This window comes from Bactrocera tryoni, chromosome 2, assembly GCF_016617805.1.
Source record: "Bactrocera tryoni isolate S06 chromosome 2, CSIRO_BtryS06_freeze2, whole genome shotgun sequence".
NCBI classification, from domain to species: domain Eukaryota; kingdom Metazoa; phylum Arthropoda; class Insecta; order Diptera; family Tephritidae; genus Bactrocera; species Bactrocera tryoni.
In genome coordinates this window covers 40,895,384-41,039,562 of record NC_052500.1, presented here as the reverse complement: position 1 = coordinate 41,039,562, position 144,179 = coordinate 40,895,384, and the positions used below count along the sequence as shown (strand labels likewise).

Genomic DNA, 144,179 nt, shown 5'->3' with positions numbered 1-144,179 from the left:
ATGTATGCAGAAAATGCGCCAATTCACAATAGTCATGCTTAATAGTCATTCACAATAAATTGACCGCATTAGCCATTCATATATCACTAGATTCTGGAATGGGTGCTCTCGTGCCCTTGTATATTTCGGTATAGTATTTTTGCAATCTGCAATCTTGCGAGAGCAAGCGAATACCCCAAATTTTTCAAGAAGAAGGATTAATAACAGAAGCTTGGGAATGCGCCAATTGGTTATTTTTGGCATTTCAGCAAGTAAGTTTTTATTTTATAAATATATTAATTGCGAATAATTCTTTTAAATACACCTATATATAGCAATCAAGACGTTTTTTTTTAACTAAAACATTCTTTTTTGAAGGTTAACAGCCGAGAAAGAATGATTGAAATAAGTTCACAAGAACGACTGTACATTGCTGGCCGTGATATCACACGATATCACGATGTCTGTTTATGGTTAAACAGGATATACACTTGCAGACATGCCTGTGCTACATGTCAAGTATTGCCTACCGTCCATCGTTTATAAGCAGGGTTTTTACGAAATTCTAGGTATGCATACAATATAAACAAAATTTAAATGTTTCAATTTTTCTGCTCGTTGTTGCGACGGGTAGCAACGTGTATAGTGCGGTATACAGACCGATCTCATACTTGTTTAAATTTTAAAGTGAAATGTTGTGCTCGAATTAGTCACATTAGTAATTTTTACGATTTTTCTTAATTGGGGAGCAGGATAGAAAAAAAACTAAACGTTCTATGAAATATGGGCAAAGTTTATTATCTTTGGTTTGAACTTATTTTTAAGTAACATAAGGTAAAATTTTAAAAAATTGCACAATATTACACTTTTTTTGGAAATTTCTTAGTTTAACTAGAAGATAAGTTATTAATAAACAAGAATCTCTTTGAATTTTTTGTTTTCGATAGAAATTGCAACGTGTATTCCGCCCGCCGTTAGACAGATCCACATGCGATATGTATCGGCTTCCAAAGGCAGAATATCAAAGATTTCGTTAACCCTGGAAATTTCTTCTTCTTCTTAATTGGCGTAGACACCGCTTACGCGATTATAGCCGAGTTAACAACAGCGCGCCAGTCGTTTCTTCTTTTCGCTACGTGGCGCCAATTGGATATTCCAAGCGAAGCCAGGTCCTTCTCCACTAGGTCCTTCCAACGGAGTGGAGGTCTTCCTCTTCCTCTGCTTCCCCCGGCGGGTACTGCGTCGAATACTTTCAGAGCTGGAGTGTTTTCATCCATCCGGACAACATGACCTAGCCAGCGTAGCCGCTGTCTTTTAATTCGCTGAACTATGTCAATGTCGTCGTATATCTCGTACAGCTCATCGTTTCATCGAATGCGATATTCGCCGTGGCCAATGCGCAAAGGACCATAAATCTTTCGCAGAATTTTTCTCTCGAAAACTCGTAACGTCGACTCATCGGTTGCTGTCATTGCCCAAGCCTCTGCACCATATAGCAGGACGGGAATTATGAGGGACTTATAGAGTTTAGTTTTTGTTCGTCGAGAGAGGACTTTACTTTTCAATTGCCTACTCAGTCCGAAGTAGCACCTGTTGGCAAGAGCAATCCTGCGTTGGATTTCCAGGCTGACATTGTTCGTGGTGTTAATACTGGTTCCTAAGTAGACGAAATTATCTACAACTTCAAAGTTATGACTGTCAACAGTGACGTGAGAGCCAAGTCGCGAGTGCGACGACTGTTTGTTTGATGACAGGAGATATTTCGTTTTGCCCTCGTTCACTGCCAGACCCATTTTCTGTGCTTCCTTGTCCAGCCTGGAGAAAGCAGAACTAACGGCGCGGGTGTTGAGGCCGATGATATCAATATCGTCGGCATACGCCAGCAGCTGTACACTCTTATAGAAGATGGTACCTTCTCTGTTTAGTTCTGCAGCTCGAACTATTTTCTCCAGAAGCAGGTTGAAGAAGTCACACGATAGGGAGTCGCCTTGTCTGAAACCTCGTTTGGTATCGAACGGCTCGGAGAGGTCCTTCCCGATCCTGACGGAGCTTTCGTGTTGCTCAGCGTCAACTTACACAGCCGTATTAGTTTTGCGGGGATACCAAATTCAGACATCGCGGCATAAAGGCAGCTCCTTTTCGTGCTGTCGAAAGCAGCTTTGAAATCGACAAAGAGGTGGTGTGTGTCGATTCTCCTTTCACGGGTCTTTTCCAAGATTTGGCGCATGGTGAATATCTGGTCGGTTGTTGATTTTCCAGGTCTGAAGCCACACTGATAAGGTCCAATCAGTTTGTTGACGGTGGGCTTTAATCTTTCACACAATACGCTCGATAGAACCTTATATGCGACGTTCAGGAGGCTAATCACACGGTAGTTGGCGCAGATTGTGGGGTCTCCTTTTTTATGGATTGGGCATAGCACACTTAAATTCCAATCGTTGGGCATGCTTTCGTCCGACCATATTTTACAAAGAAGCTGATGCATGCACCCTATTAGTTCTTTGCCGCCGTGTTTGAATAGCTCGGCCGGTAGTCCGTCGGCCCCTGCCGCTTTGTTGTTTTTGAGGCGGGCAATTGCTATTCGAACTTCTTCATGGTCGGGTAATGGAACGTCTGCTCCATCGTCATCGATTGGGGAATCGGGTTCTTCTTCTCCTGGTGTTGTGCGTTCACTGCCATTCAGCAGGCTGGAGAAGTGTTCCCTCCATAATTTAAGTATGCTCTGGGCATCAGTGACTAGATCACCTTTGGGGGTTCTACAAGAGTATGCTCCGGTCTTGAAACCTTCTGTAAGCCGCCGCATTTTTTCGTAGAATTTTCGAGCATTACCCCTGTCAGCCAGCTTATCAAGCTCTTCGTGCTCACGCATTTCGGCCTCTTTCTTCTTCTGTCTGCAAATGCGTCTCGCTTCCCTCTTCAACTCTCGGTATCTATCCCAACCCGCACGTGTTGTGGTCGATCGTAACGTTGCGAGGTAGGCAGCCTGTTTTCTCTCCGCTGCGACACGGCACTCCTCGTCGTACCAGCAGTTCTCGTGCTCTTTCCGAAAACCAATGGTTTCGGTTGCAGCTGTACGGAAGGAATTTGAAATGCCGTCCCACAGTTCCCTTATACCGAGTTGTTGACGAGTGCTCTCAGAGAGCAGGAGTGCAAGCCGAGTAGAAAATCGTTCGGCTGTCTGTTGTGATTGCAGCTTCTCGACGTCGAACCTTCCTTGTGTTTGTTGACGTGCGTTTTTTGCTGCACAGAGGCGGGTGCGTATCTTGGCTGTAACAAGATAGTGATCCGAGTCGATGTTAGGACCTCGGAGCGTACGCACGTCTAGAACACTGGAGACGTGTCTTCCGTCTATCACAACATGATCGATCTGGTTGGTGGCTTTTCGATCCGGAGACTGCCAGGTAGCTTGATGTATCTTCTTGTGCTGGAATCTAGTACCACAGATAACCATATTTCGGGCCCCGGCGAAGTCGATCAGCCTCAACCCATTTGGGGATGTTTCGTCGTGGAGGCTGAATTTACCGACCGTAGTGCCAAATATACCTTCTTTGCCCACCCTGGCGTTAAAGTCGCCAAGCACGATTTTGACATCGTGGCGGGGGCATCTCTCATAAGCGCGCTCCAAGCGCTCATAGAAGGCATCTTTGGTCACATCGTCCTTCTCTTCCGTCGGGGCGTGGGCGCAAATCAGCGATATGTTGAAGGAACTCGCTTCGATGCGGATTGTGGCTAGACGTTCATTCACCGGGGTGAATGATAGTACTCGGCGACGGAGTCTCTCTCCCACCACGAATCCAACACCAAACTTGCGCTCCTTTATATGGCCACTGTAGTAAATGTCACAAGGACCTACTCGTCTCTGTCCTTGTCCCGTCCATCGCATTTCTTGGACGGCGGTGATGTCAGCCTTTATTTTCGCGAGGACATCAACCAGCTGGGCAGCGGCACCTTCCCAGTTAAGGGTCCGGACATTCCAGGTGCATGCCCTTATCTCGTAGTCCTTATTTCGTTTGCCATGGTCGTCATCAAAAGGGGGGTTTCTCTTCCGAGGCTGTCGATTTCTTTTCATTGGGGGTGTTTTTTACGTGGCGGGTCCCAAACCCAGCGCACAACCCTAAGCAGGGGATGTTTCGCCTTCTCACATTAGCTCGCCTTCGAACGGATGTTCTTAGGCTACCCAGAGGATACTTGGTCAAAGACCGGAAGTAGTGAGCTGCTTGAGCCATGTGTAAAAGAATCGTTTCTGGCCACTCCCAAGTGAATGGCGATCAGAGAACTTTCCTCACTTGCGTGAACTTCTACACATGACTCCATCCTCCAAATCCTGGATCCCTGGAAATTTCGCTTCAATCAATAATTTCTTTCCCTTCCAAAAAATCTTTCTTTTATATGATGGTTATTTTTGTGAAATGAAAATTAGTTGGTGAAAATTTAGTTTGAATGAAAAAACGAAAATTCCTATGTAAAATGTATGGGAACCTAAAACAAAAATAGCGACCCCTTAGAGTTAAGCTACAGGGCCTGGCTTGAGGGAAGATATCACTAACATTTGAGGGGGTAAGAGTTTTTGAGAAACGAAAATTAGTTGGTGAAATTTTAGTTTGAATGAAAAAACGAAAATTCCTATGTAAAACAAAAATAGCGGCCCCTTAGAATTAAGCCACAGCGCCTGGATTGAGGAAGGATTTTTTGTTTGTCAATCACCAATATTTGAGGGGGTAAGTGTTGAAAAAAAAGTTTTTAAATTTTTTTTGAAGCACCCTAATGTATACATACACTAACTGTTACCCTGTGCGTTTCGCTACACCTAAATCGATTAAAACTCTTAAGGGTTTTTACTGTGTGTTTTATTTATTGTTGTAAAACTGTTACTTATTTATAAAACATTTATAAAACATATTGGTATACAACATTTTTGGTTTTTCCACCTGGCGCGTAAATGAATAAGCACCTTGGTGTTCCCACTCTCGAGCATGCGACGAACAATTGGCCGTGGGAGAAGCACGGTTCTTCCAAATTGACGCCGCACACTTGAAACGTTTGCCCTTGTGATTTGTTGATGGTCATCGCAAAGGCAAGACGTACTGGGAACTGCAAGCGCTTAAATTCAAACGGCATGTCCGTTGGAATCATGGGAATGCGTGGTAAGAGTACAACTTCACCTGCTGCCTTGCTATTTAGTATTGTTGTTTCAATCAAATTTGGCCACAATTTTTTGACTGAAAGTCTTGTGTCATTACACAAAGTCGGTGGCTTCAGATTTCGTAGAAGTATAATGGGTGAACCGATTTTCAAGACCAAACGATGCGGTGGCAGACCAGGGTGATCCACAAAATTCAAGAATTCATTTGGATAATTGACTACTTCATCTTGATTATAACGCTTTCAATCGATGTACATATATGTTGTAGCTTCTCCTGGCAGTTTTTCTTGAATGGCCAAATTGATTTCGTTGACGTGTACATTTTTCGGTGCCAATATTGCGCGTTCACTTAAATAATCGTGGCGTTGATAATGTTAAACAATATTCGGAAATATACTTTCAATCAATTCTTCTTTCGATTGTAAAAGTGTACAAAAAAACGCCGCTGCGGATCGATCATTTTGCAATTGGACTCGCATGTTGATGGTAAGAGTCAGCCTTTGAACATGTCTCCACAAAACTGACGATTTTAAACATACGTTTATTTCGTCGGCAGGAGTTGATCGAGGAATGACTGAGAAAGTTTGCCGAAAATCACCGGATAATAAGACTAATGCTCCGCCAAAAATTTGTTGCTTTTGGCGTAAATCGTGCATTGTTCTATTGAATGCTTCTAATGACTTTTTGTTAGCCATTGGGCACTCATCCCATAGAACTATTCCAGCTCCTCGCAAAACTTTTGCCATTGTTGAATTCCTCGATATGTTGCACGTTGGTGTTTCAACGACTTGGATGTTTTGTCGGTAATTTCAACGCAGAATGTGCAGTTCGGTCGCCATCAAGTAGAGTAGCAGCGATGTCTGACGAAGCAATTGCCAGCGCAATTTTCTGCTGTGACCGTATAGTAGCAAGAATCAAAGAGATCAGAAACGTTTTCCCTGTACCACCGGCCGCATCAAGAAAGTAGAATCCACCGGCGTTATTGTCAACCGCTCGTATAATCTTATCATAAGCATTTTTCTGCTGAATATTCAATTTGGTAATGTTAGCTTGTATGAAAGCACGCAATTCATTGCAATCGTATTGTTTTTCACGTTGAAGCTCATGGTCAATGACTGGACGCAGTAATGCCAAGTTGCGCTAATGCCTTATTCGGAATTATAAGGCACAGATTTTCAACCAATATCAAGGCAGAATTATACATTTGTAATGTATATAGCAAGTCTGCGTCCGATGCTCGATTACGCGCCAAAATTAATAAGTCCTCAGTCATGCAGTCTTTGTACTTATTCCACAGTTATTGCGGATTTGACGGAAGGCATGTAGATATTATTATGGCGAATAGTACGCGTATTTGTTTTGGATGAGATGTGATTGATGCGTCATGAAGTGCGGTGTCCCAATGTATATCATCTTCTAACAAATGAAATCGCTGACATGCTTCACGATACGTCGCACACAACTGACCGTCAACAGTTTTCAAATCATCAAATGATCTTGGTCCGCGCACGTTGACTAATAGCAGACGCATATAAAAACATTCGGCGTTGTTCGGAGGGATGGTGTAAATGCGTCTTATGGCATCGGTTTTACGGACATTTGGATAACCGTCAACACGCTCCCCTTGCTTTCGTCGTTGAAATGTTTTCGATGATGGATTCCAAGTGAAATATTGTGGTATTTCGGAATATAGCAATGTTCTTGCAAATTCATCGTTTTCAGACAACTCGAAAAAGGTAGTTAGTGTTGTCCCCGGTGGTCGTGCAAGAGTATGCATATTTGAAGTACATAAAAAAAATGGAAAAATTAACTTAAAACTACATCTTAAACTATGTATTTTACGCACACACGCATATGCAATAAGACCCACCAACAGTGTATTTGCGAACCGCATGGAAGCACTTACGAAACAATAACAATACTCACTTGCTTTGTGTGTGTTGCACGGTTAGCACAAAAACACAAAATCGGTTCGAATAAATGTAGCAAATCGATGGAATTAAATCTGGAAAAAACACACAATGTTGAAACACTTTTTTTTACACACACCGCGCATTTTCAAGCGACAATCGAACCGCTTGGCATCACATATGAAACAACAACAATACTCACTTGCTTTGTGTTGTACGCAGAATGTTAATCACGTTGAAATCTGAGAAAAATACACACAATGTTGAAACATTTTTTTTGATACACTCAGTGCATTCGGAACACTTACGTTCTGTATGTCTTGTTAGCTTGACAGTCATCCATAGAAAGAACGAATGACAGGCAAAAACGATCAACATGCGATGTCAATGTTTTTTATTAATTGTAAACATCCGCCAGTTGTTTCGTTTTATGGTTTTTTTTTTGCAAAACGTGCAATGATACACACATTAAATTTCTTACGTGCACCCTCCAAACAGACCCCAATCACCCCTGAAAATTTCATTGAAATCGGGGAAGCCGTCTAGGAGGAGTATGCGAACAGGAAGTTTTGCCACTTAATTTTATATATATAGATAGATAGATATATGGTTTTAATTAATTTTCACGATTACTTTAAGTAAATATGACTTTATAATTAAATTAAATAAAATATTATAAAAAAAACTTAATTTTATTTAAAATAATTGAATTGAACAGTGGGTAACAAATTTAATAAGATATCGAGGTAACATATACGCTTGTTACTGCTAACAAATGGGTAACAAACACGCTGACATGTTTATATGTTAAACATGTCTGTTGTTATCCTTAACAGACTGTAAAGAGATTTGATAACTAATGTATGTCATTCTGTTAACACAAACACAACAAACCGGGTACGCAAAGGGTAACTTAGAACAAGACTGCCTGCCATATTTGCCATTGGTTAGAGCGAGAAAACCATTAAAAAACAAATAGTTTAACACATGGAAAATTAACAATAACATACCGCTTACACGTTTGCTAACAGATACCCAAGAAATTCCAAGTCAGGGTGATGGTACTATGTACCCTTTAAGGGTTTTACTATACTGACCTAGTATTATCACCCTGACTTGGAATTTCTCACCCCCCAGATTAGCTGTTGTACTGTGTAATATGCCTAATTTCCATATACCTAATATAATAATAGAGGATGGAGCCATGTGTAGAAGTTCACGCAAGTGAGGAAAGTTCTCTGATTGCCAATCACATGGGAGTGGTCAGAAACGATTCTTTTACATATGGCTCAAACCGCTCACGACTTCCGGTCTTTGACCAAGTATCCTCTGGGTAGCCAGAAACATTCGTTTGAAAGCAAGCTAAAGTGACAAGGCGAAACATCCCCTCCACAGATTTGTGTGCTTGGTTTGGGACCCTCCACGTAAAAAACACGACCAATGAAAAGAAGAAAACAGCTTCGGATTAGAGATCCCCCTCTTGATGACGGCCCCTGCAAGCATGTTAAGGATTACGATTTAAGGACATGCACCTGGAATGTCCGGCCTCTTAATTGGCAAGGTGCCACTGCCCTGCTGGTTGATATCCTCGTTAGAGTGAAGACTAACATCACCACTGTCCAAGAAATATGATGGACGAGGCAAGGATTGAGGCGAGTAGGTCCTTGGGGCATTTACTACATTGGGAAAGAGACTCCGTCGCCGAAAACTGTCATTCACCCGGGTGGATTAACATGCCCCGACGGAAGAGAAGAACGATGTGACCAAGGATTCCTTCTATGAGCACTTGGAGCGCAGCTAGGGGAGTTGCCCACGCCACGATGTCAAAATCGTTCTTGGCGACTTTAACGCCAGGGTGGGCAAAGAAGGTATCTTTGGCTCTACGGTCGGAAAATTCAGTCTCCACGATGAAACATTCCCAAATGGGTTGAGGCTGATCGACTTTGCCGGGACCCGAAAAATGGTTATCTGTAGTACTAGATTCCAGCACAAGAATATACATCAAGCTACCTGGCTATCTCCGGATCGAAAAGCCACCAACCAGATCGAACATGTTGTGATAAACGGAAGTCACGTCTTCAGTGTTCTAGACGTGCGTACGCTCCGAGGTCCTAACATCGATTCGGACCACTATATTGTTGCAGCCAAGATTCGCACCCGCCTCTGTGCAGCAAAAAGCGCACATACACAAGCACAAGGAAGGTTCGGCGGCGGTTCGGTGCAGACAGAAAAAGAAAGAGGCCGAAATACGTGAGTATGAAGAGCTTGATAAGCTGGCTGACGGGAGTAATGCTCGAAAAATCTACGAAAAAAGGAGGCGGCTTTCAGAATGTTTCAAGGCCGGGGCAAACTCTTGTAGAACCCCTAGAGGTGATCTAGTCAGCGATGCCCAAAGGATACTTAAATTATGGAGAAAACACTTCTCCAGCCTGCTGAATGGCAGTGAACGCACAACGCCACGAGAAGGCGAACCCGATTCCCCAATCGATTACGATGGAGCAGACGTTCCATTGCCCGACCATGAAGAAGTTCGAATAACAATTACCCGCCTGAAGAAAAACAGAGCTGTTCAAACACAGCGGCGAAGAATATGGCCGGACGAAAGCATGCCCAATGCCTCCTCAACATCGCGTATAAGGTTCTATCGAGCGTATTGTGTGAAAGATTAAAGCCCACCGTCAGCAAACTGATTGGACTTTATCAGTGTGGCTTTAGACCTGGCAAATCAACAATCAACCAGATATTCATCATGCGCCAAATCTTGAAAATGACCCATGAAAGGAGAATCGACACACACCACCTCTTCGTCGATTTCAAAGCTGCTTTCGACAGCACGAAAAGGAGCTCTCGTGTAAGCTGGCGTTGAGCAACACCAAAAGCTCGGTCAGGATCGGGAAGGACCTCTCCGAGCCGTTCTTTCATCTGCTGCTGGAGAAAATAATTCGAGCTGCAGAACTTAATCGAGCAGGTACAATCTTCTATAAGATTATACCCATGCTGCTTTATGGTGCAGAGGCATGGACGATGACAACATCTATTGAGTCGGCGTTACGAGTTTTCGAGAGAAAAGTTCTACGGAATGGTCATTTGCGCATTGGCAACAGCGAATATGCCATTCTATGGAACGATGAGCTGCACGATTTATATGAGAACATTGACATATTGCAGCGAACTAAGAGACAGCGGCTGCGCTGGCTAGGTCATGTCGTCCGTATGATTGAAAAAACTACAGCTCTGAAAGTATTCGACGCAGTACCCGCCAGGGGAAGCAGAGGAAAAAGAAGATCTCCACTCCGTCGGAGAAATTAGGTGGAGGAGAACCTGGCTGCATTTGGTGCCTCGAATTAACTCGGCTACGTTACTTTATTTCCATTCCATTAATAGAGTAAAATGAATGCAATCAGTCCAGATCTTCCCCTGACCACTATATACCCGGTAACGTGATTCCTTCCCAATATGTCGGTACGTGATGTTTTTTTCATATACATACATACATATATACATACATCTAATGTGATTTAATTAACAAGTCAGTGAACGTATTTCATAAAGAAAGTTCACGGTGCGGCTAGTTTCAAAACATTTCAATTTACGAAAGGGTACTGTTTTGGATGAGCGTGTTTCATCACCGGAAATTATTAACGTGTTTCAATAAAGTTCACATCAGTGGCACGAAACTAACAGAATTGAGCATCTTCAGTGTTAAATCAGAAAAAGAATGCCAATTTTAATTTTTAGAAATGAACTCTTACAGATTCGTATATTTACAAAGCGCAAACGACTTTGTATATAACTTATAAGTTTTTTCTACATATATATTTCATAGTGCAAAAAGTAACCAAATACTTAAACAAGCCGATTTACGATTTTTTTTAAGAAACAGATATTTAATAATATTTAATTGTATATTTTAAATAATTAAACCTAATTAAGTTTGAAAAAATGTAAAAAAAAAGTTTCGATAAATTTAAATAGTTGTACTACATATAATATATGTAGCTATTTTATATTTTTATATATTGTTTTTCTTTTAAATAGGTGTAATTTGTGGTTCAACCGTATTTTTTGTGAGCGACATTTTTCCGCAAAAATACGCCTTGAGAAGCGATTGCGTTCGAGGGCCGTTCCCGACCTAAATTTAAGAGTAGCGCCTTCATTTGACGATTCCAATTTAAAATTAGAATAAACAAATTTTATTGGGATTTGAAGATTTTGCTCCCCAAGTTTAATCTGTCTGAAATGCAAACAGTGCATCGAGGCAGCTTTTTCCAATTCTTGAAAGGGAAATTGGTGAAATTTTAGAGCCTCCTCCACTTTTTGAGAAGTATATAACCCTTAATTTTGATAAGGCCGCACAAACAGTTAGGGGTCTAACAGAAGGTACAGAGAGGAAGAAGAAATTGAGGGTAGAGATTACGGTTTTGAAAATATAGTTGGATGAATAAAAGCAGGAGAATGGAAGTTTAAAGGCCTAGTTAGTTCAAATGGCCGCAGAATTAGAAAGATGGAGGGAACATTTAGGAATAGCTAAATTAGGGAACAGTCAGACCCTCTTTCATTAGTTTGTAGTAAAGTTCCTCCTCAGTAAGGTGCTCGGAAGGTATTCGGAGTAATTTTATAAATAGTAATGGCCGTAGCCACGGTCGATATGACAATTTTTTTAAAACGATAGCTTCGGGTGTATCCGAAAGTACTTTGCAAAACTTTGTTACAGACTGGCCCCGTTTCCCAGGTTGCACCCAACGTTATATCATTAGAGATTAAGAGTAGGGGATTCTCTTTCGAACAAAAGTTTATGTCGGTTTCATGTGATGAAATTTCACTAAAATGTCATCTGCATTATGATAGGAAATTCGATAGGACAATAGGCGTTGAGAGTTATGGCGATGAAAATCGTAATTCGACAGTAATTGACATAAGATAGGAATAGGAGATATTATTTTTAACAAAATTAAAGATGTTAGGCACTTTTTGAGTAGTGAAAATTGTGACCCGAAAATAGTTGTAATTATATTAGAATGAGAATATATTTTTCTTTCTGCCCTAGTTTTAAGAATAAAATTGTGTGTATTTCACACCTATAGGTTTTAAGCTTTCATTTTTTAATGGTTACAATAAGCGAACTTAAACTTACAATCGAAAGTGGGTAGTTAACTACTTTTTAAGAAAAAAGAAGCACTAAAATTAGAGAGTACTTCTTTTAAGTAAAATTTGAATTTGTGACTTCAATGTAGGCATTTGTACATATGTAAATATTTTATCTGTGATATTTTTATTTATTTTGTTACATGAATTATTATCCTTTTGTTTTTTCGTATGTATGCATATATTAATGAGTTATTATCGTTTCGTTGTTTTAAATTTTGTATGTAAATAAATCTTTGAATGGTGATATAGCACTATATATGTATATTGTTATTTTGTTCGATCTAGCCACAATGGAAAATGTTATAAAAAACGCCTATTTTTAGGCGCTCTCAAACTGGAATAAATTGAACATCCCTTTATCCCTGGCATATACATGTAAAATCTTTTGACATATGCAATAAAATCATGTTTGTATTCTTACCTAAATATTTAATTATTATAAATTATATATTTATTTGCTGGGCATTAAAAGTTTTGATATTATGTAGAAAGACCAAGCCATCGCTCATATTCAAGTATGTAGTTATGTGTACATATAAACAAATTTGAAAGAACCATACGCATAATGTTCGTAAATTTGTCTACACACAACTTTGTATGTAAATATGGCCACTTATTGTTCACGTTTTATCAAAGAGTCAATGCAGAGATTGCATATTCCTGAGATAGAGATGCATATTCCTGAGTAGAGATGCATATTCCTGAGTCAATGTGTGGAAGGACTGACGCGACGACGAAGTCGACGGCTGGAGACCACACACTCTATTTGCCATCATTCTTAATAAGGCAATATAAATATTATTTGCTTTGTTTGAAGTGAATGCCAAATTCAAGGTCGCCCGCGTATGCAATTAGCTTAACGTTTTTTTGGTTGTTGAATTCTAGCACCCCATCATTCACGAGAGGGCCTAATACTGAACTTTGTGGTACTCCACTTGAAATAGGGAAGCTCTTGGTGCCTTCGTTGTTGTTGTAGATCAACCTTTATTCTCAAAATAACTCATAACGATATTTATGAGGTGCCAAGGAGGAGTATTTTATATAGAGCTTCAAATATGTTTGTCAATTTTGCAGAGTTTATTGTATTCTTTACAAGGTAATCAGAACACAATATTTTTTTGTACCACCTTTCCGTCTTTTGCCACTTTCTGCACATTTTGCAGTGTCGACAACTTCTTTCAGCGCATCGATAGTGAAACTCTGTTTTCTGAAGCCGTATTGTCTTTTTGATAATCCGCCGGCTTTCTGAGTTGCAAACTCCAAGCAGTTTCTTATTATGCTTTCGTACACTTTGCCCATTGTGTCGAACATGCACAGAGGTCGATACGATGAAGGTTCATCTGCTGGTTTTTCCAGTTTTGGGATTAAAATAAGGGGCGAGACTTTCCTGGGATCAGGGGACACCCTTCTTTTAACCATGCGTTAAAGAAAAGCGAAAAGAGTGGGCTGTGAAATTATGGCTACCTGTAGAGCTCTGTTTGATATGCCATCGATTCCTGGCGCTTTTTGAGCTATGGCCAATTGTTCTTCTACTGTAAACAGCGGGGGTGATTCATCGTTCAGCGCTAGAAATTCGCTTCTTCACAGATCTTTTCAGAACAGCTTCTTTTTCTGTTAGTGATAGCTGACTTTAGAAGCTGCTTATGACTTTTAAAGGCTTCTTTGACACGGTTTTCATTTTTGCCACTGCGATTGGGTTGAAGGCGACGTCGGGCTGAGTGACAGAGTTTTCTTAGCGGGACAATTTCTTCATTCCACCAGTATATAGACCTTCGCTTATTGTGATATTACGTCCTTCACATTGTAGCGTCGCATGCTGCCACCAGTTTTTTTCACAATGCGGATATTAAGTGGACGCTGCCTTTGCCTGGTGCTTTTGCTGCACTCCATACTGGTTTCTGTTCTCGGGAGAACAAAACTTTTGCAATGATAGCCATATGGTCACTATTTGTAAACATTTCTGACACCTCCCGCTTAATCTGTCTGCTAAGATCTATTTTATTTCCTTTTTAATAAGTATTTTCCGTGCCACCATTAATTACTGTGAGGTTGATTTGGCTCAGGAATTCCAGAACTAGGTGCCCACGATGGTTTGAACTTCTATTACCCCAGGCAGTCGACCATTCGTTAAAGGTACCTGCTATTATTACCGGCGATTTGCATCTGTTTTCCAAAAATAATTCTATTTGCGTTCATGTAAAACTTTTATATTTTTGCTTCTCTGCAGCAAGATATGAATGTTTCTCCGTTGCTGGACCATATTGCTGCTTTGCCACTTTTATCTGTAATCCAAATACTTTCCGAACGTTGGGAATATTCATTATTCCCATTTTTCAATTCCATGTATTTAGGGTAAGTCGAGCTCAGAACTGAGTGTTCGCCTTTTCAGAGCATGCAACTCGGTGTATTAATCCATACTTTTGATACATGTCCCGCGCTTCCACAATGTGTGCAAAGAGAAGACCTGCAGATCGGACTGCAACATGTGGCCTAGATGGAAACATCTATAACAGCGGGGAACAGGAAAGTACTCCCGGAGGCGACAGATCGAGCACCCGGTGTTTCTTCTTGTTCTTCTTAATTGGCGTAGACACCGCTTACGCGATTACAGCCGAGTTAACAACAGCGCGCCAGTCGTTTCTTCTTTTCTCTACGTGGCGCCAATTCGATACTCCAAGCGAAGCTAGGTCCTTATCCACTTGGTCCTTCCAACGGAGTGGAGGTCTTCCTCTTCCTCTGCTTCCCCCGGCGAGTACTGCGTCGAATACTTTCAGAGCTGGAGTGTTTTCATCCATCCGGACAACATGACCTAGCCAGTATAACCGCTGTCTTCTAATTCGCTGAACTATTTTAATGTCGTCGTATATCTCGTACAGCTCATTGTTCCATCGAATGCGATATTCGCCGTGGCCAATGCGCAAAGGACCATAAATCTTTCGCAGAACTTTTCTCTCGAAAACTCGTAACGTCGACTCATCGGTTGCTGTCATCGTCCAAGCCTCTGCACCATATAGCAGGACGGGAATTATGAGCGACTTATAGAGTTTGCCTTTTGTTCGTCGAGAGAGGACTTTACTTTTCAATTGCCTACTCAGTCCGAAGTAGCACCTGTTGGCAAGAGCAATCCTGCGTTAGATTTCCAGGCTGACATTGTTCGTAGTGTTAATACTGGTTCCTAAATAGACGAAATTATCTACAACTTCAAAGTTGTGACGGTCAACAGCGACGTGAGAGCCAATTCGCGAGTGCGACGACTGTTTGTTTGATGACAGGAGATATTTCGTCTTGCCCTTGTTCACTGCCAGACCCATTTTCTGTGCTTCCTTGTCCAGCCTTGAGAAAGCAGAACTAACCGCGCGGGTGTTGAGGCCGATGATATCAATATCATCGGCATATGCCAACAGCTGTACACTCTTATTGAAGATGGTACCTTCTCTATTTAGTTCTGCAGCTCGAACTATTTTCTCCAGAAGCAGGTTGAAGAAATCGCACGATAGGGAGTCGCCTTGTCCTCAACCTCGTTTGGTATCGAACGGCTCGGAGAGATCCTTCCCTATACCGACGGAGCTTTTCGTGTTGCGCAACGTCAGTTTACGCACCCGATGTTTAGTTCGCTCAAATTTAAAGGAAGCCATAGCGTCTTGAGAACGCAAGCATATAAGGGCTATTTAAGTGCTGCTTTTTGTTTTCTGCATATTTTTAACATTTGTTAGGCCTATGTTTTGAATCCCGCATTGTTTTAATGCGCCACAAATTGCACATTATACTGACGTTGTTGTGTTTTTGGCATTATTACAGCCATCTCTCGAATCATCCCCTCTAGAACGCTCCCGAACGTTTAGGCACTCTTTTCTGCTTACTTTTTTAATTCTATTAGTTATTCTCCTTTGACGATTTTCCTTATGTACCTTTCGTTTGTGTCCAATTAGGGATGCCCACATACGACGCTCTGAACTTTCATCCGGCTGCTCGCCTGCTGGCTTAACTCCAGAACTGTCTTTCTGAACAATCTTAGTGACCTCACTATATAACGCTTGCGCTTTAACGTTCCCATTTTTAGATTTTTTGTTGATGGTAAGTATGCGCCTTCGATAGATCAGTCGGCATTCTCTCAATTTTTTGTTGGTCCAGCAGCCATGGACCATTTTTATACCCTGAACAGGGTATATTAAGTTTGTCACGAAGTTTGTAACACCCAGAAGGAAGCGTCGGAGACCCTACAAAGTATATATATAAATGATTAGTATATTGAACTGAGTCGATTTAGCCATGTCCGTCTGTCTGTCTGTCTGTCCGTCCGTCCGTTCGTCCGTCTGTCTGTATATATGTATATGAACTAATCCCTCAGTTTTTAAGATATCGTTTTGAAATTTTGCAAACGTCATTTTCTCTTCTAAAAACTGCTCATTTGTCGGAACGGCCGATATCGGACAACTATAACAAATAGCTGTCATACAAACTGAACGATCGGAATCGAATGCTTGTATGGAAAACCTTCACATTTGACAATGTATCTTCACGAAATTTGGTAGAGATTATTTTCTAAAGCAACAATCTAATCTCCGAAGAAATTGTTCAGATCGGTTAACTAGAGCATATAGCTGCAAGCAAACTGAACGATCGGAAAAAAGTTCTTGTATAGAAAACTTTTGCATTTGACAAGGTATATTCACGAAATTTGGAATAGATTATTTTCTAAAGCAACAATGAAATCTCCAAAGAATTTGTTCAGATCGGCTTACTATAGCATATAGCTGCCATACAAACTGAATGAAAAAAAGAAGTTCTTGTTTATAAAACTTTTGCATTTGACAAGATATATTCACGAAATTTGGTACAGATTCTTTTCTAAAGCAACAATCTAATCTCCGAAGAAATGGTTCAGATCGGTTAACTATAGCATATAGCTGCCATACAAACTGAATGATCGGAAAAAAGTTCTTGTCTTAAACTTTTACATTTGACAAGATGTATTCACGAAATTTGGTATAGATTATTTTCTAAGGCAACCATGTAATCTCCGAATAAATTGCTCAGATCGGTTAACTATAGCATATAGCTGCCATACAAACTGAACGATCGGAAAAAAGTTCTTGTATCGTAAACTTTTGCATTTGACAAGATATATTCACGAAATTTCGTATAGATTATTTTCTAAGGCAACAATATAATCTCCGAAGAAAGCTGACCTACAAACCGAACTATCGGAATCAAGGGCTTGTATGGAAAACTTTCGCATTTGACGTGGTATCTTCACGAAATTTGACATGGATTACTGCTTAAGGTAATAATATAGTCTCCGCAAAAATTATTCAGATCGGATTACCATAGCATATAGCTTCCATATAAACTGAACACATATGTAGTTACTAAAAGAAATGCACCTGTGAAGGGTATATCAGCTTCGGTGCAGCCGACGTTAACGTTTTTTCTTGTTTTTTTTTTTTTGCAGGCGTTCTCAAAATTTTATTCTCTAGTTTACATCCCAAACTATTTTCAAAGCCAATACCTCTGCCAAAAAATAGTAGGGAACACCTGTCAATGGATATGTTCAGTCTTTTTCCTTAAAGCCTTAGTTGCCTTTTTCCTAGTTGGCAATGCCGTAATCAAAGGCAAACCAAAGAAGGAGGGGAAACAGCTGATTGAACAAAACGGTACGGCAGAATAAAATTTGATTCGCTATTATGTGGGGAAAAATCTACTTAAAGTTTAATTTTTTGAATGTTTATTTTATGATTTAAAATAATTGTTTCTGAAAGTTTAGGAAACAGAAAAGGAGAAATCTAAGAAAAACTTGTAGTAGAATTTCTCGAGCACTGTCGTAAAATTGGCTGTCGCATGTCCCTTTAAGTCCACTTTCTCCACTTAAATTTAAGTTTCTTTCCGGAATATTTAGGTGCCGTCGGCGATAAGGAAGTAGAAAGGTTCCACCTAAACAGCCTACCGATTCCGATAATTTTTTGAAAGTGTAGCATACAATATTGATTATTACAATCCATATCAGAAAATATTTGAATATTTTAAAAGCCGGATAGCGGAATCGGGGTCGTGTGTTAAAGTGCCTATACACCACACACATGTGCGTTCGACCGGTATGGGTGCGATTGCGGTTTATTCGTGTATGGGTTTGTGCGCATAGCAATCCATGTTCGCGAAAATGTTTGATTTTTTACGATTAGTGTACACACATGCATGTCGTGTATGGCGCTGTGTGCACACAAAATCTCATTTCTCTCTTGTCGCCGAATAAGAAAGATCGGGGACGAACAATTTTCCGCTTGCCTGTGGCACATATTCACTGTGTGAAGAACGAACGCAAAATGGATTTGTATGTCGTGTATGGCGAAACAATTTCATACAGATCGAACGCACATGTGTGTCGTGTAAGGCCCCTTTTAAACATTCAATATTGATCGCGCGATCCACGACATTATATGTAAATTTAAGATATAACGGTAAAAGTATTGAAGATAATGAGAAATGGTGTAACTTTTATTATAATTATATATATATTTTGGCATATTCTAAGATCCAATGAATTCCTGCAAATTTTTAGTAACCATGGAAGCTTTTCTTCAGTTTTCTTTCGACATTTTGACAGTATTTCGGATAGCAGTCATCAATATGGTTCACGATCCAAATATCACAATAAATATTGTACGGCTGACACGCCCCTTAACAATAATTTTGGAAACTCTCTGGAATAAAATGGGAGCAAGAAGTATGCAGTGTTTACAGCAGGAATAATGGGATGCCCAACTCCTCTCTCACTGGAAGTGAGAGAACAATTGCTAAACGTCAAAACCACCTAAACTTTGACAGTTGACTGGATTGGGGAGGTTTTGACGTTTAGCAATTGGAAACGAGCGATGGCCAGATTGAAATCTTACCAAAAAAATATGTAAACGGAGGGATTTGTTGCATCGTTCAAGACCTCTTATAAAAAATGTAAAACAATGAAAATTAAATAAATTTGTGAAATTTAAAGGTATCTGATGAAACGTTTTGTAATTTGAAGCATCACAGTTTTATTTTCAATGGAAAATTATTAAAAACATGTAATGATTGAGAGCTAACAAGCTTAAATCCTATTATTGGGTATTGAAAGGACAAAAGTCAGTTGTTATAATATTTTTTAAAAAGATTTAAATAGTTTCTCCATATAATAAATAACCACTATTTAGTAATTTTTATTCGTACTAAGTGTTGGGTATTGGGTTGATAAATGCCCAAAAATTGTTATTTTGTTCAATCTGGCCATAATGGAAAATGTTAAAACGCTAATTTTGACGCGCTCTCACACTGGAATAAGTTGGGCATCCCATTATTCCTGGTTTACAGACATGTTTATGTTTGTGTGAGTGCATATGTCAAAACTTTATTGGCGGGTATGCCACAACTCCGCAATCTTTAATAAAAATGACGACTGTTGCTTGGCAAAACGTAAAGACGTAAAGAAAAGAGAGTTGCACAACATTTAGATCGGCTTAGCATTGAAATTTTTTTATGTGAGCCTGAAAAACTCATACAAAAGCGTACATCCAACTTTTCTGCCAAAACAAATGTTTAACGCAAATCGGAGCAAAAGTTCTAATTAGCCTAAGATTGGCGTAGCAAAAATATTCGAATGTATTGAGTTTTTGTAACCGTTACTATAACGTGTGACCGCTCAGTAAGGGATGAATTGGCAAGTAAAAGTGGCCTAAACGACACATATGTTCGTTCGATCGGTATATGTGCGATTGCGATTTACTCGTGTATGGCCTTGTGCGCATACCAATCCATGTTCGCGAAAATGTTTGATTTTTTACGATCGGTGTGCACACATGTATGTCGTGTATGACGCTGTGTGCACATAAAATCTCATTTTTCGTGTCCCCGAATAGGAAATATGGCGGAGGAACAACTTTCCGCTTGCTTGTCGCACATATTCACTATTTGAAGAACGACCGCAAAAAGGATTTATAAGTCATGTCTGGCGAAACGATTTCATACAGATCGAACGCACATGTGTGTCATGTATAGCCACTTTAAGCGATCAAAATTATATGTGAATCTCGACAGGCAAAAATGTATTGCATACTAACTGTCAAATCTATTGCAATTGTCGTTGTCAAATCTGTATGTGGGTATTTATTTTCATAACATAATCATCTGCGAAAAACCGTCGATGAAAAAAAAAATTATATGGAAAATAACAAAAGAAGAAATATACTTTTTTCTACAAATGTATTTCTTGAAAAAAAAGATTTCATATTTACTGACTTAAGTATTTGTAGCATAAATTTTATATACCAATTAAAATAATAAATGATATAAGAGCAGTGATATTTTGATTTATGCTTGTATAAGTTAATTAAATCTAAGACTTCGCTCATTCGCCAATTCATTTTGTATAATTTTTCTGCAAATTAGCAATATTAAACTAAATATTAATATTATGGAAAAATGTATTAAATTTTTTATAATTTAACACATTTGTCTTATTACTCACTCTCCTAAATTTAATATTACGGAAATGAAACTGCTGTCGGTATATGTGCAAGTGGGATGTGTTGCCTCTTCGAAATTTTCATGGAAATGAAGACTGATCTGTCAAACTGCTGAAGTGACAGTTCATTGCTTGCAATATATAGCGTACAATTTAGTACGCATAATTGTACAGCTTAGTATGCCATATATTGTATTCCATAGGCAATATGGATCTCCACAGGCAAAACATACAGCAATACAGTTAGTATACAATAAATTTTTGCCTGTCGAAAACAAATATAAAATCGTCTATTGCATAGCCAAAAAGCATGATAGTTATTAAAAATGAAAATGTATGTTACCTTTGTTTCACAATATTTATGAAATTTATGTGAAATTGATTTAATCTTTACTTTTTCGTGTTTGAGTTGCTTACAAAATATTAAAAACGGCAATTGATTAATATCTATGATTATCTCTATAAGTGACTTGTCAGTATATTCAAAATGGCAAAAAGGAGTACTTTTTAGTTTTTGACCTGCTAACTATCGATGACAAATTTGGGACAATATTTTATAACTAAAGACTAGAGACTATGTTGTGAATAGTAACTTATTAAAAATTGAAGAGTTGCATTCTAACAAATAATCGTTTCCTTAAAGTGGCCATAAACGACACACATGTGCGTTCCATCGGTATGTGTGCGATTGCGATTTACTCGTGTATGGGCTTGTGCGCATACTAATCGAAGTTCGCGAAAATGGCTATGTTCGTAAATGCATCATGATGCGCATCATGACGATTGCATAACAAACAGAACGTTCAGAAATGCCAATATTGCAGCACTGCAATAATCAAGCGTTCAAAAAGACAACACTTCTATCAGCTGTCACTCATAATTTCTATCAAAAAATTGTTTACTGCATTTAACTACGATGTCTAACGAAAAGTAAGTGCAAAACTGTTTTTTTTTAATTTTTGTATTGAAATTTAGTTAAATTATCTTAATAGTAATTGTATAAATTATTATTTTAAAATTTTTAGTGAAAATCTCAGTAATGCGGAGCCACAGTTATTGCTGAGAGTACGGTAGAATATGGAGGACGAGTTGAAATCGGGTAGAAGGAAAAAAAATGTATTGTGGAAGAAAGTTGTGACCGAAGTTTAAAATGTAAATGAAAACAATAAAAATTAAAATGAAGTTCGTCAGAAAAAGTAATAAAAAAATTATTCAAATAAAGGAAGGTGAGGTAAAGTAAATTTTTTATGATGAAAACATAGTGGTAAAATAGTTTTTTCTATCGATTCCATTGATATCATCTGAATAAACGGTGGCATCTTGAATTCCTTCGATTTCATTGTTGGTTTCCATATCGGCATGTGCTATTGCATCGTTAAAATGTTCAGAATAAACTCTCTTATTTATGATAAAATTGTGTAAGATAGCACAAGCGAGTATTCCATTAGATGTGGCTTTAATGCTCGAAGCTTCAATATAATTTAAAATTTTAAACTGTTTCTTAAAAATCCCGAAAGTTTGTTCTATAAATACTTTGTCTTTAAAAGACAAACATTTGTGCCTACAAATTTTTTTTTTGACTCAATACCCTTCTTTTTCTTAAATTTAAAGAAAATCTATCATTTCTTTGTTCACAAATTTCGTCTAGTGTTAGATTCAGCAAAATTTCCATTTTAGTGTTATACGCGTTCAAAAATGCAAACAAATGTATCTGCAAATTGTCAAAAATTGTATAAGAAGTATCAAACGTCAAACTTGCAGTGTCGCTACTGTTGCTTATGCTGCAAGTCATGATGCATTTACGAACATAGCCAATGTTTGATTTTATACTATCGGTGTGCACACATGTATGTCATGTATGGCGCTGTGTGCACACAAAATCTTATTGTTCTCGTGTCCCCAAATAGGAAAGATCGCGGACGAAAAATTTTCCGCTGGCTTGTCAACATATTCACTATTTGAAGAACGAATGCAAAAAGGATTTGTATGTCGTGTATGGCGAAACGATTTCATACCGATCGAGCGCACATGTGTGTCGTGTACACTTTTATGTACATATTTTACAAAATAACAGAAAGAAATAAAGAAAACAAATAATATCCCCTCACAGGAAATAAATAACACTTTATTAGTTTTTCGCATGTAATTGATTTGTGTATTGGCAGCCTTGGACCAAAAATAAAAATAAAAAACAATACCCAGGCGTTTTCGGTATTTTCGTGTTGAACTTTTGAGTTGGCGGCCTTTAGCCGCGCTTTAAAAAAATAACCCTGGTCAGACTAACACCTGGACGTCTTCAATTCTTCTGCGGTGAACCACTTTTTGCGTTGGCGGCCTTCGCCCGCTCTTCAAAAAATAACCTTGGCCAATCCAACACCGGGATATATCGATTTATTCAATTGTTAAATAAATAGAGTTGAACAATAAGTTTAATATTGATATAAAACTATACAGTATATAATGTTGAAAAAATATGCACAAGCGAATTAGTGAAATCTTAGTTGACATAAAATATAAGTGTAAAATTATTAGCTTTTCTTGTTATTCCGTGAACAAAAAGAATTGAACAAAACTTAAATATTGAATAAAAATTATTTTTGCACTATTTAACAAATAACAAAAGTGTGGAAATGAATTAGTAAAGTGTTATTGGATATAAATGTAAAATTCATTATAAATCGGAGAAACACGCATTTTAAATAGTCGAATTTCTTAACTTTAAATACAATATCTCAAAAACCATAAGTCGGCGGCAGCGGCGGAAAACTATAAGGGAAAGCTATAACTATATTTATTCTTGATCTCGAGAACCTCCTCTATCTGCCCATACCTATTTTATTCCCGAAATCCTAGGACGGCATACTAGTTTTTCTTTTCCTAACTTGCATGTCACAAATTTGAGATAATATTTTGTGTCTAAAGACTAGAAACTGTATTGTTAAGAGCAATTAGTCACATATTGAGACTTTACCTCAAAATGTTACAAATAGTGACTAGAGACTGCTTACAGAAATTCAATATGACTAGAGACTGCTTACAGAAATTCCATTTAAGAATTAGATGGCATCACCATGTTTTTCCAAGGTAAGGAAACATGCATTGGAAAAATGCTTCCAACACAATTTTCATTTTCCAAAATCGTTTGGAAGGTGAATGCAAATGGCGGTTGTTATTGTGGTCGAAAATTTTAGTGAACGAATATTTTTATAAAACCGTGTGCGAATGCATTAATTAAACATTGATGGTAAAATTTACAGAAAGATTGTTATTGTATTGAGGATAAATATAATATATTGTGAGAAGATATGATTATGGTATAAACGACTTGTCGTTTACCAAAGTGATGCTCGTCCATTCATTCGTTAATACGTCGGTTCTGCCTGCATTTGTGTCTAAAATGTTGATACAAGTTTATGAGCATGTCAAATATCGGGCATAGCAAAAACGACAGTGTACTGTCTTTATATAAACAATTATCCTACTAAAATGACAAATATTTAAAGATCAAGTGCTAGGTTTATGAATAAATAAAAAAGTAACAAGATTTGTAAGCAAACAAATTGTGGGAAAAATTATTAACGAGAACGCTTCATAGTGACACCCCATGAAAGGCGGCGCCATTGATAAATGGTGGTGTGGCAATTCCTTAATATCTGCTGGAAGACGTAAACCAACGTGGAGGAAGTCAAAAAATATATTCTAAAAAAGTTGCAGTCATATAAAAAAATATTATTTCTGTACATTTTACGCTTGGTGTAAATAGTAATACATTTTTGTATATACTTCGATATAGAAAATAATACAAATGAGCTATAAAAACTTTTGGATGAAATGTACATGCTTCTGTAATGCAATACGCTGCACCGTTTCCCTATATGGGATAATGTTTCATTTTGTTCAAAAACAAAGAAAATGACACGGCTTGTTTATAAATATAACGGTTAATTGGAGATGTAAATTAACACAAATGTTGAAAAATACAATAATTTACTGTTTCAATAGAAAGCCAAATGCCTAGAAAAAAATGTGTGAGTAACAGCCATGCTTTAAGAAAAGCGAACATTTTCTTATTCGTTGTAAAGTTTTGTTCAAAGCAGCTACAATTAATATTTGAAGTGATATACTCATAAGTGAAAGGATTCCGAATACATAAAGAAACAAGTTGTACACTTTACCCTTACCATAATAGATGTTATATTGCAATTATTACTCAATCTTAATTTTTAAACCTCCGCCTGGTGTAATTCTCGTGTAATGATATGCAACTTAAACAGGTGAGAATATATTTTTTAGAACTTGCTACGTTATATATAGTCTTGTATATATTAATGCTAATAACAATTACCATATGATTAATTTGAAACATATAGGTATCTAAAATACAAATGGCAGCACTTCCTTTTTGGCTTTTGCCTGTTTTGTGCGTTATCTGGTCTCTGCCTTTCTTTAAATTCGTTACATACGGTAACTTGAGTACATATATTTTCTCCCTTCTGTAGTCTATTTTACGAACTAAATCTGTCAAAGAACCTTAACTAAAATGGCGGACTTAGTAATAGTAAACGAAAACGCTTATTTTCCAGTGCTTCAACTTTCCAATGAAATAGAAATACTTATGCTGCCAAAGCCAATATTGTTTTCTATGTTAGTTTTTTTTTCTTTTTTATTTTAAGTACTACTTATTTTTGTGATCTTAGAATTTCATTTCAAATGGTTTTCTTTTTAAATTTCTATACTGTTCATATGTACCAAAATGGAATCGTTGTGTGGAAGAATTGGAATATTGGAAATAAGAAAGTGGATACTAGAATGAGGAATCTAAAAAAGTTGAATGTCAAACTAGTATTTTCATGTCGTCTGCATTTACGAAAATCAGAGATGAAAATATTGCCATACAAATCAGACATAGTATTTGGTCGTAATAAAAACATGTTTTACCTTTCTATATAGATACATTTCTACAATCATTATCATTATTTTATTAAATGGGATTTTTTTCCTGCACACTAGGTAAAAAATTACAAGAAGATATTCCCAATATCATAATTTTAAAAAGATTCAAACAAATTTTATATATAAATAGAAAAAAAAAATACTTTCAAGTACAAAAACAGAATATGTTTGATTATCTTTTTACACGTTTACGCACATACAGCTAAAGATAGTGAACTTATTACGTAAAAATAAGAATGCTCAAATATAATATAGGGAAAGTTTTTTTTCCATTTGCATTCTAATTACTTTGGTAAACTTTTTAAATCTAATAACCTGTAGACTGGGGCGAAGAATAAAAAGAATTTTGTTGTAAATTTCATCATTCACAAAAATACATAAATATATTTGATCAATACAGTTTTTAAAATAGTGAAACGCAAAATTTATTTTGTTAATAAATGTGAAATATGTTTAACAACTTTGCGAGGTATATAATTTTGTAAATTACTTTAAAAATATACATATTCAAAATGTGTCTACATGATTTAGACTTTAGAAACAACAATCATTACATAATGTAGCTGGATAATTCGTGTATCTATGTTTATACTTATGTACATATAGCCCTTGTCCAAATCGTCAGTTTGTATTTAGGTCTTACAGTTGAATATGATATACTTAAATTTCCTCCTCAAAAGGGTTGAACAACCGAAATGAAAGTGGTATATTTTTTATATGGTTCATAAAAATTTTGAATATTTTTCACCTACTTCAACTTTAACTTCGAAAGGTTTTAGCCTATTTTATAATGCCTTGTGCATCCCCCCCTAGGACCACGGGGGCTCCAGGCCAGCCTCCTGAAAATGGTGTAAAATCGTAGTTTTTCCATACAATTTTCACTAATTATTATAAAATGTATGTATTTTTACGCATAGAGTGACTCTATGTTTAGTAGTTTTATTATTTCAAAGAATTAAAGTGGAAATCCACTTTATTTAAATAATAAAAACACTGAAAATTAAAAATTGTATATGTATCCGTAATACCAAGATAACCCAACCAACCATTTATACCAGACGCTGAAAAGTGGGCAATATATTACGTCCATATAACGAAAATTTGGAATAAAAAATTGCGCGCAAATTGAATCAACACTATTCAAGCCCATAGGTACCGAAAATATGGACCATAATACATATGTTGACATTTTACCGACAATATCGGTCAATGAGTGAGATATATGGGCAAATCCTGCGTTACGAACGCTACATTCGTATGCGTTTTCGGATTGAAATATAACAATTTTTTGGTCTTCCAAAAGACATACCTTCAAGTTATACACAGTGTTTAGTGGGATTTGAGTGTACTTTCGAATGTCATCAAAATATTTTTTTTAACAGGTTTACGCTGCGAAAAATTTGATCTCAAAGTATTGTTACGCACGCTACAAAAAATGGAAGTAGCTGTGAAGGTTGAGGTATGTTTTCGTAATTTTTAGCAAATTTTGTATAATAAAGCACACCAAATGAAATACCTTAAAGAAAGATGAATATAAGAGATCTGTCTAAAATAACTTACTTGCAGTCAAAAAATTTTGTAGTTTTTTATCAATGGCCGTGAACCCAACGTTACGCACGCTAAATTTTTTCCAGTAGTATATAAATAAAAACAATTGTATTTATTTTAACAAAACAATTTATACTCTTTTTAATAAGATTATTTAATTCATATTTTATGTTTTTAAATTATTTTATTAATGTATATATGTTTATAAATAAATTTTATGTTTTGCTGAATCTGCCGTTAGTGCTATTTCGAGCTCATTTTCATTAAGAAATGAAAAATAATGGTTGCTTTTTATTCCGGGAATGCTCTTAACGTTAGCCCATCTCTCCGAAAGAAATGCAGTTGTATTTTTTATATACATATGTACTGCTTACATATAAAATAGAAATACCATTTATATTAATTTTTGCCAATTTAAAAAAATCATGGGCGTTATTAAGAACAATATTCTGAGCTTTCACCATTTGCCAAATTTTTCTCTTTATGACAGCTCCAATTCCGTCTACTGCACCCTTTCCGTGAGCAGTTGCAAAAAAATTCCACTCAAAGTTGGTCAAATCTAATTTTTCTTTAAAAAACGGTATAATACTCAAAATGAACTTGTTTTTAAATTGACTTGCACAGCCATCAGTAAATAAAAATAACTTCGAAATAGCATTTTGTTCTTTAAGTTTCTTTACAATTAACTGGAGAAAGCAATAAACATCATATTTATTGTGTGACAGTTGATCGCTCGTAATAGCAAATGATCTTGTGCAATTGTGCAACCAGGCAACACAAGTAAAAATGGTAACTTGGGAGTAACTAAAATGTGCAGACTGAATTTCATTTTGATTGATTAGCCTATAGTTTTCCGCAAAATCGACTTGCAGAACAGCTTCATCTTGTTTAAAAGATATTTTTCGGTCTTGAAAGTATTTTTGTTGAGTCCTTTTAACGTAAGTATGCAGTTTAAAGGAAGGTAACTGAGATTCCAATTCATTAATCAAATCAGTTATTGGTCCTTTCGTATAACTAATGATGATGCGTTTATCAACGATTCTCCAATGCTTCCATTCAGTAAGCTCTTCGAGTTGATTAATGTAAATCAAAGGGACGAAAGCGTCTGTAACGTCTTTAATGCACTTGTTGCATTCATTCCTCATACAAACTTCATTGGTTTCGTCACAACACACTTTTCTTAAAAAATTGCCGAAGTTAGATGGGAACATACGAAAAATGCCAAACATAGCTTCCAATAAAAATGAAAAATTAGCGTGGTATAGGGGAACACACATGTTATGGGGAAGCTTACTAGACAATTCCACGTGTTTTGGTCGGTTGTTATGAAATTTAGTACGTGAAATATTTGTTCCAGGAAACGTTGTTTTAAACAATTCATACGCTTCTCTAATTGTCATAACCATGTATCTTTTAGATATTGAAGGTTATTTGATTTTGATATAAGTGTGGACTTTCTTCCGGCAGTTTCCGTAGAGATGTCATCATTAGTGTATATCATATGTCATATTAACATTTTCGTCAACCGTATTTTTTGTTTGAACTTCTTCTTCATCTTTCAAGTATTTTTCAGTAAGCATTCTAAGAATTTCCTTTTTTTGTTAATGTCTTTTGGTAACGCTAATTCCACTTTTTTTAAGGCCTTGTAAAGGGTATTTTTGCACTTATATGCACCATCCAACGATATTATTGGTTGCTCTTGTTGTTTTTGTTCCTTTATTTTCTTTCTATAATTTTGCATACGGTTTCGGTGGTCAGCCTTTACTTTTTTTGATAATGAATCATCATTTTTAAGTTTTTCTTTATGATTTTTTCTATAAATTTTCATTCTTTTCGCATTTTTTAAACGTTCTATTTGTGTTAAGTTTTCACTGGATTGTATTTTTTTGCGATATTTTCGAATACGCTCTGCACCCGTTTTCATTTTTTCAACTGTTATTATTAAATATTATAATGTAAACAAACAATTTTCTGTGGTTCAAATATGCCGATAATCTAAAGTGACACTGAAAGGTAATTGCAAATGATTCAAACGAAACCAAAGGCGAGACAACGTGAAATTTACCGTTTAAAAAAATAATTGCTAATCGGTACGATTATAGTAGGCTAAGAATAGTAGGCGAAGAATAGATTTAAGAAGCGAAGTGATTAGAAAACAGAGTAAAAATTGCAAAGGTTTCTATTGTAATTTTTGTGAGAACTCAAATCGTTACGCACGCCACAGAAATGAATATGCTGCAATTTTTTGGTTTTTAATTGTAGAATGAAATTTTTTTTTTTATTAAAAGCAGGATATTTATTTAAATTAAAATTATAGATGATTTGTAAAAAAAAATTTTTTTCCTCTCACAATATAAAAAAACCTGATTTTCCGTTACGCACGCTACAACGCATTTACCTAACATTTCATACCAAATTTTAATGTTTCCAGAAAAGTAAACGAAATTTTTTTTTACAAATTTTAAGAAGAATTGAGTGAATAACAATATGGCTTTCGATTGGACCATCTATGTTAATACTAAGGCAATGATGAACACGTAAAAAATTTCACTTTTTTTGTATAACACCTGAAAAGACCTGAGGTAGGGTAGGATTTGGTAATAATTTTTGTATTAATCATCATCGAAATAATTTTTTTTTTATAAATTTATAAAATTGGATATATATTCTAATGCTCCATTAAAAAAAAAATTAGGTTGGTTTAAGTTCAAATATTTTTGGTTGGTAGACAGTTTCTGGGATATGCCCATATATTTGAAATTTGCAAAAGAGCTTTTCCTGGTAGTAGTATGTCTGTGTGCTACAAATGAATTGAATCGGTCAATGCTTTTATAGAATTGAGTTTCTCATGTGGCCAGGAAACAGATTCAATCCAATTGACAACTGCTGGCATTATATGGGCAAAAGGATAAGAAAAAAGCGTCGAAAAAGTCGAAAAGAAAAAAATTATTGAAGCTGTGTGAAATGCAGAAATTAATAAAAATTTTATTTAAAGATTGTTTGAATCTATGCCCAAACAAATAGCCGTGGTTTTTAGGATGAGGATTTGTTCTGCAAAATACTAAGAAATGTTTTTAACCAGCGTTTGAAAAACTACGCTACTCTCGTAGCATTTCATTTTACTCTTGCTGCCGCTCTCACTTTGTCGGGAGCCACAGCGTAGCCTTAGTATAACAATGTAAAGTATGTGCTCTACTCTGCTCCGAGTTTTGTTAGGTAAAAAACTATAGCTGGAGCGGGAGCAAAAAATTAAATTCTGCGCTGTGCTCTGGCGTAGCGGTAGCACAGAAGGGCAAATGAAATTTTTTTTTTTTTTGCATTTACAAGTATGGTACAAGTTGGTATATAAAAGAAAGTCGTTTATAACTCAAGAACGGCTGAACCGATTTGGCTTAAAATTGGTGGGGAGGTAGTTTAGAAGCAGGGTAAGGACATTTTATCTCTTTATACTAAATTTCAATACAGCTCATATATACAAAAATTTTATTTCAAATCATAAGCATTTGTTCAAAGTTTATGTAAGAATCATTTGAAAATTTTAGTAATTCAAAAATAGAAAGAAATAAGTAAAAATTTTCATTTCCAAACATGCTTAGTATATGGGTTATACTGATTTTGCTTCTTTACCAGGTAGTTTTTTTTTAAGACGAGCCCGTCCGATATATTTAATATCACAACAAAAAATGGCATTGGAATTTTCATCGTCAAGGCACTGCGGATACTTTGCTAGATTATTGGTCAAGGACGCAAATGCATTCATAACAAACCAAACGCGATATCTAAAATAAAGATATAACGGAATAATTGGAGTGTTGATAAAAAGATTTATTATAATTTTAGATATACAGAAATCTTTTCGATTCTTTGCAATATACATTGAAGTATGTATATGCGTACAATTTCAAACTGATTCTTCCTAAAAAATTATAAAATTACTAAATATTGGGAATGGTAGAATAGAACTGCAAATACGCAGTGCAATGGATTAAAACTGGTACTGGTAATCAGTAGATGAATATTAACCACGTGTATTCCAAAAGATAAAGGCGAGGTATCTAAACCTGATTTTTCCACGAAATTCGCATTTTTTTGTATAACTGACAAGAGCTACAACGTCTAAAGTCAAAGCGATGCCATAAAATACCTCTGATCTGTAGGAATTTAAAGATAAAAAGCCAAGATTGTAGTGTATTTTCTATGGAAAATTTTTACATGCCTCGGTCCAGTTCTTAATGTTAATATGTAGGGCTAAAATTTTCAGGGAATTTTTTTTTTGGGGTATTTCCAAGGAAATTTCGTGACGGGACCGAACAAAATTAATAATTAAAAAAATAAAAACACCCTAATGTATACAAAAAGGGGGAAAGTATATGTAGTTAAAATTAATTTCGAAAATTCATAGTAATTGAGTATTGTAATACATTTGGAATAGATGATGTTCCTGGTAATATAAAAATGGTAAATATTTTACATAATAAAAAAAATTGTATAATTTATTCAATTATTATCTAATTCACTTTATTAATATATTTCTTAAAATATTTGATTTTAGATTTATAAAGGCACTTGACGCAACAAGTGAATAGTTTTTTACCTAGTTTTTTACCTAACAAAACTCGGAGCAGAGTAGAGCACATACTTTACATTGTTATGCTAAAGCTACGCTGTGGCTCCCGACAAAGTGAGAGCGGTAGCGATAGCATAGCAATAATTTTAGAAATTTTGCTGCTACGGAGTAGTAAATGAGAACCCTGTTTTTAACAAATAATTGTATTTTGTTTTGTTATGTATCGGGTGATTTTTTAAGAGCTTGATAACTTTTTTTTTAAAAAAAACGCATAAAATTTGCAAAATCTCATCGGTTCTTTATTTGAAACGTTAGATTGGTTCATGACATTTACTTTTTGAAGATAATTTCATTTAAATGTTGACTCGCGGCTGCGTCTTAGGTGGTCCATTCGGAAAGTCCAATTTTGGGCAACTTTTTCGAGCATTTCGGCCGGAATAGCCCGAATTTCTTCGGAAATGTTGTCTTCAAAGCTGGAATAGTTGCTGGCTTATTTCTGTAGACTTTAGACTTGACGTAGCCCCACAAAAAATAGTCTAAAGGCGTTAAATCGCATGATCTTGGTGGCCAACTTACGGTCCATTTCTTGAGATGAATTGTTCTCCGAAGTTTTCCCTCAAAATGGCCATAGAATCGCGAGCTGTGTGGCATGTAGCGCCATCTTGTTGAAACCACATGTCAACCAAGTTCAGTTCTTCCATTTTTGGCAACAAAAAGTTTGTTAGCATCGAACGATAGCGATCGCCATTCACCGTAACGTTGCGTCCAACAGCATCTTTGAAAAAATACGGTCCAATGATTCCACCAGCGTACAAACCACACCAAACAGTGCATTTTTCGGGATGCATGGGCAGTTGGCCACCAAGATCATGCGTCTTTGGAAGACAACATTTCCGAAGAAATTCGGGCTATTCCGGCCGAAATGCTCGAAAAAGTTGCCCAAAATTGGACTTTCCGAATGGACCACCTAAGACGCAGCCGCGGTCAACATTTAAATGAAATTATCTTCAAAAAGTAAATGTCATGAACCAATCTAACGTTTCAAATAAAGAACCGATGAGATTTTGCAAATTTTATGCGTTTTTTTTTAAAAAAAAGTTATCAAGCTCTTAAAAAATCATCCGATATTATATTGTTAAATACAGAAAATGTTAAAAAATTTTATTATTGTGCATAACAAATTTTAGTCCTAGGATTTTTATGTGTGTGTGCTTGCATTTTTCACTAAAATTAAATACCAAAAGTTTATTATATGAAATATGAATTGTTATAAAAATATGAAGTAATATAAAAAATGTGAAGTAAATAAAATTGGTCGACTCTCGAAAAAAAACTTAAAATGATATGAACTTATAATAACATGAACCCGTTTACTATATTTACTTCAAATTACATAATTTTGAAGGATTTTTTATTTGTTGATGTGACATCACAAGCAACATGCCCTCTAACTTTTCAGTTCGAATGTTTCGACATCTACAATATTGATTTCTTAAAAACTTTTTTCACAGCAGACGAAACCTAAATCGGACCGTATACATATATAAGTTTTTATATTTTGATTATAAGAATATTCCACATTAGAGACAAATTGCAAAATGGCATTTCCATTCCCTGTAATTTTATTCATAAAAGAACTGTCGATTCAGTAACACTCTTCAAAATGAAATATACAAACATTCCAAAGTTTTTTATTTTTTTTACAAAACGACAACAATGACGTTATGATTTTATATTTATAATAAACAAGTTTAGTGTTTTAGTTTTCCAGAGTGATTTTCACAAAAATGCATTACAAATTATTATTTATTTTAACTATACCATAGTATTAATAATTATATTAAAGTAAGCTGGGGAATAGAGTAAAAATCTCATTTGTGAATAAACAAAAACGTTATAAACGGTATATAAATCCGCGGGGTTAAAATTTGAATTTTTAAATATCAATTTAAATTAATCAGTACTATTCGGTGCACAATGGTTTTGGTTAGGTACCTCCTATCAGAAGAATAGTTGATAAAAAATATTCAATCGCACATTGTTACGTGGTATTCCGGTTCAATTTCGGTTTATTATTATTATTATGATTTTTTTTCATCAACAATATAGCCCGATTACAGAGCCAGTAAAGTCCTTTTCGCAAAGTCAAATTAATATAATACATTAAGATTATAATTGAGAAGGAGTTTTTGCATTTCGCACAGACGGTTACCCGATTAATGGCTCGATTAAAGGTCAGCTCTTATACTTGCTTGTGTTCTCCATTTGTATTTTTTCTACTGATTTAAATTCATCAGCTGATTGATATTTTGTCAATGTACACTACCAAATTTGAAGTCTTGACAACACCCCGCAGAGTTGCATGTAGTAAAATAAGATTTTTATTTTGTATGGTAAATCAATATAAATTAGTGTTTTCATCGAGCAAAGACCGATTAATTGATCAAAAAACTCCTGTGCGAAAAGGCTGTTATGGTCCAGGTAATTATATTGTATGCCGGGGAAAATAATGTCAATAAATAAACAATTAGGAAAGTGATGTAAGGGGTCCGAAAAATGCGGCGTTTCCAAATATTCTGCGAAAACTGTTAAGCACGCAGGTGGAAGCATCAGGGTATGGGGATGCTTCTTCTAGTACGGTGTGGTTCTCTGTATTGGATAAAAGAAAATATAGGAAAATTTATTTACTGAATGAAGTTATGCCCCCTTTGCAGAATGGAAGATGTCTCTAAAGTTGAAGTTTTGGACCCAAACATACGTAGATCTTTTGGTTTCTTCATAATAAAATAGACGTTTAAATGTGCCTTTCCCAATTTGAGTACTTGCTTCCAATAGAGAACTTATGAAGAATCGTCGAACAAAAGATTGGAAGCGCTAGGTTGAAAAACCAGGAACAATTGGGGAGAACTATTTGTGCGGTCATAGTGGACTCAATGCCAAAAAGGTGCCAGGCTGTGTTAAAAAACAATGGCTATTTAACAAAATATTGAATAGGCTCACAATTGTGCCTCCCGTTTTAATCATATTTATTTCAATGTGTTTCAGCATAACATTTAAGTGTTAATTTTTTTTTACAATAAAGTGTTTTTGATTTTATTTTTTTGCAAAAAATAAACTTACTGAATGAGCAAATAATAATACTTACTTTTCGAAATTTTAACTGGTTGCGATACAACTTTTTTATGGGTTTTTGTTTTTAGTATGGTCTGTTTTTATTGTTTTGACCGACTCAGTTTGTTAAAAATTCGTGTGAGTGATTTGTTGACGTTAAAAGTTTTTGTAGCATTTTTGTATCTATCTTTTATTTATTTTTCCTCCTGTCTTAGTTCTCCATTTGTTGAATGAGGGCGTATTGAAAAAAAGGGTTCTGCTCACGTCAGTGGGCCGATGCCGCTTCATTCGCAAGTTTGTCTGATATTTCGTTTTTTTCAATACCTGTATGTCCCGGCACCCACTGTAGTCAAACTTTGTCCCGTTTACCTGCTGTATTTAGTTTCCCATACCATCTGCGGTTTGATTGTGCATGATGATATTGCTTTCTATGCTGCTTTGTTGGTTAATTTGTGTTCTACTTAGTATGATTTCTGCACACAAGATAATAGCGTATAGGGTTTGTCCGGAAAGTAATAGAACTGATTTTCTTCCGCCGCGACTGTACTTCGGAGCACCTACTGAATTCGGTAGAGGCGTTCCTAGCTAACGAACGAGCGGCTGGTTAGTTGTCTCTGGGCACCTGGAGAGTCAGGACAAACATTTTCGCGCGACATTTTTCTGTAGTGGTGCGACTCAGCAAATCTGCGGCAGAGACGTTTGATATGATCAAGCAGGTTTACCCAGATGTTGCTTTAGCAAGAAATGATGTGTTTCGGTGGCACCAGGCCTTTTTGGAGGGCTGGGAAGAGGTCGCTGATGAATGAGTAAATCCAAAATGAAAACGATGCTCTTTGTCTTTTTGGACATCAAAGGCATCGTCGATCAATAATTTGTTCACCCTGGATAAACCTTCAACGCCAAGTTTTACGTGGAAGTCCTCGAGAGACTCGAACTAAGGGTCAATATGGTCCGACAAGACATCGCAGCCAAATGAAAGTTGCACCACGACAACGCCCCGGCTCACAACCACCTACCCAAGGCCGTCATCCCAACGCTTTCGCAGCCGCCCTACAGCCCAGATGTACCCACGGCCTTTTTTTTTTTGTTTCCTTGCCTGAAAAGGCCGATGAAAGGCAAGCATTTTGGGAAGACAGACGGATCCAAGCGGGATACACCTCGGGTCTCAAGGTTTCTTCTTCTTCTTTACTGGTGAGAAACCGCTTACGCGATTATAGCCGAGTTAGCAACAGCGCGCCAGTCGTTTCTTCTTTTCGCTACGTGGCGCCAATTGGATATTCCAAGAGAAGCTAGGTCCTTATCCACTTGGTCCTACGGAGTGGAGGTCTTCGTCTTCCTCTGCTTCCCCCGGCGGGTACTCCGTCGAATACTTTCAGAGCTGGAGTGTCTTCATCCATCCGGACAACATGACCTAGCCAGCGTAGCCGCTGTCTTTTAATTCGCTGAACTATGTCAATGTCGTCGTATATCTCGAACAGCTCATCGTTCCATTGAATGCGATATTCGCCGCCGCCAATGCGCAAATGACCATAAATCTTTCGCAGAACCTTTCTCTCGAAAACTCACAACGTCGACTCATCGGTTGTTGTTATCGTTCAAACCTCTGCACCATATAGCAGGACGAGAATAATGAGTGACTAACAGAGTTTGGCTTTTGTTCGTCGAGAGAGGACTTTACTTCTCAATTGCTTACTTAGTTCGAAGTAGCACCTGTTGGCAAGAGTAATCCTGCGTCGGATTTCCAGGCTGATATTTTTGGTGGTGTTTTTACTGGTTTTTAAATAGACGAAATTATCTACAACTTCAAAGTTATGACTGTCAACAGTGACGTGAGAGCCAAGTCGCGAGTGCAAAGATTGTTTGTTTGATGACAGGAAATATTTCGTCTTGCCCTCGTTCACTGCCAGACCCATTTGCCTTGCTTCCTTGTCCAGTCTGGAGAAAGCAGAACTAACGGCGCGGGTGTTGAGGCCAATGATATCAATATCATCTGCATACGCCAGCAGCTGCACACTCTTATAAAATATTGTACCCGAACGATTAAGTTCTGCAGCTCGAATTATTTTCTTCAGTAGCAGCAGATTGAAGAAGTCCGGCTCTCTAGGCATTCTCGAGAATAAAGCCTTCCGTGACGCCTTCAATACTTGGAAATCGCACTGGTAGCGCTGCATCGACGCAGAAGGAGCCCATTTTGAAAGTTTTTAAAGAATTGCAACGATTAGACAAAACCTGTATAGGGGATTGCCCTCTTTGTATTTGGGCCCGTGATTCCCGCATCTATTCCTTCTGTTGTTTCTGTTCCATCTGTATTCCATACCTGTGAGTGTGGCTTTATTTCTTCATTTATTTTGAATTGATCCCATGATATCTTTACTCCTAGAGATATGCTGAATTTGATGTTAAAACTTATGGTCTTCGGTATTTCGCCTTTGTTAAAGTCGGATAGGGTAATTGTTTCCCTTATTTCTTTCGTTTTTGTTTTTTTGATATAACGATTTTTTCCTTTTCCGGTCCCATCCTACTCTACTATTTCGTGAGTGGATGTGACCTAAAGTAGAGCTTCTAGTACCTATGTGGGCCATGTCTTCATGGCGCCCACCAGTCTTTGGAGTTTCGCCAGTACCGTACGATATAAAGGTCGTTCTATAGTGTTCACAAAACATAGTTGCATCTCTCGCTTTAAATAGATTAGTTTTGGCAGTAACTAATACATTTCAAAAATTAATACCAGTATTTTCTTCGAAATCTATAGCAAAGTTCGTTTAAATGCTTTTAAATTTGACACGGACTGAAAGGGTGACAGCAGGTGAAAATGTTTTCTAATAATATATGATGGTTTGTCATATTTAGTTTAAGGTTACTGTTACGCCTTTCCAATATCATTAAATTTATTATGTACTTTTACTTTTTTTTACCGATATCACCACAATGTTCAATTATTTAAACAGTGAATTTAGTTTTGATTTTTATACAGTAGGAGTCAAGATGAAGCACGATCAAATTTTTATATTTGTTATTGTTAATAATTACTTTGTAACTTTCTAATTTGCAGCAGATTGAATCTTGCGTGCGGATAACAGTGCAAATCCCAAAGGATGCGGCTCAACGGTTACGCCAGATGGCAGCGGAGGGCAATCCAGCCCTCCATGCTCTCGGTATTATGTCTGTGCAGTTGGACGGCGATTCTGTGATATCCATAAAATTACCCGGACAGGAGATAAATTTAAAAACTATAGGTATGTTGTAATTATTTCAATTAAAAAAGTCTTTGGAAAATATCTTTAAATGTTGTTTAGATAATGACGAAGAAGTTTTATCGAGCGGCACGAGTGAGGCGATGGGCGATTTTACACAATTGTTGGATGTTGGGGGGAGTGCGATCCAGTGTCTTAGTGATCAGTTAACAAGTGGAACATTTTTGCAATCACAAGTGCAATGTCGCATCCCTGTACAAAACACCAATAAACAAGAACTTCCGTCAACACAATTGCAGCAATGTCAGCTGGTGCAGGATAGACGTAATATGCTGCTTGGAGGTCCAAGTACAAGCAATGCCGCGCAAGCTATTCTTCAAAAGCAACAACATCAAACCCCAAACCTGCAGCGACAGTTAATTCAAGGTCAACCACTATTTAAACCGCCAAACACAGTTTGTCCTATGGATGGAAAAGTCCCGGTACCACCAATATCTTCAAATTTAAATACCGGGTCAAATAGTAGGGATTATCCATTCGTTAGTATGAGGCAAGCTCGTGTTTTACAAGGTCGAGAAAATGCACTAAATAGTGTTCTAGTAAATTCTAATCAAGCTTTTTCAACAAGTGGTTCACAATCTTTACAAGCGCCGCAAAATGGACAAATGGAACTTACAAGTGGTTTGGTATCGTGTCCCAATGTACCATTAAAAGTTATAAAAAATTCTCCCAATGTAGATCTTTTGCCTTCAACTTCTGTTTTAGCTGCTAATAAATTACAGTTTTTGCAACCTCCACCACCCCCATACCCAGGCATGGGTGCAGTAACATCAAACGTTATAAACAAACCTATCGCTCAAATAAACAAAACAGTTCAAAACTATTTACAAAAAGGCATGGGAGGGCCACCAGTGGGATCTTTTTCAGTAATTAATTCTACGACGCCAAATAATAATATTGCAATTTCCTCACCCCTGCTTGTGAATTTATTACAAAATGATGGGAATACGACGTCAAATCAAGTAAAATTGTCATCACAAACTTCATTGACTCAACAGCAATCATCACCGTTACAATCCACGAGTCAGCAACAGTTAAATCAAAGCCAACGTCAACAGTTATTAAGTTCACCAATGCAAACGCAATCAACACCTAACGACATAGCACTAGACCACAAACAAGTTCAACAACAACAGACACAATTGTTATCTTCGGAAAATACTTTGATGGGTACATCTTCATCAATTGGGGCGTCTCTATCTCCCGGCGTAAATACAAGTATGCGGAACTTACATCAACAACAACAGGAGCAAATTGTGACAAGTCCTGGAAGCAATTTATTTGGTCATCACCAATTTCAATCTAACTTTCAGCCGCAGCATATTGCATCTCAACAAACCCATTTTTTGCGACAACAGCGCCAGCAACAGTTGCAGGGAGCTGTTGTTTCGATTCCAGGTACTCCTTCGCAACGCCTAATGCAACAACAACAATCGTTCCAGCAATCTCAAATAATAAATAATAATCAGGCATCTCTGCAAAATGGTGTTGGTGGAATAATGTTAACTAATCTGCACCATCAGCAATCACCAAATATTCGGCAAGTTCGTCCCGTAGGCATAATGACAGGACACGTAGCTGTACAGCAAAAATCGCAACAAGCACTTCACTTTCTTTCTTCCGGTAATATGTCACCTGCGGCGTCGCATTCACCTGCCTCTAGCCACCATTCGATGCATAGTCCATTAATGGGCTCACATCAACAGCAAATATTGTCGCCTTCTACAACACCAGTGCAATCTCCACACTCTCATACGCCACATGCACATAAGCATATTGGTCAACAGCAATCGCATCAGTTGCAACTGCAGCAGCAACATAATCAATTACAACAACAGACAGCGATACCGTCATCTAACAGTGTTAATCTTCATCACAACTCACAAGTACCTTTAGAATCGCCTATATCCGGAACGAGATGCAGTACTGGTAGCAGTGCTTCTTTGACAAATACAATACCTCCACCACCTGATTATAATCAGACGGCTAACGCGACAACAGGCTGGCCTGTGAATAACAAAATGATGGATTCAGAAACTAAAAGTAGTTTCCAGGAGTTTGCTCGTTACCAAATGCAATACAACTTACAGCAGCAACAAATGAATACTAATCACCAATCGCAGCCAAATAAAGAAGATTTGCAAAAACAGCAATTTAGCACTCATTCATCGAGTCCCGTAGGAGATACAATTGGAAGAATGGTGGCAGTATCTTCGATGGATAATGTTGCATCCAATGTATTATCAGATCCTTTAATAACTTTGTCCGATTTTGAAGCTTTAACAACAAATGACCTTGACGCTTTGCTACCAACATTAAACTGTGATTTGGATTCAGCTCTTAGTTTGGATGATAAAAATGAATTGGAATCACTTTTGCAAGATGCAAAAGATCTCGATTTGGACCTAATTGAGGAAAATTTATCTGCTGTAGGCGTAGATATTGATGAAACAGCAGCTGCGGCATCTTCGCTTTTAGATGCAGAAGCCAGACATTTGCCACCAAATGTGACACTTGGCGTTAATCCAATACATTTTGAACAAAATGGGCAAATACCGCAAACAATACAAAATCATATGGGTGATGACACCATAGTGGCCACTAAACAAAATAAGTTGCTAGTGCAGCTAAATAATCAATCACGGGATCAGGTTATGCAAAACCGATATAAGGCGGAAGATAACATGTTTATGCTAAATAATCAAGCTAATCAGAAACTGCAGTTAACTCAAGATATATCATCCCATTCTATACAATCAGGGCAACATTCAAATTTTCAAGTGGAGTCTGCGCTTCATCGAAGTAAAGGAAGCGGAGGCACAGAGAATTCATCTACTCATAAACAATTTCTAATTAATCCTCTGACCGGTGAAATGGAACCAATGCAAAGTGATGATAGCGAAACAGAGGCAGAACAGGAAACTCAGCAAACTAATTCTATGTCGAAAAATCAGCGAGTAGTGTCCTCAGTAATCGAAAGTTTTAGTTGTAATCAATCTGTCGAAGGTTTATCCAATTCTCTGATTTTGGAGGATGATTCAAATTCATGTGGAACCTCTGTGTCCAAACTTTCAATCGGTGAGCAAATAAATGGAATTATTCCTGGAGTAGCAAGTGATACAGAACGCTCACGTGATTCGTTACTTTTAAACAAATCGAATAGAAGCGTTAAATATACTAAACGAGATGATACTCATGTGCTTAACAAATCAGTGACTTCTCTTAATAATATTACTGAATTTTGTACAATTAAATCACCGAATGCATTCTTTACCCCTGGAACGACATCGTCAGCTACTAGTGGGCTTAAAAAAAAATCAAAGTCAACAACGCTACGAGAAAAACAGCAAAATAACTTAAAGGAAAAAAAGCAAGATGCAAACACCATTTCTGGAGTGACAAAACCTAAAAGGACAAAAGCAAATGCCAAATCGAAGACGTCTGCTGCATTGTCATGTACGAATACAATACCTTCTACGTTATCGGAATCTACATCCATATTGGCAACTCAACGAACATCAGAAAGCTGTAATAATAATGAGAAAATAAAATTACGCTTAAAATTGGAAAAGAAGGAACCTGTATCTCCTGCTTATAAAGTAGATATGTCTTTTGTAGCTTCACCAAAACTTCCTGCAATGGAAACGCCAGTGTCGAGCAAATTAAACGTACCAACTCAAAGTAATAATAGTGTTCTACTTAACAAGAATATAAACCAAAATACCACAGTTTTATCGGTTTCTACACAACAGCAACAGAATCTGCTAGAGAATTCTTCTGTTGTACAAAACCAATCGATTGCTTTCACAAATTTTACGCCACCGCAAATAGCCGTAAATGTTAGTCCGAATTGTTCAATTGATGAACCCCGAGTACCCCCATTACACATCAGTCTAAGGGGTGGGAAAAACTCAATTGTCATTAAAAGTAGTCGAAAAGATCGTAAGAAACCACAGAGTGTGCCAAATACGCCTTCAGTTGTATCGAGTGGAGATGGTGAAGATGTTGATTCTAAACATATACCTAATAAACAGTCGCAAATGCAGTCATCGCAAATGCCAGATCTGTGTACAGAGATTAGGACTCAAGAGAAAACACAGCATTTGTACATTTCCCAAAGCCCTACATCATCAGTCTTTAACTGTAGTGGAAACGGTAACAATTCCGTGACAATAATGACATCAGCACGTCTGCCGACATTGCCGATTTCCAGTGATGATCCTTCATTGTCAGCAACGTCAATGACAGCGACGTCACTGACAACATCTTCCTTCTCGGGTAACAAGAATGGACTCACAATAAGTGCAATTAAATCGCTTGATACAAAGAGCGTCAGTAGCTTAAATGACAATAAAAATATAATAATTGGTTCGACTAATGTAGGTACATTACCGTTTCCACCCCAATTGATGCATCAATCACAATATCAAAAACATACGTCCCATAAACTGTCACAAACTTGTAAAGATCCATCAAGCTTATCTGGTAGCATAATTAATACATTATCCAAAAATAATATATTAGCTTGTTCCAGTGATAATTCTGTAAATATTTCAAATCGTGTGATGAATACAATGAATTTAAAGACACCAGCCACAATTACACCTATTGGTATGGGTGGAGGCAAACCACTGACAAAAAATCACAAACCACCGTCTTACATAACAGCTGTTCAGCAACTTCAACTTCAAAAGCATCAACAAAAACAGTTGCAGAAGCAAACAAAATTTGGAACTCTTAATGAAAGTCAATCACCACAGGAAACAATTGTCGCAGTAGCGACTTTGTTGCCAAGTGCAACAACCCTAAAACGAGTTACAATACCGAAATCGTCGGTTGAACAAGATGATTTAGTTGTTAAATCGGAAAGTGTTACTTCTACAGCTGAAAGTCTTGTGAATACGGATATCAAAATATCTTCTTCGAATTTACCAACAACATTGGCGAATGCAGTTGTCGGGTTTAAAAAGCAATCGCATGAAGCTATACAAAATGAATCTGTTCCAATTCCTGTAAGCAATGGAACCGTAAGTGTAAATAACGTTGGTATATCATGTAATCAAGGAAATGTAGTTGGTACTTCACCACCTGCTCTTATTAATGTAACGCTCCGCAACTCGCCGGCAAGTAACGGAAGTGGTACCCCTGGTCACGGTAATGGAAGTGGAACAGGCGAAGACAGTGGTATTGAGTCTATGGATGCGTTATCAGAAAAAAGCCCTCATCAACAATCGTCTTGCAGCCCAACTCAACAGCAGATAAATGGTGGTAGTACAAGCAACGAAAAGACAGCAGCAACATCTAATGACGTAAAAAAGTCATTGAAAAGCGATATAACGAAAGAAAAAGTAGATCATACCAAAAATATAAATGAGGAAAATAAGCTCGAATCAAACCCACAAAGAAAAGATAATTTGTTGGATTATACAGATGACGAAATTGAAAAGGCTTTGGCCAGAATGGAAGGATTTAATGAAGATTATTTGACAGTTGACCGAAATGCATCAACTATTGTTAGCACAGTTGATCAATTGTCTTCTAAATCAGCTGCAAACACAAAAAACGCCATCTCTCCTTCCAAAGTCGAAGACACTATAAAAGGAGCGTTGTTGGAATATATGGCCGAAACTTCAACAGAAAATACTGAAAATAAATTATCGGGACGAATAATTGAATCCATTACCGCTAAAGATAAGAACACTTCTCAATATACAGATGGAAATATTGTATTAGATAATAAATATAAATCGGAGATAAGTCTAGAAAAACCAATTTGTTCTAGAAAACTTGATATCAAGGCCACTGAAAAATTGACAACAGATGAAGGAGGCAGGACAATATTTGAAGCTAAAAAACAAGGGGATGCATCAAATATTCATTCACAACGTTCGGACTCTACTTACCCTCCTATATCTATTGAAATTCCAACGCAAAGCGAAACGGAATGTAATCGAATTCGCACTCGTGCTAGTAGTCGATTAGAAAGTCCCTTGGATATAAATAAATCAAGTCCAACATCGAATGAATCAAATGCAAATTTTTGTGTGACTACTAACGATAAACAACTCAATACAACGCGAGCGTCTTCAATTGGTAGTGTCAGCCCACAATTAAGCGTTACATTTTCTGGTAGTGAAACTCAGCTTGGTGTAGGAAGTAAGCGTAAGCGCCAAGAATCTGATACTAGTGCTAATAACGCACATCTAAATGAATGTACTGAACAAAAGCGTTTACGGATAAGCAGTATAAGTAGCGCTACAAGCAATGTTGCTGTTGATGATAATGTTAGGAATATGAATGATTTATCTTCAGCAAATGATGCGCAGGATGCCTCAAAAATCAGCTGTAGCAGAAACTGTGAGGAATCTTCTGACTCTGATGAACCATTGATCGAAGTGGCAGAAAAAGTAAGAAATTCAAAGGCTGGCAATGTTGCCGACTTTAACACTAGTGAAGGAGCTATTCAGGCAACGCTGGTAAATTTAGCATCAGGGAAAATGGAGTTTTGCAATACATCCAGCTTGGAAAAAAATACACGTAATAGTCGAACAATAATACATCCAAGTAGTAAGTAATTTTCAAGATTTTTTAAATTTTAAATGTATATTCATCATTTAATGGTTGTTTGTAATGTTACCATAGTAAGAAAGTGCAGTTGTGTTCATTAAAAAATCAGACCTCACTTCATAAAAACTACAATTAAAATTTTATTCAAATCATTTTCCGACTACGACACGACGACTGCATGAGTTCTTAATTTTCTCACAAAAAGTGAAAAATAATTCTTTGTATAAACTAACAATAATAATGAAGGAAAAATTCCTGCATTATGGTGAGAAAAGCGTGGAATGCTCGATATATGAAAAATATGTCACCAAGCACCCCACGCTTTTCTCACAATAATGCAGAAATTTTTCCTTCATTATTATTGTTAGTTTATACAAATAATTATTTTTCACTTTTTGCGTGTTTTTTTAGGTTTTTTAAACTATATTTATTTTTAATTTTTTAGTTTGATGTGAGAAACCCCAAATTTTTTAAAATATGAACTATGACACGTAGTATGGGTTAAGTAAATCGATAATTAGGCAGCATTTAATATCTACTCGTAACCCTTATTGACTAATTGTCATATTATTTGCGACCAAGTTCTATTGACGACTTTACGAATTATTACATCTTAATCGAATCATTTCGTCTAAAGCTTCACTGTTACATGGGGTTTTACCTGTCAACTTTGAACAGTCTAGTTCTTCAATTCGAATACCGTCCAAAGATCTACAACGACTAAGTGCTACATAAGCTTGTCCAGCAGCAAACAGTCGAGAGCTGAGATAAATTATTGCATGATCTACTGTACAACCAGAGAACGTATATTTATAAATATTATATAAATATATATATCGTACATATATTTATAAATATACGTTCTACGATATATATATTTAGTATTTATTTAGCCTATTAAAAAAAAAAACAAAATTGACAAAAATCCCGAACGAACAAAGACGTCCGAAAAAAATTTAAGAAAGTATAGTGGTAAGCTTTGCATGGCCACGAGTGAATGAAATGATAAGGATGACGAGAAAAGTTGAAATCTGTCTATCTATCTACCTGTCCGTGCAAGTTGTAACTTGAGTAAAAATTGAGATATCTTGATGAAACTTGGTATGCGGGATTTCTAGTACAAAGAAAATTAGAATTAGTTCGCAGATGGCCGTAATCGGACCACTGCCACGCCCACAAAACGCTATTAACCGAAAACATATAAAAGCTATAACCAAGCACTAAATTAAGATATAAAACTGTAATTTGCCAGAGGGGATCGCAGTAGCAAGGCGCATCTGAGGGCAAAAAATTTTGAAAAATTGGGAATGGGCCCGCCCTCTAATAATTTTGATGTACATACCAACCACTAAAGCTACAAAAACCGAATTTGCCCAGCGCTAATATTATAAGAACCGACCGATTTCGACTAAATTTAGTACGTGACATTCTTTTCATTTTGTCTATATAACACAATTTTAAACTCCATTTGATTCTTTTGCTTTCCAATGCACAAATCAGCAAGCAATAGATACAGCTTTTCACTAATAATTTCTTTAAAGTATGCCACCTTATGACCAAAAATTTTCGAAATTCAAAAAAAACTTTTCAAGCCCCTAGGTAACAAATATATGGACCCAAGTATCTATAGTTGACCGCAAATATCGGTCAATGTGTGAGATATAGAATTTAAATTCTGACAGAAACCTTTCATGACAATATTATTTCTATGTATGAAAAATGGGTTGAATCGGATCAAAACTTCCCTAAGCCCCCATTTACCTAATATAAAGATTTTCAAACTTACAGGTTACAATAGGTCGGAAACTTAACCTACCCCCATATAGCTATTACCAGGACATTCGAACATCCGGCTGACTTTGCTCCATATGATTGGTGATTGTATGTGAGGTACCTTAATGAAACCCAGAGAAATATTTTTTTAGTATGTAGCATGATAATAGTTAATAGATAAAATCGGGTCGATGCCACTCTTTCATATACTACATATGTATAATGATTTTCGTTTTTCTAACAAATCTTATGCCGAATTTGTCGGTCAGAGTATGAGTTATATAGAGTATATGTATATATAAAATTGCTTAGATCGCGATCATCTGGTTGACGTTTTACATCTTAGGGTTTTCCTTGGCGTCGATTCTTGCAAATTGCAAGTGTATAAAATGTTCGGTTGCACCCGAACTTAGCTTTTTCTTGCTTGTTTTCTTTTGTCGTTTAGATCTTTAGGCGTTGCTTATTGGGAACTGTAAACATTTTTGCTCAACACATTTTTAAATTGTATAATTCGTTTTAGAATATTCTAGCACCCATATTGATCAAATATTTTTTGTTGAAATGGGAGATCATTTAGAGTGGGGTAAGGTTTTTAAGGTAAAAAATTGACTTTTTTTGCGAATTTATTTCTTAAATATGGATTGAGTAATTTTATGCGGACCTGTTGTACATTATTGAGCACACTTTTGACATTTTTTCATGCAGAAATATTGAAGCATAAGCCGGTAAGGGTGTTTCTTCCAGAACGTTTTGAGAAAAAACACTTTGCGGTATTCACCATAACTCGGCTGGAAATTATCCGAAAATAAAAAACCAAGAAAAATTTGTCAAGTTATAATCAAATCCTCCCCCCATCGTTTCCTGATATTTTTTTTTTTTATTTAAACATTTTTGACGGCCATTTAAAGTAAAAACTTCTATTTTCCACTTAAAAGTTCCGCCATTTTATGGGTGGAAAACACGCTTAATGTAAAAAAAAAATAATAAACGATGGGGGAATGAATTTTATATGTCAAAAATGTGTACAAAGTTTGAAATGAACCAGTCAAGCAGTTTTGAAATGACAGTGAATACGGACTTTGAAAAACGCGTCTAAAATTTATAAACTAAAAAAAGTGACGACAAAAAAAACCCTAGATTGACAGAAGTATGTTCAATAATGTACAAAAGGTCCGAATAAAATTACTCAATCCATATTTAAGAAAAAAAAATAGCAAAAAAATTAAGTTTGTTTACCGTGAAAACCATACCGCCTTATTTTCAAGGCCAAATTTATAACGGAATTGTCCTTTTTAGGAAGTACTATTTTTGTATTCTTGAAACATGTTGCTTCAAATCACATATCTCGAATTCGGCCGATTTTGACTATTTTAGTATGTCGCATTCTTCTCAAGTTCCTATATAACTGTGCAAAATGGGCGAAATCGGACAGCAACCACGGCTACTTTCCATATAACACAATTTTAAAATCCATTTGATTATTACACTTTCCAGGACATAAATTAAGAAAAAAACAAAAAAAAAAACGTTAACTTCGGTTGCTCCGAAGCTAAATACCCTACCATTTCTGTTAGTAACTATGTGTTCGTAGGGTGTGTCATTCTGAGGCAACCTTTTTTTTCAACTAAAAAACAGGCTAAAAACTTTCGAAATTGTGAAAAAGAAAGTCACTCAAAAGATGTGCTCTTAATATTAATATTAAGAGGTGCCTACTTCAAATTTTCTGTTTTCAGTTGCAAAGAAAAGGTTGACTCAGAATGACACACCCTAATGTGTTCAGTTTGTATGAAAGCTATATGCTATAGTTCACCGATCTGATCAATTTCATCGCAGATTACATTGTTGCTTTCGAAAATAATATATACCAAATTTCGTGAATAAATGTATCTCGTCAAATGTGAAAGTTGTCCATACAAGAACTTGATTCCGATTGTTCAGTTTGTATGGCAGCTATATGCTATAGTTAACCGATCTCAACAATTTTTTCGGAGATTACATTGTCGCCTTAGAAAATAACATATACCAAATTTCGTGAATATATCTTGTCAAATGTGAAAGTTTTCCATACAAGCATTTGATTCCGATCGTTCAGTTTGTAAAACAGCTATTTGTTATAGTGGTCCGATATCGGCCGTTCCGACAAATGAGCAGCTTCTTGAATAGAAAATGACGTTTGCAAAATTTCAAAACGATATCTTAAAAACTGAGGGACTAGTTCGTATATATACAGACGGACAGACCGTCACTGATCATTTATATATATACATACTTTATAGGGTCTCCGACGATTGCTTCTGGGTGTTACAAACTTCGTGACAAACTTAATATACCCTGTTCAGGTTATAATTAGTATAGAGGAATAAAATTGTGCCTAATAATTATTTTAAAGTATGGCACCTTATGACCAAAAATCAATCAAATTGTTCCTAGTCCTTAGGTACCAAATATGTCAAATAATATCAGTCAATGTGTGAGATATATAATTGACATTCAAAGAGGAAAGATTCCTAACAATAGTGATTCTGTGTATAAGAAATGGGTTGAATTGGGCCAATATTTTCCTGAGCACCCATATAAGTAATACAAAGGTTTTCAAACTTCCGGGTGACTTTATACTGCATATATCGACCAATATTTGAGTTATATCAATGAAAATTGCAGAGCGTATATTACTCATAACAGTGCATTTTTATGCCTAAATTGATAGAATTCGGCAAAAACTTGACCTACCCCCATGTAACAATTACACTGGTAAACAAAAATTCACTTGTTTTTTGTGACATGAACAGAACAAAGTGTTTATTACGTAAAAACTGCCACAAATGCAGAAAATAGCTACAGATTTCTTATATCACTATTTTAATTTCACGACGTATCATCAAGTGCTTAATTTAAACAAAATAACTTATTATCAATCAATACTATCTTCTATAAGAGTGAACAGCTGCTGGCGTATGCTGATAATATTGATATCATTGGCCTTAACTACGTGAATCATTGGCTCCTACGTCACTGTTGACAGTCACCACTTCGAAGTTGTAGATAATTTCGTCTATCTTGGAACCAGCATCAACACCAACAACAACGTCAACCTCGAAATCCAACACAGAAAAACTCTTGCCAACAGGTGCTACTTCGGACTAAGTAGGCAATTGAGAAGTAAAGTCCTCTCTCGACGAACAAAAACAAAATTCTATAAGTCACTTATTATTCCCGTCCTGCTATATGGTGCAGAGGCATGGACGATGACAACATCTCATGAGTCGACATTGCGAGTTTTCGCCGAATATCGCATTCGATGGAACAATGAGCTGTATGAGATATACGACGACATTGACATAGTTCAGCGAATTAAAGGAGCGGCTACGTTGGCTAGGTCATGCCGTGCGAATGGAAAAAAACATTCCAGCTCTGAAAGTATTCGAGGCATTGTCTGCCGGGGGAAGCAGAGGAAGAGGAAGACCTCCACTCCATTGAAAGGACCAGGTGGAGAAGGAGCTGGTTTCGCTTGGTTCCTCCCAAACGTGGACAGTCAAGAAGGAACTGTTGAGTTTTTTCCACCTCAAAGTTCTTCCATACAGTTTCTGCAGATGGCGTTTGGTAGGGTTCCCGCCTTACTGCTTGGACGCCGAAAGTTCAACGGCACGTTAAAAGCCCCAAAACTAGGGAGAGGCTAACCTTACGAGGGTTCCGCTCTGTCCTGGCACCCATACCAGTCTTATCACAAAGGCACTCGATGCTATTGATAGTGAGGTTAGGCACTCTTTAATGAGTTCAAGGCTAGTATTGCCGCTCTGCTAGCAGAGTGGATTTTCACTTCTCTGAAGGATGCTGCACTCCGAAGCAGTAAATCTACTGCTAGCTTAACCCATTTCCGGCCGCACTTAGATCCATTGCCTTGTTCTCATTCAAACTTTATATTCCGCTTTAAATTTTTTGAGATTTTTACATTAAGCCGTTTAGCCACGGGAATGTGGTCGAAAAATCGACCATCAGCCGAAAACGATACTTACTAAAGTGAAACAGTGTTTTATTAGAGTTTATCATTCAAAACGTTTATTTTGTTCAATTTTTCAATTTCACATTACATTTTATATACATACAATAAAAGATATACATATACATGTCATAAGTAAGTTCTGAAAAACCATTCTTGAAAGTTCAATATCTTATCTTTATATTTCATGGAATTGATTAAAGCACAAAACATGTAGAGCTATATCGCATTTTGTGCATTTATGTGACGAATGTTTGTGACAATTTTGACAACGACGAGGCTTTTAATGCCATGTTCAACTTTGGCTTTACGAACACTCTCCAGAGCGGCGTCTTTGGATTTTCGAACAGCTGTTGACTGTGGAGAACAACAAAGCGGCGGGGGCCGATGGGTGGCCGGCCGAGTTATTCAAACACAGCGGCGAAGAACTGATAAGGAACATGCATCAGCTTCTTTGTAAAATATGGCCGGACGAAAGCATGCCCAACGATTAGAATTTAAGTGTGCTCTGCCCAATCCACAAAAAGGGAGACCCCACAATCTGCGCTAACTATCGAGGTATTGCGTGAAAGATTAAAGCACACTGTCAACAAACTGATTTGACCTTATCAATGTGGCATTAGACCTGGCAAATCAACAACCGACCAGATATTCACCATGCACCAAATCTTGGAAAAGACCCGTGAAAGGAGAATCGACACACACCACTTCTTCGTCGATTTCAAAGCTGCTTTCGACAGCATGAAAAGGAGCTGGTTTTTTGCCGCGAAGTCTGAATTTGCGACTTCTTCAATCTGCTGCTGGAGAAAATAATTCGAGCTGCAGAACTTAATCGAGCAGGTACAATGTTTTATAAGAGTGTACAGCTGCTGGCACATGTCGATGATATTGATATCATTGGCCTCAACACCCGCGCCGTTAGTTCTGCTTTCTCCAGACTGGACAAGGAAGCAAAGCAAATTGGTCTGGTAGTGAACGAGGGCAAGACGAAATATCTCCTGTCATCAAACAAAACAGTCGTCGCACTCGCGAATTGGCTCTCATGTCACTGTTGACGTTGTAGATAGTTTCGTATATTTAGGAACCAGCATAAACACCACCAACAATGTCAGCCTGGAAATCCAACGCAGGATAACTCTTGCCAACAGGTGCTACTTCGGACTGAGTAGGCAATTGAAAAGCAAAGTCGTCTCTCGACGAACAAAAGCCAAACTCTGTAAGTCGCTCATAATTCCCGTCCTGCTAAGAAGATGTTGACTGTGGTGTCAACGTCTCCGAAGACGACATCGACGGTATTGCCATTCGAAGCAAACATTCTGCAACGTAAATACGGAACTGTAATTGTAATTGATTCAATGGTTCTATTTTTTGTGCAATACATTTTTCGGTGGTGCGTGACATTCCCTTTTTATATTTGATGAGAGCACAATGAATTTTCCAAACGTTCACCATTGAAGCATCAAATCCATTTGTTATCAGTGGCCAATACCACTTTTTTCCTCGAACGCGAATTCGACAATTGTTCATAGCATTATCGAAGAGATCAACACCACCCATTCGATTATTATATGCAGTAGAATGTTCCTCGGTCTCGGAGTGTCTTCATTGTACGCGCAAGATAGTTCATTGTTCCCAGCTATTTCATGAAGTACAAACGCACTTCCATCGTTGAGTATTCGCTCCTCTTCATCGTTATTTTCCGTGTCACATACTACATCTGTAGTTTGCGGAGGCAAGACCACTAAGTCGACCGTGTCTGCATGAAGAATGCGATTTGCGATTTCATGATCAGCGTGCCCCATAATCTCCTCAATCTCTCTTTGAATCCGGTATCTTTTGCGAAACATTTTCAAGAGAAAACTCAAAATTTCACTGTCAATATTTTACTCAAGAAGGGAGTACCTCACCTGCTCAGGCTCGTGAACAACAACCCACTAACTACCTGCCTGGAAGGGTTTCCTTTTATATTCGTGACCTTCGTGAAGCTTCTAGAAAATTCTATTCTAGAAATATCTGGAAAGAAAGCTCTTGAATGTTCCATGAAATGGAACAAGTATTTAGTCGATTTTTCAATTTCTAATATGTAATTACGAAAAACTGTATGTACTGTAAGACGACGCTTTGTCCTTATCATTCTATACTAAAACCGATCTGCTGAAAAATGCATTCTGCGAGAAGTATGCGACAAACACTACAATATATTTTATTTTTTTCAAACATTTTCTCTATTTTTCCGAATTTTTTTAAAAAATGTGAAAAAATGGGTCTTCCGAAGATCCGATAAAATGAAAAAAAATTAATTAATTAGTGAAAGAAACATTTTTGTCATGATCATAAAGAGGCAAGATGACATACAATTATTGTCTTCAGGACATATCTCGTTAATTTTCGGCTTGGCGATTTTTCTAAGTGTCTGGTCGAAAAATCGACCATTAGCAGTAAATGGGTTAATAGCTGCAACCTCGGCCTAGAAGACACTGCAATAGTCAGGAAGTCTGAAACTGGAGCTGATAGAGAGCTCCTTCCACCAACCTTTCCCCCAACCGTGATGAAACTCATTGCCCTTCTCCTCCAATGGCTTCTTCCCACTCACAACTCCCTCACCGGTATAAGAGTAGAGAAGGAGCCGCCAGAATTCGGTTTAGCGACTCCATGATTCAAGTGATCCGGTATGAAATCAAGGTGATTGAGGATTTCCGAGTGTTTAGACCCGTGTTCTTTTAGGAATTCAGCAGCCTAATCTTTTGCACCTGCAAAGTTTAACGATAACCAAGAAGAAATGGCAACATCTGCAGAACCTAAAAACTTTGATTCCAGCAGACTGTCATTACTTTTATGATAATATATCTTTTGAATAATTAATTTTTTAATAAATAATAATTAAACATTATCTTCATTTTTTGACTTGAATGAAATATGAAAAACTTGCAATTGTTTTTATTTAAAATAAAAAATTTAGATTGATCATACATTATTTGTTTAATAAATAAAATTTGTTTATTTTTTCTTTATTTTTATCTCAAATATTCCTATAATTTCATGATTCAGATTCAGATTTGAAAATTTTGTTTCAATATCTCAAGTGGCTTTCTTTTTATACAGTTTTTTGCTTCTCCTGCACACCTACGAAAAGTGATGTTACGTTATTTTGAATTTCAGCTGACGATATGTATGTATATATAAAATTGCTTAGATTTCGATCTTCTGGTTGACGTTTTACGCCTTAAGGTATTTCCTTGGCTTTGGTTCTTGCAAGTTGCAAAAGTACAAGGTGTGTTCCAAAGTAAACAAACTTTTTGAATCTAGCGCCCCCTGGTGGCGCCATCGACTGGTGCGTTAGAATCTGCTATGTTTATCGATTGTCCAGTGAGAATTTCATGAAATTCCATCAATTTGAAGTGAAGTTATTGCGTTTTAAATATCGGTATGTCTGTGTTATCGGTGCGAAAATGAGCTTAGAACAAAGAGCCAACATTAAATTTTGTTTTAAAATTGGTAAAACTTTTACCAAAACGTTTCAATTGATTAAACAAGTTTATGGCGATGATTGCCTATCCCGTAGCAGAGTGCACGAGTGGTTTCAACGTTTTCAAAGTGGTCGTGAGGACATAAATGACGATCAACATGTGGGCCAATCAAAATCCGTGATCACCGGAAATTCCATCGAAACTGTGCGTGAATTCATCAAAAATCATCCGAAATAATCATTGAAATTCATGGAAATGGGATTGAACATCTCCAAAACATCGATTTATCGCCTTTCGAGCCGAAACCCGAAAAATTGCGCATGGGGCAGTTAGAAGTGAAGACAATGCTGATTTGTTTTTATGATTCCAAGGGTATTGTCCACAAAGAATTTGTTCCACCCGGCCAAAACGGTAGAATAACTGAAGAAGATGAAAGTTGGAGTTTGTTGCACGATAATGCGCCATCTCATCGTTTGACGCTTGTGACCGATTATTTGACCATTAACCACTCCTCGTATTCACCTAATATGGCACCGTGCGACTTTTTCCTTTTCGGAAAAATTCATTTGCCCATGAAAGCAAAGCGTTATGCAGACGTAGAAGCCATTCAAAAGGCTTGCACCGGCATACTGGCAGCCATACCGGCTAACGAGCTAAATCACTCGTCCGTTTACTTTGGAAAATTATCGATACTATTTTTGTAGTACGATTTGTCCTTTGTTTCGGCAATCACCCTTTATTTGACGAAAATTTCTTCAGACGAGCATTCTTTTGAGATCTTAAAGCAGGAAATAGTCGCTGGGGGCCAGATTTGGAGAATAACTCACCTTGAATTTTGCCATCATTTTCATTGATTTGTGAAACGATGGATTGTCTAGGTGAAACAGCGCTTTCTTTTTCTTGTTACCGTTTTTGAGGCGATTTCGTCTTCAAACTGTCCAATAGCGCTATGTAAAACTTAGGCTTATAACGTTTGAACATATTTTAAAACTGCTTCGAATTATTAACAAAATGAGCTCGCGCGGCACCAAAATATTCGGGAATGATATGATGTTCACATTCAGTTGATATCTTTAAAGAGCCTGCTATATCGAAAAACTTCACTTTACGGTTATCCAAAATTATTTTGTGGACTTTATTAAGGTTTTCGTCGGTTACAACTTCATTTGGACGTCCACTTTGTTCACCGTATTCGGTGTTCATTTCACCACGTCTAAACGTACCATACCAATCCTTGATGGTTGATTTTCCTGGACAAGCGAAGGCTTCGCTTCAACTATATTTGTGTCTTTTCAAAAAGCAATATTTTATCAACGCGCGAAATTCTTTTTTGTCAATTTTTTCATAATAACAAAAGATGCTTCACTGAAAATGACATGATTCATAAACTAATGATTCGACAGCTGTCATCTTTTTTTAAGGTTAGAGCTAACTAAAAAGTCCGTCCGTCTGTCCGTCCGTCCGTGCAAGCTGTAACTTGAGTAAAAATTGAGATATCATGATAAAACTTGGTACACGTATTTCTTGGCTCCATAAGAAGGTTAAGTTCGAAGATGGGCAAAATCGGCCCACTGCCACGCCCACAAAATGGCGAAAACCGAAAACCTATAAAGTGTCATAACTAAGCCATAAATAAAGATCTTAAAGTGAAATTTGGCACAAAGGATCGCATTAGGGAGGGGCATATTTGGACGTAATTTTTTTGGAACAGTGGGCGTGGCCCCGCCCCCTGCTAAGTTTTTTGTACATATCTCGGAAACTAATATAGCTATGTCAACCAAACTCTATAGAGTCGTTTCCTTCAGGCATTTCCATATACAGTTCAAAAGTGGAAGAAATCGGATAATAACTACGCCCACCTGCCATACAAAGGTTATGTTGAAAATCACTAAAAGTCCGTTAACTGACTAACAAAAAACGTCAGAAACACTAAATTTTACGGAAGAAATGGCAGAAGGAAGCTGCACCCAGGCTTTTTTTTAAACTGAAAATGGGCGTGGCGTCGTCCACTTATGGACCAAAAACCATATCTCGGGAACTACTCTACCGATTTCAATGAAATTCGGTATATAATATTTTCTTAACACCCTGATGCGGAATGCGATAGCGGAATAAAACTTTACACAAATACGGTATTTGAAAAATATGTAAATGACGGATAATGAAATCTCGATTATCACTTTATCATGTGAGAGTATAAAATGTTCGGTAACACCCGAACTTAGCCCTTCCTTACTTGTTTTTTTTTTTTGTTGTTAAGTTTTCCAATTCTATTCGGCGTGGATTGAATCAATTTTTGGCAATATTAAATAAAAAGGGTACCAATCTTCTCTTAAGGTCACTTCACAAGTTCTAAATCGGCTGTGGATCAGAGCATTTCATACAGGTCACATTTGCATGCTTGAACCACACAGATACTAACCTCGATGTAAGTTTCGGTCGTTATCTTGTTGATAACACCAACTCAGCTGCATACTTTCTTCAGCTTATGATAGCAAAATATCTGTACTCAAAGGTGGTCATTGTGTCCTTTATCCAAAATAAATGACAAACGCCTTGCCAGGAGAAACATCGCCACGCCATTGTGTTTCGCCCCATGTCTAATTTTCTTAGTTCTAAGGCGGCGAACAGTTTTACAATCATTTCCGTACATGTTAATCTTAACTTTATCACTGAATAAAATATCTTGCTACATTTTTCCCCCCCCCCCCCGCTGGGACCGCTCCAATTTTTATGTTCAGCGGCAAAAGTGTTTCCTCTCTGTAAGTGGACCTTTCGTAAAACCGGAAATTTTCTGTTTTCTATCATTTAGTCCAATTTCGGATGCAATTTTTCTGAAATACTGCATACGCCTTTTCTCGATTTCGGACCACTATATTATATAGCTGCTATACAAACTGAAATCAAAATGAAATTTTGTATGAAAAACGATTTTTATTAAACTAAATATATTCATGTTATTCGGCATGTATTGTTGTCCAAGACAGTTCCACCATTTCCGAACAAATTGTTCGGATCGGACGACTGCAGCATGTAAGTATATGTGATACAAGCTCAACGATTAAAAAAAAAAAGATCTATGGCAAAGATGTTAAGGTTTTTTCTTGTTAACAGAAAGCTATTATGTGAACGTCGAACTGTCATAATTCAACGATTATTTTATTTATTGGATCTGCTTTTTTTAAAGCCTAGCAATAAGTTATAAAATCTTAAATCTATTTAAAACTAGACAAGCTCAAGCAAGTCATTGAGCTTTTTTGGTGATACGTTGCTCTTTAGTACGCAGGCATATGCTTAAATTTATGGATATTTTCATTACGCATGTATCATGGATGCACCCGTGATTTTTCTAAGCATTTTAGATTGGAACCTTTGAATTATATCAATATTAGTACCCCATCCCATAGTTGAATGCCATACATCCAAATGGGCTTTATGACCGCATTATATAAAAATACTTTGTTGTCTAGGCTAAGTTTGGAGTTTTTATTTAAAAGCCAATTTAAATTTGCAGCTCTGATCTTCATACATGTTATTTTACTACAGATGTATTTTCTCCACGTGAGTCTTCTATCTAGGTAAATGCCAACATGTGTTACTTCGTTCGCTTGGGGTACTAAACTAATGTTAATTTTTACTGCCGGGCACGTTTTTGGTCTTCGCGAAAACGTAACATGCTTACACTTCTGTTCATTCACATATACGCCAGTTCGCTATCCATTATTCGACAGAACTTAATTGCTCCGCTAATATTCTTGATGCTAAATTGTGGCAATTGTTACGGCTCACTATGGCTGTGTCGTCCGCAAAAGTTGAAGTTAATACATTGTTAGTTGTTGGAAGATCTGCTGTATATATGATGTATAGAGTTGGGTCTAAAACACTGCCCTATGGTACAACAGCCCTAATCTGTCTTTCATCATAAATTGTCTATTATTTAAATAAGACCCCAATGTTTTATACAATTCTAAATGTGGAATTTTTTTAATCTTATATAAAAGGCCTTTACCTTATGAAACGCCTGAGTTACATCTAGAAATATTGCTGAATCTAGAAATATCCCTGTGGTCAAATGCTTTCCTTATTTCGTTAGTAATTCTATTTACTTGCTCTATTGTGCCATGTTTTGCACGAAATCCGAATTGATGCGTTGATATTGTATTATTTTCGTGGAGGAAAGGAGACATCTTTGATAGTAATACTTTTTCAAATATTTTAGAAAGACAGGGTAGAAGACTGATTGTTCTGTATGAAGACAGATTTGTTAAGTCTTTCACAGGTTTATCTATCAAGATAATCTGCGATTTTTTCCATGAAATTGGATGGTATCCGAAACTAAGAATTGCATTGAAGAGCAAAGAGAGCACCTCTACAGCAATAATTGGTAATTATTTTTGGGGTAATATTATCATGTCCCGGCGACTTTTTTGGATTAAGCTCTTTTATTATCCCAGTAATTTCAGAAGGTGAAGTCTTAAAGACTCGAGCGGCTCTTTAGCTGTATTGGGTAAAACTGACAACTTAAAGTTGTTCTTTGGCAAATTAGGTTGAAATACCTTTTCGAGGTGATTTGCACAACATTAAGCCTTTTCCTCGTCACTTCGAGCCCAATTTCCACCCAAGTCTCGTATAGGCATGTTGCGAGTCAGGTTGGTGGCTTCATGGACTTTTGGGCTTTGCAAAGGCAATTTTGCTTGTTTGAATTTGGACACAGCTTCTTTATATACATTTCGGTGTTCAAATCTTCCTCACGTTTAAGCGTTTTTTTTTTTAATTTACGCACAGCAGATTTTAATTGAAGCTGAGTGGAAGGGGAACAATTTATATGCCATTCACGTCTTGCATGCGATTTTTCATTTACAAGCTTTTCTATTTCTCTATTAGTGATTTTTCTGGGACCAAGCGGCTTAGTTTTTGTTTGGTGTTGCTAAGACAGCTGTGCTAGTTATGAAATCAATGAGTTCTCTTAACATATGCTTTCGTCAATATCTCTTTAGCCAATTCGATGTTAAACCCACTTTTGGATCAAAGAATATGAGTTGTTCAAATAACTTTATTAGTACAGGAGAGTGATCAAAAGATAGATCAGTACATATATCAGCTTTTACGATCACTAGGCCAATATGTGGGCTTACTAGGAGATATTATTTCAAGGTTAGTGTGCCTATTTATAACAGTTTGATATAGCTATCGTCCTTTCGGATTAATTAGTCGTGAGCCCCAATACATGTGTTTTGCATTATAATCTCCACCTGATAGAAATCTATGACTTAGCGTTCCAAAAAACTCTTTAAATTGGTTGTCTGTAATTTTAAACCGAGGTGGGCAGTATATAAGAGTGAAGTTTAAGTCCCTCAGCGATTTTTTTTATAGATATTGTTGTAGCTTGTAACTGCACTGTGGCATGAGATTCTAATGCGTGGTGTTGTAATCGTTTTTTAACCAACGCTGCTGTTCCACCACGTTGCTTTCCATCTGGGGGATTTGTAACATATATTCTAAATCCCGGTATAAAGAAATTGTTTTTATTCGTTAGATGAAGTGCGGAATCCGCTAAACCTAACCTACTCCCAACTCAGGTCTCTCCCACGGAACCACCGGCTAGGTATTACTTCGTGGGAGGAACAAGACATTTAAGTCTCCTCTATTGCGCGGACTGACGGACGCCTAGTCTGTTAAAAAGATCTCAGTTTGGTCATTATGAACGCTGACGCTTCGCTGACAGCTTTCCATTTATCAGTCGACTGACACATGAGTGTCGTTAAATTATCGACCGTAAAACTACCACCGAGTGTGGTTTTTAGCTTTTCCCTTGTATTCGAAAATCGAGGGCAATAAAATAATACATGTTCAGAGTCTTCTATATACTCTGTACACGTCGGACAGTTCGGACTAATGTCATTGTGGAATCTGAAAAGGTAGCTTCTAAAGCATCCATGTCCACTAAGTATTTGGGTCAAATGGAAATCTAAGTTCCCATGTCGTCTGTCTATCCACGAGTGGATGTCCGGTAAAAGTCGATGGGTCCAGCGCCATTTGGATGAGAAATTCCACCGCTCCTGCCACATTTTAGTACTCTTTTTTCTCCTCTGTCCTTGCCGATACTGTTTTAGGCGTTGATAACTGATATAAACGCTCGAGTTCATCTCCCTGGATGTCAATGGGCGGCATGCTGGCTAATACTTCAGCAGCGTCGGTTGATATAGTCCGGAAAGCACTTATTACCCGAATTGCAGAAAGCCTATGCACTGCAATTATTTGTTTAGCATACGCTTTTATATCCATTGCCTGTATCCATACTGGTGCCGCATACAGTATTACGGAACTCATTACTTTAGCTATTAAGAATCGCCGGCTGGAACGCAAACAGCCTATATTGGTCATCATTCCCGATAGGGCATTATAAATTTTGTTTGCCTTGGCGGAAGAATACTCCCAAGTGTTCTTGAAATTTTAATTTGGAATCTAATATTACTCCAAGATACTTCAATTGCGGCTGCGAAGTAATCTTGGATTCCCCTGGTGAGCTCTATTCGTTCTTCTATCTTCCTAGTGCTTATGAGTAGAACTTTTGTTTTTTCCTCCGGCAGTTTCAGACTCATAGAAGAGAACCATTGGCGTAGACTATTTAAGCACTCATTACATTTATTTTCTCAGGTCGTCATGCATAAGGTTCCACAATAGTGGGCCTAACACTGAGCCTTGGGGTACTCCACTCGAGATAGAGTAGCTCCTTGTGCCTTCGTCCGTATCAAAAATCAGCTTTCAGTTATTAAAATAACTCGTTATTATGTTTATGAGGTATTCAGGGGGCCGTATTTCATCCAGGGCTTTGATTATGTCTGCCCATTTTGCCGTGTTGAACGCATTCTTGACATCCAGGGTGATCAGTGCGCAGTACTTTTTCGTGCCACCTTTCCATTTTTTCCCACTTACTGCACATTTCGCAATATCGACGACTTCTCGTAGTGCGTCAATAGTGGATCTCTTTTTTATGAAGCCGTATTGTCTCTGATAATCCGCCGGCTTTTTGGATTGCTAGTTCCAAGCGGTTTCTTACAATGCTTGTCGAGCATGCAAAGAGGTCGATATGATGAAGGTTCTTCTGGCGGCTTTTTGGCTTTGGGAGTAGAGCCAGGCTCTGTATCTTCCTTCGGGGAACACCTCTTTTAATATACACGCATTGTACCTGTTAACAAATAAACTGGGCCTAAGAGTTATGGCTTCTTTAAGGGCTCTATTTGGTATACCATCTATTCCAGGCGCTTTAGAGTTTTTGATTTTTTTCGCAATAGCCAATAGTTCGTCTTCTGTGACTAATAGGGGTGGCTCCGTAGCTTCGTTTCGTTTAATAAAGCAAATGGAGGCATGTGTCGAGAATAACGTTTCGACAACATTTTTCATAAATGATGCGTTCTAAGGTTGCTGCGACTTATTTTTGAATTTCGACATACAAATTTTGTATGCCTATCCCCAGGGGTCTATGTTCGCTTCTTCACATACCTTTTCGAAATAGGATCTCTTACTACGGATAATGGCTGACTTCAGGAGCTTTTTTTGTCATTTAAATGCTTCTCTGAGGCGGATTTCGTTTACCTCTCCCTGGTTTTGCTGTGTGCGCCGTCTAGCTGAGTGACAGAGCTTTCTCAGCTTGGCAATTTCGTCGCTCTACCAGTATACCGGCTTTCGATTGTTATTGTAGCTCGTCCTGCGCATGGTTGCGTCGCATGCTGCAACTAGTTCCTTCTGCACAGCGGATACTAAGTGGGTGGCGTCTTCGCCACACTCCAGACGCTCTCAAAGACGTCAGTATCAAATTCTTTTTCACGCCAACTACGTTTTCGAGAGGTATTTCTCCGAAACCGTTCCCTTTCTTGGGAGAACGAAACTTCAGCGATTATAGCCATATGGTCGCTATTTGTGTAAATATCTGACACCTTCCACTTATTATGTCTGCTAAGCGTGTCTTTAGCAAACATTAGGTCTATTATAGAACCCTTTATTACCCTTTTGTTTGACTCAAAAATTCTAGAATGAGGCGACCACGGTGGTTTGAAGTTCTGCTACCCCAAGCAGTAGACCATGCGTTAAAATCACCCACTATTATTATTGGCGATTTGTTTCTGGTCTCTAGAGACAGCTCCAGGAGAAAATCTTCAAATTCTCTAATTGTTGAGCTAGAACGAGCGTAGCTGCTTACAAAATATATACCTTTTACCTTCGTCCATGTAAAACCGTTATGGACTTCTTTAAGCGGGATGAGAAAGCATGTCCTTTGCAGGCCCATATTGCTGCCTTGCCACTTCTATCTTTACTCAAAGTGCTTTCCGAACGCTGTCTATATGGCTCGCTTAGTAAGGCGACTTCTATGTTCTCTTCTTGAACTGTTTGTTTTATCAGATCTTATGCTGCAGCGCAGTGATTAAGGTTTATCTGTAATAACCTCATTTTTTCATCATTTGTACGTGCTTCGGACAGGTCATACTTAAGACGGAGTGCTCTCCTTTGCAAAGCATACAGCTCGGGGCATTTTTGCACACCTTTGCTACGTGCCCTGCAGCTTCGCAGCGTGTACAGAGGGCGGACCGGTCAGTCTGACTGACACATGTGTGTGATATATGATCCAGTTGGAAACATCGGGTAATGGGTGAGTATTCTCGGAGACGACAGATAGACCACCCTATCTTCACTTTGCCCAATTTTAGTGCAACTTTAGTGTCCTGAGCGCGCAGACAAATAACAGCTATTTGTGTGCCACTTCGGGTTTTTCTCATACTTTTGACGCTTGATTTCTCCAGGTTTTTGAACCCACATTCTGTTTTTAGTGCCTCGCAGATTTCTTCCGGTGTTGTAATTTCGTCTAAGTCCTTACACACTATTGTAACGTTATGGGTTTTTGGCTGTATCAGCGCCATATCACCCACCGCTTCCTCTAAGGCGGTTTGAAATGATTCGGCTTTCTTGTCTGCCTGATTTTTCAACTCGATGAGTAGGTCTCCTTTCATCGTCTTCCGTATGTAGGTCACGTTTGATCCCAGCTCTTCAAGACCGCTGTCGCTTTTTATTTTCCGGAGAATATCAGCATAAGGTTATCGCCTTTTTTGGTTATCGTCCGGTTTCGTTCTAATTTTCTTTTGAATCGGTTTCTTCTTTTTCACAACCTCCACCCATTTTTCACCTGCGCTATGTTGACCCGTAATATTTTCCTGTATTACTTTCGTGGGCTCACTGGTCATTTGTTGCACCTTCTCAGTAGCCTTTTTCGGTTTTTTCGTGGAGATGCTTCACGCAGACGCTTTGGGGTATTCATCTCTTTAAAAATATGAGATAGCTGGGTTGCTTTCTCAACCATAATTTTTTTCTCCGGTTTCTCTGCTTTTTTATATAGGCTCATTATCTCCTTCTTCTTAATTGGCACAGACACCGCTTACGCGATTATAGCCGAGTTAACAACAGCGCGCCAGTCGTTTCTTTTTTTCGCTACGTGGCGCCAATTGGATATTCCAAGCGAAGTCAGGTCCTTCTCCACTTGGCCCTTCCAACGGAGTGGAGGTCTCCCTCTTCCTCTGCTTCTCCCGGCGGGTACTGCGTCGAATACTTTCAGAGCTGGAGTGTCTTCATCCATCCGGACAACATGACCTAGCCAGCGTAGCCGCTGTCTTTTAATTCGCTGAACTATGTCAATGTCGTCGTATATCTCGTACAGTTCATCGTTCCATCGAATGCGATATTCGCCGTGGCCAATGCGCAAAGGACCATAAATCTTTCGCAGAATTTTTCTCTCGAAAACTCATAACGTCGACTCATCGATTGCTGTCATCGCCCAAGCCTCTGCACCATATAGCAAGAAGGGAATTATGAGCGACTTATAGAGTTTAGCTTTTGTTCATCGAGAGAGGACTTTACTTTTCAATTGCCTACTCAGTCCGAAGTAGCACCTGTTGGCAAGAGCAATCCTGCGTTGGATTTCCAGGCTGACATTGTTGGTGGTGTATTAACATATTGGTTCCTAAATAGACGAAATTATCTACAACTTCAAAGTTATGACTGTCAACAGTGACGTGAGAGCCAAGTCGCGAGTGCGACGACTGTTTGTTTGATGACAGGAGATATTTCGTTTTGCCCTCGTTCACTACCAGACCCATTTTCTGTGCTTCCTTGTCCAGCCTGGAGAAAGCAGAACTAACGGCGCGGGTGTTGAGGCCGATGATATCAATGTCTCGCTTCCCTTTTCAACTCTCGGTATCTATCTCATCCCGCACGTATTATGGTCGATCGTAACGTTGCGAGGGAGGCAGCCTGTTTTCTCTCCGCTGCGATACGGCACTCCTCGTCGTACCAGCTGTTCTTTTGCACATTCCGAAAACCAATGGCTTCGGTTGCAGCTGTACGTAATACCTGAGACAGACATGTAGTAACAATACCATATATAGTACAAATACCACATGTGTGTCACCAAATGCCAGCAAAATACCATATGAGCAATGTAGTATTTTGCTGGTAACAATACTATGATGTTTCATTGTGGTATTTGTATAAACATAGCTAAAAAACAGGTAACAAGGTAGGTAGGTAGGTAGGAGTGCAGCCCTATCGGGCTCAATTAGCACTTGATGTGCCATTTTGATACACTATTCGTAGAACCTCCTGTAACTGCTATTACGTTTCACCTTCTCTCTCAAACCATTTTGAGGTTTCGATGAAACTACTTATGTCCGATATGCTTTTGGTGGAAATCCATTCAAGGTTTGGTGCTTGGTGGATTCCGAGTATTTGTGTCGGATCTGTGCTAGAGCTGGGCATTCGCAGAGAAAGTGGAAGATTGTTTCCTTGTTCCCTGCTACTCCGCAGCCACGGCAGATGTCGTTGTAGGGCAATCCCATTTTGGACGCATGTTCCCCAAATGGCCAGTGCCCTGTTGTGGTAGCTGTTATTCTGTAAATACTTTTTGGCCGGGAACCCAGATCAAGTTTAGCTGGAGCTTGTCTTTTATTGAGCTTAGTGCTCTCTTGCAGTTGTGAACTGTACTGGAATTTGTCATGGGTGAAGACAATGCCAGGAGGGCCGCCTGGCTGTCCGTAAATATAGTTGCTTTATGTATATTCCCGTGGTTTTCTAATAGAACTTCGCAGGCTTACAGGTAACAAAGTTTGCTAAAAGCTTTTACACAAAAGCTCTTCGAAATATTCTGTCAAAATGACTTAAAAAATTAATTATTCAAATGGAAAACAAAGTATTTTTCACAATTTTTCTTCCGGAAAAGCAAGAAATGCTTTATTTTATGTCAGATTTTTAGGGAGTCTTTTACCAAATCGTTTTTTTGTTTTTTTTTTTGTGTTGAAAATACATTAACTTTATAGCATTTTAAATAATTGCACTTATTTTCTCCATAACACACATTTACATATTTATTGTTTACAATTTTTTTTGAAATATTTAATGCCTATGAAACAAAGGTAGTATTTCAGTTTACTACATTGCCGTGTGTGTCACCAACGTAGTAAACAGAATACCATGATACCTTTACTATGGTATTGTTACTACATGTCTGTCTCAGGTATAAGGAATTTGAAATGCGTCCCACAGTTCGCTTATACCGAGTTGTTGACGAGTGCTCTCAGAGAGCAGGAGTGCAAGCCGAGTAGAAAATCGTTCGGCTGTCTGTTGTGATTGCAGCTTCTCGACGTCGAACCTTCCATGTGTTTGTTGGCGTCCGTTTTTTGAGCACAGACGCGGGTGCGAATCTTGGCTGCAACACGATAGTGGTCCGAGTCGATGTTAGGACCTCGGAGTGTACCCACATCTAAAACACTGAAGACGTGTCTTCTGTCTATCACAACATGATCGATCTGGTTGGTAGTTTTTCGATCCGGAGACAGCCAGGTAGCTTGATGGATCTTCTTATGCTGGAATCTAGTACTACAGATAACCATATTTCGGGCCCCGGCGAAGTCAATCAGCCTCAACCCATTTGGGGATGTTTCGTCGTGGAGGCTGAATTTACCGACCGTAGTGGCAAATATACTTTCTTTGCCCTCCCTGGCGTTAAAGTCGCCAAGCACGATTTGACATCGTGGCGGGGGCAGCTCTCATAAGCGCGCTCCAAGCGCTCATAGAAGGCATCTTTGGTCACATCGTCCTTCTCTTCCGTCGGGGCTTGGGCGCAAATCAGCGATATGTTGAAGAACCTCGCTTTGATGTGGATTGTGGCTAGACGTACATTCACCGGAGTGAATGATAGTACTCGGCGACGGAGTCTCTCTCAAATCACGAATCCAACACCAAACTTGCGCTCCTTTATATGGCCACTGTAGTAAATGTCACAATGACCTACTCGTCTCTATCCTTGTCCCGTCCATCGCATTTCTTGGACGGCGGTGATGTCAGCCTTTATTTTCACGAGGACATCAACCAGCTGGGCAGCGGCACCTTCCCAATTAAGGGTCCGGACATTCCAGGTGCATGCCCTTATATGTATCTGAACATTTTAAGAAAAAAATTAAAATTTTAAGTGTGCTTAAATCGGCTGTTAATAGCGGCCACTTCTTTTTACAACAGGATAACGACTCAAAACACCCGTCTTATCTTGTACGATCAGGGTTGTTATGGAATTAAAAACAACTCCATAGGTCCCACAATTACCATACATTAATCCTATTCAAAATATCTGGTTCTTTTTGGAAATTCGTATTCGAAAACATCGAATTTCATCAAAATAAGGCCAAAAAGCTGGATCATGGACCTAGTGGTTCAAAATATCCGGAAATAATAGTAGAAATTGAGTGGGAAGCATACACTGATGTCTACTGACAATAATAGCAACAAAATGTAGACCAAAAACCACTAAAACTACTGTAATTACTTTTGATTTATATAAATAATCATCAGTGTACGTAAACTTTTTTGATATAAATTATGCCTATTTTAAGCTTTAGCATTAATTTTTTTTATTTGTCTAGAAAAAAAAAATATTTTGATATGCTAAATTTAATGTTAAATATACATCTTTTGAAATGGATAGAAAAAAAACACAAAATTTATTCATTTTATAACAAATAAACGTGTCGTAATTTTTTAAATTTTGTAAATTTAAAGAAAACTTTTTCGTCCGTGTCCAACAATTTCAGCCAAATCGGTTCAGCCGTTCTTGAGTTATAATTAGTGTAACTAACACAACTTTTTTATATACATATATATTGATTTTGTAAAAAATGAATTCAAAAATGTTAATGGGGATTTTGCTGTCAAATTAAAATTTTTTAAGATGGGTATTGTGCTATCGGACTGTTACGTGCTTCGATTGAAGCAAATTGTCAGCGATAATTATTGCTTTGTGTTTATATTTTAAAACATATTGTTGAGTGCATTCAAACTAACGGTGGGATTTAAATTGTTCAAATGAATACTATGTATATATGTATATGTGTGTGTACTTTTCTCAGTTTCTTAGCGTGTTGTCGGTGTTTTATATCATTTATTTCAATTAAATTGTCAAACAACGGTAAGTTTTAAACAGTTGAACTGAAATGCAAGTGTTTTTCTTTAATTGATAAAACATTTGTTTGCATACAGGTTTTTTTTCTTCTGTAACAGATGCATTTTGTTTTTAATTTTATTATTTTTTTTTGTTTTTTGGATAAAAGAAAAATGCCACGAGTCAGACGAGCAAATATAGATCGGCGAACGCGTAATGTGAATGATGTGGCATTACTAAGCCGATCACAGACTGCAGACAAACGTGCGCAAACTAATGCATCGCATCGTCAAGGTAATACGCGAAATAGATCAGTTGACCCTGTACCTGTACTGAATCTTGCACAGTGATCACGAATACGTCGTGCTAAATTGGCTGAAATGTTGCGTGCTGCTTTTAATTGTAACAGTCTGATTGATTATAGTATGTACGGATACATTGGAATGATGGACGCAATTTGTCCACATTGAAACCCGCGGGATGTGTTGTCCTAATGGCAAATTGAAATTGCCGGTATTAAAAACTCCACCCGAACCATTGCATTTGTCGGAGTTGTCGACGTTGTGTTTGCCGGTGTGTCAAATAAAATAAAATTATTAGATTTCGTTGACAACTTAAATTTGTGTATTTGAGTTAGCATAATATACTTACATATGTATGTATATGGTTTAATAAATACAATTGGGTGATTGTGTGTGGGTGTGTATAATTGTGTGTTGTTTTATAAATATAATTACATTTATAATAAATTTAATTACAATTTTAAATGTAACCTGATGTAGTTAAATTGATATGCTGATGCTGCTACTGATGTTGTTGTTGTAACTGCTAATTCTGTTGCTGCTGAGTGTTCTGGCGCCTGTATGCCCGTCCGCTCTAATATTTCGTTTTATTTCGTATTTGGTTCTCTGTCGTAATATTTTCGCTGTTGAATGCTTTTTGCATTGTCCTCTAATTCGTATTTAGACAAGTTAGGAGGACAATGCAGAGATGTGTTCGTTTGGTATGAACAGTATTCATTAATTTTTGGGACATCTCAAACGCCGAAGCTTTTTTTGAGTCATGTTCAACAATCCAATTCGACATTTCAAATGACTTCTTTTGGTGATACAAAAATTATTATACTATTGCAACCTGGAAAAGTTTTTTAATACCGCCTAGCCCTATGATTCCAACTGATATGCCATTTCAATTGACACGATTACAAGTAAGTTCTAAAATAGCTAGCTATTAATAAAATATCTCTTTGTTTGAATAAATGAATTTGCAATGAACCATGTACACTATTTTACACAAGCTCTCAACCGCATCACCCATATGAAATCCGAAATTTCGCATTTATGCTGGAGAGTTTTTGCCTTGACGTTCTCCACCGAAGAGAGCATTGCTTAACTGATTTACCACGCTTTCTGAAACATCCTGCTGTTACACAACCCCTTTAACCCTTTTTCCTTGCAAGTGAAGAGGTATAACACCATTACAGGAGACTACCCACCAAACTATTTCAGTAGATGCGTGGTGACATTAACAACAATAACCTTTTTATTGTATATTTTTAAGTTTTTGTGTAATTTTTTTTGTTTTGCATATGAAAACTTTTTCAATAGAAACATTGAAAATTTTCTTTGTAAAAAGGATAATTTCATGGCTATCGACCATCATCTGTTCATCTGTTGAGCCCAATTTGCTTTAAGGGGCTATACCAGTGTGAAACTTTCAAACAAAAAAAATTTTTTGTTTTGCTTTTTCGATAGTTTATATATTCAAAAATATCCTGTGAAACCGCCAAACCTGTGTTTGTTGTAGGGCATACCCATTTTGGACGATGTTCCCCAAATGGCCAGTGCCCTGTTGTGGTAGCTGTTACTCTGTAGATACTTTTCCTTGACCTATTTAATAAGTCGTTGGTTCTTTTCCTGTCATATGTTGGCCATAATTGTTTAGTTATAATGCATTTTGTAATGTTTTTCCATCTGTTATTTGCAACTTGTTGAAATTGTCTATTGATCTCTCTTTTGATCGATCCTAGCGGGATTGGTATTAGCTCCACCTCGGATTCGTTAAGGAAAGTTCCTGCCTTTGTCAACTCGCTTTTCGTTACCAAAAATGTTCCTGTGACCGAGAACCCAGATCAAGTCTAGCCAATAGAACTTCGCAGGCTTTTTCTATGCCCAGTACTTCCGCTTGGAAGATGCTAGCTGAGTTCGGTAGACGTAAAAAGAGAGATATGCCTAGATCAGCGGAGAATACCCCTGTGCCTACTCCGCAGTCAATTTTGGACTCGTCCGTAGAGACTGAGATCCTCCACCCCTATTGAACCTCTTCTCCATTCTCGTCTAGATGGTATCGTCACCTGGAAGTGTCTATTGAAATCCAGCTTTGGGAGAATGTAGTCTGATTTATTAATAGTGAGCTTGTTTAGGATTTTAGTGTGTCCGCAGTTCTGCTGATTCCAACCACCCAATTCTTTTATTTTTATAGCCGCAAATTCTGCTGTTTTGTGAACAAAGGTGTCCAAGGGTAGTTGATGCAGGACCACATTGAGCGAGTCAGTCGGACATGACGTGATTGCACCAGTAACACCTGCACATGCTGCTCTTTGTACTCCATTTACTTTTCTAATTTTGTATTGTTTGTTTAGCGCTGGTCACCATACCGGAGCTACATATGTAAGTATACGTCTTATCACAGTCGTATACATCCACATGATTATACTAGGTTTGAGGCCCCAATTCTTGCTGACGATTCTCTTGCAAGTATAGTAGGCTATAAATGTTTTTTTTTTTTTTTTTTTTTTTTTTTTTTTTTTTTTTAATTGAAAAGGTAATTTAATTACAATAACAATTTAAAAATATTAGCACTAGCGGTTAAGCCATCAGCTTTACGTTATTATGGTTTGATATTAGTAAAAACATTTATACTTCAAAGTACAATCCAATTTTGCTTATAATGCAAATAAATCTCTTTATGTTTTCTTCGTTTACTTCTGTAAGAAGTTCTAAAATTGTGCGGTTTGTTATAGATTGTCTTATTCGAGTTTACTGCAGTACAGCTTGTGACGATATGTTTGATAGTAAGTATCTCATCGTTGCAGAATTGGCAAGTTTGTGGGCTGCCTCTTTGAAAAAGATACTTGTGCGTTATCCGTGTGTGCCCTAGGCGAAAGCGAGTGTATATTATGATGTTTCGTCTTGAAATTGTTGTTGGGAAGATTGGAGGAACCAAGTTTGGGTTTATGCATTTGTAGTCATGATTTATATTTTGCCAATGTTCAACCATAAGTTTCCGATATACTTTATTGATTGTGTTTTTTAGGTCTTTCCTGTTAAAGCTGGTTGTTATGTGTAACGGTGAGTTGGTGTCAATTTTTGCTGCTGCGTCTGCCGATGTGTTGCCCTTTATTCCGATGTGGCTGGGAATCCATATCAACTTAATTTTTTTAGCTTTGGAAGTTAATATATCTCTGATTTGGTATATCACGGAATCGTTATTGTTAATGTTTTTAACCAATAGCAGAGTTGAGAGTGAGTCGCTAAAAATAAGCCATTTCCCTTTGCTTTTCTTTGCTATTTTACAAGCGTGGTAGACTGCGGTTGCTTCTGCAGTATATACAGATGCGTATGATGGCAGTTTAGACGTGGATAGTGTTTCGTACTCGTTAACGACGCTATATGCGGTTATGTCCTTATATTTGGAACCGTCAGTATATAAGGTTGACCAGTCGTTGTATTTGCTGCGTATATAATAAAAGTGCTGGAGATACATTGAAATTGGAGTGATTTATTTTTTGAATTTTGATAACTGCAGTAATATGCAGTTTGTAGGGAGTGCCCATGGTGGGTTTTGAATATTTGTGGTGGCGTTATGATCCAGTGGCATGTCATGGTATTTTGCTGTCTCAATTAGTCTTTCTATTGTTGGTTCCTTACGTGTTTTACGTTTTCGTTTTAGTCTCTTTTTCACTAATGATTTCAGCACTGAGTCATTGTTTTGCGTAAGTTTAATTGCCATACAACCGGTAATATAATTTATCCTATCTTTGAGGAGTGGAAGTGGTGCGAAAAGCACCCAACGCCAAGCGAACTGCAGAATGGTATACAGATGATATTTTAGAAAGATTTGCTGGTGACGTGGTGCTATAAAATGGTAGGCCATAATCTATTTTTCCAAGTATAATGGCTTTCAGAATGTTTAGAAGTGAGTTAGTGCTACTTTTCAGCTTGATGTTACTTAGGCATTTTGTTATATTGGGTCTACTTTGTAGTGATTTTTGTAAATAAGTAATGTGATCATTCCAGTTGTATTTTTTATTAAAGAATATGCCAAGTATCTTGAGTGATGTAACATTTTTTATGTAGGTATCGCCTAGGTTTAAAGTAAAACTTTGGCAAGTATGTTTGTTGCAAATGTGCAGATGATTAGATTTGGCAATGGATATCTTAGCTCCGCTAGCGTTGCACCAGTTTAATATACTGTGAGCGTCAAAAATAAGTAAATAGCAGTTCTATCAATATTAAAGTGTTTATAACAACGCAGTGTTTAATGCAACAATAAAAAGTTGTATTACAGAATTCAAGGCTTATATTATAAGAGTTTAACTTAGTATAAATAATAAACAAAAATTAAACACAGCCAAAAATAATTCACATAAACTAAAAATACTCTCATTTTTTCGCGTCAAAAAAAAGTAAACAGTAGCAACAACCGTTGCTTGTTTTTAATACTTATTTCGGGGAAGCGCCAAATATCCTTTGGAAACAGTTATTAGGCAAGAGATTAAGTGCAGTAAAACATATTTTTTATATCATTATGTTTTTTTTTTTGATGTTAAGTTGCTAAAATATCAATATTTGTAATGGGTAAGCGAACGACCACTGAAACGGTTGAAAACTCATATCAGACTTGCATAAAAAAGATAAATCTTTGCGCGAAATTGGAGAAATAGTTGGAAGACACTATTGCACAATAAAAAAAATTATTGATAAACATGGTACATTGTAGACTGTTGAAAATTTGTCACGGCCGATACGACCAAAGCGCCTTACTGACACTGAAGCGCGATAAATAGTACGGGAAGTAAAAACAAATCTAGCTTCAAACGCTGCTCAAATATCAAAAGATATAGCGGAGACATCGGGTAAACCAGTAAGTGCCAGTACAATCAGGATAACTTTGCACAAAAGCGGTTTGCATGGACGAGCACCACGCCGAATGGCCTATACATCAAAGACGAATAACAGATGAACTTGGAATTTTCAAAAAAGTATACAAATCAGGCTAAAAATTTCTGGGAAAACATTTTTTATGCAGACGAAAGCAAATTCGAAATATTTGAATCGAAAAAGTCTCCCAAAATTTGGAGATCCAAAAATAAAGCCTTTACTGATAAGTGTGTCACCCACACCGTAGAGCACGGTGGAGGATCGCTTATGGTCTGGGGCTGTATGGCAGCATCTGATGTTGCGAATTTGGTTTTTATTGAGCCCACGATTAACACATTGGATTATTTCAACATTTAAAAAAAAAATGTTGCTCAAAGCATTGAAAAATTAGGCCTATCAGGAAACTGGATCTTTCAACAGGACAACGATCCTAAACACAAGTCCAAATTTGTTAGTGAGTGGCTGTTATATCAAACACCAAAACTTTGGATAACCCTCCTCAGACCCCAGACATTAATAATATCAAGCATCTGTAGGAGCACCTTGACCGAAAAATCAGGCAGAAGGACATATAAAGCAAGGACGACCTAAATAAGGCTTTGATTAAAGAATGGAGCAAAATCTCCCCAGAATTTACAAAAAAAAATTTGCAGAATACATGCCCAGAAGAGTAAGTGATGTCCAGAAGTCCAAAGGAAAGTAAACAAAATACTAGAATAAATATTAATTTAGTTTACGTACATAGATTTTACCTTTACAGAACTCTGTTTACTTTTTTTTGGCGCGAAAAAATGAGAGAATTTTTAGTTTATGTGAATTATTTTTAGCTGTGTTTAGTTTTTGTTTATTATTTATACTAAGTTAAACTCTTATAATATAAGCCTTGAATTCTGTAATACAACTTTTTATTGTTGCATTAAACACTGCGTTGTTATAAACACTTTAATATTGATAAAACTGCTGTTTACTTATTTTTGACGCTCACAGTATCTACGAGGAGGTTTTTAAATTCGGTTTGGAAGACCGTTACATTTTGAACTCTGCCGTATATACATAAGTCATCTGCGTAGAAGACATGTTTGAAGAACTTGTTTTCATTTATTACCCGACCCAGCCTGTCAAAAGCAACTAGAAAAAGAGTGACGGATAATGGCGAACCGAATGCCGTTTTCCAATGGCCAACAATCTGTAATGGCACCGTTTGCTTTAACTCTGAATTTTCGATTAATCAAAAAGTTTTTAATATAATTTGCAATTTTGGGTCCTAACTTCCAGGCCAAAATTTGGTCTAATACGGAGGCAAACCGACTCTATCGAATGCTTTTTCCATGTCTAGGGAAATGAGTGAAATGTGGTTCCTGCTGGAAATATTATCTGCGATATGTTCATCTAGGCGAAGTAATGAGTTGGTAGTGTTGCTTCCAGGTATGAAAGCGGTTTGGTTGCTCGAGAGTAGCTTGTTTGTGTGAAGGTACCACATAAGCCTCCTAGATATCATCTTTTCCATTACTTTTGATAGGCAAGAGATGAGGGATATGGGTCTATATCCTTCGGTAATACTTTTCGGCTTATTAGGTTTCGGTATAGGTACCATTGTTGCGGTATGGTATGTGTGTTAAAGATGTGGTTATACAGCTCACAGAGTTTGCTTTTGCCAACAAAAGGTAGATGTTTCAGCAATTCATAAGGGATGTTATCTTGGCCGGGACTCTTTCCTTTTAGCGAAGCTAGACATCCATCGAGTTCTTGTATTGAAAAGTTTCCCTCCATTGCGCTGGACGTTTTACTTAGTGGATATACTACATTTATAACATTTATAAAACGGTTTTTATGTTCTACGAACTGTTCCGAAAAATTAAAGTTTTTTGAGTAATTTGACCATGCTCTTGCTAACGTGTTGCCTATTTCAAGAGGATCGGAAGTTGATGAATTGTTTTCCTTTTCAATTGAGTGAATGAGGTTATGGGGGCGGTTTCCATGTAGTACATTTACTTTATTCCATAGAACTTTTGATGGAGTGTTGCAATTTATATCCTTAGTGAAGGTCGCAAAAGCATCTCTTTTTGAGGTTTTTACTTCACGCTTAAATATAGCATTCGCTCTTTTGTATTTTGGTATTGGACTTTTGTCGTTTAAAATTAAAAGGTTTGTATTTTCAATAAATTTAGTGCCAATTTTACCCTTACTGTTGAATCGTGGAGATCCCCATATTGGGCTCCAAGCATTCAGATCACCCACTATTAGTAGTGGCCCATTCACGTATGAAATGAGTTCGTGCAAGTCGTGCTCAGCAAATTGATCATCAGGTGATGAATAAATATTTAAAAAGGTGAAATTTATCTGAGACTTAACTTTGATTGCTATTGCGAGTAAACTAGTATGTAGCTCAAGGGGAGTAAATTCTATGTTGTCTGCTACAAGGAAAGCGACTCCTCGCTTTGCATTTTCTTCTGTTGATATGTCATTATATCCGTATATTGAAAAGTTTTTTGGCACATATCTTGTGGGAGGGCTTTCCTTAAGATGAGTTTCTTGTAAAGCTATGATTTTATAGTTATTTTCTTTTATAAGTAAGCGTAGTTCGTTATTATTGTTGTGGTATCCATTAATGTTCCACTGGACAATTTTAAGTACCATATTGGGAATATCTTATTAATTTGTTTTCCTCTTGACGTATAGCGAGAAGATTTAAAGGTGAGAGGAAGCTATGTTAATATTGATGTGTTTCGGTGTTGTATTCTAATGTTTCGGTAGAGGACTCTAAGTTTGTGAACTCTAAGTTTGTGAGTGGGATGTGGGTGTTTGTTGTAATTAGTGCATTTGTAGGGTTGTTGGGATGGCTAATACGTTGCTCGAAATGTTGTCGAAAATTCGGTTGTAAATGTAATTCGGTTGGTGGTATTGTAGAATTGATTGAAGTTTGATACATGTTTCCTTTTCGGCTTGGTTCGTGGTTTGCGCTGTGTAAAGTAATTGTATTTTTTTTATGAACGTTATTGTTGTCGTTTAAATTTGTTTGTGTTTTTTTAATTCTTTTTTAAGTTGCTTCTTCGATGCGTTCTTCTGGTACATTTTTGCTGTAGTCAGTATTATTTTTGTTGATTGTTTCTATAGCTTCCCTAAATGAGCATTTATTGATTGTTTTGTGTTTCAAAATATCTTGTCTTTTTCTGTACGTGGGCATTGTTTGTTGTTTGAGCGATGATTTTGTTTGCAGTTGATACATTGCACTCTCGAACAAGGTGTCAAGTCGTGGATGGAAGATGAACATACATTGCATTTTGCTTCAGAGGTGCAATGTTTAGCTGTATGGCCGATTAAAAAACAGTTTTTGCATTGCATGGGCGATGGAATATATGGTTCAACTTTTACTTTCAGCCATCCTATGTTCACTTCTTTTGGAGGAGTAAAAGTGTTGAAGGAGACGATGTGAAGCGGAGTGTCAGTGTGTTTTCCTTCTATATATTTTCTTATTTTTTTACATTCCACTGCACCTTGTTCTTTTAGACCTTCTACGATTTCTTCTTCACTTAGATGCTTTAGAACTCCAGAATAAACTACACCTTTGGATATATTAAGCGTAGGGTGGAGAGAGACAGAAATGTTGCAAATATTTGACAATTGTGTTGCTTTAAGGAATTTGTTCGCTTGCTGTTGAGTTTTTATAAGTAAAAGTAGGTCTCCATCTCTCGTAAATGATATTTCTAGGGGCTTTTCGGTTGTGATTGATTCGAGCGCTTTGCTGACTGCGAAAATGTTATACGACTTCAGTGGTTTTTCGGTTTTGCTTTTTATAAGAAGAAACTTTGGGCATTGTGAGTTTTGTTGAGTACTTGCGTGTTTGTTGAGTTTAAGCGTTGGGAAGTCAAAGTGGTTGTTTATATTGTATGCCTTACGTTTTGTTTTTGGTGGCTCGCCTAGTATGGCGAAGTAGTTACTTCTGCCCCTTTCGGGGTCTTCCTCCATGGCAGTTTGCTGATCCTTCTTCTGTCAGCGTTGTACTAACGTGACCGCACTCTTCAGTTATCTCGTGGGAACCGATGAAAAGAAAATGAACACAATATATTGCAATAATATATTTTAAGAAATTATAAAATTTTGATAGAAAATTTTGAAATTTTAAATGAGCTTGAGAAAATTTATTTGCTTTCGATTTCAAAGCTTGCTTTATTTATTTTTTTTTCTATATTTATTTTACAGGACAGTTTGGTGTCAATCTCCACCCCCAAGTATTTAGCTGTGGGGGATAGAGTGAATGTTGTACCGCTTAGTACCGGAAGTTGAAACTGAGGGATTTTGGTTCTACTTGTGAATAGCATTAATTCTGTTTTGTTCGGGTTAACTCCTAGTCCATTGTTCTTAGCCCATAGGTTTAACCTTCGTAGTGCTCTTTCCATAATCTCGCTGACTGTTGAAGGAAACATGCCTGATACCAACAACACTATATCGTCTGCATATGCTACTGCTTTCACTCCTCCACCGTTTAATTGGAGTAGTATTTCGTTCAGCGCTACAACCGATAGAAGCGTGGGGAGGACCCTTCCTTGAGGCGTCCCTCTACTCACATAACTGATTTGTGTTGCAGCTCCGTTTGATGCTATAATCTTTCTATTCTCAAGCATCGATTGTATCCATCTGCACACAGTGTCATCTATGCCACCATGTGCCAGAGAATTAATGATAGCACTTACTTCTATATTATCTCCTCCTCCATGTCTAGAAAAGCAGCCATGGTGTATTGTTTGTAGTGTAGTGATTTTTCAATTACACTTATCACCTCGTTAAGGGCAGTTTGGGTTGATCGGCCTTTTATGTACACATGTTGCGACTTCGATAACTTATACGCCATTATTGTTCTTACATGTAAGTCTATTAGCCTCTCTAGTACCTTCAGCATAAAAGAAGTGAGGCTTATAGGTCTAAAATCCTTGGCATTATTGTGTGTTCTTCTGCCTGGTTTTGGAAGGAACACAACTTTAATTCTTTTCCAACTTCTTGGGATATAAGATAGTTAATTGCTAGGTTTGTATATACATATATTCAAGCCTTTGAACCATTGGTTCTACCAGTTTTTGCAGCATTATGGGCATAATCCCGTCAGGACCTGCCGCTATGAATGGTGCAAAGCTATTCATGGCATATTTGATTTTGCTTTTGTCTACTATGCGTTGTACTAAGTATCTCCAGAAACTATTTTGCCGAGGAGGTCCAATCATTTCCCTCCGCCCTAATGTAGGCAGTATTAGTATGATCTTTGGATAGCATTTTGCTCACCCTTGCAGTTTCTCTGCAACTTTCTCTCGACGTGCAGAAAGATCGCCATGAGTCGTTTTTAGCTTTCCTGACTGCTTTCTTGTATTTTTCCCATAATATCTTTATATGGCTGCCAGATTTTGGTTCTAAAACTCTCATTGAAAGCTTTCCTTAGTTGTGTTCTCAAATTCTTGAGCTCACTGTTACACCAAGGAAGAGACTTTATCTTTTTCAGAACTGTTAGCGGTATGGATTTATTGAAAGTTGCGATTAAGACTTTTTTTTGAGTCGTTTTTAGCTTTCCTGACTGCTTCTTTGTATTTTTCCATAATATCTTTATATGGCTGCCAGATTTTGGTTCTAAAACTCTCATTCAAAGCTTTCCTTAGTTGTGTTCTCAAATTCTTGAGCTCACTGTTACACCAAGAAAGATACTTTCTCTATTTCAGAACTATCGGGTGATTTTTTAAGAGCTTGATAACTTTTTTAAAAAAAACGCATAAAATTTGCAAAATCTCATCGGTTCTTTATTTGAAACGTTAGATTGGTTCATGACATTTACTTTTGAAGATAATTTCATTTAAATGTTGACCGCGGCTGCGTCTTAGGTGGTCCATTCGGAAAGTCAATTTTGGGCAACTTTTTCGAACATTTCGGCCGGAATAGCCCGAATTTCTTCGGAAATGTTGTCTTCCAAAGCTGGAATAGTTGCTGGCTTATTTCTGTAGACTTTAGACTTGACGTAGCCCCACAAAAAATAGTCTAAAGGCGTTAAATCGCATGATCTTGGTGGCCAACTTACGGGTCCATTTCTTGAGATGAATTGTTCTCCGAAGTTTTCCCTCAAAATGGCCATAGAATAGCGAGCTGTGTGGCATGTAGCGCCATCTTGTTGAAACCACATGTCAACCAAGTTCAGTTCTTCCATTTTTGGCAACAAAAAGTTTGTTAGCATCGAACGATAGCGATCGCCATTCACCGTAACGTTGCGTCCAACAGCATCTTTGAAAAAATACGGTCCAATGATTCCACCAGCGTACAAACCACACCAAACAGTGCATTTTTCGGGATGCATGGGCAGTTGGCCACCAAGATCATGCGATTTAACGCCTTTAGACTATTTTTTGTGGGGCTACGTCAAGTCTAAAGTCTACAGAAATAAGCCAGCAACTATTCCAGCTTTGGAAGACAACATTTCCGAAGAAATTCGGGCTATTCCGGCCGAAATGCTCGAAAAAGTTGCCCAAAATTGGACTTTCGAATGGACCACCTAAGACGCAGCCGCGGTCAACATTTAAATGAAATTATCTTCAAAAAGTAAATGTCATGAACCAATCTAACGTTTCAAATAAAGAACCGATGAGATTTTGCAAATTTTATGCGTTTTTTTTAAAAAAAAAGTTATCAAGCTCTTAAAAAATCACCCGATATTAGCGGTGTGGATTTATTGAAAGTTGTGGTTAAGATTTTTTTCAACTTCTCTACTTCTGAATCTAGTTCCAGAGAATTACTTATACTATTATTGCCTCCCTTTTTAAGGCATTTTTTTGCTGTATTGGTAAATTTTTCCCACGCTGTTCTTCTAGGGTTCCGATATATGAGAGGAGTATTCTCTCGGATGCTGAAGAGTATCCAGGAGTGATCCGACATGGAAGGCTCATCGGATACCCTCCAGTTATCCACAACGAGACTGTCTGTATCTGTTGATGGCGTGAGGTCCAGCACTTCCTCCCACCCCGGAAACCTATCAGAGCTTGGGAAATGCAAGCAATTCAAGCAAGAGTGGCTCACCTCTGGTGTTTATACTGGAGCTACCCCATACGATGTGCCTTGCGTTTGCATCACACCCTATTAGAACATCTTCCTTCCTGTTGTCCTCTACTAGTCTGGTGAGCGGTGCCGATGGTATGTCCTCATCATGGGCTAAGTAGGCCGAGACCAGGAAGAAGGAATTTTCTTTCTGTTCCACCTTTATCACATTGATATCTGCTATGCTGTAATTAGGACAAAGAAATGCATTTATTCTTCTATTGATAAGAATGCATGACATCTGTATGCATCTTAAGTTATTGGGCATCTCGGGTTTCTTAGATGCCCACATTCCTTAGCAACTGGCTGACGTCGTCAACCTCTTCCGTGTCGTCTTCGTCAGCCGCTTTGTCGCCTTGGAAGATTTTTAGCCTGGCCTTGCAAATTCCAAAGCTGATTTTGTAGTCAGTCTTATTAAGAGCCTCTTTGGACTCATCGCCAATGGCCACCACAATTGGTCTACTTGCTTTGTTCGGTTTTTCTTCCTTGATCAGCTGCCACTCATCTATCATCTATCTAGGGATAGCTTTGTTTTGCAGCTTGATGCATCTCAGGAGTTTTTCGCCCGGCTTCTCTAGAGAGGGTAGCCAAATGCGAGCACGAGGTCTCTTCGGTATGTCCCTGTCGGGTATAAGCCTCAATTATAGGCCTTCAATTGCCTTGCTTATTTTGGCAACACTACCTGCCAGGAAATCTAGCGAGGCCTGGTCCGAGCACTTGATTACCCTGTAACCCCTGAGGGTCTCAGAGGAGTCAAACTCCGGGTGAGGACCCGCGGGATTGTCGAGTACAAAGCTTAGCACAATACTCGACAATCTGACGTCGATCTCCACCCATCTTTTCTGAATTGTGCTCGGGGAGGAGGTGCTTTGTTCACCATCACTCCGCCTAGGTTTTTTGGGCAGAGTTTTTTGTAGTTCTGTAATGGAGCGATTCCTTTTTTATGAATTGCTCGGGTGCTTGCTCTTTTCTAGAGATTCTGATTGCTTTCTTTTCAGGAAGCTTTCATATTCCTCTACAATGGATTTGAGGTGCTTTGTTTCCGCCTCATCAACTGGGGTACCGGGTGCCTGGTCTTTGGCTATCTTTCCCAGTATGAAGACTGCCCTCTGGTACCGATTTTTCCCTCAGCTGTTTCTGGGATTTCTTGCGCTTTTTCTTGTTCTCTCCTTTAGCCGCTTGTGCACTTTGGTTGGTGCTCATGGCAGCTTTGGAGGTGGACGCTTCCCCCCTTAGATTTGTTGTTTTCGCTGCTGTATCTACCGGTATACTTTGGTTGGTATCAGAGATCTGCAATTATTATCTTTTTTGAGTCATTGGTTGACTAATGCAAAAATTAGTCTTAATGGGTATAAGTCAAAGAAGAATAATCACTCTTATCCATTAATACACGTTTACGCTCATACACATAACTTGAGTAAGTAAAAAGACAAATTCTCTCTTGGTGTGTACTGGTAGAGTACCTAGCTCTCTTATTCATTGAATTGACTCATAATATTATACCGTTATGACTAAAAACACAAAGAAGCACCAATTATTCAGCAGAATGACTAAAGTCATTTGAGTATTTTTTGTTTGTTTTGTTTATTTGAATTTGCGAATACAACAGTTGAAATTAAAAGCCAGAATATGCGTTTTCTTTTCGTTTTAATTTCTAAATAACAAAATGAGATCACATTCATAAGTAAATAAAAGAAATCCATAAGTATTAAAAAATAAAATAAAAATATCCGTACATAAATAACACATACATATATACAGAAAATATTTTAAAGTTCTTTGTTGAAAATAGAATTTAAAAAGAGAATATTATCCACTGTGTTAGGGGCTATTCTGTTCCGCTTTTCGGTAATAATGTTACCGGCTAGTGAAAATACTCTCTCAGATGCTGCGCTACTAGCAGGAATGGCCAATACTTTCCATGCCAAATTGGACAACCTAGGAAATTGTTTAATATTGTTTTGCCACCACTGCATTACATCAAAGTTGTCATGGAATTCAACATTTTCTTTTGAATATCGGTGTACTTCTTCTGTAATATTTTCATCTCCTAATGAAGAAGTACGTTGCAAAAGGTTTGGAAAAAAGAAGCTTTCTTTATTGATTGAGGAAGTCACTGTTATTGAAGATGTAGAAGAAGAAACTGAGTCGTTTAATTGAAGAATTTGTGTCGATGGGTCTTCCGGTGGCAAAGATATTGATGTTGTAAAAGGGTCTTGCGTAGTTAAATGACGTAATCTTTCTCCATTTGTAATTTCAGCAATGCAGAAATTTTGAACTTCACTTAAGTGATTTGCTTGGAGGCATAATGCTGGCGGATATAAATAATATGCAACTTTGTGCCATATACTCAAATTTGGGAGCCAAGTTTCTTCTAAGCCTTCCAAAACCTTCAATTTTAAGTTTGAAATTGCTTGAACATCATTCTCTTCGAATTTACAAAGTTCTTTTATTCGATGAGTTACAGGTATTACGTAGCATAAGGAAGGGGTGGAACAACCCTGAAGTTTTTTAAAAATGATTTCAAAATCTCGGCAAAGGTTAACTAAAGCTTGAATAATATATATATTTAAATTTGTAAGCCTATTAATTTCTCCATTATTTGTCAAAATTTCATTAATTTTTAACCAATTGTCTGCTATTGACTTTAGCATATAAAAATGTGAGTTCCATCGTGTTGGGCAATAGCTTTTCAACGACGTTTGCAGCATATGTTGCATACCCGATTTTTTAAAATATTTTACCAACTTTTTACATGACAAAATTATGTCTTTGAGTTCATCAGTAGATTCAACACTTGATTGTAAAATGTTTGAGAAAAGGTGACTTGAACAATTAAGTCTTTCGTTATTTTCCAATGCCTTTTTCACGTTGCTTCCTCGATCGGTGACGAAAATAACGCTATCTAAACTGTTAATGCCAAATTCACCAAACAGACTTCGTAGCTTGTTTTTAATATTGATCCCAGTACATTGCGAAAAGTCCATAGACTTTATCCCAAGTACAATGTCATATAATTTAAAGTTTTTTTGAAAGTGCAATGTGGCACACAAAAAATCTCGTTTAATGTAATTGTCTTTCCACAAATCAATTGTGGCAGAACAGTGACCGGACTCTACAATACTGCTTAATTCACATGATATCTCTTTTTTTTCATGTCCGCCTTTTTTTCTATTTTGCGCGAAATTGTTGTAGGGTCTGGGAGCAAATCGTCTATATCTACATTTCTGCCATATTTCGTGCCAATAGCTATAAAAAATTGTATTAGATTCCTAAATCCGGAACCTTCTACGGTTGAAAAAGGACGACAGTCTGCAATCATCCAATCCGCGCAAGTTTCTAAGGCTAGTTTTCTATCGTCTTCACTAACTTTCTGTTTAGGCTGCTCTTTTGTATGTAAAATGTAGCATTTGTGTCTATTAAGATTCGAAGTCTGCATGCCACGACATTTAAACACTTTTTTGCAATTTCGGCAACACACCAAACCATTTAAAAGACTACCGTCGTCTTTTATAATTTCTGCAAACATCTCCCATATAGCACTTCTACCCTTTCGTTTGTCATTTAGTTTATAAAAACCGTTAACAATTTTATCTACGACTGCTTCAGTATCCATAGTAAACTTTTAAACTAAAAGAAATGAAATACTTATGTACATACATTTGTATATATGTAGATATTTAGTAAAGAAAGTATTCTACCAAACTAAGTTAGCAAAATAAAACAACTTACAATTACTGAAATAATTCCACTTAATTTTTTTTCACAAGTAGCAAAACGCACATTGAATACACAAAAATAAACGATAACTGCTCAGAAAGTTCAGCAAGTGGAAGCCATAACACGAATCAATACTCAAACTCATTCGTACTTTTTTCCACTCTCACGACTCAGTGAGTCTAATAAGATTTTTAGAGTTAGAACCAACTAAGCTATAAATTGTCGCTCATATTTGTATATGAGTGCTGTGTGTATTTCTATGATTTGGTTGGAATGAGTAATAGTATTTTATGAATTAGCATTGATACACACTTGCACCAATTGTTATGGCTCATGACTTAAGTACACCAATTTTATTGGTACTCAATGCAGATCTCTGGTTGGTATGTCCGGCAGTACTCTTACTCGTCTCCTGGCTGGAGGCAGTTTTAGTTGATTCCAACTACGTAAGGACATTTCTCTTAATGTAGTCAACTGTAGAAGTTTTGGTAAACGATAAATAGTATGGTTAATCAAAATATTGATTTTTTTTTAGAAGTTCATAAATTTAATTTACCACATATTTTTAAAACAATACTGCCATGCGATTTTCCTTAGCTCGCCACTCCATTGTTAATAAGTGAAAGCAAATCAGTTCAGTAGTTTATTATATATGAGTAGACACTATGGCAAGACTAAAAGTAGTGATTTCCGTTTCTCTGATTGACTTTTTGCTGGCATGCGCACATACCGATTAAATAAGTTGATTTTAATATAAATATTTCGGACATGAAGGAAAATATTGAAACGAAGTGTTTCTAAGACCCATGAATGGATATTTGTTACGCAACATTTGTGAGAGTTTCCCATGGAATAATGTATGACAAATGGTCTCTAAACAACTGAAGTGTTTTTGAGGTGTTTTAATTAACAATTCAATTTCAAGAATGTAATTCTGGATATGGTCTGCATACTGAACACATTATCCATAGGCTATTTGAATATTAATAAAAATAATATTACTCATTTTTCCCGACTTTAAGTAATTGCTTGTATTACTTATCGAAATCTAAATTTAACAGCTCTGGTTTAATGTGACAATCTACTCTACAATGATATAATAACTAATATTTTCCCTGTTTTATAATTTTATTGTGATTATATCAGTATGAAATTTCGTTTAGAAACCTCATTTGCTGTCAACACAATTGGAAATGTACAAAGAGAGACTTCTCCTACTAGTCATATAAAATGTGCGACATCTTCGTTAACAATTAGATCAGTAAAAAATAGCAATGGTAAGTATGGTTGATATTATAATAATATCATAGCAACGATAATCATTTATTCTTTGTTTTTAGGTACGATAAATACCTCAGCTTCAGGAGATTCAAATACGAATGACAACAATGTTTCCGTGGGAATTTCGGCCATGACTAATTTGCATTTCACTCGTGGTAATACAAATTCCAACCCTTCATTTGCTGGTGGGAGTGGAATAAATAACAATAACAACATTAGTGAGGAGAAAATTGGAACACGACGTAGTGTTCGTACAAACGCAGGTATTCATAAAAATGTTTATGGGCGCTCAAATACTTCCGTTGTGACATCAACGACGATGTCTGTCCAAAACACAGATCAAGCAAAAGCTATATTGTCGAAAACAGTCGGTGTACATGGAAGTGAAAATATGGGTTTCGTTGAAGCTCGGAGGAAAACGAGAAGTGCAGGTATAGTTTCACATTTTTTATTAAGAAGTTTTAGATTGCAAGATATTCACATAAATAACTCACAATGTTTATAAAAACTAGTTTTAAGCTATTTTAGATCCGAATGTTCACAACTGTGAACTAATAATGAAAACAAAAATTCCCATTAGTATTTGAACACACATATTCGACATATTTACCTTTCCTGCAAAAATAGCGTAAGCGCCAAAAATCAAATTTAGAATGGTTGTTTTTTATAAATTTGTTGTATAGTATAGTGAATATTGATTGTCGGATTTCATTAAAATTCGAAATAAAGTATATGTAAGATGTTATATACACCTAATTCTAATCCTAGTTCCAAAAAAAACGTGTAAAAAATATATTGATAGTTCCCCTAAATTTGAGCTATTTACAATTGCTTTGACCTTGTTTAAATCCACAAAAAGGGAATATCTCTAAATTTGTGGTATGAACATATTTCGCAAAATTTAAATCTGACAAAATGTAAGTCCAAAAAATTTTGAATTGTGCTAAATGGTATAAAATCGTGTAAAAAACTAAAAATGAAGTAAGGAAGGGCTAGTTTGGGTGTAACCGAAAATTGTATACTCTTCCAACTCGCAAGAATCAAAGTTCAAGCTCTAGTAAAACTTTATATTAATAAATTTTGCGAAAGAATTCAAAATTCATTATTCGAAGAAATTGTGAGTACATTACAATCAAATTTGAAATATTCCTGACTTATTTAAAGCCTTAGATTTAGTTTTATTGCTATATTTTGGTTCGTGACGTCTAAAATTATATTAAAAATATCTTCATATGAGATACATATGTGTCATATGTGATATTAATTCGGTCGAAGAGGTTAAATTTAGAACACGTAAATCCAATTATTAAAAAAAAATGTGTCCATTCAGTTTCACTAAAACTTCGACAAATTGAACGGTTTAAAATGGATATACATATGTATTAGGGGAAGGGAATGGACGGGTTGTTGGAATTAATTTTGCAATTGCTAAAGTATACTCGATTATAAATTTTTAAGCAATCTTATAACTTGCGGGAATAATGAAAATTATTTTATGCAGTATATAGGAGTCGTCCGACTTTATCTATTTTTGCCAATATTACATACTATTAATATGCCACATACTAATAAAATGTTCCCTGAGATCCATTAAGGTACCTCACATACTATAACCAATCATATGGAGTAAATTAACCTGGATTTTATATGTTTATTATATGGGGGCTAGGCCAAGTTTTCGCCCATTTCATCCATTTCAGGCACAAAGATAAAAAGACACCTGAAAGTTTGAAAATCGCTGTGTTAGGTATATGGGGACTCAGAAAATTATTGACTCGAGTCAATCTATTTTTGATTCACAGGGATACTATTATCAGCAAATAGTTCTCTCTGAATTTCAATAGTATATCCGATAAGTCAAATATACATATGTATAAACTGGGGTCCACATATTCGGCACTTAAGGGCTTGAACAGTTTTGGTTGGATTTGAACAAATTTTGGTCATAAGGTGACATACTCTAAAGGAAGTTTTATTCCGTTATTTGGCTATTGTAGCTTTAGTAGTCTAGGAGATATGCACATTTAATCTATAGGTCGGGGCCACGTCTACATGTGCTCTTTGCTACTCTAATCCTTTGTGCCAAATTATAGTTCTATATCGTAATTTAGTGCTTATTTATGACACTTTATAGTTTTCTTTTAATTGCGTTTCGTGGCCGTGGCAGTGGTCCACTTACGCCCACCTACGCTTTACTTTTTAACAAGAAACATGTGTACCGAGTTTCATCAAGATATCCAAATTTTTCTCAAGTTACAACTTGCACGCACGGACGGACAGCAGCCAGTCACCCGGATTTCAACTCGTCTCGTCGTCCTGATCATTTATACATACATACATAACCCTGTGTCTATCTCGCTTAGTTTTAGATGATACATATAACCGTTAGGTAAACAAAACTGTTATACTCTAGCAACATGTTGCAAAAATATAAAAATTATTTTTCAAAGGTATAAAAACCGAATTAGGTTTACATAATATTATATTCGTTTTATAGTTTACTTTGAGAAAACCTACTATTTGGAGCTAACACTATTTGTGCGGGTTGTCGCAATATGATTGTTAAGGCTATGGTAATCACAATGGAATTTTTTGGAATCTTTTTTGGTCACACTTTAAATCATTGTATTTTTTGTTTGATATTTTGATTCTGACAAATATAATTGTCATTGGGTTTGTTCACAGTCAATAGTGAAATAGTCGGGTTAATTAATTCATAAGGACAGTGTTTGTTTCAGCCCATCTTATTTTTGTAGTCCACTTATTAGAATAACTAGTTAATAGTAATTTTGCGACTTAGAAGCTGTATTTTGCTAATTTTGGGTTGTTAAAACTGAAAACTAAATTTCCTAACACGTATGATTTTTTGGTTTGTAGTCAAAAGGTTTTGGGATCAAATCAATGTGGCAAGCTGTACGTGATTTAACATTTTTGAAATCAAATGCGTAATCCTCTTAAATACCCACACAGACCTTTTAGTGCATTAGTCGCAAATTTTACCTTCAGATTTGTTGATTAGTGTTATTAGGTTGATATCTCAGCATTATATTAACTTTTCTTTGAAATTGTGGTTGGTAATTATCAACATACTTGTAAGTGTATAAAAACATAAAATCCTCAAAATTTCGCTTACGTTATTTTCGCGGGACGGGCTGGATAGTTAAAATTAGCCGTGTGGTTTTCTTATAAAATTTTTATTTGTGTCGAAAAATAATCAAATTGTATTTTTTTCAGACTATATAAAGAATAATAATATTTTCTACCAATAAAATGCAATGAAACATACGTATCATAACTAAAAGCTCAACGAATAATATTATCTCACATATATTTAGGCATCCGTTTATTCCTTCGAAGTGAGTGTATTTCGAAATAACTTTTTCCACAATTTAAAAATTTGTACGCAATACGCCGTTCCGTGCTTTAATTCTCAAATAAAAACATTCAAACAAAACTAATTTGTTTTTTTTTACTAATAGCTGACAATTTGAACTGCCGTTCTGTAAAGACTGTCATCCTGCCGTTGAGGAAGCACCGAAATCAGCTATAATTATTTACATACTTCATTACTTATAATTCATCTGTACTGACCTATAAAAGATGAATCATCATTGACTTCATCGAGTTGATATTTTTTTTAAATCTTATTATCTAATTTGCTAAAAATTGCATTGGCCCCCAACTTTTCGTGTATGTTGTCAAACCCAATGTTGTCAACTACAAAAAATCATTGTATCATCGCATTGCCGGACAAATTGTTAATATAATTCTAAATATTTCCCAACGCTTGTTTAGACTATAAACTCTGGTAGGTAAAAAGTAAGATAACAAAGGATACCTAAGGAAATTTGAGAATTAAGTTAATGATTAATTTCAAATTTTACAGTTTTGACACAGTTAAAGAGTGGTTTTCAAAATATTTAGGGTTTTCATAAAGTTATAGGTTATACCGATTCGAAAACATAGCATTGAGAATTGTAAATGTGTAAATTCATTTTTGTATGAAATCCAACAACAATTTTTTTAAACAAGTGTAAAAATTTATAATCTAACGATTTTTCGATTCTTTACGACGGGTTGTGAGTACCCCAATTGTCTTTTGTTTATTATATGAAAAAGTAATTTACTTCATAAATTTGTACATCTTGCACAGTAGTTGTATTAATAAAAAATAATAATTACAGGGTCGTACAACATATATAAGAATTTTGAATAATTAATATTATTATTATTATACATAAAAATTGTTTGTTTTAACCATAAAATGTATAACATTATATAATATCTAGAAAATCTTTACATTTTTGTAGTTTTAATGAATATGTAGAATAATAATACTTAGTATTTGCAACTTTGGATAAAACTGTTCATCAGTATTAGTGTTCAAGACAATCATTCTCGCTGTCGGTACTGTAGGTTGTTTTATTCTAAAAATGAAACTGTCAATAGATTAGGAAGCTAAGATTTTAGCTGGTGAAATTTACACGTGTAACATATCATTCATAAGCAGCATAAAAAAGATTTATCTGTGTAACTCAGAGAACTAGTGAGTATCCAAGAATTGAAAAAATTAAAAACAGGTGTATTGAACCGAAAATTAAAAGAAATTTCAGGAAGTTACGATGGCAGTAATGAGTGGATTTCAAAAAAATAAACACATTGACATTGGAATTTTTAAAATTCACCAAGGAAAATATCATAACATCATCTTTTAGAATAAATTTATTTTTTAAGAGATTTTATGATGTACCATTTTCGTTTGCATAATTTTTTGATACAACTTAAATTATAAAAATTTTACCTATGTCCTCGAATATTTTTTATACATAATATTAGATTGTCAAAAAAGTCTTGCGGTATTTTCGCTAGTTGGCTCTGAAAGCGCGTAGTTCTAGTTTTATTCGTCGCATCGGAGTATGCTATACCTTTTTGGAAAGCTCATTTCACGCGCTAACACGTGTTTGATTGATTGTCGTTTCTTTTAAGTCGTTCGTGAGTTACATGGAGCAAAATAAAGAGATAATACGGCATATTTTACAGTACTACTACGATAAAGGCAAAAATGCGTCTGAAGCCGCCAATAAAATTTGTGCAGTTTATGGACCCGATTTCCATTTCCACCGCACAACGAAGGTTTCAACGTTTTCGTTCTGGTATAGAGGTGGTCGAAGATGCGCCACGCTCCGGAAGGCCTGTCGTCAAAAATTGCGATAAAATCGCTGAATTGGTCGAAAGAGATCGGCATAGTAGCAGCCGTAGCATCGGTCAAGAGCTGGGCATGAGTCATCAAAAATTCATTTCAATTTCAATAAAAAAAAATTCAATAAAAATACCGCAAGACTTTTTTGACATTTGATCGGAAATATATATTATTATACTCTTGCAACCTGTTGCTACAGAGTAATATAGTTTTGTTCACCTGTTGAGATATCTTAATGAAACTTGGTATGCGGGTTCCTTAGTACAAAAAAAAATACGAGTGCGTAGATGGACGTAATCGGACCACTGCCACGTTCACAAATCGCCCATAACTAAAAACCGGTAAAATGCCGTAACCAAGCACTAAATTAAGATATATGTACATACTACTTGTAGAACTGTAATTTGGCACTGGAATCGCAGTAGCAAGGTGCACTTGTGGGCAGAAAATGTTGAAAAAGTGAGCGTTGTCGCTCCTAAATACTAAAGCTACAACAACTAAATTCGCTCAGTGCAAATAACTCTTATAAGAATTCCCCCTATAACAGTACTGTTCAAAACTACTAAAAGTGCAATAAATCAATAAATAATTACGCCAGAAATATTAAATTCTACCTCCGAGATGGTATGAGATGGCTATATGGGAAACGGTATGAAAATTGGACGATGAGCGTGGCACCGCCCACCAATCGAAATCGGGCTACAACCACGTCTACTTTCCATATAACACAATTTTAAATTCCATTTGATTCTTTCACTTTCCAGAACGCGATTATGTGACCAAAAATCACATTTTAACCACTAACACTCCCCGTATTCACCTGATATGGCACCGTGCGACTTCTTCCTGATATCAATATCATCGGCATACGCCAGCAGCTGTACACTCTTATAGAAGATGGTACCTTCTCTATTTAGTTCTGCGGCTCGAACTATTTTCTCCAGAAGCAGGTTGAAAAAGTCGCACGATAGGGAATCGCCTTGTCTGAAACCTCGTTTGGTATCAAACGGCTCGGAGAGGTCCTTCCCGATTCTGACGGAGCTTTTGGTGTTGCTCAAATTCAGCTTACACAGCCGTATTAGTTTTGCGGTGATACCAAATTCAGACATCGCGGCATAAAGGCAGCTCCTTTTCGTGCCGTCGAAAGCAGCTTTGAAATCGACGAAGAGGTGGTGTGTGTCGATTCTCCTTTCACGGGTCTTTTCCAAGATTTGGCGCATGGTGAATATCTGTTCGGTTGTTGATTTTCCAGGTCTGAAGCCATACTGATAAGGTCCAATCAGTTTGTTGACGGTGGGCTTTAATCTTTCACACAATACGCTCGATAGAACCTTATTTGCGATGTTGAGGAGGCTAATCCCACGGTAGTTGGCGCAGATTGTGGGGTCTCCTTTTTTATGGATTGGGCATAGCACACTTAAATTCCAATCGTTGGGTATGCTTTCGTCCGACCATATTTTACAAAGAAGCTGATGCATGCTCCCTATCAGTTCTTCGCCGCCGTGTTTGAATAGCTCGGCCGGCAATCCGTCGGCCCCTGCCGCTTTGTTGTTCTTCAGGCGGGCAATTGCTATTCGAACTTCTTCATGGTCGGGTAATGGAACGTCTGCTCCATCGTCATTGATTGGGGATTCGGGATCCCCTTCTCCTGGTGTTGAGCGTTCACTGCCATTCAGCAGGCTGGAGAAGTGTTCCCTCCATAATTTAACTATGCTCTGGACATCAGTGACTAGATCACCTTTGGGGGTTCTACAAAAGTATGCTCCGGTCTTGAAACCTTCTGTAAGCCGCCGCATTTTTTCGTAGAATTTTCGAGCATTACCCCTGTCGGCTTATCAAGCTCTTCGTACTCACGCATTTCGGCCTCTTTTTCTGTCTGCAAATGCGTCTCGCTTCCCTCTTCAACTCCCGGTATCTAACGTTGCGAGGTAGGCAGCCTGTTTTCTCTCCGCTGCGACACGGCACTCCTCGTCGTACCAGCTGTTCTTTTGCACTTTCCGAAAACCAATGGTTTCGGTTGCAGCTGTACGTAAGGAGTTTGAAATGCCGTCCCACAGTTCCCTTATACCGAGTTGTCGATGAGTGCTCTCAGAGATTGCAGCTTCTCGACGTCGAACCTTCCTTGTGTTTGTTGGCGTGCGTTTTTTGCTGCACAGAGGCGGGTGCGAGTCTTAGCTGCAACAAGATAGTGGTCCGAGTCGATGTTAGGACCTCGGAGCGCACGCACATCTAAAACACTGGAAACATGTCTTCCGTCTATCACAACATGATCGATCTGGTTGGCAGTTTTTCGATCCGGAGACAGCCAGGTAGCTTGATGTATCTTCTTATGCTGGAATCTAGTACTACAGATAACCATATTTCGGGCCCCGGCGAAGTCGATCAGCCTCAACCCATTTGGGGATGTTTCGTCGTGGATGCTGAATTTGCCGACCGTAGTGCCAAAGATACCTTCTTTGCCCACCCTGGCGTTAAAGTCGCCACGCACGATTTTGACATCGTGGCGGGGGCAGCCCTCATAAGTGCGCTCCAAGCGCTAATAGAATGCATCTTTGGTCACATCGTCCTTCTCTTCCGTCGGGGCGTGGGCGCAAATCAGCGATATGTTGAAGAACCTCGCTTTGATGCGGATTGTGGCTAGACGTACATTCACCGGGGTGAATGATAGTACTCGGCGACGGAGTCTCTCCCACCACGAATCCTACACCAAACTTGCGCTCCTTTATATGGCCACTGTAGTAAATGTCACAAGGACGGCGCTGATGTCAGCCTTTATTTTTACGATGACATCAACCAGCTGGGCAGCGGCACCTTCCCAATTAAGGGACCGGACATTCCAGGTGCATGCCCTCAATTCGTAGTCCTTATTTCGTTTGCCATGGTCGTCATGAAAAGGGGGGTCTCTCATCCGAGGCTGATTGTTAATTTTCATTGGTAGAATTTTTTTACGTGGCGGGTCCCAAACCCAGCGCACAACCCTGCGGAGGGGATGTTTCGCCTTCTCACTTTAGCTCGCCTTCAAACGGATGTTCTTAGGCTACCCAGAGGACAAAGACCGGAAGTAGTGAGCTGCTTGAGTCATATGTAAAAGAATCGTTTCTGGCCACTCCCAAGTGAATGGCGATCAGAGAACTTTCCTCACTTGCGTGAACTTCTACAATGACTCCATCCTCCGATGTTCAATTCCATTTCCATGAATTTCAATGATGATTTCGGCTGAGTTTTGATGAATTCACGTGGCGGATACTGCGTCGAATTCTTCTAGAGCTGGAGTGTTTACTTTTCAATTGCCTACTCAGTCTGAAATAGCACTTGCTGGCAAGAGTTATCCTGCGTTGGATTTCCAGGCTGACATTGTTGGTGGTGTTTATGCTGGTTCCCACATATACGAAACTATCTACAACTTCAAAGTTATGACTGTCAACAGTGACGTGAGAGCCAAGTCGCGAGTGCGACGACTGTTTGTTTGGTGACAGGAGATATTTCGTCTTGCCCTCGTTCACTACCAGACCCATTTTCTGTGCTTCCTTGTCCAGTCTGGAGAAAGCAAAACTAACGGCGCGGGTGTTGAGGCCAATGATATCAATATCATCGGCATACGCCAGCAACTGTACACTTTTATACAAGATTTTACCTGCTCGATTAAGTTCTGCAGCTCGAATTTTTTTCTCTAGCAGCAGATTGAAGAAGTCGCACGATGGGGAGTCGCCCTGTCTGAAACCTCGTTTGGTATCGAACGGCTCGGAGAGGTCTTTCCGGATCCTGACGGAGCTTTTGGTGTTACTCAACGTCAGTTTACACAGCCGTATTAGTTTTGCGGGGATACCAAATTCAGACATCGCGGCCATTTGGGGATGTTTCGTCGTGGATGCTGAATTTACCGGCCGTAGTGGCAAATATACTTTCTTTGCCCTCCCTGGCGTTAAAGTCGCCAAGCATGATTTTGACATCGTGGCGGGGGCAGCTCTCATAAGCGCGCTCCAAGCGCTCATAGAATGCATCTTTGGTCACATCGTCCTTCTCTTCCGTCGGGGCGTTAGCGCAAATCGGCGATGTGTTGAAGAACCTCGCTTTGATGCGAATTGTGGCTAGACGTTCATTCACAGGAGTGAATGATAGTACTCGGCGACGGAGTCTCTCTGCCACCACGAATCTAACACCAAACGTGCGCTCCTTTATATGGCTACTGTAGTAAATGCCTACTCGCCTCTTTCCTTGTCCCGTCCATCGCATTTCTTGGACGGCGGCGATGTCAGCCTTCAAGAGGACATCAACCAGGTGGGCAGCGGCACCTTCCCAACTATGGTACCGGACGTTCCAGGTGCATGCCCTCAATTCGTAGTCCTTATTTCGTTTGCCATGGTCGTCATCAAAAGGGGGGTCTCTCATCCGAGGCGGGTTGTTAGTTTTCATTGGGTGTTTGTTTTTACGTAGCGGGTCCCAAACCCAGCGCACAACCCTGCGGAGGGGATGTTTCGCCTTGTCACTTTAGCTCGCCTTCAAACGGATGTTCTTAGGCTACCCAGAGGATACTTGGTCAAAGGAGCTGATTGAGCCATATGTAAAAGAATCGTTTTTGGCCAGTCCCAAGTGAATGGCGATCAGAGAACTTTCCTCACTTGCATGAACTTCTACACATGACTCCATTCTCCCAAACACAAACATATTTACACTTAAAACGCAATAATTTCACTTCCAATCGATGAAATGTCATGAAATTCTTACTAGACAATCGATAAAGATAGCAGATAACGCACCAGTCGACATTTTATTGGCGTTACCAGGGGCCGCTAGATTCAAAAAGGTCCGGTTTACTTTGGAAACCACCTTATAATATACGTTTCAGTAGTTGCGAACATCCGGCTGACTTTACTCTATAAATTTTCGTTCTTCTAACAAACCTTATGTTTCTATCAGTGTATGTGTGATATTTTTAGTATATGTATATATAAAATTGCTGAATTTTAATCCTCTGGTTGACGTTTTACACCGTAAAGTATTTCCCAGGCTTTGATTCTGGCAAGTGGCAAGAGTGTTAAATGTTCGGTTGCACCCGAACTTAGCTCTTCCGTACTTGTTATTGATGGATTTTAATAGAAACCTTCTTATGTTTTAATAAACTGAGGAGATATCCGCCTTAGCACCACTTTGCGCTGATGCGTAGAGGCAATGGATAGCAATTTATGTTCTGCAAACGAGTAGACCTCTGATTCATAACATCACAACTAAAATTAAGTTTGGTTTTTTAGCAGTTTTTGTGAAAACAATATCGTTTTTAAAATAGTTATGTATGTTTTCTCAAAAATCTTTCTAATTAATTACAAATTTTAAAAAGTAAAAAGTGATTAAAATTCTAAAGTAAAACTTAACATTTTTCAGTTATTGGAGAGGCACAGTTAACTGAAGGACGAAGAAGACGAAACTCTCGCGATTATAAGTGACCATTGTCTTGCGCCTCGGCTACAAATTTAAATGTAGGCGACGATGGCGATATGGAACTGGGTGAATTTGGAGTTGAAGAACTCGAAAGCAAAAATTGCTTTTTATTGGCCGAGACGCAGGATGAATTCTCAATGTATGCTTTAGTTGATGACAGTAAGAAAAATGTTGACTTCAAAGATGAAAGTGACCGAAAAAATTCGTTTGTTACTGAAAATGCAGATACAAATCAATATTTAAGCGCTTTTCGTGTTAATAAGGAAATCGATTGTAAAAACTTACCGAAATCAATCTCGAGTACAGAGGTTATTCAAGAAATAGAAGATTTAGAATGCATGGGACGTGAACATATAATGTTTTATAACAGCAAATTGGATTCAGAAGTTGAAAACGACTTACTCTCCGAAATTTCCCCTGTGAATCCATTAGATTGTAGTAGCTTTTCGGATTACAATGAGTTTAATTTGTGCTTGAACAATATACTAAACTTTGACGGGGATGAAAATATTCATGAACTGTTATCACCAAGAGCAATAATTTCGGCAGATAATCTAGTCCGCTCAGGCGGAGTAGGTTGTTCCTCCAGTACGAAACCTGTAAGAAATATCAAAGATTCCACAGAAGATTGGGGTCAGCGTCTTATTCGAAGAAGTCAGGATCAGCCAAATAATATTTTTGATATAATTCATTTGAGTGAAGACATGGACCTACACTCCTACCAAGCCGACCCTCATGTACAACCACTTACTATTGGGCTTGAGGGTAGTCTACATAATGTAGAAAAAGGATTGGAAAAAGCTGAAAATGATCTAGAATGACCAATTACATAGAAAGGATTTGATAAATACAAGTGTCTCACTCATTGGCATAAACAAACAACGCTGTGGCAATAAAGTCGTTAAAAGTCATATAAATATTTATTATTATTTATAACGATAATCTTATTTGAAGCTAGTAAACTCGATTGTATGTATGTACGGACAATTAGAGTTGTATGTAATAAAATTTTGAATAATAAATTAAAAAAAAAAAAACATTTAATTAAATTGCAGACACACTACTAAAGGAAACAAAAAACAGGTCATCATTGAGATAAATTGCAGTCAGTTTCAAAAATTGCAAAACGGAGCCTTTTTATAATATGAAGCATTTGAATTTATCTATAGGAATGAATTTGCTATTACTGGGAGTAGTATATCTAGTCAAGAGGTTTAGAGAAAATAAATGCAGATGAAAAGTAATTGAACAAAATTTAATTAATTAAAAATAATTTTCTTATTTGTAAATATCATTCTAGGATTGTACACTTTAACACCTGTCGAATTCGTTGATTATTATTCCCCCTGTATTTTTTTTTTTAATTTTTTCCAAGCGTTCCCGGTTAACAATATATAATAAAGTAAATGACACATTTTACAACAGATTATAAATATGTATATATTTTGAAGAATAATAATTAAGACTCAATATTTCATTTTCAAATATTTCCATCTTCTTCTTTGTCAATTTTGCTAATACCAAAACTACTTTTTAATTTGATTATATTTACTGATCAAGATCAAGAATATTATTAAAAAAATGTTGTTAGAATTCTGATACTGATATCATGATCATTGTTAAAAATATTTAATGGAATTCTTTTAAAGGTATGGCGGGACAAAGCTTTGTCAATAATGTGATGTCTTCTTTTTACATATCAATGAAATACATGTATTTGAGATGTACTGTAAATAATTTTCCAAGTTGAAATACTTGGACAGTAATATTCACGCATATAGTATGTGCCCATGTTTTTAGAAAGTTGTAAAATGAAATAGATATTTGTTTATTTGAACTTATTGTATACTTGATTTTTTTTAACTTGTACGAAATGTTGCGCATTAGGTTACTTGTTTTATTTTTATGAAGTGAAAGACATTATAAAAACATTTCTTCTATCAAATGTGTTTAATAAAATGTTTGCAATATATTGTAAAATTTTGAAAAACTGTAATATACGCATAATAAACCCGCATGTACATAAGTTATTATATACTATATATACTTACTATATTATTTTATTATTGAAAGTAAGCCTAAAGTATCTATAAATTATTAATAATTATGGAAGCGTTTTAATTTAACAAACCATAAATTGTAGTGATAAATGAAAGGGTGAATTGTCAAACCAAGCGAAAAAATAATGAAAAAATATATATAAATATAAAGAATTAGTTCAAATGCAATATTATTAAAAGAGAGAATTATTATTTAATAAATAGAACTTCGAAACTGAGACTTAAATCTAATTAATATAATTATAATAATGCTATTTACATACACATATACCTACTTATGTAAAAATTGTAAATAAACAGAATGATGAAATCAATTAATAGTTTGTATGTTCTTAAATATTAGTGTATGTGTTACTATTTCCTTTGAGGCGGATGAGAACGGTGTAGTAGGTTATATTGAAAATATCTGTATATACTATATATAGTTATGTTAGGTATAGGTATAAGCGATAACTAAAATGTGCATTCATGATAAGTTTTTTCTTGAAATATTTATTATATTTATATTGGTAATAGTTGCGAAAAGATAACTGAAATGATAATTTAAGCGCATAACATTGGATACAGAAACAAATAACTTATATAAAATCAAAGTGTCTTAAAAGAAAATTTAGTATTAAGTCCTATACACCATCTAATAAAATGTAAAAACTTAATATTTTATGGTAATTATGATATCATCTATAATGTTTACAAATTTAAAACAAAGATTAATGTAGCTAATATTAAATTTACATTTACTTATATAAATGTGAAATAGTAAGTATGCGAAACAAATTATTTCATTTATAAGTGCGTACGCTACACTTTTTATTAATAACTCAAGAAAAAGTCAAATAAATATATTATTTAAAGCTATATTTGTTTTAATAGAATATTTGTAGTGCGGTATGGAAATGATGAATGATTTTTTAACTTTCTTTCTAAAAATAAATAAAAAATTCCATGTCAATCCAACCTTGCTCATCTATACCTCCCATGTTAGAACTTATTGTTACGGCAAATAGCGCGAGCAAAGTACCGGTTAGGCAACCGTAGACCAAAATTAAGCATGCCAGCCCGGCTTCTTTTCGCGTCATCTAGATCATTTGTCTAGCAATGTTAAAAGAACTTTGTTTGTCTTTAGTAATTTACAAGCGTTTCCATATAAAAAATTTACCAAAATCCTTATTAAAAATAAAAAACAAAATTGCGTGTTTTTTTAAATCTATAAAATAACGAAAAATGCAAATACGGCAAAAATTGTAGAAATTAGCAAGAAAATATCAAAATGTAATTTTAAATAATTACACTTAGAAATTAATCAAAAGAATTTTTATTTTCATAATTTTAAACTATTAAAATAAACAAAATCAAACCAAATTCGTCAAATCTCGCTAGTTTACGCATGCGTTTTAATAGCTATTTTCTATTAACTAGTAGCTCTTGGCTTTTTCAGGTCAACTTATGCTCCCTTTTGCTTTTTTGGGTAAAGACACATTTTTTAGTGCAGAGAACATAAAGACATAGAAAAGGTGCAGGTTCGATATCGAACATTTGTAAAACTTAAACCACGGAATTCACCTCACAACCATGGAATTCACGCTGTGAAATGTTAACATTGTTTACAGTTCTCTCACATACCCAACCAGAGAATATGAAGGGAAATAAATAGTATATCTATGTATGTAAAAAATTCCGTGTTGCCGTCGGCATTTCCATACTCATGTGTAAATTTTTTGCTTTCAACCAGGGGATCGCTTGTATATGCGCTTTGCCCTCAGCAATTCCATATTGACACATAAAAATAATTATGAATTGAGTACAATTTTGAATGAATGCATGCATAGTAATTTGGGCTTGCATATTTAAAATTTTTTTAAGCTATTGCATAGCTTCTATCGCGGGCTTTGAGCGCGGAGACCGATTCCAGAAATTCCGTAACGAAAAAAACCTCACGCTCCACGACACATGCATATGTACATAAGTATATTATTTCTTTGGCACATTTGTCTGTATGTTTACGAAAGCAAATGCGAGGCATATACATATGTACATACATTCATAATAACAAGTGTCGCACGCTTCTTTCGCATCTCCGTTGTCACGGTCAACCAATTTTTTGTTGGTGACATATTCACATGTGTACGCATATGTATGTATGTATGCATGCTTGTGCATTATTTTTTCGGAAGTGTATACAAATATATGTATGTTAACATGGCATATGTTAACATTGCCGAAACAATAAAATAATTCATCAGCAATACTTACAAATGCAGGTAGAGCGGATATGGGACTCAAGTTACACAATGTTTCCCACAGCACTGCCCAGATGCACTGTCAGCACACGCGCCACCTAAATTTTCGAATTCGTGGAATTAATTATGTTTTGCCCGGTGCATTTAGCTAAGCTTTTAGATTAAGAACATTGTAAAGTTCAGTTTTATAATAAAGTTATAACGAGAAGGTCGTGCAGACCAAAAAACGATTTTTTCCCTTAAATAAGCAGGAAAATCGTTAAGTGGCGCCCAACGTGGGGTCTAGTAGTAAATCGTGAGTGAAGTGCAGGAAAAAAGGACACGGTAAAGTCCTTACCGTGAACCAAGAAGGACTTAAAAATAAAAGTTTACAAGGAAACCGGCTCACCACGGACTTCAGGTCCATAACGTCGCAACAAACGCCAGGACGAAGGAACATCAGCACTAGGCCCCAGAACCCGGTGACCAGAGTCACCATCCCAGGACAAAAAGTGTGCAGGAAAGGGCCCCTCAGTAGGAAACAAACAGGAGATGCTAGACATCAGCCGCCGCACCATTATTTTAAGAATTCTAATGTAAGTCATCTATTATAATTAAGATAAGTGAATTTAAAAAAAATAAAAATAGTGAATATTGAAAATGAATTAAAAAAGTGAAACTAAATAGAAATTAACAAGCTCTTGTTGAAAGTGGAAGAAAAAATATTTTAGCAAAACTATCTCAAAAATTATTTGAATTGGAATTGTAAAACGAAGGTAACAAGTGAAATTTAAAGGAAGAAAATTAATTTAAAACAAAAAAAAAAATTTAAAAATGGAAAGGAACGTTTAATTGCGTATAATAAATTCCAGGATCAGTTTTAAAAAAAAAAAGAGAACTTAAACTTAAACATATACAACTCATTAGTTTTAGACATCCTAGTTTTAATATACATAAATACGTATATAATTAAACAAAGGCTTGTACAGCCAATAACTTACTAAAACCAAACCATATAATATAGCTTAATTCTGCGATTCCCAGCATCAGGGACCCGCCAGAATAGAAGAGCCCTCCTTCCCAGAAGGAGTAATAAAAGCAATAATAATCCTATTCATAAATAAGGGCTCGTACAGCCGATAACTTAATTCGCATCAAATATAATATTTGCTTAATCCTGCGAATCCTAAGGGACCCTCCAGGATAGAAAAGCCCTCCTTCCTAGAAGGAGTAACTAAAATAAATAAAAATAAAACAAATTAGATTCGTAAGATCAGTCAAAATTCAAGTCAAACTTTTAAACATATTTAAGAAATATGGCTAATCCTTCAAACCTCGTCCGACCACCCGTGCTCAGCACACTCCCTCCTCAACCAGCTCCTACCACCTCGAACACATTTAACATGGACCAACTGACGAATATAATAACAGGGGTTGTAATTAACATTTTTAAACAAGAAGGGCGAAACTTAGTTCAAGCCGCCCTCAATCCAAATGCGAATTTCTCGGATTTTTCCGATATTTCAATTGACTCTAACTTCGCAAATAACGTTAGCGAATTAGATAAGATACCGGACGTAGTGAGATGTCTCCGGGAATTCTCGGGAAACCCAGGGGAGTTCAACTCCTGGAAGAAGAGCGTAGATCGGATCCTCCAGATCTACGAACCACAAAGAGGAACCCCCAAATATTATGGGATCCTCAATGTCATTCGCAATAAGGTTGTAGGCAATGCTGACATTGCTTTGGAGTCTTACAATACTCCGCTCGACTGGAAGGCCATCACCAGATGTCTGACGCTTCACTACGCAGATAAGCGCGATTTGGGTACACTGGAGTACCAAATGACTTCACTTGTGCAGGGTAACCTCACAATCCAGGAATTCTACCAGCGAGTGTACTCTCACCTTTCTCTGATCCTTAACAAATTAGGATGCATGGAAGCCGGCGCCGAAGCCGTACATTTGTTAACGCGCACATATAGGGATAAAGCCCTTGATACCTTCATTCGAGGGTTAAGAGGAGACTTACCCAGACTACTTGGCATGAAGGAGCCAGCGGATCTCCCCCAGGCTCTCCATTTATGTTTAAAACTAGAGAATCAGAACTACCGTTCACTCTACGCCTTAAACAGCAATACCCAAGCTTGAAAAGGCCAGGACATTCGTCCACCCCTTCCCCCCAGGAGGATTAACAGCGAATTCTACCCAGAATTGGCATACATTCCCAATCCAACCATGCCCTATAGAACGCCTCAACCGAAGTATCAATACCAGCAACAGCTAACCCCATATACGCAACAACCGAACAATCCACCACCGCGACCTTTACAAAAACCCTTACCGCGACCAGAACCGATGGATGTCGATCCATCGCAGCGTACCAGAAATATCAATTACATGAATAGACCACGTCCCGTTGACCCGACCAACAAAAGACCTCCGACTGGTAACCCGTCAGTACCAAACAAAATACAGCGGAATTACCACATAAATTCAGACCCCGTGCAAAGCCCAAATCAAGAGGAATATCCTCAGACGCCAACTGACCAACACGCAGATAATGACGTTGACTATTATGATGAGGAAAGACAGGACGACAACTATATTGACACTACAGATTTACATTTTTTAGAATGAATCACTCTTCGCTGCCTTACTTCAAATGCAGGTTGAAGAGTGGAAATATAGTGAAATTTCTAATAGATACTGGATCAACGAAAAATTACATACAACCTTCTATCGTGCCCAATCCTATTAAAAATGAAACAAATTTCTTCGCCAAATCAATAGCAGGAGACATTGAAATAAAGGAACACACTTTTATAAATCTTTTTAACGCAGACACCAAATTGAAATTTTACCTTCTTCCATCATTGAGCTCATTTCATGGTATCCTTGGAAATGACAGTCTTAAAGATCTCGAAGTTGTTATTCATGTCAAAGGAAATTTCATGGTAATAAAAGGTAATACTACAGTAAAGATCAGTCAGCTTGTATCAAAGTCAGTAAACGCAATTAATATCGAAAAGGATCACATGACACCAAATCAACAGACCAAAATCAATAACTTAGTGGAAAAATTTTCACAACTCTTTGCAGAACCTAACGATAGACTCACTTATACTACAAAAGTCATAGGCGAAATTAGAACAAATAAGGACACCCCAGTATGTACAAGATATTATCCCTATCCAATGGCGTTAAAAAGCGAAGTAGAATCTCAAATTAAGAAAATGTTAGATGATGGTATTATTCGGCCATCAAGGTCAACGTATAACTCACCCGTTTGGGTTGTAGCAAAAAAACCCGACTCCCAAGACAATAAACAGTATACAATCGTAATCGATTACCGCAAACTTAACGCAATTACTGTAGCAGATCGCTACCCAATACCCCAAATTAACGAAGTACTGTCTCAACTTGGACACAATAAATACTTTTCCGTGTTAGATTTAAATAGCGGATTTCACCAAATCCCACTCAAGGAATCCGTTACCGAGAAGACCGCCTTCTCAATAAATAATGGTAAATACGAATTTACGAGATTACCATTCGGACTCAAAAATGCCTCTTCAATATTCCAACGCGCTCTAGATGACATCCTTCGTCATCATATTGGCAAGATATGCTACGTGTATATTGACGACATAGTCGTATTCAGCAACTCCGAACAGGAGCACGCCCTCCATCTGCAACAAATTTTTAAAACTCTTGAAGAAGCCAACATGAAGATACAGTTGGACAAATGCCATTTTTTTAAGGACTCAGTCGAATTCTTAGGTTTTATTATCTCATCAAAGGGAATAACAAAAAACCCTGCAAAGGTGGAAGCGATAGCTAAGATACCTTACCCCGAAACCATCAAGCAACTCCGCTCATTTTTAGGTCTTTCCGGCTATTACCGCCGCTTTATAAAGGATTACGCCAAGTTGGCCAAACCTTTAACGTTACTCTTAAGAGGGGAAGAGGGACGTATATCTAAAAACAAATCCGCTAAAATAAATATTGAATTGGATGATGAAGCAGAAGATGCCTTCAACAAAATTAAAAAATCCCTTATGTCCGATGATGTTGTACTCTCATACCCTGACTTCAGTAAGGAATTCCATTTGACTACCGATGCTTCAAATTATGCCATCGGTGCAGTCCTTTCACAGGATAAAAAACCTGTTACTTTCATTTCCAGAACTCTCAATAAAACAGTAGAATCATACGCTACAAATGAAAAGGAATTTCTGGCCATAATATGGGCCTTAAACAATTTTAGAAACTACCATTATGGCTCAGCCAAAGTGAAGATATTTACAGATCAGCAGCCTTTAACGCAGGCACTTAGTAACAAAAACAATAATGCGAAGATGAAACGCTGGAAATCCATTCTAGGGGAATATAATCATGAACTCCACAACAAACCAGGTACAACGAATGTTGTTGCCGACGCTCTATTAAGAATGCCACCACCCGAACCAATAAACTCCTTATCCATAACCCAACACAGCGACGAGAGTTCTTCTGACAATTTAATTTCTCATGTAGAAACTCCTATAAACGTTTTTAAAAACCAACTATTTTTAAACATAGGTACGACTTCAAGCTATCAGTTTAAAATAGTATTTCCTACGTACCACAGACACATTTTAGAAGAACCAGGATACGATTCAGAAATACTAATAAACCGCCTCAAAAGATACCTTAATCCCTCTGTAGTTAACTGTATAAAAACAGATGAACGCATCATGGGGAAAATTCAAGAAATATACCCAATACACTTTAGCAATTACAAAATCTGATTCACACAGCTCCAAGTTCAGGACGTGACAAACGAATACACTTTAGCAATTACAAAATCTGATTCACACAGCTCCAAGTTCAGGACGTGACAAACGAAGAACAGGAAGAAATCATAATCAAAACCCATAAAAGAGCACATAGAAACGGTCGAGAAAATAAAATTCAAATCCTCGAAAATTTCTACTTCCCATCAATGACGAAAAAAATAAATAGCATAATTCAACAGTGTTCAGTATGTAAAGAAAATAAGTACGATCGTCATCCTAGCAAACCAGAATTAGGTGAAACGCCTATACCCCAGTATCCAGGACAAATTTTACATATCGATATCTACATAACAAGCAAAAATATAGTCCTAACAGCAATAGACAAATTTTCGAAATATGCGCAAACCAAAATACTGGAATCGAGAGCAATAGAGCATGTTAAAGAACCTCTTCGTGAACTACTCTTTCAATTTGGCGTACCTGAATCGGTCGTATTTGACAATGAAACATCCCTCAACTCAGCAACTATAAAATTTTTATTAGAAGACACACTTAACATAAAAATTTTTAAAACACCGCCTTATGCAAGTTCCGTTAATGGTCAAGTAAAGCGTTTTCAGTCGACACTCACGGAAATAATGCGTTGTTTAAAAGCAGAACGAAATTTCAATTCATTCGCCGAACTCCTTGACAATTCCGTATACGAATACAATTATACAGTTCACTCAACCACGAAAAAGAAACCAATAGAGGTATTTTTCGGTAGAAGAGTCTCCACGGATCCAAATCAATTCGAAAAAGCAAGAGAAGAAAATATCTCGGAATTAAAAAACAAGCAAGTAAAAGACCTTTCTTATCATAACAAAAAACGACATCCCATAAAAATTTACCACCCAGGAGAAATTATTTATGTGAAAATAAACAAAAGATTAGGTACGAAAATCTCTCCAAAATTTAGAAAAGAAATAGTAAAGGAAGACAGAAATTCAACAATTTTAACAGAATCAGGAAAAATAGTCCATAAAAGTAATATTAAAAATCAAAATTAACCTCTCTCTTTCAGATGTCTTTTAATTTACGATGCCACTGCGACAACGGACATCTACGACTACTCGAACGCACAATTAGTTACAATAAATGACGGACTAGCAAAAATTCAGAACGGAGCCTTTAGACTAATACACGTAATAGACTTTAACAAATACGAACAATTTCTGACGGACATTGGTAAATTCGTTTACTCAGACATACCTAAGGACACTATCCTATATCCTATCCTAGAGCACGAACTAATCCAATCCCTCCAAATCTTAGAAACTATTAAGCCGGCTTAAAACAAGATCTAGAAGATCAATAAATATTTTGGGAACGGCTTGGAAATTAATCGCCGGATCCCCCGATCATGAAGATCTGGTAATAATATCCAGTAACCTAAATGAAATTAATAATAATAATAATAAACAAGTAATTATAAATGACATCTTTGACGAAAAATTAAATAACGTAACTAAAATAGTAAATAAACTTTTTAATAATATAAGAAAAGATTCGGATGTAGAAAATGATACAATTATTAATTTACAAAATAGAATAAGACTAATAAAAGAAGAATTGATTAACGTAAAATACGCCATACAATGGGCGAAAAAAGATATGTTGAATACATTATTGCTAAATAAAAAAGAAATTGAAATTGCTTTAGAAAAAGTAGAGAAAGATGAAATTCCATTTAAAAATACGGAAGAGGCAGAATTATCGAATACTAATATTGTTAGCAAAAATATGAAAATTTTTTATCTGGTAAAAATACCACTAACTCTTAAGGAAAATTTCCAAAAAAATTATATTAAGACCTGTTCTTAAATCTGATAAATCTATTATTAATATTGAATATAATAAAATTTTAAAAGGAAAAAAAAGAAATATATGGAATAAAAGAAAATTGCGATAGCTTTAAGAAAATTGAAATTTGTAAACAAAATCAAGTAATTAACATAAGTAATAACACCTGTATACCTAGAATAATCAGTAGTCATAATTCAACTTGCACCAAAAGTAACTGCACCACATTCCACAAATTGAAGAAATAAAAACCGGAATTTTACTACTTAATGGCTTTCAAGGACACATAGATGCTGACGGAACGAACAAAAACTTGTCAGGAACGCAGCTCATCAATTTCCATAATTCAACGCTGAAAATCAATGGTCAAACTTATATTAACCTCGATTTAATTCCACTTCCCGCTATCCCAGCAGTCCTGCAACCCGCACCAATTGAGAAAAATAGAATTGAATTACTTTCACTAGAAGCTTTGAAAGCACTCCACATAAGTAACATTCGAAGAATAAATCTCCTGAAGGCAGCAACTATATCCAACGGCTCACTTTCGCTTGGAGCAGTTGCAGCTACCTCCATCGTCACAATAATTTTTTGCAAATTTTGGAAGAAATTTCAAAATAAAATAATCATCTCATCCAATAGCGATGCTAATCAGATCCCGGCAACAAACCTCAGGATGAATCAAATCAAAGATTCCCCAAATGATCACCCAACATACATAAATTTCAACAACTTACCTTATTTTTGACAACGCTCAAGGACGAACGTTTTTAAGAGGGGAAGTGTTAACATGGCATATGTTAACATTGCCGAAACAATAAAATAATTCATCAGCAATACTTACAAATGCAGGTAGAGCGGATATGGGACTCAAGTTACACAATGTTTCCCACAGCACTGCCCAGATGCACTGTCAGCACACGCGCCACCTAAATTTTCGAATTCGTGGAATTAATTATGTTTTGCCCGGTGCATTTAGCTAAGCTTTTAGATTAAGAACATTGTAAAGTTCAGTTTTATAATAAAGTTATATCGAGAAGGTCGTGCAGACCAAAAAACGATTTTTTTTCCTTAAATAAGCAGGAAAATCGTTAAGTTGTATGTACATCAGTGGTCGGCAGCCCATAGACCCGCGGGCCCGACTGCAATCGTGTTTTTACACAGACACGATCGGCAATTCACATGTACGCAAGAGATTTGTATACACAAAGCAGCTAGTCTCTGCTTGACTTTTGTTAAAGCAATATTATGCGCGCTTGTTTAATTCAAATACACTGCAAAAATATGTTTGACAATTCTTGGGAATTGATGTTTTTTTTTCTTTGAAAATTAATTAAAAAAAGCCGCAATGCTACATTTGTTCGACACAATTAGCAAAATGCAGCAAATATAACATAAGAATGCACTACATGTCACACCATATTGATTATGAAAAGTACAAAAATGATGAAAGAGCGGAACTACTTCTCGAAATGAAAGCCAAATTGTTCAATAAATTTTTAAATCAGCCAGATCATAATCAAAATTGTGAAGAATGCCAAATATTAAAAGCCCCTTATGTTGTTGCGCTTGCATTGGCAAAGAAATGCCGTTCATATGAAGACGGTCCTTTTGTAAAAAATCTTGAAAATGTTTTAACGATTCCATGCTTGTTGAAACGATTCCATTATATAAAACGAAAATAAACATATATTTGAATTATTTCCAATTATTAATAATTTCAAAATTTCGAAAAGCAGTTCTGATATTTTTTTTTTTGTAATATCTAATACTTCTCAGTAATTTTTAAAGTGTTCTGTGAAATTTTCAAAAAATATATATATTATTTGCGCGCAAAATTTTTTGGGTGTACAATTTGACAGCGGCAATGAGTATTTTTGCCACATACACAAGCAAGAATATTTTTGTATGCGTGCACTCGGCACTTGCCGACCACTGATGTACATATAAGTATGTATGAATGTATGAACAAGGAGATTAATGCGCGCACATGTAATATGTATATGTGATAAAATCATGATTTGATTTTCTGAAAGCGCACATGCGTATACATACTTATGTATGAGCAAATAATAAGATTAATATGATAGCCGATATATGTATGTATGTATGTGCATATTTATTATTGTTGTGATAAATTCATTTTCTATTACTACTATTAGTATAGTATATTATGTAAAAATCAAATAAAATTATTAAATTTTCAAATCCAAATTGACTGTAAATAGTACTATGCATGCATTGATACAAAATTTCAAATTTTTTTTACGGGACCAGCAGGTACGGGAAAATCATTCGTTATCAAACTGATTATAGAAATTTACAATAGGTTCACTGATAATGATGGTTACTGCAATGCCTATATTACATGTGCTTCAACCGGCAAAGCTGCCGTGGCTATTGACGGTACAACTGTTCATACAGCGCTCCAAATTTCTGTTTCAAAACTTTTGCCTCTGTCATCAGAAACGTTGCAATTGTATAGATCTCTCTTCAGATATGTCAGAGTACTGATCATTGATGAAATTAGCATGGTTGGTGCAGAACTTCTACATAAAATTGATAATCGTCTAAAACAAATAACAGGCAAAAACACAGATTTCGGAAGTATAGATGTTATTTTGATCGGAGATTTACGGCAATTGCCACCAGTAAGATCGACACCGATTTACAAGACAATCAGAACGAGCATGATTGGACCGCATTTATGGAGAAAATTAAAATTTTATCAACTCACCACAGTAATGAGACAAGCTAATGTTGCATTTTCACAAGTTTTGACAAAAATAGGTAACGGAGATGTACTAGATGAGCATGAGCTTCAACTTATTGAATCGAGATTTTTCAAAAAAGAGGATGTTGCTACATTATGTCCTGATGGAGTTCCTTTATTTTTTAAAAATGAAGATGTTGCCGCCTATAAAAATTTGATTTTGAGCCAATGTGAAAACAAAGTTCTTTCAATGTCCGTAGACGTCATTATTGGCGCTAAAAGTGCTGAGCAAAAAGATAATTTTAGACTTAAGTTACATAAAAAATCTGTTATTGACACTGGAGGACTGCCTTATCACATTACTTTTGTCGTTGGAAAGCATTATGTTATTACAACTAACATCGACGTTTCTGATGGTTTGTGCAATGGTGCTGTTGATAAATTGGTACATCTAGAATTTGATGAAAGTAACACATTAATAAGAGTTTGGCTGGAATTTTGTGGGTAGGAAAAAAAGTCAAAAAGCAGCCGCTCTAGCAGTGCAAAACAGAGTTGGCAATCTCGCTGTTCCCATTGAATTTCGAACAGCAAATATTTCATTAACATCGGATAGAAAATGTATAGCCAAACGCAAACATTTTCCATTAACTTCAGCTCTTGCTCTAACTATACATAAGTCGCAAGGTGGAACTTTTGACGAAATAGTATATGAGTATAGTAAAGCACATTCTTAGGAACTCGTTTATGTTACGCTCTCTCGGGTGACTAATATTGAAAAATTGTATATCACGACAAAAAACGATAATTCTACATTCAAGTTTTATCATAATCGAAAGCAAGCTGCATGGACTGCATTTTTGTTGCAAGAATTCAAAAGACTGTCTTTGAATAGTGTTCAGACGATAGCTCAAAGTGTATTAGATTTCATTAGTAATAGAAATGGCATTTCAATAATGAATTTCAACTGCCAAAGTCTAAATAGTCATAAATACAATTTACAAGATTCAGTTACGAAACAAACAAATGTGTTGCTTCTTACCGAAACTTGCATAACGCATGATAATCCGATTGAAATACCTAATATTAATTGTATTGTTCAGTTCAAACGAAATACTGTTTCAAAAGGTGGGGTAGCTATTTATCAAAATGAAAATGATATTACTAATATTATGACTCCGAATATTGAAATAAATATTGCACACGTTAGCGATGTTAATGTTAGGCGCTCAGTTGTTGGAGATATTTGTGCGTGCTTATGCAAACTTAGAAATGGCCTACAAATAGTTATGGTAGCAATTTACATTTCTCCGAATCCAAAATTGGACGAGGTAGAGCATTTTATTCATCGCATTTTACTGGAGTACACTGAAGAAGGGTCGAAAATACTTGGTACAAATGGTAATAAATTTCCACTTATCTTGGCTGGCGATTTCAACATTTACTTCGCTGATAAAAAATCAGAGCGGTTGACAACTTTTCTATCAAAAAAATTGAATTTGAAAATCATAATGATCCACAAGAGTCCACAACAAAATATGGGACCACAATTGACGCATATTTTCTAGGTATTTAGAGGATATTATGTCGCAAACTTATGTTTCTTATTTCAGTTATCATAAACCTATAGTTTCAATGATAAATATTCCTGAATAACCAACAGCTACTGTAAGATAATAAAACCCACATGTATTGTAAAATAATAAAAATATTTTAAACAATATTAACTTTTCATTTATTTAATAATAGAAAAATTTGTTTTCTTATTGGTTACCACGCTCAAAAATGTAACTTGAATTAATATCAAAGAAAAAGAAATACTGCATGAATAAAATAAATAAATAATTAAAATTGCATAAGTTGATACAAAATGCTATGCAACATCTTTACCGCGGCAGTCCCCGAGTGCCACACGTCTTGTTTTTTTTATTTCAAGTAGATCGGTTAATTTCTCGTTGAGTTATGATGTTAGTATTTTTGAAAAATGTCGTTTAGAACGCTACTGTTCAAAAACTATTCAAGATACGACCTTCCTGATTTCACAGGATATTTTTGGAGATATAAACTACCGAAAGAGCAAAACAAATTTTTTTTTGAAAGTGTCGCACTGGTATAGCCCCTTAAATTATCACAACAATATATAAATACATCTTCTATCATATGTATTAATCTTATGTATCTGCACATGTTCATATGAATGTATGTACGCATTTGCGCGGTCAGAAATTCAAATCATGATTTTATTACTTATCAATATATTACATGTACGCGCATTGATCTGCATGTTTATAGATTCATACTTTTATATACTTACATGTACATATATTTGTATACATTGCCGAACAAATAATGCATAAGCAAAAATTAAAGCATTGTTCAACAAAAACAACTATCGTCTCAAATAGCATAAGCATGTGGCAGCCAAATTGGCGAAGCCCAAATGTAGTAAATCTTACAACAAAAACATTTTCATCCATGCGCACATTCAACAAGCGACCTCGCTTCATTCATAAAAACAGACGACGTAACATCTCCCCGGGCATGCCTGCAAGCATCTTTTCGCGACGACGGTAAAAGCTAAAAATCATAAATTGAACAACTTTCTGATGTTCCTCTGAAAGGAAAGCTGACAACCCCGGAAACTCACAAAACACAGAAAAGAGTGACAAAACAGGCAACATAGTTCAACATTTGTCAAATCTAAAATATTTTGCAGTGACTCGCAAAAATCAGCGTCAATTTGTATGCAAGCTCATTCATAAACATACATATTTACGTTAGTTTGTAGGCTAAGCTGTTCGATCGGCAAGAAGAGCGGTGACAATCAGCGATCGTTTGTTAGATTCATACGGCACAGCTCGGATTTTCTACCAACAATACAATGTTGTGACGCTTTGTCGTCGCGTCAGTGCTTCGACACATTGACTCTTTGACAAAACGTGAACGAATGGCCGAAGGTTGTCCGTGATAACGAAGATGCGGAAAGATGCGTCTGGCACTTTTTATTCCTTTGTGAATGTTGGTATATACATATGTACATATGTGGCTCGTATTTGCTTTCGTAAACATACATACAAATGCACCATAGAAATAATATACATATGTATATGCCATAGAAATTCTATTGACACAAATGTAAATATGATAACGAAATAATGCGAATATGCAGAAGGTCATTATTTTATTTTGAACATATGAAAGGTTTATATGAGCACATTTAAGTTCATTTGGCACATCTTCATTTTGTAATTGTCGAAATAAATGTAATTTATTTGAAATAATAATTTATTTAAAATTATTTTTTGTTTAATTTTTACCCGAGTTTGTAAAAAAATTAAAAATATTACCATTTTTCGTAAAAAAATGGTTCACATGATGCGAAATAATCACGCATATGTGACTTTGTATATTTTTTCCTCAAAGCATTTCTCTTTATTCGTTCTCGCGTGAAATCAGTCGTTTCACATACATATACATACATATTTCTGCCAGAGAACGTGCTTATTTCTGCTAAAAAGCAGCGATGGTGAATCCCTTACTTCAAGTTTTTCAGCGTGCGAAGTATGCTTCGGATCGTTATGTTGTTGGAAATTTCATTGATTTCCCAAACTCAAGTTATCAACAGATGGCCCAGATTCTGTTCCAACATGGTTTTGTATTGATAACGGTCCATATTACCCTCGACAAAAACCAAACGACCCACTCCAGACGACGCAATGGTACCCCAAACTATAACGTTACCGCCACCATGTTTAATTGTGGGTATAATATTCTTTGGATCATGTGCTGTATATGGTTTTCTCCAAACTTTTGAACGGCCATCACTTCCGAAAATATTTTATTTATGTACTTTCATCAATAAATAAAACACGTTTCCAAAAGTCTATATCCTTGTCCAGATGGGCTTTAGCAAACTCAATGCGAAGTTTACGATTCTTGGCTGAAATTAGTGGTTTTCTGCGTGATACTCTGCTATGAAATCCATTGTCATGTAGAACATGTCTTATTGTTCGAGAAGTAACACTTATATTGGAACATTTTTCGATGTGTTCCGTTAATTTTTCGGCACTTATTTTTGGATCCTGGTTGACTACTTTAATGATACATACATAACATCGCGACTTAAAAGTTTCTTAGGTCTACCAGTTCGTGGCTTATTTTCGGTACTATTTGTATTATTATAATTTCTAATGATCGTTTGTAAAGTAGAACGACTTAGTTTCGCGGTCTTAGCAATTTTTCTACATACACGATTTGGTTTCTTTTCGGATATTAAGCACAATATTTCTAACAGAAACATGTATATCTTTTCGATTATCCATTTTCATTGACGAAAGTAAAAGGTAATCCACTATAATTATCGCTTTGTCCACTTTAATAATTGCATTCCTTGGAATTTAAAATATGGAGATCAATGACAACTGTTATTAGGCTATCTTTCCTCTTAATTTTCTGTTCCATGTTAAGAGTTGCAATGCTGTATGTAGACTTTTTTCCCGCTAATTATTATGTTTTTCTTTAATAATTTCTATTTTATATTTTGTAATATACATATTTTCTTTCCTACAAATATTATTTGTTATCAGAGCCTTAAACTTTGATATCAATTTTTTATTTAAATATCGCTCCTAATTTTCTGGTACATCAAAATTGAGGGTGTTTGTAGGGACATGATTAGATGCACTTATTAGGGTTTTCAACTCAACGTTTGGTGTTAAAATTCAGTATTATCGATATCAAATACAAGTTGGTTGAAGTGTTGTCAAACTTCAATTTTTTGTGTGATTTGTTTGAATCCTGTGTCTAGTTGAAATTCGTAAAACAAAAAAAGTTCAACTAAGTGGAATGAAAACTGTAATAGGGATATCTCATAGCAACTTTGGGTGCGTTCGAGCAACGTAATAATTACAGCAGTACAGCAACTGTGTGCAGACAAAAACGTAGTGTTGCCGATTCCGATAGAACGTGGTGCTGTTGCCGGTTAACGGTTTACATTCAATGGAAAATGTTTTGTTAGTTTTTTCTATCTAAGTTATAGCAAGCAACCTTCAAGTCGAATTAATAAAGAAAAAATATTTTTTATGAATATCCTAATTTGGACTTTGATTGGACAATTTGGATAGTAGTTATATGCTATAGTGGTAAAAGGTAAAAAAATTGTTGGAAGATTATATCTTTGTCTTGGACAACAGCCTATGCCAAATTACGTGAATTTATCTTCTCAAATTAAAAAGTTTTGTACAAAAAGAAGTAACTATTTTCGAACAGGTTATATGTCAGATATTGTAATTATAAAAATAATTCGAGCTGCGGAACTAAACCGAGAAGGTACAATCTTCTATAAGAGTGTACAGCTGTCGGTGTATGCCGCTAATATTGATATCACTGGCTTAATAACCGTCAGTTCTGCTTTCTCCAGACTGGATAAGGAAGCAAAGCAAATGGGTCTGGCAGTGAATGAGACAAGACGAAATATCTCCTGTCGTCAAACAAACAGTCGTCGCACTCGCGACTAGGCTTCCACATCACTGTTGACAGTCCTAACTTCAACTTCGATGTTGTAGATAATTTCGTCTATCTTGGAACCAGCTTCAACACCAACAACAACGTCAGCCTCGAACAACGCCAGCACAGAATATCTATTGCCAACAGGTGCTACTTCGGATTAAGTAGGCAATTGAGAAGTAAAGTCCTCTTTCGACGAACAGAAACAAATTCTATAAGTCACTCATTATTCCCGTCCTGCTATATCGTACAGAGGCATAGACGATGACAACATCTCATGAGTCGACGTTGCAAGTTTTCGAGAGAAAAGTTCTGCGAAAGATTTATGGTCCTTTGCGCGTTGGCCACGGCGTATATCACATTCGATAGAACGATGAGCTGTATGAGATATACGACGACATTGACATAGTTCAGCGTGTTTAACTGAGTTAAGCATCCATCCCTCTACCCGGCAAAACTGGCGCATCCTAATACAACAGCGTAATTCACCACAGATGATGACACTACAACAACTCACCGTACCTGAACCCCTACCCACTAAACACAAAGGACGGACAACAGGATAGGAAACACAATTCATCCTAAACAATTCGACACGTCAATTCGCTACTAACATTCACTTCTATACTGTGCCGCGCCACACCTTTCCACATAATTCGTTCTAAGCATTTCGTTACACAATTCTATCATCAACATTAGCATAGACACTCATCGATCATCAACATTAGTATTCAACATTTCGTTCTTGATACTTTCCACTTTGCGTCACGTCGACACCAGCTTTTGATTATTTATTTCGTGGTACTAACGCGATACAACAACGAGCCTGCGCGATAAATCCTTTTATAAACATTTACCTGTATTAAAAAAAATTTGTTTACTAAATAAACATTAAATTAAAACGACTGTTCATTTTAAACAAGTTGGCGTTTTGTTTGGCGATCGTAAAAGTGGTTTGTACTACCGTTTGAAAATTTAAGCAGCACTCTTAAACATGGTCCTTCGAGCCTAAAAGACAGACACTGTAAATTAACAGCCACAAGACAAACCACAAACTAAAGCAAAAGAGAAACCGGTGAAGTGCGGTGAAGTGACTAAATTATTAACTAATAAATGTACAAACAAAAGTAACATATACAACAAAAGACAGAAAATAAATAAAAAAGTAGAGTAGAGCAAAACAAAAAACAAAAAAGTGTGGTAAAATTACAAAAAACGAATAGACAAAGTGCAGTGACACAAACAAAAACAACAATAAACCAAAAGAGCCTAGTGCGTTGAAATTAAAAAAAAGTGTAGCGGCTGTCAAAATAAGTGCATACACATACAACATATGTACATATAAAACACATGTACCTTTATAAACAAAATTGTAAAAAAACAAAAACATAAATCGGGCAAACAAAAAATACATAACTGCAGTAACAATACGGGCGCGAATTTAAAAGCAAAACCACAAGCAACAATATTTTCAAGGACTGGAAGAAGAGAGGAGAATTGCCGATAAAAGGGGCATGTACATATATACGTTATCCCCAAATCAAAGTGAGCGTATCAATTTCACTTTATATTTAATATGTGCACATTAATATGTATGTATGTTTTAAGTTACGGAAAAATCAGTACCCAACTTATTAAAAACAGTTTAATCAAGTACATAAGTAAACATTCTATATCAATATATATACATATATACATACATATATATATATATATATTCCTAAATATATGTATATCTACTTACCTCCGTAAATTCAAACAGGCTTGACATTCTAGAAATACCCCTTCTGTTTAACAACAACAATAATCCGGATTGCATAAATCCAAATATCAACTCAAATGCGAAGAGAGAAAAACAAATAAAAACAAGTAAGGAAGGGCTAAGTTCGGGTGTCACCGAACATTTTATACTCTCGCATTATAAAGTGATAATCGAGATTTCATTATACGTCATTTACATATTTTTCAAATACCGTATTTTTGTAAAGTTTTATTCCGCTATCATCATTGGTTCCTAATGTACCATATATTATACAGAGAAGGCATCAGATGGAATTCAAAATAGCGTTATATTCGAAGAAGGCGTGGTTGTGAACCGATTTCACCTATATTTCGTACATGTCATCAGGGTGCTAAGAAAATATTATATACCGAATTTCATTGAAATCGGTCTAGCAGTTCCTGAGATATGGTTTTTGGTCCATAAGTGGGCGAGGCCACGCCCATTTTCAATTTTTAAAAAAAGCCTGGGTGCAGCTTCCTTCTGCAATTTCTTCCGTAAAATTTAGTGTTTCTGACGTTTTTTGTTAGTCGGTTAACGCACTTTTAGTGATTTTCAACATAACCTTTGTATGGGAGGTGGGCGTGGTTATTATCCGCTTTCTTCCATTTTTGAACTGTATACGGAAATGCCTGAAGAAAACGATTCTGTAGAGTTTGGTTGACATAGCTATAGTAGTTTCCGAGATACGTACAAAAAACTTAGTAGGGGGCGGGGCCACGCCCACTTTTCCAAAAAAATTGATTCCACATATGCCCTTCCCTAATGCGATCCCTTGTGCCAAATTTCACTTTATTATCTTTATTTATGGCTTAGTTAAGACACTTTATAGGTTTTCGGTTTCCGCCATTTTGTGGGCGTGGCAGTGAGCCGATTGTGCCCATCTTCGAACTTAACCTTCTTATGGAGAATACGTGTACCAAGTCTCATCATGATATCTCAATTTTTACTCAAGTTACAGCTTGCACGGACGGACGGACGGACAGACGGACGGACGGACAGACGGACGGACAGACAGACAGACATACGGATTTCGACTCTACTCGTCACCCTGATCACTTTGGTATATATAACCCTATATCTGACTCTTTTAGTTTTAGGACTTACAAACAACCGTTATGTGAACAAAACTATAATACTCTCCTTAGCAACATTGAGCGAGAGTATAATAAATACCAACATATGTATGTATGTATATGCATATTAAAATACCATATAAAAAGTAAACGTATATCACATATATTTCACTTACTTACCTAAGAAGTGTAATTGTTATATTTATATATTAAATTACATACGTGAGAGGACAACGGAAATTACAATTTTTTTCTATTCCGTTTTCGCACCCTCTCTCTATATGCAATCCACTTATGCTATACCCCACATACATTGGGTCAATTAATTATTACAAAATTATAAAAAAGCTGTTTATCATTTTGAAATTAAATAAATGATGGGGGAAAATTAACAATACAACAAATTGTTAGAACATATACATACATTATTTATTCAAATTAAATTATTAATTCAAACAAAACGCAGCTTAGCATAAAAAAATAATTGAACATATACATATTCGTATACACATATTTACATATTCAAAGTCCACATTGGCAATTATTCGGCAATACCTCTTGTTCTTTGGCAAACAAAAACAAGCAGGATTGCGTACAAAAAGCGAATTGATCTCTCTAACGAGCTCTCAATTGCTAAAAGCATAATCACAAAGTTTATGGTCGGCATGAGAGGATCTGTCACTGTGTTAGTAAGCACGAAAAAAAGTAGCCCAGTGAGAAATTGGAATTAAAATTAAGCAAATTTTATAAATAATAAAGAGTATAATGAAGATTAACAAAATGTCTTTTAAGGATATATTCCCTATTATCTTTACAAGACTTGGAACATAAAAGGCATTGCATGGCACGAAAGGCATTTAGAATCATAAAATATTTCTCACAGGGCTTATTTGGTTTTGCGCTATAGTCTTGCGTGATGTTAATTCGTTGCTGGCTCGACAACGACCATGGATTAATTGATCCGAAACTCCTCTCTTCGCTTTCTGAGAGAGCCCATGATCTCACGGTTTGGTATGGCAATACTGAAAGTTCATGGGCTACGTATCAGATGACAAGCAAAAGAATGAACTGCCAGACAAAATCCCGTTAAAAATAACTAACAAAATCAGTTCGTTATTTTTCATTGTGGAGTAAATGTTGTGAAAATATAGTGTTTAGGTTTTTTTATTAAAAATACAGCGTATAAGTGTTTTTACTAAAAATTAAATTGGTAAGTGTATTATTAAAACCATCTTAAATACATGTATTTAAATATATTATGTTTTCCTAACGTATTATAGGAAAATGCTGAGAACTAAAAATAAGTGTGTGGCTGGATGCGTAGGAGCGCGACGGTTTTTCATTTTCCCCAACAAGGAGAAGGATGGATCCAGGTTCGTAAATAATTTTAATTAGTAGAAAAATATGGTTATTTAGTGAAATTTAGAAATATTTTTTCATAAATTGTGCCCATTTTGATATTGTTTTAGATGCAATTTATTGCATGATAAAAAATATATTATACTTGCGAAATATAATGTAATTTAGTAAATAGTATTGTAATATTTAATAGATCCAATTTAATATGTTGTTTGGAGTAGCGTAGTAGATGTAAATATTACTATAATTATAAATTATAAGAGTAGAAAGTATCGTAAATACTAATAAATGTTATAATGTAACAATATTGGTTTTATTTGTAGTCGATATTAGATTTTAAAATTTATTATTATAAGTAAAGGTATTAAGGTTTAGGGTATATTTGGTTTTTCTTAGGCATAGTATTTGGAAACAACGATTGGGCGTAGGAGAAAATCGGAAAAATATTTATATGCCTGTGACCGCCACTTCTCGGATGAAGTCCGGTATTTGAAAGAACTATCGCCGACTGCGGTTCCGGATAAAAATTTAACTCCTACACCCAGTTTTCAGGTAGAATTTAGCGATCCTACTTCGACTATCGAATTAGGAATATTAGATTTTGAAACTAAATTGGTCGAGAACCCCTCAGGTTCAAGCGACCTGTTATGGCTAGCGTCTGTAGCAGAAGACGCACTCGAACAGGATATAGGAGTTTTTGAAAATATTTCCATGGGCGATAGTTCGTTAGAAAAAGGATGTCAAACAAGTTTTAGTTTGACATCCTTCGCGTCTAAAAACTCAAAATTAATGGAGGAAAATGTAAGTTTGAGGGTTAAATTAGAAGAAAAAGATGAGGAGATTAGTAATTTAAAATTTCAATTAAAAGAAATGTCGGTAAAGCTGAAGACTTTAGAAAGTGGAAGTAAAAATTTAGGAGAGGTTAGTAATTATGAAAATTTTAATAGAAATCTTCCTCCTCAAATAAGTAGTATAATAAAAAATAGTTTAGTAAATTGTAGCCGTCAACCAAAAGGTCGTAGATACGACATCTATTTCAAAACTTTGGCTTTAGGTGTATACTTTCTTTCACCTTTAGCATATAGACACCTAAAACCTCTTCTTAGATTTCCGGAAGAGAGAACACTTGACGAGTTCGTTTCCGAATGGCCCTGAGACCCCGGTTGTAGTAATAGTTCTTTAAAGTGTTTAGAGTTAAGAAGTCGGGGTTTTACGCAGGAACAAAAGTTTGTATAAATTTTGTGCGATGAAATGGCACTTAAGAGTCATTTCCAATACGTCCCTAAATACGATAAGATTATAGGAGTAAAAGATTACGGCGATGAAAATCGTACGTCTCGTATAGGTAATAGTGCAATGACTCTCATGGTTCAAGGTATTGGTGGAATGCCTTGGTCACACCCACTCTCCTATTTCATTGTCCATGGTTAATGTAAAGGGGATGTCGCCAAAACGTATATATTTGAGGCCATCACCCAATTACAAAACATAGGTCTCATACCTTGCCATTTTGTTTCAGATCAGGGATCTAATTTTGTCTTTTTAGCTAGGATTTTAGGAGTGACCGAAGAACGCCCATATTTTCAGGTTAATGGCAAGGATATCTTCTTTTTTTTTGATAGCCCCCACCTTTTAAAAAGCACAAGGAATTGTTTAGAAAATTCAAAAAATAAAGTCAGTTTTAAATCACGTCCGGTGAGTTGGGATGACATTATACATTTTTATAATAAGGATTCCCAATATCCCGTGCGTTGCGCCCCTAAACTGTCTGAAGCACATATGTTTCCTAATAACTTTCAAAAAATGAGTGTGAAGCTGGCATCCCAGGTTATGAGCGACACTGTAGCCTCTGGTATGCTCGCTTCATACAGTTCAGGGCTTTTGTCGTGCCCTAATGCTCGATTTTTAAGTACCGCGGAATATCTTTTATTTTTTAATAAGCTATTTGATATTTTTAATAGCAGTAACTTTGAAGCTATTTTGCCATCAAAAAAATTTTGTTCGGCGTCAGACGACCAGTTAGAATTTTTAGATGAGGCAGCAGGAATTTTAAAGACAATTAGAATAGAAGACGAAAATGGTCTGACATAACAAATTCTTTTAATTACATTAAGGGTTGGATTTTAAAAATAAGTAGTTTAAGACGTTTGTGGCGATTTTTGTCACAGTCAGGCTTCACGAACCTACGGGCGCGAAGACTTTGCCAGGACAATTCAGAACACTACTTCGGACATATTAGAAGAGGAGGGGGAAGAAGTGTAAGGATTACTCCTTACATGTTTTGCAATCTTTTTAAAAAATCTTGGGGGTTGCGATACGCCAATATCGTAGTAAAGGGAAACTGGGAACCCGTTCCAGAAAACGAAACCTTTTCAATTGCCCAGTCTCATCAAATAATAGCAAGTGTGTGCAATGACAAAGTGGTACGGGATCTTTCTTGGCAAGAATATCAAGGTCTACCGCGACCAGACCACACCTTTAAATTTAGAAGTAGATTTCTTAAAAGAAAACGCATATTCGTATTTCTGTGGTTATTTTTATTTAAAAATTTATAAGACACTCGCTTGCTCCCAACCCTTGCCATATATAGGAGATGAAGATATTTCATGAGAATTTTATTTTATTCAACAGAGACAAGTTGGCAGGTGTAGTTTAGTAAGACCGCCACAGGAATTTTTAGATTATTTAAATAAATTAGAAGCAATTTTCCTAAAGGAATTTGATTCAACTTGTCATAGGATAGGTGTAGGGCAAATTTTATTTGATAAACTCAAATGTGTCAGACCCTATTCCTGCTGTGAAAATTGCAACAGTGATCTAATTTTAACATTATTTGTTAAAATTAGAATTTTCTTTTTAATTAAATTTTATAATAGAAGCCTTAGTACCCCTAATTTTAAGTCAAAAATATTATGCGTTTCGCACTTGTAGCTACAGTAGGTGGTAAAATATCTTCAAAGCTCTACGGAAGCTTATGTGTGTAAACTTTATTTTTTGAATTTTTTTCTCATATATTAACATATATTAACATATATAATTTTTATATATTTTTAAAACTCTTATTTTCTGCCCAGCCCCTTTAGTTTTAAATTATGTAATAATTACCCCTGAAAACTGGGTGTAGGTTAGTTTGTATATATGTAAATAATGCGTACTCATTTTATTTATTGTCTTATTTTATATTCATATTTATTGGTTACAAATATTTGCTGTTAAACAGAATAATGAAATGTAATATTTTGTTTGCATAGTTTTAAGATTTTTTTGTTTTGAATGATGTTTTTTGTTAATTTTTATATTATTTTTGAATTTCGACAAATATTGTTATTTTTGTGATTTTATTTTGTACCTATATGGGTAATATAGGCCTATAGGGGAACCGAGCACCCAAAACTAACTTCGGTAACGCGCCTTTTGTATACCTCAGCGGTGGTGTGGAAATTACAAACTCCCAAAACATTTACTAAAAATTTCCTAACACATTTCTTCCATAGTGGCATCATTGGCAAATGTTATAAAAAATGTGGACTTTGACAGCGCTCTCTCGAATCAAAGAGATTCGTATAAATTTATCCCACAAATCACAGAGACAAAGATTGCGCAATGACGAGTTCAAATTTTGTTCGTTCTGCGCATCTACGTCACGGTTGACCAACTTACAATCAGCTGATTTTCAGTTGGTTGTTTTTCTTTGCAATAAGAAGCAATTTTGTATTGCAGGCATACAAAATCATGAATATCATCAAATTTAACATCAATATAAGTGAATATTTTAGAGTGAACATTTACCTACATATTCATTTAATTGAATTTTCATTGTATTATTTAAAAAGAGACAATCTTTGCTGTGTTTGTTTCAACCATATACATTTATGTAAATAAAAATATTGAATATTTTGTAACCAAGTATCAATTTATTGTTTTATTTAATTTTCTTTTCTTACTAAACATATTTTCAATTATATTTTTGTTTAAGGAACGAATTCTGAAATACATTCTAGCTCTAAAAAACAGTTCTTTTACCTTAGTGCTACAATTTACAGAATTACTTAAATCTAAGTGGTTCTTAATATAATTTGTACAAATATACAATTCGCTGCTATTAACTTCGTCAAATATTGCTTGTAAGGCTTTCATGTGATCCATCAACATATCTGTTGGCCTTGAGAGCCCTCCTTCGGAAAGGTGATCCACCCAAGTGAACGACGGACTATTCTCGGAATTGGCAGAAATTTCGGGGATATCTGAGTTTGTGGCAGATATACCCTGCCAAATTTTCAAGACCATCGTTGTTCAGCGTCTCCAAGTCCTCATTGTTTTCAGTTGGGTCAGTGGTATTTAGATCAACTGACACACGCTGAAAAATATTACCTGCAAAAATATAATAAACATACATATGTATATGCGTATAAATAAATGAAATACATGTTTAGTTAATTTTATACATTACAATTTTATACTAAAATCTTGTCTTTAATTTAAGATTATAATACTATGTACTTTTAAATATTTTGATAATTACCGGTAAGAGATAGATAATTCCCCTCTAAATCCGGGGTATTATCGATTTCTACGTTTCCTGCTTCTGTTATTGCTCCTTCGTTGCGACCAAGTATATACGAACGCAGTCTATACTTAAACTCCTGTCTGTCAGGGTGATCGTGAAGGCCGCCTTTTGACCTTATTATTCCGAAGAAATTCTCCAAAACGTCCTGGTTTAGGCGGTAGGTTAAAACGTAGTCGATTTTGTACTGCTGGCGTAAATCATCCAGCAGCAATTTCAAAGCATTATTGCTTTGGAGTATACCTGCAAATCAAAAGTAAAATCAAACGTTAAAGAAAAGAACTTATTAAATATACAGCTAAAGTGTTATACTACAAGACCTTTTTGGAATGGAAGCAATCCAGTTTTGCCAATTACCCTCATTGATGACATCAACTCCGTCATCTGATCCAAAATATTATTTTGGGTGTTCAAAGCTAAACCATAGGCGTGCAAGCGTTCCCTCACTCCATCTTTGGGCACCCTGACATTCATTATGTCGAACCAGTCATTTGTCTACAAAATAAATATTTATTATATATGAACATTTAATATTTTACATTCTACTTACAATTTTAAAAAGCCGATAACATTCTTCCCAATTCTCGTCGCTTAGTAAGCCTAAACTAGCCGCTCGAGTTATAGCTTGAGCAGTTGTGTGGGAAAACAATTTTGTGGCTAGTTTAACCTTCTGTCTCTTCGCTCCTCTTACACTCAAATGTTTTTGCGAAATTTTATGGGTGATGGAAAGCTCGTTGGATGTAAGTGAAAGTAGCTTCAGAATTATATCCTTTCTGACAACTGTTCCATTAATAGTGAAGCCATTATCAATAAAATGATTTCTTTGAAGTTTTATTAGGTGGGGGACATCAGCAAAAACCACAATCCTGTCTCCGTTGTGTGAGAACCTAAAAAAGAAAAAAAAAATAGTAACATAATTAAAATTATTTTATAGTAATTTCTTTAATTGTTTAATGAATGTACCAAGGTTTTTCCACATTTATCTCTAGATCACTATATAACGCTCTATTTGCTCCACCCAAATCGCTTACAATAGCAACAACACTGTATCCGCATTTCTTCACGTTTGACAAAATTTCGAACAATATCTCTTTTATCATTTTGCAGTCGTATTCGTAGAATACAGGCTGTTTCCATTTACTTATCAAACCTAAAAAAAAAACACAAAATATTGTAGAAATAAATATATTTCATGTAAATTAACGAGTGGAGTAACCTCTTATCATTGCCACCTGAACGTAGTTAACAGGAGGCAACGTGGAGTCTGTTGATCTGTCGTAGCAATAAGTCCTTCGTATTTTCATCTCATCAAAACTGAGTACACAAACTTATTGCGCCTGTGTTAGCTCAGTTGCTGCCGTCAACAATTTCATTACTGGCTCTATCACACCTGGAGCAACATCAATTTTTTTGGACCACCATTGGAGAGTGCGCACACCTGGTAGAGGAAAGTTGTTTCTTCTCAAGAGTTTATACGCTTTCGGACTCGTTGAGAACATTGTGATCGACTTAGCAATGTCTTCTTCTTTCCAGTTTCGCCTTTTGTTTCCATCTCTTAATTTTTCAATCTACAAGTAAGGATCTTTAGTATATCTTGTAACATACATCTTAGAATGGAGGCACTTACCTGGCCGATGGTGAAAATGCAACTAAGCTTTTGCTCCAAATTACTCCGGTGAAATTCCGCAGTCTTAATTGAAATTTTAAGGCGTTTAATTTCTGCCAACTGCTCGTTGTTGCACTTATTCAAAGTGCTAACAACATTATTCAGTCTTTGTCTAAAGAGAATAAGAAATACACATACTTATGTAAGTAAATTATACCTCATCGATATCAATTAGGACTTACATGTCTGCTTCCAAATGCAGTATTTTTTCGTCTTTCTCATCGATGACGACCTCTGCGTTTTGAGGTGCCTCTCCAACCTCGTCGGCTTGAACTATGTCAGCAGCGGCAGCATCTTTCAAAAGTGTATTCAACAACTCTTTTCTGGAACGAGACTCCATCCTTTTCTGCCGTTCATTAGACTCTGCAGGAACTGTGGTTAATGTGGGAAAAGCGCTAGGTAGCAACTTGGTTGGATTCCGCGAACATAAACCTACAAGTGTTTGGTTTATAAATGTAAAAAAATTTTAATCAAAATGCTATTATTACCCATTTCAAACTGCAAATTCCTTTCGAAGTCTTCTGGCGAGAAGTGCACTTCACATATGCACACATTTTTAATGTTGATTTCGTCCGTTCGACGACAAAAATGAACCCATTTTTTTAATAAAGTTTTATCCCTAGGGAAATGGAAAAATCTCCACTTCGTAGAACTATTTTTACTATTGTTATTGGCACAACCGAACACAGCGCAACGCATTTTAAAAAATTCACAAGTCACAATCAAATTCAAAACCAGAATTGAAAACACAATTTAAAAGCGCGGGCGAAAAACGACAAGTCAATCGTGACGTCAGCAAAAACAGCTGACAGAAAGCAAACATGCGCATTGCGTAATCTCTTTCTCTATCATTCTTGAATTTATCCATGACAACGACTGAACGATAGAGCGTAAGCGTACGTGTGAAGTTAGTTTGCAAAATTTTGCTATGAAATGCCGACCACTGTCATAAACACAGAAACAATTCGAGTATACTTATGTAAATAGCGCATTGATCTCTTCAGCAAGCTCCCAATTGCACAAAATATAAGTACCTTCATAAGCACATACATACATACATACAAGTCCAAGTATTAGGGTGTACCTAAATACTAACAATTTAATAAATTAAAAGTGCGGATATTTTCAAACTTAAAACTAAAATAAAATAAATAAATAATATTATTTTGCAAAAATGGTTAATAACGACACTAATCAAAATACACCTGCAGGAGCTACACGCCCGAAACAGGTTGCTAAATTCAATTTAAAAAGTGACAGTTTAATAAGATAAAAACAAGTAAGGAAGGGCTAAGTTCGGGTGTCACCGAACATTTTATACTCTCGCATGATAAAGTGATAATCGAGATTTCATTATACGTCATTTACATATTTTTCGAATACCGTATTTTTGTAAAGCTTTATGCCGCTATCATCATTGGTTCCTAAAGTACATATATACTCGTATTATACAGAAAAGGCATCAGATGGAATTCAAAATAGCGTTATATTGGAAGAGGGCGTGGTTGTGAACCGATTTCACCCATATTTCGTACATGTCATCAGGGTGTTAAGAAAATATTATATACCGAATTTCATTGAAATCGGTCTAGCAGTTCCTGAGATATGGTTTTTGGTCCATAAGTGGGCGAGGCCACACCCATTTTCAATTTTTAAAAAAAAGCCTGGGTGCAGCTTCCTTCTGCAATTTCTTCCGTAAAATTTAGTGTTTCTGACGTTTTTTGTTAGTCGGTTAACGCACTTTTAGTGATTTTCAACATAACCTTTGTATGAGAAGTGGGCGTGGTTATTATCCGATTTCTTCCATTTTTGAACTGTATATGGAAATGCCTGAAGAAAACGACTCTGTAGAGTTCGGTAGACATAGCTATAGTAGTTTCCGAGATATGTACAAAAAACTTTGTAGGGGGCGGGGCCACGCCCACTTTTCCAAAAAAATTGCTTCCAAATATGCCCCTCCCTAATGCGATCCTCTGCGCCAAATTTCACTTTAATATCTTTATTTATGGCTTAGTTATGACACTTTATAGGTTTTCGGTTTCCGCCATTTTGTGGGCGTGGCAGTGGGCCGATTTTGCCCATCTTCGAACTTAACCTTCTTATGGAGCCAATACGTGTACCAAGTTTCATCATGATATCTCAATTTTTACTCAAGTTACAGCTTGCACGGACGGACGGACGGACAGACGGACGGACGGACAGACAGACATCCGGATTTCGACTCTACTCGTCATCCTGATCACTTTGGTATATATAACCCTATATCTGACTCTTTTAGTTTTAGGACTTACAAACAACCGTTATGTGAACAAAACCATAATACTCTCCTTAGCAACATTGTTGCGAGAGTATAATAATAAAAGAACATTAAACACTACAAAAATGAAAGCTTAAATAGACCCCAAGTCAGTAACAAAAACAATTCAAACAAAAACTTTTAGAAAACGCAATCGTTCACATCTGAACAAAGAAATCATATGTCATGCGAATTATGCACAAGAGGGCATATGCTTAAAACTTGCGAGAAGTTTAAAAAATTGAGTGTCAATGAAAGGAACAACTTTGTCCGGTCAAAAAGACTCTGTACAAACTGCTTGTCCCACTCACACAATCTTAATAATTGCAAAAGCAAATTTAACTGCTTATACATATTGTCACAAAAGACACAATTCAATGCTTCATTACAGCAGATATCCAATCTCACTCCAAAGAAGCGCTTTTACAAAAAGAAACACTGGTTTAATTGCAAAAGCAAATCCCGAAACCCAAAATTCGAAAAATTACCAAGAGACACCATGCTGCTCAAAGGCACAAAAATCTCTAACGCTGAACAGCGAAACACAAAGTGGACTAGTTACAGAACTAGTCAACACCATACCATCTCAAGTTGAGAAAAAATCAAACCAATACCTTAGTTCACAATTAAGGAAATTTCAAGAGATAGGGAAACTTCCCGAATGTTAAATAAAACTCTAGAAGATCAGTATTGTAAGGGCTACTCGAAAGCCACAACTACTCGATCAAATAATGGCCGTTACGTCGTACGATTGCCACTAGAGCCACAATCTTCCAATACTCCACAAATTGGTATAAAAAACAAGGTCAGAGTTACCTCTGACAATCCAAATTATTAAAAGCACATACAACTTTTCGGCCCCGCAGGATCGCTTTCGCCAATAATGAAAAAAAAAACAATTCTGAACAAATCCTAGAGCGGTGGCGGGCTACTAAACGCCAAATTAGTGCATATGCACCTAAACATAAAATATCACAAAATTGTCTCCAAAAGTCGAAAAATCGACACATTTTATACAATATTGCCCCAATATATATATTACAATATACTCTCAATGCGATACATTGACGCACCTACGTTTACGCTAAGGTCGCTTTTATCGCATCTATCCAAGCGCTCCTCATATTGGTGGGTTATGGTAATCAGCTGCAGTCCTAACTCCAGGTCTAAGGAGTACCCACTTTGGCCATATCTGAGCCAGACGTGGAGTTACTATCCTTCATAAGCCGAGAATGAATTAAATGCAAACAATTACCGATCATACAGAAAAGGCAACAACCGGTATACCAAACTAATAAATTGTAAATAACCGCTACAAAATTAATAGATGCAAACAACTTTTTTGGTATAATAATATATAAGTCGTCAAAACACAGCAAAATCAATTACTACCTCAAGCACCAATACTTAAAAAAAATACAATTTTCTATTAAAACCAAAATCGCTTCTTACAGCTAATATTCTGCGGCCTCGGCTCCACCAAGAGTAAGCCGAATTACATGTCTCAGATTATATATACATATAAAACTAGGCATAATATTCGCCTAGGTGGCCCAGGATGTTTAAATGAGTTAAGCATCCATCCCTCTACCCGGCAAAACTGGCGCATTCTAATACAACAGCGCAATTCACCACAACTGATGACACTACAACAACTCACCACACCTGAACCCCTACCCACTAAACACAAAGGACGGACAACAGGATAGGAAACACAATTCATCCTAAACAATTCGACACGTCAATTCGCTACTAACATTCACTTCTATACTGTTCCGCGCCACACCTTTCCACACAATTCGTTCTAAGCATTTCGTTACATAATTCTAACATCAACGTTAGCGTTCAACATTTCGTTCTCGAAACTTTCCACATAGCGTCACGTCGACACCAGCTTTCGATTATTTACTTCGTGGTATATCGATCCTGTGCCCTACGGTCAACGAGCCTGCGCGATAAATCCTTTTATAAACATTTACCTGTATTAAAAGAAATTTGTTTACTAAATAAACATTAAATTAAAACGACTGTTCATTTTAAACAAGTTGGCGTTTTGTTTGGCGATCGTAAAAGTCGTTTGTACTACCGTTTGAAAATTTAAGCAGCACTCTTAAACACAGCGAATTAAAAGACAGTTTTTAAAAATAAAAATAACTCCAAAATATTTTGAAAAATCTGAATTTTGTATAAACATTTTATTTTAAATACTTTTATTAGCTTATTCTTAAATTGGTAGACGTTGTCTCAAGTTGTTTTGCTTGCTACAGAACTTCAGTCGAGCACTAATTTTAAAGCAATAAACATGCTTTGTTGACGTTGGGCTATTACACAGTACAACAGCTAATCTGGGGGGTGAGAAATTCCAAGTCAGGGTGATGGTACTAGGTCAGTAAAGTAAAACCCTCAAAGGGTTTGGCTTTCGTATGTGTCAGTTTTTTTTTATGATCTTTTAAATTTTTTAAAGCTGCTACAACCGTCTAATGGATTGGAAAAATAGATAATAGTGGATCGCGAGTTATGTTAAACTACGTTTTTGCCAAAATGTTACAACTAAGCGAAAAAACATCAAGATAAGTAAAAAATTTAAAAGGTTATAAAAAAAACTGACACATACGAACGCCAAACCCTTTGATTGTTTTACTATACTGACCTAGTACCATCACCCTGACTTGGAATTTCTCACCCCCCAGACAATAGTCCCAAAAATGTTCCGCAGTGTTATTAAAGAACAATTCCAATATGCATAGTAAAATATTTAATATGGTAATATTTAATTTTAGTTGTTTTCCTGTGAATCACAAGCGTCGAAAATTTAGTGTATGTCTAGGAATAGGACTGAAAAGCCTGGGGTCGAATCGTACATCCGTGAACGCATCACTCGTCACGTAAATAGCTGTATTTCGAATGGATCGTAATCTGGTATGATGACATACGTGGCATATCTCATTAAAAATAAAAAAAAAATTAATTTATGTGAACAAAATTTTTGTATTTCAGTGCATATTATATTTGTAATTTGTTTTCAATTCACAGTAGTTCTTAAATTCCATATTTTAGGATTGTATTTTTGGGTCGCAATAGAAGGGGAACTGTCAAAACTGTGTTTCCAATTTTGAATAAACTAACAAAAGCATATTAAATATCAAAATGGATCCGACTTTTTTTTCTATGAGCATTTAGTGATGGGGATGAAAAATTAGCGCGGAGAGGGCTAAAAGATCGTAGCAATCCTTTAACAAATTTTCTTTGTAGATTTTTAAAGAGATTTCGCCTAAATAAAGATGCCTTTGAATATGTCCTACATAATATAGCTTTAACGCAATTAGACGTCAGAGCAGTCCCTCCAATGCTACGATTTGACTACCAGACTCTCACTTTTGGCTAGCTGTGGATACCAGTGCAGTGACTATTTGGTTGTGTTCACATGATAACCTACGGATATCACCTACCTGATACATCAGACATATGTCATCACAACAACTTCATCACATCATCTCGATAACAAGCAACACTCATCACTACACACAACCCAACACAACACACAATATACCATAGTCGCATATGCGGATGATCTCATAGTGGTAGCATCTGGATGACGTCCGGATTAAATGCAATGACTGCATAAATGGTTTGCGCCGATGGTTTGCTACTATGAGTCTAAAGCTGACTGAGCAGAAAACAGAAGTCTTGCTCATAAGCTCTAGTAAATCTATAATGCTTTATCTAGAATGATGGCCAATAAAGGCTGTGTGCGTTCCAGCCGACGACTTTTAATAGCTAATGTAATGAGTTCTGTTATACAGTATGCGGCTCCAATATAGATACATATTACGCTAGACATAAAATCATATGCTAGACCAATTAACGCAGTGAATAGGCTTTTACCAACACGCGTGATAAGTGCTTTCCAAACCATATCAAATGACGGTGCTGAGGTATTAGCCAGTATGGCGCCGATTGACATCCAGGGAGACGAATTCGCGCGAATATATGTATAACTTACAAGAGACGTCTACCGCAGCAAAAAGGGATGAGAGAATCAAAAGGATCACAATGTGGCAGCAACGGTGGCAAATTTCAAGCAAAGGACATGGGGATCTGGATTTCCACCTGACCCAAATATTGAGTGGCCATGAGTGCTTTAAAAGCTACATATACATATCGTCATAACATATACTTTTCAAGTAAAAGGAAAACGTGGAAAACCACACTTGGAGGTAGTCCCACGGTGAAAAATTTTACAGCACTTGTGTGCGAGTTCTCTGTAATTTGGAAAGCTGTCAGCGAAGCGGCAGCTCTAATTATGACAAGATTGAGACATTTACAACTGATTAGGCGTCAGTCATTCCGTACAATAGAGGAGACTTTAATGTCTTCTTCTCTCCCATGACGTAATACTTTGTCCAGTGGTCCCGTGGGAGAGACATGAGATGGGAGTAGGTTAGGTTTAGCGGATTAAAACCGCGCACTCCGGGTTTTGATGCTTCCTTCTTCTATTCAAAAAAAAAAGAGCAAAAAACACAACATAGCTAATCCTATACCATACATCATATAACACATCCACCACACCATTACTAACGAATCAACACACGAATTCACCACCCAAACCGTCAAAAGAAATCCATCCGAACGGAATCTTGCTTCTTTTTGTTTCATCAATGAACCAAGACGTTCGACCGCAACAACAACCGCATTTTTTTTTTATCCCTAAAGGCCATTTTTTGCTTTCGTAAATGAAGAGGTTCAAGTGACGGAGAGACAAACGTGAGTCCCCGATTTCGCAGCCAACTGGAGTGTACCGCAGGGGGTTTTCTCGCGGAAAATCGATAAAATAAAATCCATTTTGGGAAATAGACTGAATAAATATTTTATATAGTGGAAAAAGTGTGTTTGCGTTCCAATATATTTTCATAATTTCGAGTAAGTATCTAGTGTCCCATATTCCTACGAGCCATTCCGAAAAGCGCCCAAGTAGCAAAAAAAAAATACTGACAATTTTAAAGAACAATTAAAAAGTACAAAGGTGCAGTGAAAAAAGAAACAAAAACACACAAAAAACATCAAGTGAAGTGAAGTGAAAAGATACAGAAAATAAACAGAAATTTTAAGAAAAGTGAGGAGTTAAAAAAAAGAAAGTATTAATATACATTAACTAATTACAACAACGGGCGAGAAATAAAATAAAACACAAAACAGCAAAAAAACATACTAAAATCAAAAACGGGCGCGGTATACATAATTACAAATAAGTTAACAAACAAAAAAAATCCTATACATACAAGTGAAAGGGTATTTTAAGATATTCGGACACTTTAATGTTCATAGGATGGTATTTTATTTAAATGTATATTAAAAATTAGTATTATAGTGACACAGAGTTTAGTTAAAGAAATCAGATTGTATCACACAGGAGGTTGCGTTCACTTTGGCGGTTGAAAATCGAGTGTTGCTTTTGATGTGCCGGTGATGCCACACAGATGATAATTAATATCTTGCATAGGGTTACCTTACAGTCGGCTATCCTGGCAATGTATAGCGCCCTCGCTTTCAACATCGGCTTCATCGCTGTTGTCTTCAAAATTGGGAGGAAGTTGACACCATGACTTCATCTTATCGGATGCGTAAATTGAAGTATAGTGACGTGACGTTCGGTCGCTCCTGGCAAGTCTTCAAATAAATAACGATCTTTACCAAGCACTACTCCTCACCAGAAGCCGAAGGGGCCTTTGTAACGTGGCTCTAGTTTTCTCGACGTTCCAGTACTAGAAGGTTCATTTTCGACTAGCACTAAGTCGTTAACGTGAAATTCTGTTGGTTTTGAATGATTAGATTATTGTCGTGTAATGCTAACAAAACTTTATTTTGAAGGATATCTCTTGGCGAAAAACTAAATAAAAGTTCATGTGGACTTTTACCCGTAGTTTTGTTTTTCATCGTGTTCATTGACCACTGGATGTTGAGTAGATTCTCGTCCCACTTTTTGTCTATGTATGTCGTTGGGAGTAACATTGACAAAAGTGTACGATTAACTCGTTCGGCATAACCGTTCGCCCTCGGTGTTCGTACTGCATTTAGTATATGTTTTATATCGTTGTTAGCACAGTAGCTTTTAAAATCTTTAGAGGTAAAGGCTGTACCTCTGTCAGTGATGATTCTTTCAGGGACTCCAAAATAACTGGTAACTTCTCGTAACGTTTCTAATAAGAGCTTCGTTGCTGTACTTTTTACTGTTTTAATGATCGTATACTTCGTAAAAGCGTCAACTATGACTAATATGTGTTCGTTTCTTTTCGTACTCATAATAAATGGTCCTAAATGATCCATATGAACGGTTTTAAATGGTATTGGTACGATGTTATCGAAATGATACTGTCCTTCAATTTTACCACCTTGACGTTTGTTATATGCGCATTCAACACATGTTTTTAAATATGATTTAACAAAATTACGCATTCGTGGAAACCATATGTACGTTTGCATCTTGTTAACGGTTTTTTCGAAACCCAAGTGACCATTTTTATCGTGACATTCTTCTAACATTTTATGTCTTAACGCAGTGTTTCCCAAAGTGGGCGATAACGCCACCTTGTGGGCGCTGCAGGTGTCAAGGGGGGCGGTAAGAGACCCAGAAAGAAAATGGGGGCGTTGTGTAGAGGCCTGGGGGGTTATTTGAAATTTTATTTAGCTAGGAGGCCTCTTAGACAACGACTACATGAGCTCTCGACTCTCAACAACAACTTGTGAACATCAACTAATATGAATTAAAAGATTGCTCAAACTCGGTTCTATATTTCTCTCCGCGTAGTTCATATATCTGTCCTATTTTATTGAATATAGAAAAAATGAAAATCATGTCAATCGGTCGCTCCGTTTCATAAAGGGGCATCTCGACAGGATAGAATTTATAGAATACGAACTGTCAAACGTATTGCTATTGCCATTGCCAAATCTGTATGTGGGCATTTGCTATCATAATATAATCATTTGCGCAAAGGTGTAGGGTAGGTATGTTCGAGCTGATGTAGCGCATGCTTTGAGCTCTTGAATAATTTATTTTATCACTTGCGAAATGACGTCGGGTAGGTAGCTGGTGTAACGCACGTTTTGAGCTTTTGAACTCCTTAAATCTTTTATGTGGAAAATAAAAAAAAGGATCTTTATCCTTTCTTACAAATGTATTTCTGGGAAAAATAAGATAATACGAAAAGGAGAAAGATCCTTTTTTTACAAGCGTATTTCTGGGAAGAATAAAAATTCATATTTTTGGGCTACTATATAATAATTGTGCTTAAGCATTCCTATATAAACAATGTAATATTTATTTTATATTCATTTGTGGTTTTGCGCGCAATAGATGAGCATTACTTACACCTCCTTTACACTACTCGCGAAGTTAAACGTATTTCTCAAAGCAAAACAATGTCGGAAGTAAAAAAGAAGAGACGGCAATACTGTGCGGAATACATTAAATTCGGATTCATTGAAAATCCCACAAACCCATCCTCGCCTTTGTGTCTTCTATGTCTAAAAACATTTTCGAATGAAGCAATGAAGCCTTCAAGACTGCAAGATCATTTGAATAAAATGCATCCAGATAAGAGAGACAAGAATGTAGCATATTTTCAAGACCTAGAGATGAATCATAATCCTCAGCCAAGTGTAGCAAAACTATTTTCGGCGGCTGCTAAGCAAGATGACGACGGACTTCGAGCTCCGTACAATATCTCTTTGTTAATTGCTCAAAAAGGCAAACCACATAACATCGCAGAAGAGTTAATATTGCCAACAATAAATGAAGTAATAACTACCGTGCTTCATAAACCGGCCGCAGATATTATCTGTGCAAAGACGAATTGATGAAATGGCTAAAAACATTGAAAAATCATTGTGCGATCACTTGAGGACAAGCCAATTCTCAATTCAGCTCGATGAGTCCACTTTACCAACTAATAAAGCATTGTTGTTGTCTTACGTGAGGTTCATTAAAGATGAGAAAATATGTGAAGAACTATTATTTGTAAGAAATTTAGAGACCGATACAAAAGGCGAAACCATATTCAATATATTGGAAAAGTTTTGCGATGAGAAAGAGATTCCTTTGAAAAATATTATTTCAATTGCTACGGATGGCGCTCCGGCTATGATAGGGTGCCATAAAGGCTTAATAGCGTACTTAAAAAATAAAATTCCAGATGTCCTTGGTGTACATTGCGTTATTCATAGACAACATTTAGTTGCTAGAAACTTATGTAAGTGAAAAACTATTTCAATCACTGCAATATGTCATCAAAGCAGTCAATAAAATCGGCAACAGCTCTTTGAATGATAGATTATTTCATCAGCTTTGTGTTACTAATGACGAGGATTTCAATCGTTTGTTGTTTCATACTGAAGTTCGTTGGCTATCAAGAGGCAATTGTCTGACTCGATTCTACAACCTGTTTGACTCTATTATAGAGTTCTTGGAAACTAAAGATACAGAATTTCAAGACAAGCTCATAACATCACATGACATGAGAATGATATAGCTTACATGACAGACCTGTATAAATTGTTCAACGACATGAATCTCCAACTGCAAGGCGATAAACTAAATTTAATTAAAACAAAAAACGTCGTTGCTGCTTTCGCAGCCAAACTGATTCTACACAAAAAGAATCTGGGCAGACGTGAGTTTCACAATTTTCCGAATTTATCAGTATCATGCAGTAACGACGAATTTTTTGCCTAGTGCCAACATTTGGAAAACCTCCACATTGACTTCACCGAACGATACCAGGACATTTTGAACTTGGAAATACCAGACTGGGTGTTGGATCCGTTTTCAAATGTCAACACAGCAATGTCACCTCAGCTGGAAGAAGAACTTATAGAATTGACAACAAACGAGGAAATAAAAATCAAGTTCAACATGTAAGGAAGGGCTAAGTTCGGGTGTCACCGAACATTTTATACTCTCGCATGATAAAGTGATAATCGAGATTTCATTATACGTCATTTACATATTTTTCAAATACCGTATTTTTGTAAAGTTTTATTCCGCTATCATCATTGGTTCCTAATGTATATACTGTATTATACAGAAAAGGCATCAGATGGAATTCAAAATAGCGTTATATTGGAAGAAGGCGTGGTTGTGAACCGATTTCACCCATATTTCGTACATGTCATCAGGGTGTTAAGAAAATATTATATACCGAATTTCATTGAAATCGGTCTAGCAGTTCCTGAGATATGGTTTTTGGTCCATAAGTGGGCGAGGCCACGCCCATTTTCAATTTTTAAAAAAAGCCTGGATGCAGCTTCCTTCTGCAATTTCTTCCGTAAAATTTAGTGTTTCTGACGTTTTTTGTTAGTCGGTTAACGCACTTTTAGTGATTTTCAACATAACCTTTGTGTGGGAGGTGAGCGTGGTTATTATCCGATTTCTTCCATTTTTGAACTGTATATGGGAATGCCTGAAGAAAACGACTCTGTAGAGTTTGGTTGGCATAGCTATAGTAGTTTCCGAGATATGTACAAAAAACTTGGTAGGGGGCGGGGCCACGCCCACTTTTCCAAAAAAATTGCGTCCACATATGCCCCTCCCTAATGCGATCCTTTGTGTCAAATTTCACTTTAATATCTTTATTTTTGGCTTAGTTATGACACTTTATAGGTTTTCGGTTTCCGCCATTTTGTGGGCGTGGCAGTGGGCCGATTTTGCCCATCTTCGAACTTAATCTTTTTATGGAGCCAAGAAATACGTGTACCAAGTTTCATCATGATATCTCAATTTTTAATCAAGTTACAGCTTGCACGGACGGACGGACGGACAGACAGACATCCGGATTTCGATTCTACTCGTCGCCCTGATCACTTTGGTATACATAACCCTATATCTGACTCTTTTAGTTTTAGGACTTACAAACAACCGTTATGTGAACAAAACTATAATACTCTCCTTAGCAACATTGTTGCGAGAGTATAAAAATGGTTACCAAGAATTTTGGCTACAAAAACCGATCTCGCAATTGTACCCTGGATTGTGGTCAATCGTTCAACGATTCTTGATAGCAATCCCATCGTCATATTTGTGTGAACGTGGATTTAGTGCTGTGACAACACTGCTTACTAAAAATAGAAATCGTTTGCTTGTTACCGAACTTTGCGACTTGCGACTGTTCTTGGGTAAATTGGAACCTGATATTAACAAACTTATTAAACAGCATCAGATTCATCCTTCACATTAGGTTTTATATATGGATCGATTGTTTTAGTTTTTTTTTTAATAAAAGATTCTCTGTTTTAATACTATAAAGTTGTGTTTCAATTATCATTCTTATTGGCAGGTGGAGTTGTATGTTACCTACTGCGCTCAGGTTTCAAGTTGCTGGTTATAGTAAAAGTTTCGTATAGAATTCTCCGTTAATATATGTACATACATATATAGGTCACAATAATTAATTTGAAGTTATATGGTTTTTTAAATAGGTATAGGTGAAAAAAATGGGGGCGCTAAAAAAATATTTATTCTCAAAGTGGGCGGTAGACAAAATAAGTTTGGGAACCACTGTCTTAACGCTTTCGGAACAACCCATAATTTCTTTTCTTTTTCGATTCTAAATAATCTATCTTGCTCAATACAAAATTCTTTCAAAATTTGTTTATCTTTGTTCTTAATCTTTTCGACAATCTGTTTTATATTGTCGTTCTGTAGCTGCATACTAAACAACCAATCGTCTGATGTAATCGTTACTTTATCTACTCGTAAAGTTGCTACATCTGTTTCTTTAGCACTTTCGTTTGGACAGCGACTTAATGCATCGACATGTTTCATGCGTCTACCCTGACGATGTACATTTTCGATATCGAATTCTTGTATCCTTAACCACAACTTTTACTGTTTTACCGTCGATGTAGTACCGGAATCGCCATAACGTTTCAACTACGGCTAAAGTTTCAAGTTCGTAACTGTGGAAACTTCTTTCAGTATCGCTCGTCGATCTACTGTAATACGCGACTGGTTTTAATCCCTCGCATTCGTTCTGTAACAATCGACCCGCTAAACCAGTTGAACTAGCATCTGTATGAATTTCGTGATTTCCATCTACTCGATATGCAACTAGTAGAGGTTTTGACGCCAGTTTCTGCTTTAATTCGTTAAAGGCTTTGTCTTGGTCGTAATTCAAATTAAAGATTTTATTTTTACGTAACAGTTTTCGAATAGGTTCGGATATTATTGCGTAACCTGGAATGAATTTTCGAAAATATCCACTCAACCCTAGGAATCCTCTAATTTCTGTAATATTTGTTGGTCGTTCATAATTCTGTATTGCGTTCGTTTTAGCTTGGCCTGGAGGTAAACCATTCTGATGTCCAAGGAAATTTATTGTCGTTTTCAAAAACTCACATTTTGAAATATTCAATGTCAAATTAGCTTCTTTTAAAACTTCTAAAACTGTCGTAAGTTTTCGAAACATTTCTTCGTAGGTATTACTGCAGATAAGTATGTCGTCCATATAATGAATAATCTTATCTTTCGTAGCTTTTTCCTGGATTTTAGACATTAAACGTTGAAATACTATTGATTTATTCATTCTTTAAAATTCATATAAACCGTCGGTAGTAACAAAAGATGTGTACTTACGGCTTTCTGGTTCGATTTCAATTTGATAGTACCCACTATTCAAATCAAGCGTTGTGAAATATTTATAACGCGCTGCTTCCTGAAGACACTCTTCAATATTTGGAAGTGGAAATATTTCTTTGATTATTAGTTTGTTTAAACGTCGATAATCAATGCATAATCTGTCGTTACCGTTTTTCTTTTTTGCAATGTTTTTTAATAAATCGTTTATCATTTCAGACACAATTTGTTTTTTAGGTTCTGGTACACGATATGGAGATTGAGACACAATTTCATTTGAATTTAATTCGATTTTCATTTTCACCAAATTAGTTTTTCCGAGTTCATTTAAGTTGTTTGCAAAAATATTTCTATTGTCGTTTATAATTTTCGTTAACGTTGTTTTTACAGATTAATCATTTATTTCACATATAATTTCGTTTTCATTAACGTAACGTTTTATTTCTTCAACTTCTTGTTCGTGTTCGCGTTCGCGTTCTATTTTTATTTTTCTATTTTGAATATTTAAGCGCACATTGTTTATAAAGATTTCTTGACCTAATAAAATGTCACTAGGTAATAATTGATCGTCTACCAAATACAAGGTAACTGGTATGGTAATGCCATCGATTGTTAAAAATGCTTTCACTGATTCTTTCGCATGTCGACTACCACCACATAGTCCTCTGATTTGTATATCACACTTTATGTATTTGCAACTAAGCTTCTCACATAACGATTTCCGAATCATGCTACACTGAGCACCCGTATCAATAAATGCTTTTAATTTCTGACCGCTAAATAATGCGTCAAATTTAAAAAGTTCATCGTCTACACAAAATGTATTTCGTATTTTAGCTTCGAATTTACACTGAGAATCATACCTTGAATGCACTTTATTACATTTTTCACATCTTTATTTGACAATTTTTCGATATGTGTCCAAATTCTTCGCAATTATAGCACTTTACACTTTTTGCTTCAAACTTCTTATTAGAATTTTCGTTTTTGTTTACATTCTTGTTTTCATACTCTTTTATTTCAACTTTCGTTACACTTCGGTGTGAATTTATTGGCACGTTTCTTTTATATTCGTTTAAAATTTCTCTTAGTTTTCTCATTGTATTTATCCGTTGAGCCGCTATTGCCACTTGTAGTTCACGATTTCGTAGTCCTTCTCTCGCGTATTTAACTATCGCTGTTTCACTCAATTTAAACCGTAGCCCAAGCGCACAAACACGAAAACAGTAGTCGTTTATTTTTTCATTTTGTCTACGTACGGCACTTTGCATTTCGAAGTGTATTTCTGCTTCATCGGGATAGTTACCAAATTCATTTTTTAAGTCTTTCGCGAAATCGTTCCAATTGAAATGCAGTCTTTCTGTCGCATCGAACCACAATCTTGCTGTTCCTTTCATTTTACTATACACGCAAGCAATAAACACTTTTCGTCCCATTCATACGCACGGATAACTATTTACTCGTTCAACGAACTGTTCTGATGACAACGAACTGTCATTTGTTGGATCAAAGTCTGGTATTGTTTCTGCTATTTCATGCACCGAATAGTTGTTTCGCGTTACAGTTGCATTCGAATTTGCAAAAGGGGAAATATTATTGACGTTTTATTTTTCAATGTTGCTTGTATTTTCAATTGGCACACTTCGAGGTTGGGTATTATTTTGCATATGTGACAACACATTTTCTAAAATTCCGCGCATTTCGTCCATTTGTCTTTGAAACGATTTTTGTGTTCCGCCATCACACTGTTCACTATTATCACCAATTTGTTCGTTTTCGTCCTCTTCGACTTCGATTTCATCCGACCCGATCGTTTCACTCGAACGACTTATGAGTGTTGCCTTCGTACCTGACGTTGTGCAATTTCGCTGACAACTGCCGTTTTAGTTGCACTACACTCAATGATGCAATAGCTCTCATTTTTATAAACTCAAAAATTATGTACTTCGTTATATATTATGTATTTCGTTTTTGCATATACACACGCGCCGTTAAATCGAATGTTCAAGATGATGCACCGTTAGCCGTTATATCGAATGATCGAGATGATGCTCACTTTTACACGTTTAAGTTGTAGGTTAAGTTATATCTTAAAATTTGATTGTTTTGTAATATACTTTAGGTTTATGAAATCTGCATTTTAACGTTTTGCAGTATTTCACACGTATGTATGCAATTGCGTTTCACTAAGAACCGTGTGTTCTTTTCGTTATATGGCAGAATTAATTTCGTTTGAAAATGCACAAATAAACGTTTAGCACATTTTCCGCTTTTTAATTTCCACACATATTTAATCACTATATGAACGCGAAACCGTTTTCAAAATTGTGTACAGGTAACAGTTTAGTACCCATTTTGACGTTTTGTACGCGTGAAGGAATCCTACTTCTGATTTGAAAGGGTATTTTAAGATATTCGGACACTTTAATGTTCACAGGATGGTATTTTATTTAAATGTATGTATATTAAAAATTAGTAATTATAATGACACAGAGTTTAGTTAAAAAAAATCAGATTGTATCACACAGGAGGCTGCGTTCACTTTGGCGGTTGAAAATCGAGTGGTTCTTTTGATGTGCCGGTGATGCCATACATGATAATTAATATCTTGCATAGGGTTACCTTACACAAGGTGCGTTCTAACGCTTTCCTTTCATGGCCAAATGTATTTTTCCGAAAGGGAAAAAGTCACACGGTGCCATATCAGGTGTATACGGGGAGTGGTTAATGGTTAAAATGTGATTTTTAGTCAAATAATCGGTCACAAGCGTCGATCGGTGAGACAAATTTTTGGTCGTCAGTCACTTTGTGCGGAACAAACCGTGCACACTCCTTTCGTAAGCCCAAATGTTCGGTCAAAATGAGATAAATCGATGTTTTCGAGATATTTAATTCCATATCCATGAATTTCAATGATGATTTCGACTGATTTTTCATGAATTCACTCCCAGTTTCGATGGAATTTCCATTGATCACGGATTTTGATTGGCCCACGTGTTGATCGTCATTTATGTCCTCACGAACGCTTTGAAAACGTTGAAACCACTCGTGCACTCTGCTACGGGATAGACAATCATCGCCATAAACTGGCTTTATCAGTTGAAACGTTTCGGTAAAAGTTTTACCAATTTTAAAACAAAATTTAATGTTGGAAGCTCTTTTTCGCACCGATAACACAAACATACTGACACTTAAAACGCAAAAACTTCACTTCCAATCAATGAAATGTCAGGAAATTCTCACTGGACAATGGATAAAGATAGATGGCGGCACCAGGGGGCGCTAGATTCAAAAAGTCCTGTTTACTGGTCTGGTTGTCGCAAGTCAGAAGGGGAGCCTGATTGAGCTCCTAGGGACCGTAGAGGTCATCTGTTGGCCACTCGGATTGGGTGGCGGCGCGGCGCGCGAACTATGTGCGGATTGCACAGCCGTAGAGGCTTGGGTCGCAGTATTGCGCAGGCAGCATGGGGCCACGTAACGCGTGGTCCACTCCCTATGAGTCTTAAGGCCTGAACAGGTCTTTTGCGCACACGCAGCAGAAAAATTCCACCGGGCCCGGGTTAGACTCAATGCCAGCGCGAGTCAGGAGGATACGGAGCAACCCTGCTGCAAGGCATTGCTCTAGTGACGACTAACACAAATTAACACTTACCGATCCAAACGGGGTTAGATCGCCGAAAAAACAGCCCTTGGTCGGATGAAATCCGAGTCAATTCCGGTGCGTAGAACCGGCTGTCGTGCGAATTGCTTCAAGTTCCCTTACGGCGGCTTACGTAGTGTGACGGTCCCCTGCTCAAGTTCAGAGGTTGAGTCCCCTATCTTGAATTTAATTAAATTCCCTACTACTATCTTTTTGTACAAATCTTAGGAATTTTGAAAGCTTAACTTTTACTGAGGGCCGAGAATTTGACGTGAAATTCTGTATAGTACATCTAAACATTCTTCGAGGTAGGACTCACTTATGTTATCTCCTCTCTCCGATAAGCTATAGCTAGATCACTAATAAGTACATAATATAATAATGACTCACCCCTAACGTTGATAGCAAAAATCGCAACAGAACTCGCAAAATCAATGAACATGTTGTAGGATTTACAATTTATTAAAAATATTTAAAAACAAGTTAAGATGATACAATAGGAAACTGTTTTCGGAAAGCAGAAAACAAATTGTCGAAAAGATAATTTTGTTTTGATCCAGAAATTATTTTTCCTGTGTCGAAGCTGACCCCTTTAGACGTGCACCAAGCCTGATGCGATCACCAAAACAGGCCACCTGCGCTGCAAGACAACTCGCCTCAAGCGGAACCAACGAAACCGAATGGGGATATTATGTCTGAACTAGGATATACGATCAAGAGGCTAACAGAAGCGATGCGACTACCTCAAGGATCGATCCATAACCAGATCCGTGACCTACTTACGTTTCTGACGAAACCCCACGCATGGGCCCAAAACGAGTACGACAGAGTCAAAGAAACCAAACAAAATGTCCCCTTAAGGCTCACACCAGTAGATTCAACGCTTAAAAGGCCCCGCGAGAATTAGAAACTGACGTAAAAGACACCACCTAAGAAAACAGCCAGTCAAGAGAAAGTGCCAAAGAGGACCATTGCGTGCAAGAGGAATAAAGGCAACATTCCTACAAAAAAAGGAAAAGAGGAGAAAGATGAAACTCTGGAAACATGTCGAGCCGCGATATACTTAGAGCTGTAAAGTAAGAAGATGCCCTCAAAGAGCTTGGGTCCAGAAAAGAATGAAAAGAAGACATGCAAGGTGCTAGGTGACTAGGCCTATATAAGAGCCTTAACACGTGAGGAACAATGCAATTCGATCATTTAATGAGCTAAGCTCCCTTAGGGAAAGTTCGATTAAAAGCATAAGACAGACATATGCGGGTACGTAGTCAGCGGTGACTAGTATTCCGGCATCGGTCGCAAGAAGACTGATTGATGCTCGCAAATTAAGATTGGGTGGGAGATTTGCAGAATAAAGGAGCAGCCGAACCTTAGGAAGTGTTTCAGGTACTTGGAATATGGGCATCTGGCGAGGGCGTGTACCAGCGAGAATGACAGAAGTAATTGATGTGACAAATGTGGTACCGTTCTGTGCGGTATGAAAAGCCAATGGAAAAAAGGATGCGGATTACCGAACCGGAAATTGGAAAGTCCCCTCTATTAAGCGGCATGTAAAAAGGCAAAATTAGAGTTGTACAATTTAACCTAAATCACTGCCAAGCTGCTCAAGAGTTACTGAAGCAGGCAATCTACGAGAAAAAGATAGATGTGGCGATAGTCTGTGAGCAGTGTAAAACATAAGCGCTGGTACCTGTATTTCCGACAAAGAAAGCAAAGACGCCATATGGGTCTGGCAGGAAAACGCCTTCCAAGGCAAACCTCTCTTGGGGAAATCCTACAATATGCGGGCGAAAATAGGCAGAATCTTTTTTAC

At 36.6% G+C, this 144,179-nt stretch overlaps 2 protein-coding genes across 5 annotated transcripts; one reads left to right on the top strand and one right to left on the bottom strand.

The window, feature by feature from the left end:
- Positions 1–23,824: 23,824 nt before the first annotated feature.
- LOC120769060 (probable serine/threonine-protein kinase DDB_G0282963) lies at positions 23,825–96,667 on the top strand. 4 transcript variants are annotated; one of them, XR_005704821.1, is made up of 7 exons: positions 23,825–24,945; positions 37,903–38,086; positions 38,147–44,671; positions 84,490–84,603; positions 84,667–85,038; positions 95,187–96,483; positions 96,544–96,667. XR_005704821.1 is itself a non-coding variant. In XM_040095914.1 (7 exons), the coding sequence occupies exons 2-7, from the start codon at positions 24,931–24,933 to the stop codon at positions 95,246–95,248; spliced, it is 7,272 nt and encodes a 2,423-aa protein (XP_039951848.1). In that variant the 5' UTR covers positions 23,825–24,699; positions 24,754–24,930; the 3' UTR covers positions 95,249–96,667. The 4 variants fall into 4 exon arrangements, 3 of the variants coding, with proteins under 3 accessions (XP_039951848.1, XP_039951849.1, XP_039951847.1); XM_040095914.1 differs by having other exon boundaries at positions 23,825–24,699; positions 24,754–24,945; positions 95,187–96,667; XM_040095915.1 differs by having other exon boundaries at positions 37,906–38,086; positions 95,187–96,667.
- On the bottom strand, positions 73,812–76,597 carry LOC120769062. Its single transcript, XM_040095917.1, has 2 exons — positions 76,441–76,597; positions 73,812–76,290 (listed from the first exon to the last, which is right to left on the bottom strand). Exon 2 carries the CDS (start codon positions 75,179–75,181, stop codon positions 74,051–74,053), a length of 1,131 nt encoding a protein of 376 aa, XP_039951851.1. The 5' UTR covers positions 75,182–76,290; positions 76,441–76,597; the 3' UTR covers positions 73,812–74,050.
- Positions 96,668–144,179: the final 47,512 nt, after the last annotated feature.

Bases quoted from the DNA above. Each gene is read 5' to 3' on its own strand.
- LOC120769062 (XM_040095917.1), bottom strand. From the start codon at position 75,181: ATGGTACTTAAAATTGTCCAGTGGAACATTAATGGATACCACAACAAT.
- LOC120769060 (XM_040095914.1), top strand. The intron at 84,604-84,666 runs GTAAGTATGGTT...CTTTGTTTTTAG, and splicing joins ATCAGTAAAAAATAGCAATG to GTACGATAAATACCTCAGCT. The intron at 85,039-95,186 runs GTATAGTTTCAC...AACATTTTTCAG, and splicing joins GAGGAAAACGAGAAGTGCAG to TTATTGGAGAGGCACAGTTA.